This window comes from Hibiscus syriacus, unplaced genomic scaffold (genome assembly GCF_006381635.1).
Source record: "Hibiscus syriacus cultivar Baekdansim isolate YM2019G1 unplaced genomic scaffold, ASM638163v2 tig00111027_pilon, whole genome shotgun sequence".
Classification (NCBI taxonomy): domain Eukaryota; kingdom Viridiplantae; phylum Streptophyta; class Magnoliopsida; order Malvales; family Malvaceae; genus Hibiscus; species Hibiscus syriacus.
The window spans coordinates 1,582,860-1,708,186 of record NW_024062960.1 but is presented as its reverse complement, the minus strand read 5'-3'; the positions used below and the strand labels follow the sequence as shown (position 1 = coordinate 1,708,186).

General features: G+C 33.5%; 6 protein-coding genes, 2 non-coding genes and 6 pseudogenes across 9 annotated transcripts; 8 read left to right on the top strand and 6 right to left on the bottom strand.

The window, feature by feature from the left end:
- Positions 1–11,808: 11,808 nt before the first annotated feature.
- Positions 11,809–13,637, bottom strand: LOC120150849 (thioredoxin-like protein YLS8). Its single transcript, XM_039163464.1, has 2 exons — positions 13,356–13,637; positions 11,809–12,321 (listed from the first exon to the last, which is right to left on the bottom strand). The coding sequence occupies exons 1-2, from the start codon at positions 13,473–13,475 to the stop codon at positions 12,013–12,015; spliced, it is 429 nt and encodes a 142-aa protein (XP_039019395.1). The 5' UTR covers positions 13,476–13,637; the 3' UTR covers positions 11,809–12,012.
- Positions 13,638–15,277: 1,640 nt separating this feature from the next.
- Positions 15,278–21,115, top strand: LOC120150912 (annotated as a pseudogene).
- A 12,764-nt stretch (positions 21,116–33,879) lies between these two features.
- On the top strand, positions 33,880–33,952 carry TRNAE-CUC. Its single transcript has one exon. It is a non-coding gene; the product is annotated as a tRNA-Glu (tRNA).
- A 184-nt stretch (positions 33,953–34,136) lies between these two features.
- LOC120150768 (serine carboxypeptidase-like 34) lies at positions 34,137–39,219 on the bottom strand. Its single transcript, XM_039163395.1, has 9 exons — positions 38,932–39,219; positions 37,248–37,355; positions 36,637–36,732; positions 36,466–36,558; positions 36,278–36,366; positions 35,350–35,646; positions 35,126–35,262; positions 34,571–34,663; positions 34,137–34,490 (listed from the first exon to the last, which is right to left on the bottom strand). Exons 1-9 carry the CDS (start codon positions 39,197–39,199, stop codon positions 34,232–34,234), a joined length of 1,440 nt encoding a protein of 479 aa, XP_039019326.1. The 5' UTR covers positions 39,200–39,219; the 3' UTR covers positions 34,137–34,231.
- Positions 39,220–41,708: 2,489 nt separating this feature from the next.
- On the bottom strand, positions 41,709–42,588 carry LOC120150967 (annotated as a pseudogene).
- A 9,050-nt stretch (positions 42,589–51,638) lies between these two features.
- On the top strand, positions 51,639–56,654 carry LOC120150823 (annotated as a pseudogene).
- A 1,351-nt stretch (positions 56,655–58,005) lies between these two features.
- Positions 58,006–59,083, top strand: LOC120150911 (transcription factor TCP7-like; the record flags this gene model as incomplete). Its single annotated transcript, XM_039163507.1, has 1 exon — positions 58,006–59,083. A coding segment is annotated over one exon (735 nt), but the record flags the coding sequence as incomplete, so codon positions are not given.
- Positions 59,084–60,110: 1,027 nt separating this feature from the next.
- Positions 60,111–60,182, bottom strand: TRNAT-UGU. The gene has a single exon. It is a non-coding gene; the product is annotated as a tRNA-Thr (tRNA).
- A 2,114-nt stretch (positions 60,183–62,296) lies between these two features.
- LOC120150825 (50S ribosomal protein L15-like) lies at positions 62,297–66,042 on the top strand. Of its 2 annotated transcripts, none has more exons than XM_039163440.1 (4): positions 62,297–62,724; positions 64,915–64,998; positions 65,081–65,170; positions 65,542–66,042. In XM_039163440.1, the coding sequence occupies exons 1-4, from the start codon at positions 62,335–62,337 to the stop codon at positions 65,797–65,799; spliced, it is 822 nt and encodes a 273-aa protein (XP_039019371.1). In that variant the 5' UTR covers positions 62,297–62,334; the 3' UTR covers positions 65,800–66,042. The 2 variants fall into 2 exon arrangements, with proteins under 2 accessions (XP_039019371.1, XP_039019372.1); XM_039163441.1 differs by lacking the exon at positions 62,297–62,724 and adding an exon at positions 64,489–64,561.
- Positions 66,043–67,082: 1,040 nt separating this feature from the next.
- Positions 67,083–68,994, top strand: LOC120150822 (FAD synthetase 2, chloroplastic-like). The gene is made up of 5 exons (XM_039163438.1): positions 67,083–67,376; positions 67,624–67,676; positions 67,803–67,938; positions 68,116–68,291; positions 68,402–68,994. The coding sequence occupies exons 1-5, from the start codon at positions 67,138–67,140 to the stop codon at positions 68,926–68,928; spliced, it is 1,131 nt and encodes a 376-aa protein (XP_039019369.1). The 5' UTR covers positions 67,083–67,137; the 3' UTR covers positions 68,929–68,994.
- Positions 68,995–69,572: 578 nt separating this feature from the next.
- LOC120150824 lies at positions 69,573–73,502 on the bottom strand (annotated as a pseudogene).
- A 14,299-nt stretch (positions 73,503–87,801) lies between these two features.
- Positions 87,802–92,559, bottom strand: LOC120150863 (mitochondrial import receptor subunit TOM40-1-like). The gene is made up of 11 exons (XM_039163473.1): positions 92,268–92,559; positions 90,986–91,067; positions 90,787–90,886; positions 90,579–90,674; positions 90,416–90,466; positions 90,127–90,192; positions 89,688–89,789; positions 88,600–88,668; positions 88,440–88,523; positions 88,211–88,306; positions 87,802–88,050 (listed from the first exon to the last, which is right to left on the bottom strand). The coding sequence occupies exons 1-11, from the start codon at positions 92,407–92,409 to the stop codon at positions 87,997–87,999; spliced, it is 942 nt and encodes a 313-aa protein (XP_039019404.1). The 5' UTR covers positions 92,410–92,559; the 3' UTR covers positions 87,802–87,996.
- Positions 92,560–100,188: 7,629 nt separating this feature from the next.
- Positions 100,189–106,022, top strand: LOC120151139 (annotated as a pseudogene).
- Positions 106,023–112,685: 6,663 nt separating this feature from the next.
- Positions 112,686–124,207, top strand: LOC120151138 (annotated as a pseudogene).
- The last annotated feature ends 1,120 nt before the right edge of the window (positions 124,208–125,327 follow it).

Sequence of the window (125,327 nt, the reverse complement as noted above, 5' to 3'; positions counted from 1 at the left end):
TAGTCAGTGCATTCGTAACTCCAAACGGCATCACAATAAACTCATAGTGACCATACCTCGTTCTAAATGCCGTCTATGGAATATCTTTCTCTTGAATCTTCAATTGATGATATCTTGACCGCAAATCAATCTTGGAGAACACTGAAGCTCCCTTTAACTGATCAAACAAATCGTCAATTCTAGGGAGAGGATACTTATTCTTGATAGTCACCTTATTGAGCTGCCTATAATCAATGCAGAGACGCATTAAACAATCGTTCTTCTTGACAAACAAAACTGGAGCTCCCCAAGGTGATACACTTGGTCTAATAAACCCTTTGTCCAACAGTTCCTATAATTGGATATTTAATTCTTGCAACTCTTTTGGTGCCATTCTATATTGTGCCATTACAATAGGCATTGTTCCTTGCATTATCTCAATCTAAAATTTCACCTCTTTATCCGAAGGTAAACCTGGAAACTCTGCAAGAAATACATCAGGAACTATCTAACTATGGGAATTTATTTAATCCCTTTCTCCTTGGTTCTAACATCCAGTACATTAGCAATGAACCCCTGACATCCCTGTAGCAGTAACTTCTTTGCGGACATTACTGATATTACATTTGCCAATGGATTTCATTCTTCACTACATACAATAACTTCCACACCTTCTGAACTTCTCAACATTACCCTTTTCAGTCTACAATCAACATTAGCATGGTAACGATATAACCAATCCATTCTCAGTATCAGTTTGAATTCGTCAAAAGGGAATTCAATTCCCTGAACCTGTATGGGACACCCCCGACACACCATATTAATTCGAGCACTATGCCCTAATGGATTCGTTACTATCACCTTATTGCTAGTAACTTCTAACTGAATGTTCAATTCCCTCACTAACTTACTACTAATATAAGAATAGGTAAATCCCGAATCAATCAATATTAAAATACTTTTGTCATACAATTGAAAAATACCTGCTATAATCTCTAGGTCATCTCGATCTTCATTAGTCTGGAGATTATACACTATAGCAATGGAACGTATTTTCTGTTGAGTAGAGGACTCGGGCTGACTTCTTCCTCTACCTCTACCTCTTGCCCTCTGAGTCATAGAAGTAGATCTCTCTAGCTGCACAGACTCAACAGCTATCATGGGACAATCTCGGATAAAATGCCCGGTGTCCCCACATTTGAAGAAGGCTCCAAAAATCCTTCTACAAATTCCCGAATGATTCCTTCCACAATAAAGACATTGTCTGACTTGGCCCTGGATAGATCTCTCAACTCCAGATTCCACTGACTGAGTTTTTTTACCTCTAATCGGATTTGATCCTCTAGCAGAGGATGCCACTGACTCTGATCTAGCTTGGGGTCGAGAACCAACATCTTTGCCCCTTTTTGCTAGTGCAGAACTCGAATAAGAACTCGTTCTTTTAGATGTCTGAGCTCTTGGATCTCTAAACCTATCGTTCTGAGCTTTTTCCAGTGCTTTGGCACGATTTACCACCTCTTGAAACGAAGACAGGTTCAACAATCATCATTTCTTTTAATTTTGGTCACAAGCCTTCCACGAACCATTCACAAGCATCCTTCTCTGTTGGAATAAGTTTGGCAGAAAAGCGGCTCAACTTATTGAACTCACACTCATATTCATATATTGTACAATTCCATTGCTTCAGATTCATAAACTCTTGCTTCATCTGTCGAATAAACTTATATTTTATATACATATGCTTAAATTCCTCTAAAAACAACAACCAAGTTATCTTATCAGTAGTCATTCTCAGTGTAATATTGGTCCACCAAATCTTTGATTGCCCTCTAAGTAAGAAAACCACTCTATCCAGCTTCTCCGAATCGAAACGATGAAATCCCTCAAGCAAGATTTTCATATCATTAAGCCAAAGGTCCGCAGTAACAGGACCTTCTTTGGCTTTCCCTCTAAACTCTAGAGCTCCTAAACCCTTCAAATTATTTGTAACATTCATTCTCTGAGTTGAAGAGACAAGGTATTGAAAATGCACCAATACAACGACGTCCAACGTCTGGAAGAAAACATCTTGATCACTCACAGACACTCTAGAAAGTGTCTGTTCTTCACATTGCCTGGCCAGGGCAGGTGAATTACTACTCTCAGCGGGACTATCATCTCCCGCTTCACTTCGAGAACTATCATGTCTAGACATCTAGTAAGACATAAACATACCATTTTATTAGCAAAACATCATACTCACTATTCTATCATATCAAAAGTTCTCACTATTTTGTTGGCATGTATACATTTAAAATCATTATAAACTTCGGTTTACATCTAGAACCGGCTAAACCATATCTCTGATACCATTTAATGTAACATCCGCAACCCGTATCCGACCCGAATACGAATCTGAGATGTCACATTTACTTTTCAAAATGTTTACTTTGATAAAATCTCATAAAATTTAAATCTTTTATTAAAAGAACAATACAATAATTTACATTGATATTATCAAAATGATTACAAAAAAAATCGATCAGAGCATTTGTGATTTAAACCGCAATTACATGCCAACATAATTCTTACAACAAAATAACATAATGTTTAAAGCACTTATGATCTGATCGCTTTAAAGAAGATGTTGGCTTTCTAGACTTTAACTATGGTCTTCCTGCTTCTTGGTATCTACGTATAAATCACTTACACGTTAAGTCACAGATTTAGCGAGGCATCAAAGGACATGTAACAATGAATTCATGAACATGTACTACTATTATTCTATCATAAGATTCCAATTTGCTTATATTTACTAAAATAGCACATATATGATCATAACATGCACAAATGAAACTTAACTTCTTATGAGAGTTTCAGTTTAATTTATCTTTGAATGCCCATGTACATTATTGAGAATAGAAGGTACATGAGTACACTGAGGCTATGCACAAATGTTGTCACCAGAACTCGAATAAATTCTCACTAGGGGCATTAAAAATTTGTCCCGAAGGACCACTATGTCCTGAAGGACCACTATGTCCTGAAGGACCACTATGTCCCAAAGGACCACTTATAATCCCTCGACTCTTGGCATGCCAATTATACCTACAACTCTCATATTATATAAATGGGATTAAATATGGATATATTTCACATTTTCATACCTTTTTATCACTTTTCATATAACACATCATTTACTTCACATGCACACATATGATCACTTTTCTTATTACACGTACTTGGATTTATTCTCTTGTAATTGCATACATTACATATTATATTATATTAAACCATTTAAGAGTTATGCAAGTACTCATTATAATCATAACATATGCATGTATATGAAAAAGGAAATCATGAAATCAAATACAGGAAATAGATTTATCACAAGTCTTATTTCCATTGAACTATATCTATAGTATGCACTCACCTTAGCCTCGCTTGATTCAAATATATTTTAGAACTTCTCTCTCTCTCTCGACCGTTTCTAACTCTTTGATTGTTCTGGAATAGGTTTACGTTCAATATCTACATAATCATACATTAATACACATCAGTATTGCAAAAACATACTCTAATCCTTCATTTCTTAAACTAAAGGAAAAGCAAAATTTCATTTTATATTTGAAGTAGTATCGGTACCCCTTATAGGGTATCGATACTTCCCTAACTGAGGTATTGGTATCATACCTAGGTATCGATACCCATATTGCATTATGTAATTCTCGTTTCAAAGATGGTATCGATACTATCCTTATGGTATCGGTACCCTTGGTATCAATACTACCTTCCAGGTATAAATACCCCATGAACGCCTTTATAAATTTTAGACTTATGGTATCGATACTTGTTCAACAGGTATCGATACCCCTATCGCAAAAGACCCTATTTTACTCTTGAAGTATTGATACCAGATGAAGCAGTACCGATACCCAAACCCATATTTTTACATTTTAAGCCCAAAAATTCACTCCTAACAACTTAAATTCTTCATATTTTAATCCCTTTCATACACTTAACTCAAGTGCACATACTTAAACAAATTTCTACTCATTCAACATATCATTAATCTCAAAATCCTATCCTCCATATGTAAATCAAGAATTAGACCAAATTTTCAACGTGTTCTAATTCCAATTCTATCACTTCATATCTCTTAATTCCACTAATGACAAGTTAAATTTAGTCTTGAAATCTAATTACTACCTTTCTACAAAGATTTCATTTAAAAACCCTACATCTTTAATCCTTCCTATTCCCTTCATCTTATTGTTTTAAGACAACTTAAAGCTTAAGTATCACCTAATGACCAAAACCAAACTTAAATTTCAACTAATAATCAACTAACAATATTACTCACCTTTGTTTTGGTTTTCACGTATGAAGAAGGAATGAGAAGAAGAGAACTCTGGAAACTTAATTTGTCTCCTTCCACTTCCACGTGGGCTTAATATAATTATAACAAAATTTAATTATTTCTTTGCCAATGACCATTTTGTCCCTCTATTCCTCCTTCTTTGCAATTCAATCCTACACAACATTTCTCATCTAAGTCCTTGACCTATCCAATTATTCTACTTTAGTCACCAAATTCTGAAGTTTAACAATTTAGTCACTAACCCGAGATTGAGGATGTTACATAGATGTTCAATGAAATGCTTGTGAGAAAAAAATGGGGTTAGAAATGCATAGTTGACAAAAACTACTATGATTAACTAAGTATCATTGTTGAAAGTCACCAACAAAACTGGTGTCATAACCATTTTTTTTTAAACAATTAAATATTATTTTAAAAATGATTATGACTTTTATTTTGAAAAATTGGTGATTTTGAATTAATTGGAATTAAATTGAAAGGGAGTCGCCATCGACCATTGGGCTAGGTAGGTCGAATACCTAAAAAAACGTCTTTTAAAACAATTTTAAGTAAAAATCATTTTAAGACAAAATTCGGTCTGTGTTTACCAAATATTCGATTAAAAAGGGTTCGAGAATTGGTTAGGCATGGGGAAGGCTAAGCACCCCCACAGCGCCCGAAATCGGTACTGATTCGTTTACATGTTGTCTTAAATGGTAGAAATTAGAAATCGAATATAAAATTAAATATGCCCCGTTTATTGAAATTTAATTAATTTGCTTCGAATTAACTATAGTTGGGGAAAATTCTTTAACTAAAAAAAACCTCTAAATTAGTAATCCTTCGTCAGGAAAGCTATTTCGACTATTTCTTATCCATAAAGAATATTCTCTCTCTGATAAAATACGAATCGAATATAAATTGAATATTTACATTTGGCATAAAATAAACTAATTGATATTCAGAAACGTACATTGCATTATTCGATTTAAAATACGAATTGAATTAATGAGCACAAGTAAAATTAATTTATTTCAAGTTTACATTTTGTTAAAATGTCTTATTGGATTACACCACTTCGATCAAGAGATGCTTTCCACGCCCATTTTACAAATCGTTGTTCTTGAAAATATTCGAATAAAATTAAGTAGATAAAATACAATAGAAATAAATGTAATCTAAAATATACGAAATGAAATATTTACAGTAAATAGAACTAATAATATTTATTTAATACAATACAAATAACTACAATATGTAAAAAAAACTATCCATACATAAAGGACTAAAATAAAAATACACTAACATTATAAACCAAAATAAAATACCAAAAATAAGCATTTAAAGGACCAAAATATTATTAACAGAAATTTGAAGGTCTAAACAGTAATGAAAAACAAATCATAGCCAAGATCAAAAATATTACACAATACAGGTACTGGAAATGAAATAAACCCATAACTAATAAAGGACTAAAATAGAATAAAAGTAGAATATACAGGCAAAATTTAGGGTTTAACCCAAAATACATAACAGTGACCAAAATGTAAGTGTAACAAAATTCAAAGCTTAAAGTAAATTATGCAAAAAAAAATCCATTTGATGACTAAAATGAAAGGAATACATGATCAGCAGCCAAAAAGCTAAATAGATAAACAAATATAATATAAAACAAATAGGACTAAAACAGAATACTAGACAAATACATAGCCCAAAATGAAAAGATAAAATTTCATTAGAATGATCATATTATAACCATTACTGAACTAGAAGGACCTAAACTGTAACATCCCAAATTATGGGTTAGTGACCAAATTGTAAAGTTTCAGAATTTGATGACTAAAGTAGAAGAATGAAATAGTTCAATGATTATTGGATATATATGATGAAGGTTATTTAGTAATTATTAAAGGAAATAAAGGGCAAAAAGGTCAATTGACCAAGATATAAATTAAAATGGGATTGGTAAGGATAAATACACGTGGAAAGGGAGAGAATTCTCCAGAGTGCTCTTCTTCTTTCTTCTTCTTCTTTACGTGAAAGCCAAGAGCAAAGATATAGAACGTGATCCAGTTCCGGATCAATTGAAGGATTATAATTGAATCAAAGCAAAGCTAAGGTGAGTGCACATTCTCTAGTATATGAGGTTCAAGGGAAAATAAGACTTGTGACAAGTCTATTTCCAATAGTGAAAAACATGAATTCATAGAAGTATGTATTTGTTATGATTTATATGTGTGCATGAGTATATGTGTTATTGATATGAATATGGTAAGTAAAAGGGATTAATGGTGATGATAAGAATAATAATAAGGATAATGAAATGATAGGTATATATGAATATAGGTAGTGATATGTTTTGTATGTATTGTAAGATGATATGTTTATGTGATAACATGATAAGATGACAATGAGTTACATGTCATATGAACACATGAGAAATGTTATGAGCCATATGAAAGAGAAAGTATATGTGATACATGAGGGTGAATCCTATGTTTATATGAATATGAACTCATATGAGAATTGACATGAACTACGTGATTACATGTATATGTGAATGAAACCATGAGCTTATATGAATATATGATATGGTTACATGAATATGTAAAAGGATATAAAAGATATTGCCCATGTTATGTGTCATGAGAGCTAGGGGTATAGTTGGCATGCCAAGAGTCAAGGGTCTATGTGGTCCTTCGGGACATATATGTATTCTTTGGAACATGTGTGAAGTCTGGTGAGACACATACTTGATCCTTGGCATATGTATATGATTCTTAAGGAATGATATGTGGTCTTTCGGGACATATATGTATTCTTTGGAACATGTGTGAAGTCTGGTGAGATACATACTTGATCCTTGGCATATGTATATGATTCTTAAGGAATGATATGTGGTCTTTCGGGACATATATGTATTCTCTGGAACATGTGTGAAGTCTAGTGAGACACATACTTGATCCCTAGTATATGTATATGATTCTTAAGGAATGATATGTGGTCCTTATGGACAGTATTATATGGCACTACGGTGCAATTCTACGCGGCACTCCGGTGCAATTCTACGTGGCACTTCGGTGCAATTATATGAGCTGTGGTGACAACATTAGTGCACAACCTCTATATACTCGCATATCTTTAGTTCTCACATGAGTATCATGGGCTATTAAATAGATAATATTAATAAATTGATATGATAATATGTTTGTTTCCTTATGGAATTTCATGTGTTATATTGATTGTACAAATGGTAACTTATAAGACCATATGATGAAAGGAATCAATGATAGTGATAAAATAAGAAAGAAATGAAGATGATAATATAATTGCTTGGGTGTACGTGTTTTATGATAATATATATATATGGTTTATATGACATGGTATGTATATGTGCAATTGGTTATGGTATATGTTATATGATATGGACATAAGAGATCATAGGAACATGAGATAAGAGATATGAATGATAATGACATATATGTATGCAAATATATATATTTGTTACATGTAAAAGTATGAGTGGTATGAAATGATAGTAAGAATTGTTTAGGTATGATTATTAGTTACCGTTTACCTTATATGTTTATATGCCTCACTAAGTCTTTGACTTAGCGTGTAAGTGATTTACACGTAGGTTTCGAGAAGAGGAAAGAGCAATTTGGAGCAAGACAGGTCAGTTCTCCTTACTAAAGGTCAGATCAGAAAAGATGTGAATAATATGTATTTTAGTATATAAAGTTCTAGTTGGCATGTTTTCAAAAGAATATATTGTTTAAGCTATGAACAGTTTTATAAATGTTTCGAATAGTTATATGTAAATAATAAGTGAAAGATACATGATCTGATTGGTTTTGTAATAATGAAAATGTCTTTTATGTAAATTAGTCATTTATATATTATAAAAGTTTTAAATTACTCACTATTTTATACAAGTACATGTTTTAAATGGTCAATGTGACACCTCGGATTCGTATCCGGGTCGGATACGGGTTGGGGTGTTACATAAACTGTTATTCTCCCAAAAAATTAAAAAATAGGTAAAAGAATACAAAAGGAGAAGGACCAATATAGACCAAACGTGAAAACACGCTAAACCCCCTTGGCAAAACGACGTAGTTTCACGTTCAACATATAAACCCAAAATTGGGCCAAAATTAACATCTTTCACTCATTTTTTTCTTGAGCTCGAAAAAGAGAGAGAGATAAATTCTCTCATTTTCTCCTCTCATTCTCTTCTCTGTTGTGGAGAAGCAAACGGAATCCACGACCATCGTAAAGCGGCGACGATGACGTGGGAAACCGAGACCTAAACCACCCTTGGTCTCCTCCAAAAGAACCCGAGTCCCTCACCCTTTAGAAAACCAGATCATAGGAAGCTAGAAGGTTTTACCTTCGATGGTGGTTCCTTCTAACTCCGACGGAGGCACAATGATCAAATCTCTCCCCAAATAGTAAGATTTCTCTCGTTTTCTTTCTTTCTAATGTATTTTCGTTCATTTTTTCACTGAAAATCCTCCCCTTTTCGAATGGGTATTCCCCTCTTTCTTTTTTTCCCCATATGAATGCTTCATTTGATTTATATTCCTCTTTTATGCGAGATGATGATACCTAGTGTAGGGCAATTATTTTTCTATTTTGGGTGGTTGAAAATCCATGATTTTCGGTATTTTTAGGTGTTATTTTAATAGGGTTTTGATTTTGGTAGATTTGATCTTATTTGGGTATTTTCAGGCTACTGTGGATGACGACAACGGCGACGGGATGTTCGACGGCAGCATACGCGACTGGAGGAGGAGCAGTGAGGCTTACGCACCGGTGGGAAGATGTTGATGGCGGTGGCTGCTGAGGAATTAGGGTTTAAAAACCCTAATTTATTTTGGGTAGAATCTTGGGCAGATTCGGGTTGGGTTACTAGGTCATCGAGTCAGGTCCTGGGTCTACTACTAGGTTGTTGGGCTATTGGCTTTGGGTTGTATTGATATAATATGCTGGGCCAACTTGTAATGGGCTTGAGTTAGTGCAATGGGTTGGCCTACAAACAAAATGTAAATATTATTATTATTATTATTATTATTATTATTATTTATATAAATAATTAAAAAAATTCGGATAAAAACGGGTGTCTACAGCTGGAATTATTTTGTATAAATGGTATATAATAATTTATTTGTTTAATCATTGTGGTTAAAGATTTTCCAACAAATGATCAAATATAATGAAATCTCAAACAACGTCTTCACCTCTCAGTCTCTTTCGCTAACATGCACTCTCGTTTGGCTTTTCTTCTTCAGTTTTCTGCCATGTAAAATTGTAAACCCAAGTCGTGCTCTGTCTTTCAGCTTTTTATTTACAAAGAAAAAATGGAGTAAGAATTGCTGAAACGCAACATCGATTGCGTTTATTTCTTACCCTCTCCCCTCACTTGCAAGAAGGTATTTATTCTCTTTTGGGCTATCCAGAAATAAGTTTTTCCTCTTTCGCACTTTCCCATTTTCAGCTCGCGTTATGTGTTTTATGTTTCTGGAACTGCATGTCAAGGATCTAGATATTCAGTGTTAGTTTTGAACCAAAACCATCTAATTTTCTTTCTTTGTTCTTAATCAAAACTTTTAGTACTCCTTATGAAAGATATTCAGTCCATCAGAATAGAAGTGAAAGAGGGTCCTAGGCTAAATTTTTTTTTATCTTCTTGTTTGGTTTTTCTTTAAATCGGGGAATTGGTTGTGAGTATCGACATAGTGAAATCTCCAGGCTCAATCCGAGAGACTGCTGGTACTAGTTTACTGGAATTATATTGATCCAACTTACGGTTTTCGACGTCCTGTGAGCTCGTATTCTTTTTAATAAGTTCATGTTGATTATGGGACTGATATATCGTGAATGAATTGGATTTTTACATGTTTTGGAAATTTTACAGTTGAATATGTATTGAATTATAGCTTTAGAAGATAATTTTTGCATGCACGCAACTCGAAAGACATCATGACATGATAGTATATTTGGAGCAGCTACTTGATATGTTGACTGGTCATTGCACATTTGCACCTTCATTTCTGGCATATATATGTTTGTTGCAGTGTCATCTATGTTTTACAATGTCTTTTATTGCTGACATGCCATGAATTTACAAGAATTATGAGGTCCTATGATTTTAGTTCCGCTATTTGTTTTAGATTCTCATCATGTTTGGCTATTGAGGAACATTAAACATGGAGCATTAGAAGCAATTATATGTTAAAAGGGTAGGCCATTAATGCATTTGCAACTGGTAATGTTGTATGTGGCATCTAATGTCTATCTTAAACAACCCATTTGACGTCTTAGCTTTTGGAGTGACTATGACCGAACCTCTTTCCCTTTATTTATTAAACCATCATTTTGAATGAGTTATTAATTGATATTCTTGGTTTATTTTAGTTATTGTTTGGTTGTCTGTTGTAGTCTTATGAACTAAAACTCTTTACTATTTTCGCAGCCGTTGGATGTGCATGCTCAAGTTCCATCCAAACCTATTGGATTGTCATACCAAAGTGCAACAGCTACGAACAAGACAAATTGGCCTTGTTACTTTTACTTCAACGGTTTATGCAATAAACATGATAGGTGCACTTTTCATGTTCAAATTAAGGCAGCCGTTGGATGTGCATGCAACAAAACTCAAATTTATATTGAATTAAACACTGTCAAATAGCAAATTCATGTTCAAAATTCCAAAACACTTCGATTACATTTTAAACCCTAAATTCTAAAATACTTTAATTATATTCTAAACCCTAAATTAAAGTATTTTTAAAATTTAGAGTTTAAAATGTAATTGAATTATTTTGAAATTTGGGGTTTAGAATGAAATTGAGGACTGTGTTACAAGTTTTAAAAGTTGTGGGACCTAAATGCAAGCACCTAAAAAGTTCAAAAACCATATTGCAAACGGACTAAATATTGGAGGACTGCCACATCATATTCTTCTAACAGCAGTGTAACGGCATCAAACGGCCAGTTATGTCAGAGACCATATTATAAACAGACTAAATGTTGAAGGACTGTATTGTAAGTTTTAAAAGTTAGGGAACCTAAATGCAAACTTCAGAAAATTCAATGACCATTACTATACTTTACCCATAAAAATTATAAAAAATAAATTACCTTCAATTTAAAATTGTAAATATTAATTATTTAATTTAACAATTCAACAAATTTTACAATGTAAATACAGTTATCGGGACTTAAACCCAGGTCTCTTGGATGAGAGCCCAGTATCCTAACCAACTAGACTACAACGGAATAAGAATATTGATGTGTAATTAGTTTATTCGTACATATATATGTAATTAACAATTAGCTTCAATCCCCCTCCTTGACTTAAAGCTAAAAATTTAATCATATAGCTTACAAAGGTTTTAGCATACATACTATGTACAAGAATAACTCCATACCCAAATAACATGGTTCTAAAGTACAAGGTACTAAACTGTAAACAAACATCACAATAGCACATAAAATATATGTTTCATTGTTTTCAACTTTTATCTCAAATTTTACTCCGAGGTCTGTGACCGAGTATCCTCGGTGCCCATGCAATCATTGCAAATCGAAACACCATCTACATACATACTTTATAATGAAATAGTCCACATCGAATTCACAAACGTTAACCATAGATATTCATGATCAGCTACAGATTGCAAGAATATTCAGTAGCGGTACTTAGTAGAGTAATCTTTTGGAGCAATCACCAGACCACGACCTTTCCTTGCCCCACGGTATACGGTCTCAATAATGTCTATGAACTCCTGTTTGTCCTTCAGAGCCCAGTTGATCTTGTTGTTATTACCAGTGCCAAGATCAATCATAATGTGCTTGTTTCTGAAAAAGAACATGACAGTTGATGGATCATACAGCTCATACATTGTGTTAAAATCAGGCACTTCTGTTATGTCTACAAGATAAATCACAGCAAAGTTCTTTATCGTTTCAGCAACAGAAGCAAGCACCTCATCCATCTGAAAATGAAAATATTTGACTGCAAGTGTGAGTATAACAAAAGCAAATCGATATTGAACAAATACCGACATAAAATGATGTTTCCAGAGATGCAGAATGTGATAATAAAAAAATCAAAGTCCATGCACTTACACCACCTCCCCAAAAAAAAAGCAACAACCTCTAAAAATCCATTTAAACCAAGCCGCTAAATATAACTACGATCCATGTAAGGTACCAAGTTCAGTCTTTGAGGTCAACGAAATAAAGAGAAAGGTAATTCTTACTCCATTGTAATCCAATTTCTGTAAGAGGTGGAACTTTTTAGTTTGTTAATCAGAACAAAGCTCCAGAATATCAAAACAGTAAGTCATTATCATAAACTCTAACTTTGCTTTTCAGTTACATGAAGAAGATTTCTAACTTCCTAGTCGGCTAAACACTTCAAAAATAGAAGAAGCAAGTCATTATCAAAAGCTCAATCAATATTTTATTTTGCTCACTCGAAAAAGATTCTAACTTCCTACTCAGCTTAAGCATTGCCTCAGGGAGAAGACGGCAGTTGAAATTTACAAAATGATTCATACGGCATTGAAATTTAAGACTTGCAAGTAATTTATAAGAAATCAAAACCAGTCAAGAATATCAGAAAGCAATCTAATTGACATCAGACATTTTACTGAATAGAACTCTTAAAATAGATTAGCTAACTAATACCTAATCACAACTTCATCTGACTTATAAAACAAAACCTGACACCTTTTATTTTCCCCTTTTTAGAAGTTGTTTCAATTAAATGAACACTTCAGATTTCCAACAGGACGTTGCCTTCATATTTCAATCGTACTCTTTTTCAAATTTGATAAAAACAATTCTTCAAATCTACAGTGAACTTAGGATATTAACGAATTCTTTTCCTGTTCTAGTGACGAAATATGAAATAAATTCTATGAACATCAAAATCCAGGAAGGGCCGGAAACAATTATCCTGAACAATATAAAAGTAATAAAGCATTTGAGATAGAAATAGAAAGGGGAGAACGAAGAAGGTTACCTGCATGCAAGTCTCGTCCCAGTCGTGGCCGAATCGAATGACGACGAGACGCTCTTCTTCAGCCAGGATGGCCTGATCTACGGCCCAGCCTGAGTGAAGATGGGGTAGTAGATACGACATGGTGGGATCGTTAATCCCCCTTGTAGCCTAAATTTCCTTCTTCGCTGATGAAGAAATTGATTTTGCCCTCTCAAATCTGGATATCAAACCCTAATTTCGAAAACCTGAACGCTTTGAAACGTCGAGTAGTTTATATATAGACAATGCGTGGCCACTTGCAAGGCCGTATACGCCGGCGCTAAATCGATAGCGAAACGCAGCGTTTATCTGGGGATGGAAATGCATGAAGTTTTGTAGTTTAATTTTTGTGATAAAGCAACATTTTGATCCCTCATGTATCAACTTTTTCTAAACTGGTCCTTCATTTTTTTTAAAATCTCATTAAATCCCCAAAATTTTCAATTTTAATTTATAGTGGATTAATGTCAATCCACAATTCTAATAGATATTAAAGAAGGTTTCTGTTTTTTGTGCTATTCTTTTATTTTACTTCAATGTGGTGACTAGAGATATTACTCTAATTATGATTGATGTTAAATCTAAGTTCGATTATATTAAATTTATTAAATATGAATATATTTTTAAATGTGTGATTTCAAATTTTTATTCTAATAATAATCTTAAATCTCATGAATCTTTAACTCTAAATCTTTAAATTTCATATACAATCATGAATCAATCACGGCCAGTTATCTCTTTATGTTGTCATACTTTCATCAATCGATCTATCCCTTGTTGTCGCATGTGATTGCTCGAAATCGCATGACGTAACACATTGTTCCTAAATTATTTCACACAAATTTTTTTTTTACCAAATTTGTTCGTCTTCATTTGTGAGACTATATTGTCGTTCGAACCTCTGATCGTCACTCGCCGCCTGAACTTTAATCTTTAAAGTGATTTGAAGATTTAGGGTCAAGAGATTAGAGATTTGAGATTGAAAAATTACAAATTTTAGGTTTTTTAATTTATAAATTGTGTATTTTTTATAAAATTAATATTAATAAAAATTAATGATATGTATCAAACAACTATTAATTAATGAATGTTTTAATGGTTTTTAATGGAAGGATTTTAAAATAGTAACAAAATTAAACTTCGGGTACATTAAATGATAATTTTGAAAATATTAGACATCTAGTTTAACCCAAAAAAAATACTTTAGGCACTTAAAGGAAATAAAAGGTATAGTTCGAACACTTATTTTTCAATCGAATTAAACTTATAAGAATATTTTTCAAAAGTCATTAAATCACTCAAATGACCTTTGTCTCGAATTATGCTCTTCCTTTATCAAGGTCAACCTCTCCACCATTCCAATCTTTGAACGAAGCCCTTGATATTCAAGAAATCCAAAACATAAAATGAGCTTTTATTTTGATATTTGAGTGACTTGATAGAACTTTTCAAAATTGAGTGATTCATTTGCAATTTTATTAATAATTGTATGATTCATTTGTAATTTAATTATTAACAATGTAATATTTAACAATATAAACACCGTAATTGCTTGAACCTAAAGAGTTACACTTTCGTTGACTATTGAGGTCACTCGATTAATGTTTAACATTCGTTTCATTTCTAACGATCCAATGACCTGATTATGATAATCAATCGATAGAATAATTTTTAAAGTTCGATGATCTATTTTTTTACTAATAATTGTGTGAGATGCTGTGTAAAATAAAAAAGTCAAACGACTCGTGAAGAACCGTAGGGTAGCAAACCTTAGGCGACCATAGCCATTGTAATCCCAATATCCTATCCAGTCTCGCCTGTCACCAAACTCTGCTCTTTCTTAACAGTCAAATAACAATCCCTTCAACGCCAATTCAAGCTTTCTTCTTTTTCTTCCCCATCGAATTCTCTATCTCTCAATGGAGACGCTAGCTTCTTCCTTATGTACAACAACTCATTGCGGCGGAGCCGCCGTCTCTGTTCTCGGGTCCCCCCTGCAACGGCTCAAGACCCAAGCTCTTCCTGGTTCAAAGAAAAAGCAGAGCTTTGGAGTCATAAAAGCTTCTCCTGCTAAGACCGAAGTTGCACTTCTAAGAATTGGCACTAGAGGAAGGTACATTCTTTGACTTTTTCCCCTGACATTTGCTTTTGAGTTATTGAACTATAATGCTGGAAAGTGATCTTTATTCTTCTAATTTGTTAACTATACATGGATGGTTACTCTGGGTTTAGTTTGTTTTCTAGAACCCAGGTTTGGTTTTGTCTAATTTTGGTGAATTACTAATCTAGTTTCTGTTGTGTTTGTAGTTTTGTATATGCATATTTGCTCCTAAAGTCAATTCAATTCACTTTATCATTCATTGATGTTTTGTTATTGAATATTTATTAGCTTCAGTTGATTTCAAAATACTTGCTTTGTCTCTTAGTCAGTCAAGTTAAGTGATGGTCTTGTTTCATTTGGCATAAAAAAAAAGTATCACTTTAAGATTCATTTCTAGGCAAAAGAATAGGAGACTTTCTTTTTTCTTGTTGTTTGCCTTTGGTATCTTGGTTAGAAATGCTAATGAATTTACAAAGTTTAATTCTACGTGAGAAAGGAAAAGAAAGTGGTGATAGTTTATTTACTATTCTTTTCTCACTTCTTTTCGCTGGTATTGGTGAACATGTCCCTCGCACTTGTGTATTGTCAGCCGTGTCTGCGATCATGGTTCGTGGTAATGAATGAGATGTTTTCTAACCCTTTTTAGCCTCTTCTCACAGCCTATAAATAGAGAGCATTTCTGCTCATTTTCAATCATCCAAGACATTTTCTCTTTACACACTACTCTCTAAAGTATTATTCGAGTTCTCCCTTTTTCTTTAAAGTTTCAAAAAGGGTAATACAACCGGTTTCTACTTCAGTTTTTGAGTGTATAAATTCTGAAGTTAAAGCAGTATCCATCTCGAGAATTACAATAATCAGGATGATTTTGTTTCTAAGGCAGTGATTCATCCACGACACGGTCAAACTTTATTTAATCTTTCGATTATATTAATTTTCGGTTGCTAACATTTCATTTTGCAGGAGTATTAGTTCTATAATATTTCCAACAATCTTCAATTTCTTCTCGTTATTTATATTCTTTCCATGTGTAGGACAGCCCGTTAGCACTTGCTCAAGCTCATGAGACGCGGGACAAGCTCATGGCTTCTCATCCGGAGTTAACCGAAGAAGGGGCTATTGAGATTGTCGTAATAAAGACGACTGGTGATAAAATATTGAGTCGGCCACTTGCTGATATTGGTGGGAAGGGTTTGTTCACAAAAGAAATAGACGATGCTTTAATAAATGGTGATATAGACATTGCTGTCCACTCGATGAAGGACGTTCCTACTTATTTACCGGAGAAGACAATTCTTCCTTGCAACCTTAAGCGTGAGGATGTTCGCGATGCATTTATTTCCTTGAGCGCGTCTTCGTTGGCTGAGCTTCCTGCCGGGAGTGTCGTTGGTACTGCATCACTTAGAAGAAAGTCACAAATACTACACAGATATCCGTCGCTCGAGGTAGGTTGCTTTGCTTATGTTAACTCATATATGGATGATCTTATATTCGATGTCTGGCAGTTGACTTGAAATGTAAGATACTGAATAGAGCATGATGTCTTCAAATGCAAACATACGAAATTACTTTTTTATTCCGAATTAGTTACTAGCATCGGCGTCATTTTGTAGGTGGAGGATAATTTCCGGGGCAATGTACAAACACGATTAAGAAAACTTAATAAAGGGGTGGTTCAGGCAAATTTGTTGGCATTAGCCGGACTCAGACGCTTAAGCATGACAGAAAATGTTACTGCTACTCTTTCGATAGATTAAATGCTTCCGGCTGTTGCACAGGGAGCTATCGGAATCTCTTGGTGTATTTTTTTTCCACCCCCGATTCCCTCTCCCTTCTCTCTGGGTTGGAAGTTTAGGTGGCCGCACCACCGTCATCACCGTCGTCAGTAGCCGTGCCGGCCGCCACCTTCGGTGGCCGTTGACCACCTAATCTTCTAGATCTGCTCTCCTCGACGCCAGCAACAAGGTTATAGGCTCCGGTTCACGAGGGAGAGCCTACTTCATAGTGGATCTACGCCGACGCCCACCGCATAGGCTGCCGTCACCGGTGGCAGTTGAGGCATAAACTACCTTGGTTGACTCGCTCCGACAACGATAATGCAGATCTGAGCTTGGATTCGCTAGAAAAGGCCCCCATCTAAACAAAAACGACCTACATCTTCTCGGCTTCAAATGTTCAGATCTCTTTCGGTAGACGTTGAATCTGCTCGGATCCCCAGTAGGTCGCTCCCAGGCTTCGACTCTCTCGATATTTCCTCGCTGTCCAGTACTTTTATTCGGACTGTTTCTTCAGTTTCAGTGTTTTGACCCGTCTATCTTCATATAAACTTCCTGTTTGACCTTTCCTCGTTGGTTCCACTGAGCACTCTCCGTATCTTTGAAGAAAGAAGGATTCCGATCAGTTTTCAAATTCTGCTTTGCTTCAGATTTTTGTTATAATCTGAATTTAATTGCCTTCCGAGTTGAGAAATTGGTTCAATCTTCAACGCGTGTGCTTGAGTTTTATCGGATTTGACGTTAAATCCAAGCTTGAGATTTTCTTCGGGTCTGGTTCACTGCATAAATATATGGAGACTGAGAGCACTAACGGAAATTTGCCATTACCACATCTTCCTTCGCAGAATTATGGAATTACGAAATCTATATTCTCGCGGATCGTCCCGGATCCGAGGTATGTTGTTCCTGGGGAGTTTCTACGCCCACTCACCTTTGGGTTTAGCCAAACGAGAGGCAAGACTAAGGTTAAAGGCTCCGTCCGAGAACTTTGCTTCAAGTCGGCAGCTACAAGCTGATTACAGTTTCTACAATCTCGTCAGAGTTACAAAATTTGTGTTGACTTCAAAAATAAAAGTCTACATTGGGCATCGGTAACTTACGGTGTTTTCATGTGCTCAGAATGTTCCTGCAAACACTAAGGCTTAGGTATACATATCTCGTTCGTTCAATCTGCTAACATGGACTCGTGGTCAGACATCCAGATCAAGAAAATAGAATCATGTACAAACGATAAGCTCAACTCTTTTTTGACACAATATGGTATTCCCAAATAAATTGATATCGCTACTAAGTATAACACTACTGCTGCGAGTATTTACTGTGATCGTATGCAAGCTCTCATTGAGGGTCGTGTATGTAAGAATCCACCATTTGTGAAGGAATCTGTCAATGGTGGTTCTAGTGGTAATCAGAAGCAATCGGCAAGTTCTTTTAGATCAGGAAATTATCCAGGTGGTACAATGGGATGTGTTATGGTGAAGTCGAGGTCGAGTGTGTACAAGCTTACCAGATCCTGATTGGACGTTTCGTCAGCGAATAAGGAGACTTTTTTAGCCAGCAGAAATGCGGATAATAAATTTAGGCTTGAAGGTTTGCCTCCTTCACAACGAATGAATTATGGGAATGGGAAGCTAGCTTTAGTAGAGGCATCAGCAGCTTAACCTACCGAAGATGTTGTCCACGCTGGAATCAAGGAGTTCAGCACAAAGGGGTGTAGTGGTAACAACTCAAGTGAAGGAGCAAGAACTGAGAGATTCGAATTTAATAATTGGTGGAAGGAAGGCCATACAGATGTTAGTAATGGGTACAGAAGTGGATGCTTCACGTTATTCATTGAAAACCTATCAGAGAAGATCCATTAGAAGAGACTTGGATCTTTATTTTGCACTCACGGCCATGTTATTGATGCTTTCATTCCTAACAAAAGAAATTCGAAAGGGGTTCGTTTTGGATTCATTCTCTTTGCAACAATTGAAGAAGCAAGGAAAGTGATATCAAAGATGAATAGTGCTCATATTTACGGAAGCAAAATTAGAGTCTCTTTGGCTAAATATAAATCTCGACAGTCTTATTGGAAAAAGTCATCGACAGTTGTTTAACGTAAGTCTGGGATGGAAGATGTTTCGAGGAATAAACATTGTGAAGTTGAGGGCGTTGTCGACGAAGATAAACTTCACGTGTTGAGTAACTGCCTTGTGGGGTGGTGCAAGAACTTTATCAAAATCGGTGATCTTGCTAATCAAATGCAAGCCAAATGACTAACTGGTTTCATGCTAATGAGAACTGCTGGAAATGTAGTTCTAATAGTTTTTGAAGACTCTGATTCGTTGAGAAGCGTAAAGGATGCTAAATTAGAGACTTGCAAAATGGTTTTCTAAAGTTGAAACTTGGTCAGATAGTCTGGTGGTGGAGTGTCATCACGTGTGGTTAGTTTGTGAAGGTGTTTCTTTTCACGCTTGGAATTGGGATACTTTCAAAAACATTACAGCTAAGTGGGGCTAATTATTAGCAATTGACAAGAGCTGTGAGTTTCCATCGTCTTTTGATCGGGCTAAAATTTAAATACTCACAAGGGCTCAAGTGAGAATTGATGAGTTGCTGGAGTTGAAGGTCGGTGCTAATTTATTCAAAATCATGGTGCATGAAGTTGATCCTTCCTTCAAACCAAATTCTTGGGTCCCTGAAGATTGCGATATTTCATTATAATTTGTTCGTTCATTTGGATCGTAACTTTTCGACAGCTGTATTCAGAGGCGTTTCATTTAGTTTTTTTGGTTGTAAGTGTTGGTTTTTATTTTTGTTATGTTCTTTTGCAACTTGAGGTGTATTTTAGAAATCGGTTTACTGTCTTTGGGGCTTTTTGTTTGACGATGGGAGATTTTTAGGTGATACAGTTTTTTGTAATGGTGTATATTCCCGTATAAGGGTATTCAGTGTTTTCACATGTATTTGGTGTTCTAATTAATAAATTATGAGGCACTCTTTTCTTCCTTCCAATGTTCTTCAACATACTTCTAAGTATTTGAAAGAATACGAAGTGAGTTTTTAATGAGACCTCCAACTTCTATAAAAAAAATGAATTACCTTTGCTTGTTTTATGGTTGAACTCAAATCCTATCACCCTTGTAGTTGTTTTCGTGACCTCAGTCTGGCCACAAAGAGCTTAGTAACTGATGAACTACGGTAGTTTTGAGTTTTGATAATCAGATGAACAAGTGATGGCATTATTGTAAGGGTCTAATTATTTTTTCATCCCGTTTTTGGTTTAAGAATAGTAATGCTTAGAAACCCGAAAGTCCGAAGCTTGAGGTTTATACTGTTGTAGGACTGAAAATACTGATGCAAGTTTCTCCTGTGATTTACGTCTTCGTTTGATTCGGTTGGTTGCTTTATATAGGCAAATTACCTAGCTTCATTAATCACGAGGAAACACGATTGGCAATTGCATGTGAGAGGGCGTTCCTAGAGAAATTGAACGGATCTTGCCGAACTCCTATAGCCGGTTATGCTTGCAAAGACAAGGATGGCAACTGCATGTTCAAAGGACTTGTAGCTTCTCCCGATGGAACACGTGGTAGGACCATCGCACTCGGACCATTTCCCAAATTCCTTTTTTATCTTCTGTCTGGTTTGAGAATACAGTTGTTTGCTCGTGTATACGCATGTTGCAGTGCTTGAAACTTCAAGAAAGGGCTCATACGATTTCGAAGACATGGTTTCAATGGGAAGGGATGCCGGCGAAAAACTGCTTTCAAGAGCAGGTCCAGGCTTCTTTGATTCTTGAGTAACTTAACAACAATCAGGATTCGTGGTTCATTCATTTTCCTGAGCTTTTATTGGTTGTAATTCTAGTAAATGTTCGGTTAATTCTGATCTACATGCGTATTTTTTATTAGTGCTGCTCTTAGGTCTGTTTGTTTAACTGTGAAAACAATTTTTGAAAAAATATTTTTTTTTGAAAAAATTAATTGATTTTCTGAAAATTTTGATAATTAGAAGCTAGTTATTATAATTTTATATGTTTTTAATAATTAAAATATTTGGTACAACAAACAAGAAATATAGGATTTCCAATGTAAAACAAGTATATACACAGAATCGATAATTATTTTGAGAGTAAACTATATCATCATTGATTAAAAAAAAGTTTAGATTACTTTCGTCATTGGTTCGTTCGGTTTTAGTCTTTCGGTCGTTAACTCACGTTAATTCCTTAACAGAAGAAGACATGCAACACCTGGATTTTTTTTAATTTTTAATTGTCACGTAACACTTTTATTAAGGGGTTAAAGGGTACTCCAAAAAAAGAGTTAATTAGAATTAACAGTTGAGGGACTAAAATTGAATGACCCAATATAATAAGAGATCAGAAACACACTTTTTTTTTTAACCGATGACTAAAATCGATCAAATCAAATCCAAAATATAAAAAATCAATCGTATAATTTACACTTATTTTAATTAACAGTTAACTTTAATTAATGCTATATATATGTGTGTGTGTGAAGACACTTAATTTCATCCATGCTCATCTAATTAGTGTTAGAGTCCGAATGAAATTTTAAAATTAGAGTCTAAGAATAGTTTTTTTTTTCTTTACTATAAATATGCTTGTAATCAAACTGATTAGATACGAAGGATTTTCATACGAAATACAAGCACCAGTTATATTAAAGATACGAGTAGAGATGCGCATAGCCGGATTTAAATCCGATCCGGTTTTTTCACCAAGCCAAAAAACCGGTTTATAAAAAAATCGGTTCGGATCATAACCGGTTTGGAGGGCCGGATGATGTAACTGGTGTAACCGGTTTCGGTTTGAAAAAATCCAGTTTTTTAAAAAAACCGGTTTTTAATCCGGTAAAAAATCTGGTCATCCAATTTTTTAAACCCTAGACCGGATTTTTAAACCCCAGACCGGATTTTTTTCCGGATAAAAAACCAGTTTTTTATCCAGTTTTTTTCAAACCGGTTTTTAATCCGGTAAAAAATCCGGTCGTCCAATTTTTTCCCAAACCGGTTATACTATCCGGTTTTAAAATATCCGATCCGGTTTAAAAAAAACCGGTTTTTCCCAAATCCAGTTTTGGATATTTTTTATGTAAAATCGGATATTCGGATTTTTTGTGCACCTCTAGATACGAGCAGAGTCATTCGAAGCATTATTTTTATTTTCAAAAGTGAAGTAAAGGTAAAAATATCACCTTTTCGTCTGTTGATGTTTGCATGTGGGAGTAATCTTTGCTTGTCCGACGTTTTGGTTCGAATGTAACAAAAAAATCAAGATTTCTTTTTCAGATCTACGTTTCCTCGAAGATTTTTTGCAAAAACGATTTCGATATTTGTAGAGAGGGAAGGAAACTCTTTTAAAAAATACATTTTTTTACTTTTGCCACCGATTACCGACGGCAATCAACGGCGACGGCGAGGCGGTGTTGCGGTGGTCGGATTCTGGGTTCATCAAGAACCCAAGCGACCGTTCATCCTTAGATGAACACAGAAGAAAGAAATGAATGCAAAAGGGGGTACACGGTTTGCAAATAAGAGAAGTGAGAAACTTAAAAATGTTTTAAGTTTATAGCAGGCCCGAATTCGTCCATGACCCGACCCATAGCACTCTGACCCGCGCTTTTTTAAGCATAAAAGGGTAAATGCGGTTTTTGGTCCTTCCTTGTTTGAATCCTCCCATTTTTTACCCATAGCTTTAACCCTTTACACCGATTTGCTTCTAATTTCACCCTTCATTTCACTATTTTTCCAATTTAGTCCTTTATGGGTAATAATTATATTTTATTATTTTATTTCCCTATAATTATTATAATATTTTTAATATTTAATTACATTTGTACCTATACGTGGATTATTATCATATATGCATTTTTTTATCTTATTTAAGTATCATATTTTATTATTTTATACGTATTTTTATTTCCCTTGTTTTTTTAATATTAATATCAATATTTGTATATATATTATATTTGTTTTCTGTATATCTATTTTATTTATTTACATGATTTATTTTCTTGCTTTTATTTCTCTGTCATGTATATAATATGCTTACTATTATATTCATTTTTATATATTCTTATTTTTATTTTCATTTCTATTTCTCTCTGTCCTCATTTTTTCCCCTTTATATTTGTTCAATTAAATCTAACATTCTTTTTTGAGAGTACGATTTCAAATTCATCAAATGTAAGTAATTTGGCTCGTTATTTTACCTTTTTATTTAAAGTTATAACTTTCTTAATTTAAAGACAACTGGAAATTATGAAGTACCGAAAGGGCAATTCAGGGCTGCTAACATTTCCTTGACTGTAACCGACTCCCGAATCCGACATATCTTTGGTAAGACGCAGATCAGGTAAGAAATAAGGTATCCGATCAACCTATTTATTTTTCAATAAATGATCGGTCCAATTCATTTTTTTCAAGTCGAAGCCCAATTCTGGGGCCCGACCGAAAGACGGTTGCGACAGCTTGGCGACTCTACTGGGGACCAGGTAAGTGAGTCAACCTAAGGTAATTTCCAGTTATCTTTTTAACGAAAAGGGTAAGTTTAAATTTTAAGGTAATATTTCGATCCTTTTTACTTAATTTTGATTATATTTTCGAGTAAATAGTTGGACTAATCGTTTTCTCATGATTTCATCCTTCAAAGTGTTTTTTTTCATCTAAGGCTCTATACCCAAGCTCCAAACCCTATTTTAAGTAGGGGTAAAAGCGACGCCTTCGTGTGAATTTATTCACCGTGCGAGCCTAGCAAGTAGCCTTCGGGATTCATATACCTTATGTCTTCGTGTGAATTTATTCACCGTGCGGGCATAAGGGAATGTTTTCTCTCAAGTTTAACTTAGTCCACACAAGCTTGTAATGAGCTTAGGACTAAGGGTCTGGCAAGCCCAAGGGGGGCACCAGCAAGGAGAACTCGAGTACCTTTTTAGAACCTAAACCGGGAGATTATGAAGAACTAGAGCCCACCCCGAAACCTCATTCCAAACTCTAGACTGCTTTAATTTTTTTCCTGCTTTTACTTTCTGTTCAAAGCATGTGAACTAGAAATGTATGCGGTTAGGACTAGTTCAAAATTAACATGCGGGATAGAGATCATGTCCGGGTAGGAATAATAAGCATGTGGGGTAGATATCATGTGGGGTAGGACTTTTCATTTTCATTTTTTTTATTATCCTTATCTCACTAACTTTTTTTTTCTCCTTTCATTTTCTGTTCTTTTGCATTTTTTTATCATTCGCATCATTAAAATGAGGTGTTGATCCACCAAAAATGTGTTTGTTAAACGTAAATAATCTACATTAATGGACAAAGGGGTTATAATACAAAGAGATAAAAAGCTCAGAAGTCCAACTGGATCAAAGAATACTTAGAGGCAAATGTTGCATGGGCAAGACGAGGAAATGGTTACTGACCCGAAGAGTCCTTTCGAAAATTACGAGAACAAGATGGTGAAACCCTAGCTAAGTCGGAGACCATTATTTATGAATTCCAAAAACAAGTCGACAAACTTCTGATGGAGGGCTCCAGTGGCACTTTCGTTTGGAACGAGCTCGGCATAGAGTGAAGGCCGGAGATGCAATCATTCGAGACATTTTTTTGGGGCAAGCAATTCGTCACCCGCACAAGTTTAGCCAAAGGAGCCGGAATGGTTCGACAGGATATTCAACCAGTGAAAAAGGGCGGAAGAAGAATAAACTTGTCAGAAGCTGTGCGGGACCTATTCCATCAAAAAGTTTTTTGTCTCGTCAGACGTAACACTTTTATCCCCAATAAGGATTATTCATAATAACAGGCATGTTTTTTGGATCAATGCCTCGGGCATTTCATGCATCATGTATTTAGGAATATTTTGCATTTTGTTATTTTCTTTGCATTCGCATTAACTAACGAAAACATGTCTCATCAAAAAGGAACACATACTGGATACACCACTTCAAGCATTGGACAAACTTCATCCGCATAAGACCCGCCTGAATAAGAAGAAGATGGAAGCAAGAATCGAGAAAATCGAGGAGAACATGGAAAAATTACAGAAAGAACTTGAAGATAAGATAAACCATAGTAGTCTGAGTACTCTGAATACAATCATGAAGAACCAAGAATCTTTGGTTGATCAGATCGTTGCCAAGTTAGCTGGCCTACGACAAGCCAGAATACCAGGGGCAGGTTCATCTGAAAGAGTCACTATACCACCAACCCCACAAGTGATTGTTTCACCTGAGATCTTACCCGGATTACAAGTGGACTCATCTGCTATCAAAGGGAAAGCCATATCTGGTAGAAATATACTAGCTTCAGCAACCAACACTGACAATCATCCGGAATACTATCATATCCCGAATTTTGACAAAGAGGATAAGGCAAATAAGATGGAGGAGAAAATCAAGCAATTGGAGGACCAAATGAAGGTAGTTAAAGGAGACCATGACTACCCTGGAGTCGATGTCGCGGAGCTCAGTCTAGTCCCGGACTTGGTTATTCCTCCAAAATTCAAGTCCCCAGAATTCAAGAAATATAATGAAAACATCGACCCATCCGCACACATCACCATGTTCTGCCGAAAGATGACAGGATATGGAAGAAACAACCAACTCCTGATTCACTGCTTCCAAGAGAGTCTCTCGGGCTCAGCCATCCGGTGGTACAACCAGCTCAGCCGAACCCATATCAAGACTTAGAAAGACTTAGCCAAGTCATTTCTGGAACAATATAAGCATATTAACGAAATGAGACCATATCGGGTTATGCTACAAGGCCTGGAGAAGAAGTAAAACGAGAGTTTCCAACAATACGTACAGCGTTAGAGGGATTTGTCTGTCCAAGTTCATCCACCCTTGGATGAAAAGGAAACTAAAAAGTTGTTTTTACAGACCCTGAAGGCACCTTACTTCGGGCATCAGGAACTTTCTCAGATCTAGTCATGGCTGGTGAGATGATCGAGCTAGCTATAAAACAAGGAAAAATTAAGGGAGAGATCAACAATGTCAGCACCTACAACGTCAATAAAGGTGTTACGATCTCAAGTTCAAAAATTGTTGCAGTTGTACCATCTGGTACTTCTAAACAAACTGAGAGAGAACCAAGGAAGGAAAAGATCTGCATCAGTCCAATCCCAATGACATATGAGGAGTTACTCCCAACGTTAGTTGAGAAGAATCTTGTGACTCCGGTTCAATCCAAACCTAGAGAGGCCCCATATCCTAAAGACCATGATATTAACACCGTATGCAGCTATAATATTGGGAGCTCAGGGCACACCATTGAGAATTGTGGGGCATTGAAACGTAAGGTCCAAGATCTGATCGATTCAGGGGCATTCACTTTCAATATGTAATGGGGCATTCTGATCGAGAGTCATATGGGGCATCCATTAGGAATTTTGTTGCATTATCAAGCATATCATCTTGTTTGAACTTGTTTTTCTTTCGTACTTCTTATGCGTTAACATTTTTAAGTCACCTGACGTTTAAACATTTTAAATAAAATGCTTCATTCTTAAGAAATGAGCAAATTTTAATCTTGAATTCCTTGAATATCACCTTAATTAAAAATTGTTTAATAATTGAGATTGTAAATCTTTGACAAATGACAAGATTGAACCCTGCAAAATAAAGACCCCTTGGTCCTAATTTTAAAGATACATCAGACTACATATTTTTTTCTTACCGAGCTAAGTTTTCTCTTCTCATGAAGAGTCCATCCAAGGTTTGGCATTCAGAAACGTATTAAGAGCGAACAGAATGGGGAAACTAGCACAAGAAATTGCAAAAACTAATTGGTTTATACCTTTGTTTATGATGTTCAGTGATGATAATGATCTTCAAAGATGGAATAGTCGAGTAAGCAAATCTAGTTTAGGTCAGTTGTTTGGAAATTGAAACTCTAAAGATGAGATCCCTTGACTTTCAAAAAACACCTAAACTATAACAGGTTCTTCTTGACAATCTTAAGAAATTAAATCCGTAAAGCTGAGCTATTCCACTAAGGCAATTGGTTATAGAGGAAACTCGAAAGCCCTGGCTTTATGAATATATTATGTTCAAACTATGACACTGCTCGGACACTTGGCAATTCGGTGTTTGCTCCACTGCTTTTGTCAGGCCAAAGACTTTGTGATGAGATGAACCCTTCAGTGATTTGTCCCTCTAAAGCTGAGCTATTCCGCTAAAGCAATTGGTTATAGAGGAAACTTGAAAGCCCTGGCTTTATGAATAGATTACATTCAAACCATGACATTGCTCGGACACTTGGCAATTCGATGTTTGCTCCATTGCTTTTGTCAGGCCAAAGACTTTGTGATGAGATGAACCCTTCAGTTAAACCTGATAAAAGTGATTATAATAATAAGTTGTCCCTCTAAAGTAATTGGTTGAACGCCCTGACTTTATGGATTCGGCTAGCCAGACAATGGAAAAATAAATCAAATTTATTTAAAAGAGAAATTTTCGGTAATAATAGACTAAGGGAGTTGAGAAACACCTATTATAGTCGAATTCACACGAGCACCCAAAAATTTCATTTTTAGACCGATATTTCTGCACTATCTTTGTTAGAAGAGCTTACAAAACTTGAACAAATGGAAGATTTCAGAGAACTGAAACAGAAGTGTTCTGAAAGGTCTAGCCATTGATTATGCTAGTTGTGTCATTTTGTTCGCCTCCGATCAAAATACCAAATCAAGAAAGAGGGGCATGCCATTATCTTTACGATAACCAAATCGATGAAACAAACCCACCTCTAAACCAACTTTTCGATCTTGATATTTGTCAAAGATTTGCAGCTATCAAAGATTAAAAGAGTGTTTGATTCTTTTAATATCCAATGAACTCATGTTTTATGATTTGCTTCAATTGTGAAACCTAGAAAGAAGTAACATTTTCAAAAATTCCTTTCGATAATTTTCAAATTTTTGAAAATAAGAAGAAGGAAAACATTTTCAAACAAGATAAGTTCTCTGAAAGCATATCTTGAAAATCAACGAATATCTCTCTGAAGCTCAAAGATTGAAGCTGGGACAAGGGGAGCCAAATTTTTTGGGTAAAATTTGTTAGAGCAAGATCAACATTTTGCGCATCAGATTTAAGCATGTTGAAGAATCCAAGATCAAGAATTCAAGATTCCAGGGTCAAGAGTCATCAAGACTGACAACTAGAGATTGAGATTTCTCTCCAAACCCTAATATATTTTGCATATATATCAGCACATGCATACATTACGCATGAAATTTGCATCTTTGCATTCTTCATCATGTGCAATAAAGGCCTTGATTTTTCCTCTCTTAAGGGCGAATTCAACGAAAAATAAATTTTATCTTGGCATACATTAAACATCCATCATTAGGATAGTTACATCCATATACATTTTACAGATCTTTCAGGAGAAGATGAGATTAAAAGACAATATGCATCCTCATCAAGAGGGAACAATCATCTTCAGATTCAACATTTCCGATATAAATTTTATCTCGCTTGAGACAGTCTCATTTGATGCAGATAATTTATTTCCCCTAAGATTGTTTTCCTTAAAACAAGATTTGTCTCGCTTGAGACCGTTTTCACTCGAAAGAAGGCATTTCATTTCATTCAAGACTGTTTTTAAAGAAGATTTTATCTCGCTTGAGATAGTTTCCCTTGAAACAAAAGATTTTATCCCGCTTGATATAGTTTCCCTTGAAACAAAATTTTGTCTCCCTTGAGACGTTTTCTCTTGAAACATAAACATTGAAAACATTTCCCTTGAAATGAATTTTGTCTAGTTTCCCTTGAAACAAAATTTTGTCTCCCTTGAGACGATTTCTCTTGAAACGTAAACATTGAAAACATTTCTCTTGAAATGAATTTTGTCTAGTTTCCCTTGAAACAAAATTTTGTCTCCCTTGAGACAGTTTCTCTTGAAGCATAAACATTGAAAACATTTCCCTTGAAATGTATTTTGTCTAGTTTCCCTTGAAACAAAATTTTGTCTCCCTTGAGACGATGTCTCTTGAAACATAAACATTGAAAATATTTCCCTTGAAATGAATTTTGTCTCTCTTGAGATAGTTTCCCTTGAAACAAAATTTTATCTCCATTGAGACAGTTTCTTTTAAAACATAAACATTGAAAACATTTCTCTTGAAATGAATTTTGTCTAGTTTCCCTTGAAACAAAATTTTGTCTTCCTTGAGACAGTTTCTCTTGAAACATAAACATTGAAAACATTTCTCTTGAAATGAATTTTGTCTAGTTTCCCTTGAAACAAAATTTTGTCTCCCTTGAAACAAAATTTTGTCTCCCTTGAGATAGTTTCTCTTGAAGCATAAACATTGAAAACATTTCCCTTGAAAATGAATTTTGTCTCTCTTGAAATAGTTTCCCTTGAAACAAAATTTTGTCTCCCTTGAGACAGTTTCTCTTGAAACATAAACTTTGAAAACATTTCCCTTGAAATGAATTTTGTCTCCCTTGAGACAGTTTCTCTCGAAACATAAACTTTGAAAACGTTACCCTTGAAACAGAATTTTGTTTCACTTGGGATAGTTTCTCTTGAAACATAAACTTTGAAAACGTTTCCCTTGAAACACAAAATACTTGAATCAGTTCCCCTAAAAACGTGTTTTGAGATGGTTCCCTTGAAACACCAACCTTTGAGATTGTTTCCCTTGAAACAAATTTCGTCTCGCTTGAGACAATTTTCCCTTGAAACAAGAAATTTTATCTCACTCGAGAAAGCTTTTCTTAAAACATATTTCTTATTCATTTTCATCCAGATGTTGAATATTTGAAAGGAATTCCAAAGTTAGCAGAGGTTTCATTACACAATTCCATGTTGAAGTAGAAGTTCTCGGCAAAAAATCAATTCACGTCTTCATTCTTGAAAAAGTGGATCTCAACAAAGATTCGAGAACATTCGGGCCAATACCTTCGGCTACTTCAAACACAGTTATTGCTGACACATGATTCATAATGAAGAAGATTGTTCAAGTTTTGCTTGATTCCATCATCGAAGGAGTTGGATCAACATCAACTTCTTGCTCGATTCATCACATATGGAGTTGAATCAGTAACACCTCTCTTGAGGGATCAATATTTCTGGAAGAAAGACCACAATGAGAAAAAATTATGACTTGAAGAACTGAAGACGAAGACTTAACCAAGGGAACGAAAAAAAGATGACATCATTTGCAGCAAAACATCCGCGATTTCAACTCCATGACGGAGGATATCGTGTCATTTTGAGGCTCAACTTCACGACGAAGGGGCTTCCCAGTTTCAGATCCAATTTCAACTTCACAACGAATGATATTGGACTCCAGACAACGCAAGTTCAACTTCACGACGAATAGACCGCTGGTTGTCAATAAATAATTTCCCAATTTCAGAGCCAATTTCAACTTCACAGCGAAGGATATTGGACTCAAGACATCACAAGCTCAACTTCACAGAGAAGGGGCGGCTGACTGTAAACAAACAATTTCCCAGTTCCAGAACCAATTTCAACTTCACAACGGAGGATATTGGACTCGGAACAATACTTGGATTTCAACTTCATGACGAAGGCTATTCGATTCTCAGGCTCAACTTCACGGCGAAGGGGCTATATACAAGTCCAACTTCACAAACGGATTGACCCAACTTCACGACGAGAGAGTCATCTGTAACACCACAACACCAAAGTCTTCAGGTCAAGTTTCACCTTCGCGACGAAGCATCTTGAGCCAGAAGACGATTCAGAGGCCACTTGCCAAAAGCTCTGAGTTCGATTTCAACTTCACGACGAAGGATTTCGTGCTCAGAATTTTTCAGTTTGAACTAAACCTCACGGCGAAGGAGTCATTTTATGATTTAAATTGACAAACCAGCCTTACATCGAATTTTAACTCTACGAAGGAAGATATTTGATCTGGCCGAAATTCGTGTCTTTTAATCTTTGCTCCATTTTCGTTACACGATAATAAGCAAAGAGGGGCAGCTGAAGACGCTTAATTTCATCCATGCTCATCTAATTAGTATTACATATATATATATACATTATTGTTTTTACACATATATTATTATTATTTTTACATTGTGACAGACCCAAATAAAATAGCCCAACAAAGTAATCTGGTCCAATAGTGACCCAAAGTATAGGAGATTAGGGTTTCCAGAACCCTCCTTCATTCGTTTCATCCAGCGCCGCAATGAGGGGAACCCATCCAGCCGAGGATTCTCGCCACACACGCCTTCAACACCACCCGATTCTCTCGGTCACAGACAATGACGTGGGTCACAAGGATTCATCCATAACCAACAACGAGTGTTAGAGTCCGAATGAAATTCTAAAATTAGAGTCTAAGAATAGTTTTTTTCTTTATTATAAATATGCTTGTAATCAAACTGATTAGATACGAAGGATTTTCATACTTAATACAAGCACCAGTTATATTAAAGATATGAGCAGTGTCATTCGAAGCATTATTTTTATTTTCAAAAGCGAAGTAAAGGAAAAAATCTCACCTTTTCGTCTGTTGATGTTTGCATGTGGGAGTAATCTTTGCTTGTCCGACGTTTTGGTTCGAATGTAACAAAAAAATTGAGATTTCTTTTTCAGATCTACGTTTCCTCGGAGATTTTTTGCAAAAACGATTTCGATATTTGAAGAGAGGGAAGGAAACTCTTTTAAAAAATACAATTTTTTTTTACTTTTGCGGCCGGCGCCGATCAACGGCGAGGCGGTACTGCGGTGGTCGGATTCTGGGTTCATCAAGAACCCAGGCGACCGTTCATCCTTGGATGAACACAGAAGAAAGAAATGAATGCAAAAGGGGGGGTACACGGTTTGCAAATAAGAGAAGTGAGAAACTTAAAAATGTTTTAAGTTTATAGCAGGCCCGAATTCGTCCATGACCCGACCCATAGCACTCTGACCCGAGTATTTTTAAGCATAAAAGGGTAAATGCAGTTTTTGGTCCTTCCTTGTTTGAATCCTCCCATTTTTTACCCATAGCTTTAGCCCTTTACACCGATTTGCTTCTAATTTCACCCTTCATTTCACCATTTTTCCAATTTAGTCTTTTATGGGTAATAATTATATTTTATTATTTTATTTCCCTATAATTATTATAATGTTTTTAATATTTAATTACATTTGTACCTATACGTGGATTATTATCATATATGCATTTTTTTATCTTATTTAAGTATCATATTTTATTATTTTATACGTATTTTTATTTCTCTTGTTTTTTTAATATTAATATCAATATTTGTATATATATTATATTTGTTTTTTGTATATCTATTTTATTTATTTACATGATTTTATTTTCTTGCTTTTATTTCTCTGTCATGTATATATTATGCTTACTATTATATTCCTTTTTATATATTCTTATTTTTATTTTCATTTCTATTTCTCTCTGTCCTCATTTTTTTCCCTTTATATTTGTTCAATTAAATCTAACATTCTTTTTTGAGAGTACGATATCAAATTCATCAAAGGTAAGTAATTTGGCTCGTTATTTTACCTTTTTATTTAAAGTTATAACTTTCTTAATTTAAAGACAACTAGAAGTTATGAAGTATCGAAAGGGCAGTTCAAGGGTGCTAACCCTTCCTTGACTGTAACCGACTCCCGAATCCGACATATCTTTGGTAAGACACAGATCAGATAAGAAATAAGGTATCCAATCAACCTATTTATTTTTAAATAAATGATCGGTGGCGACTCCAATTCATTTTTTTCAAGTCGAAGCCTAATTCTGGGGCCCAACCGAAAGACGATTGTGACAATATGTATGTTGTAATAATAGAATTTTCAACTTATTTGATTAAGAATATAGGGGCCTCCGTTTATCAAGATCTTTAATGGAATTTTTCTATTTATCGAGGCTTCTAGAACTTCATATCCTTAAGATTATAATAATCTTTTGGTGGAATTATTGATAGGTTTGTGAGATATACTACAATTAAATTTATTTTCAGACGATTAATTTTTTTTCAAATTTATATATCTACAAATAGTACTCATGATTCAAGTCTAACATCAACTCATTGGGCGTAAACAAATTGGGCTCAAACGATTAGGCTGTAGTTATATTCCTTTGTTTATTTTTAAACTGTTCATGTTTAGTTCGTTTAATATTTACGAACATGTTCGTTTAGTCTTCACTAACATGTTATTGTATGTGTTCAGAAAAATGATATAATTACACCACTAGTCCTTAAGCTTTTTAGACTTCATAATTTGAACTATAATATTTAATTTGTGCTCAATTTAGTTCCATCACCAATATTTAAAATATAAAAAATAAAAAGAGAACGAGAACTTAGTAATAAAACCAATAAAAGAACATAAACGAATTGAACACACCTATGTTCATGTTTGTTTGTACTCGTTTATTTAACTTAATAAACTAACATTATACAAATAGTTCATCGAACACTTTATTCATTTACGCTCCTACTTATATTAGTAATAAAACCAACTTATGCTACAAGTGTGTAGCCGGTTAATAATTAAACGATAAATAAGTAATATAAGAAAACGGTTTCCAGTGTAAAGCATATCCAATATTGATAATTACTTGATCTAACAGTTACTAAGTTATTTGGACTTACATTTAAATTTATTAATATACAACGTCTTTGTAACTTCCGTTGTAGTCTAGTTGGTTAGGATACTCGGCTCTCACCCGAGAGACCCGGGTTCAAGTCCCGGCAACGGAATCTTTTTCTTTTCACTTTTTCTGCCTTGGTTGTTGATTAAGAATTGGCTACAATAAATCGTGCTGTTGTGATTAATAATAAAAAAAATCACGTAACAACATTATAAAGCCACTGCTAAAAATTACAAGAATAAACAAGTTTTTTTTGTTTTATATCATAACAACAAAACTTCTTGTTGCGATATCTTCCTGTAAATACATAAGAACTGATGACAACTAGAGTTTGTTCAAATCCATTTGCCTGTAAAAATAAAAAAGAAAAGAAAGCATGCAACAATGTCTAAAATGGTTTAGATGGCAGTTTCTTATTGGCCAAGAAATGCCTGACCAGTTGAAGTGCCTGTGTGGGTTTATAAGTTGGAACTTGATGACCAGCTCCTCGTATGGTCACAAACATAAGCCCTTCGTATTCAATCGTCCACCCACCAACCTGTTTGTGGTTGGTGTACCAAGGTGTCCATTCTTGTTTTGTTTTCAACCCTAGCTTGTTTAGGGTTAATCTGGTTGCAGTCACCGGAATTCTCCCGTCGTTATCTCCACTACGAGTAAAAATCCATGTATTCATTTTATCATCTTATGTCTTGTAATCATGCCGTATATGATGTTGTAAGGTGTTTACCTGAAAACCCAAACGCGGATGCCGCCGGCTATGAGCTTTTTGATTGTGGGAAGCATGGAAGATGGTGCATCTCCCCAGAGTTGTATAAGGTCACTGCAAAGACAATGAAAGACAACCTCAAGTTGATTGTACTTCTATCACGTCTCGGAAAGATGAAGAACAATAATCTATATCAAAAAGAAAAACAAAGAGAACCTAGAATTTATAAGTGTTGTACATCCTATTAGAACGATCCTTTAATTGTTAGATTTCATATCAAATTTCTCAGCGAATAGTGTAGGTAGGGTGGACAATTAATCGTGACGAGGACATCACAAGATTTAGTAGGAGAGAATATCATATCTTGAAGAGGTGAGGGACATTAATCTCACATCGAGAGAAAAAGAAGAGAGATCCTAAAATTTATAGACGATGATTCTATACATCTTATCAGACCTCTCTTTTAAAAAAAGAGTAATAATCCCATAACACTTTCACGTGATGATTTGTTGATAATGTCCTAAAACAGACATTAATGTTTCAATAACTGTGGGTTTAAATTTAGTTAATTAGTACCTGCAATGAGTCCATGGATAGGACATGTTGGTAACGTTAGCATGAAGTGCTTTTTGAACATCGGGCCTGTTGAAATAAACCTCGGTGTAGTCCGATAGACAAGGGTCGTACCCCGCTGGTGTCCTGTGCCATCCGTCCTGGAAAATGTCGGATTAATTAAGCATAGATCGGAGAATCTCTGTTTTTTTTATGTTACTTAGACTCGAGTATAAGAAATAACTTACGAATCTAGAAAATAACTGTGGGGCGATGCCTTGAATCACCGGCCGTTGTCGTCGATTGTTACTGGTGCTGGAGTTACTAACACAAGTGGGAGAATACAAGCTGTACATATCGATGATTTTATAGACGTCGAAGTAGTCGTTGAGGGCTTTGTCGCAGTCGCCGTTGGGCTTCGGAGTGCTGAAATTACATTTGAGTTTGATGTTGTTGTAAACTTCATCGGAGATCACTGCATGATCCCATGCATAATCCACCATTCCTTTTTGATCCGTTTCATCGTCCATCAATGCATTCCCAATCTGCATAAAGTCTATTAGTATAAGAAATACCGTAGGCGTAGCACTCAAATATTATATCTTAAAAATAATTATATAAATTAATTGAATTAAATTTAAAATTAATTTTTTACACACATTATATATATATAAATATATATAAATATATATATATATTAAAAGTCAAATCCTCTTTTGTGGTCAAAAGTTAAAAGTCAAAATCCTCTTTTGTGGTCAAAAATTAAGGCACAAGCTAAGGTAATAAATGATAGCATGCATTATGAAGTAACTTGACATGTTATATATAATTTTTTTTATCTCGATTAAAATATGATACTATTATTATTATTATATTTTAAAAATAGTATATTTAAATATAACTATTTCCAATTTAAGAGATTTTTTAATAGGGATAACGTAATTTTTGATCTTAAATTTAATTTTTTTTCTCTCAATTTGATCCTTGAATTCTCTTTTTGTTTATATTAATCATTAAACTTAGAACTTTGATTAGTTTGAGATCATCAAAGAGTTTAGAAAAAATAAGAAAATTACCAAATTCAAGATTAATATGAAAAGAATTATTAAATTTAAGGATTTAAAATTATTTTGGATCTAATTACAGAAAAGAATGTTAGTGTCATTAAATCCTTACCATAATTCCCTTAAAATTAATGTAATCCCACTTGGAAGCATGCATGTTATTGTCAATAATCAGCTCAGCTAGCTGGGGGACATAGTGCCCTAAACATAAAGGGAGTATTAGCATAATAATCACATCGAATTCGAATAATGAATATCGAATACAAATATATGTTTAAAATATCAAATATTAATATATACCAGCATAGCTTTCACCAGCAATGTAGAAGTCATGGGACTTGAACTGTGGGAATCTGTTGAACCAATTGACTAGAAACGTGTAGGAATCCTCAGCTAACGGTACAAAGAAAAACAAGAAGATATTAATGATTAGGAAATTATATAATAAATTTTGAAAATTCAATTTTTTACCTGTGATTTTATCACCAAGCTGATTGATATCACTTCTTGTGTTGGTATAAGAAAACCCAACACCAACGGGGGATTCAACGAACAATAAATTGGCAGCTGGTTGAGATAATAAAATCGATACAAAAACAATCGAATTAGACTCAGTCGATTCCTGATGTTATAAGAATTGGATCAATAGTTGAATCAACCGTATCATTAAATTTCGGTTTGGTTGATTCAATTATCAAGCCGGTTTTTACCACGATTTTTATTTGTTTTAACAGTTGATCATAATATTTCACTTATATCTAGCTTGATACAATTGATTTAACCAATAGAACCATTAACTCTCAATTCAATCGATCGGTTCAATTTTGAAAATAATATCAATTCTAATTTGACTTCAAAATTCAACTCAATTAGATTCACTTTAAATTCAACCAACTTGAATTGACCTTAACACAAAGAAAAGCTGAGACTCGAAATGAGTCAATTCTAAAATTGATGCAAATCAGAATGATAAAAACTTTTAAAATTTAAAATGATCCGATCTGATTTGACTCGATTTGTCGTTAACAAATGTCAAATATATATATATATATATATCCGATGTATTTTTCGATTTTACATACCTTTGTTCCATCTATGAGGGTTAAGCTTTAGGGTCTGTTCATCTTTCTGAGGGAAGAAGGGCCCCAGCTCCTCAGCTAGTCCATATCCAACGGATGAACATCCAGGACCTGAAATTTTAATTAATTTACGAAACAATCATGGATGAAAAAGAAAATGAAGGGTGGTTTTAAAAATTCGGTACAAGTCATAATAATAGGGTTGTTGGATCTAAACAATATTCAAAGAAATAAATGATTGTTTGGTTTGACAGCATGGGAGTTATACCTACATGTTATATAGGGCAACTACATATTTAGTACTTAAATTATTACTTTTGTTTTATTTGGTACTCAAACTTTATTTATTTTGAAAATTGTACTTAACATTTAGTTTCATTTTTATACTCCGCTGTTAAAATTTTAACATAAATGCTAACGTGACATTTTCTAATTTTTTTCAATGATGACCTGAGATTATTTTATGGAGACACGTCAACAGTTTTGTTATGTTTTTAATGGCGGATTATCAAAATAACACATATACTAAACATCAGGTATACTTTTGGAAAAAAAAAATTGGGATACTAAAACAGAACAAAAGTAATAGTTTAAGTACTAAATGTGTAGTTTATTCTATTATTTATTATTATTATTATAGATAATTATAGAATATAAAACGAATAAATTCTTCTTCTTCACGAATAATTTTAATCTATTATCATATATTTTAATTAATATATATTAAAACAAATAATGAATTAAAATCACTTCAAAAAAATAAAAGTATATTATTATATTAGATATTTGAACTGGACTAGTTATATATTCTTTTTTATTTCATATTTTATAGTAATATGTTTTCTTATTGAAATTAAAAGTAAAGAAACAAATCAAAATCATTATAACGTAAGATCATGTTTTTTCATGACAATTTTTATTAGTGTTGACCGTTCATGATGATGTTCAATTCCAAGACAAAAAACCAAACTTGAATTTCAAGATGCTCTTTTTTATTATTATTTAAGTTGAATTATAAATATAAATTTCTGGGGGGAAATTCGACCCTCGAACAAAGAGTACAAGAGAATGGAATTTTCTCTGACACTAATATTTTTGAGTTAGAAATTCAAAATTTTCATCATTCTCTCATATGAAAAGGGGACCAATTTGAATAAAAAACAAAATGTGTAAAAAGGTTGAAAATGACAATTCAGTCCCATATGAATAAATAGCCAAAAGAAAATTTAGATGATATGGGTAAAGGCATGCCCCACCATTATTACATGAAAAGGATGGGTTAATATCATTTATTGTTATTTTCACGATTAATTAGATCGATTTGATTAAAAATTAAAAAAATATTAAAAAAATTTATTTAATATAATTTATCTTAACGTGTTGTTCGGTTTTGGTTATTTAACTATTCATAAATACGTGTTGTTCGGTTTTGGTCACACATATTTTATTTTGACGTAATAATATTTTTAGTTTTTTAATGATAACATGACATTATTTTATAGTGACACATCAGTTTTATCGTTAATTTTTAACAATAATGATCGAAACGTAACGTTAGATATGATTTTTTAAAAAAAATAATTTAATGACCAAAATAGAACCACAAAAATAGATAAATAAGATAATAGGTATCTAAGGTAAGGATAAATTTTGATAAGGGGAAATTAATGACATGAATAAGATTTACCTCCATTGAGCCACAGCAGGAGAGGGCGTTTCTCAGGTTTGCTCGTGGCTTCAAAGAACCAATAAAACAGGGCTCGACCGTGACTCTCGTTCACCGTAACGTACCCTGCATAGTGCTCGAACTCCACCGGCGGCTGACCCGGAAGCTCCGCCACCCTATCAGCTTCTTGCCGAAGGTGGCTTCGCTCACCGCCGTGCCTAGACCCTTCACTGCTTACACTGATCAAAACCAAAACAAAACACACACTAACCGCTGAACCGGAAGCCATTAGAGACCTCCCTTTCCTCTCTGCAAACTGCGCGGTATTAAGATGTGTGTTTATATATATATATAATATATATATAAATATATAGGAAAAGAGATATTGTGATGATCAAAGACAGGTAAGAATCATCTGGAATTAGTTAATATTTAAATAGGATCTTTAGGTTATTTTTGCTGGAACTGGAAGTATATCTGCGTGAGTAATAAAAATATTTGTTGCTTAGACGGGAATCTGGGAGTATATAGATACAACCCAGAATGGATGGGATTATCGGTGAGAGAGAGAAGGGGTCGGTTTTTTTGGTCAATTGCTTTCTATTTCAACATTTGACAACCTTATTCCACTTGCATATAATATATAAAGTATCTTGATTGAATATTAATTTCATCTAAGATTTTTACATTTTACGAATTTAAATGTGCTTCAATATAATTATCTTTAATTTAAAGATTTAAGAAAATCAAGAGAAAACCTATTTAAAATAACATTTTCTTTAAAGATTTTAAATTCAAGCAACTATGTCTGAATGTGTGTATATTGTTAATAATTAAGAAATATTTTGAATATATAATACCTTATAATTATCTTAAATTATTAAAAAATTAAAAAGAAAGTTTTATGATAGAATATAATTTTTTAAAAATAAAAAATAAATTTTATAATGTTTATTTATGATAAAATATAAATTTTAAATAATATAAAATTAAATAAATATATATTATAAATCATTTATGATAGAATAGAATAAAAATTTTATTTATATTTAATCTCTTAATTTTTTTCTTTTAATTCACCGTCAATCCCTTTTTCTTTCTTTCACTCTTTTTCTCCTCTTATGCTCAAAATATCTACATCGATTTGATCGCAAATAATTTAATTACAAATGATTTCTATTTCACATATTTATTTTATAAATCTCTTTTATTTACAAATCAAGGATTTTAGTTTTCTTTGTGCAATGTCTCTTTAATTTCTTACAAAAATGGTTCAAGTTTTTATCTTATTTTGTACAAATTTTTATATTGTTTTCTAAGTTTTTTTCCTTTCAGTGTTATTTTTTCGTCACTTTTCGAATTATTAATGGATGTTCAATTATTTTTCAGAATATTTATTTTGAATCATTAAGTCAAACTATATAATTGTTATATTGTAAACAAAAATATATTTAAATTAATCTCTGGTTGAAATTAATTATTAAAGGAAAAGTTGTTAAGGTTAAGAGGGATCAAAACCAGATCCTAAGGATAAAGGTCCAACATCTAATTGATGGGCCAAGTCATGTAATTATTAAAATATAAACATATTTTAATAAATGGTAAAGAAAATAATAATATTAAAATAAAATTTATTTATTTTAACTCAAATTATACGTGACATGAATACAAAAAATAATAACAACGCATCAACATTAATATATAGGTATAATTTAAAAAAAAATACTATAAACCTACGTTTCAATTTAAGGTATAAATGTATCTAATGTTTGATTAAATAATAGAATATTATTACACCTAACATTTCATTTTAAAAAAAAAAGACATTTTTTAGAGAGCTGACATTTTGTTAACTAACATTTTCAACCACGAATGATCATTTTGTCCTAAAATAAAAAATTAGAGACCAATATATTTAAGAAAAAAAAAGAATTTGAGTAAAAACGACTATTTAATCAAATGCTATGACATATTTTGTCATTAGATTAGGATCTACTTACACAATATAAAACTCTTTTAGTTTTACACAATTTAAGACCTTTGGATGAGTGAGATTGACCCCTTATTTTTCTCCAGTAAATATCTTCTTACTTACTATTGTTAATCACAATCATATATTTTCACTGATATCATCAACAAAGATAATCTTACCAAGATCTAATTGCTGACCATTCATAGAAAAAATTCTTAACGTTCTACATACTATGAAGTATAAAACACAGATTACCACGCATCATAAAATTTCATTGGTAGTACATAGTTGTAATCAAAACACTACTCTTAACCCAAAAATAGATCTGTACAAGTGGACAAGTCCATGTATCTAGATGTTACAGACGAACATTTGGCATCTGTTAACCTATACTCCAAGATATGCTCAAAATTTTAGAAGCTGGAAAATTAAATCTTTGCATCATATGCATCGAATATAAATGCATAAAACCAATAATAAAAGTAAAAGAAAAAAGAAAAATTCTGATAGCACGAACTTAATCGAGTTATGAAGATGTATGACTAAGGTAAATAAGTTGGGTTTTATACAGAGTTAGTGTTCCTCTATGACTATATGCACACTCATAGAACATGTTTCGATTCAAACACGAGGATTTTATAACATCATTTTGTGTTACGTCGAATAAAGATAGAATAAAATTGATTGAATATACTTTTATCTCGCGTGGTACAAAAAGTTAATTAGGAAAAAATATTAAATTAATAAATAACTTTTTAAGGATGTTTTGAGATAAAAAGCCAAATTTTAATATAAAATTTTCAATTTTAAGAAAATAAAATAAAAATGGAGCAATGTAGCATTCAATTTTACTCGTATATACCTCAAGTAACTAATTCCAGGTATTTTGTAGTTCAAAAATTATACAATTAATATCAAACATGCAATCCGAAAATGGCCAAAAAAGGAAGGGAAAAATGCTAGGTAACAGAAATTGTGTCCAAGAGAGAATCAACATACTCTTTAAGCTTGGCCTTTGTAATCGCGCCTTCTCTCCTACTTTCTGCCACTTCCTGCCCATCCTTGAACAATATCAATGTCGGCAATCCGTAAACTTTGTATTCTTCAATCAACTGTGGATTCGCATCATGATCAATTTTCACAACCTCTAATCTATCTCCGTATTCCTAAATACATTATTAATCAGTCAATAATTACTCATTCAACAAGCTCAATTTCTTAATTAAAGGTATAAGTATGTTATTTCGAGAGGAAAAAAAAGAAGTACAAAATAGGCACCTGTGCGATGGATTCCATGGCGGGAGAGATTAAGCGGCAAGGTCCACACCAAATGGCAACGAACTCAACGAGAACCGGACGGCTGGATTCCAGCACCGTACTCCGAAACTCGCTCTCTTTAATTTCCTTAACACCGGCACCGCACTGAATCGAGAATTTAGGAGCCGTGGAGGAAGTAAGCGGCCGTAGGAGCGGGAGGTAGTTCTTCGGAAGCCGCCGTTGATGGGAGGAGTGGAAGAGAAGGTTGCGACGGCGGAATGGAGCTTCGAAGGGGAAGCAATTGTACGAACCGGAGAGAGGGATGACCGGGCCACCATAGACGGCGAACTTGAGAGAAGCGTGTCCATTTTTTACGGCTGGTGTTTAATTGTGAGGATTGAGGAAGATAAAACTGAGAGATCACAGCATTTTTATTTTATTTTTAAAAATTATTTTTTTATTAATTTATTTATGTATTTTGAGTGATGGAGAAATCAAATCAGAGCTTATATATATTCTTTTCCAGCTTGACTGGAACGACAATGGCTCAACCTTAAAGGTTTCTCACGTGAACACCACGTGATTGATACCCCACTCTTCCTTTTGTTTTATCTCAAATTATTAGTTCCCCCTAATTTTTTGTTGTTGGGCTTTTATATTTAGAGATTTCGAAGTCCATATAAGAATTTAAGGAAAATTACGGTGGAGATCTTTTTTGTTTGTATTTTTTTATTTTAATCATCAAATTTTAAATAGTAATGTTTTGCTTGTTTATGTTATTGATATATTATAGTTTGAACATTGAGTAGATAATTTTTATTATATTGATAATTGATATCTAAATTTTAAATAAAATATCAAATTAACGAAGAAAAAATGTTATCATTTTATTATATTAATGATATATTGTCATTGATCGCCTGATCAAGTTCTACTCAAATTATATTCTTTTTATAATATCTTCATCATCTGACTGTTCAGATTCACAATCATGTCCCTAAATTTGAAGACCTCGACGAACTAAAAACGATAAGTCATTTCTTTTTCATTTTGTTTCTTTTCTCTTATGGATTTTGTGTAGGTCTGAGTTTTAAATTATCATGGTTATTTTGTTTTTGAAAATTAATATTTTTTTAAAAAAAAAAGTTGAGAATGAGTATTGGTGTTAAGTTTATGAGGTATTTTGAGTTACAATTAAACAAATGATAATCGATAGCATGATTGATGATAGTATAAAAATGAAAATGAACGAAAAGAATTGAATATTGATTATGATATAAAAACTAAAAGCGACCATGGTCAACTCTTCCGAGAATCTCGTTTCTTCTGCTTTCATTGATCAATTCAGCGACCATGGTGGTCGGTCGCTTGATGGAGTCGAACTGACAGACCCACCACTTCAACATTCTTTAGATCATCACGGCGGAAATGATGTTGATTCCACCATGGGTGATCATGTGGATGTTAGATCAGAGAACTTGGGGCAAGGAATTGGAGCGTTCAAAAGTTGTCATCTCTCTTTTCGCGATATGGTAAGGGGTCCAAAACTGGTTGGTAACCAACCCATTTCGTTTAATGATTTCGATGAGGATGTTCACCCTAAAGATGTAGTTTTGGGTGTTGATGGCCCTTTACCTACGATTAGCTTTTCAGATAGAGTTCACGATGCTATTGATGCCAAGCTGGCTAATTCTGTGATTATTCGATTACTGGGGAAAACAATTGGGTATAAGGCCTTATTGAGTAGATCAAATCACTATGGATTTTTTTAGGGGAAATTAGTCTCTTTGATCTTGACAATGATTATTATCTTGTTCGCTTTGCTTGTGAGGAGGATTTTTCTCATGTATTGACAGAGGTCCTTGGATGATATATGAAGCTACCTCACAGTTCAACCGTAGTAGACAATTCTCTATAGCCATGGAACATCCAATGAAGATTATGGTGTGGGTGAGGCTTTCTGGTTTGCCTTATCACTATTATACACGTAGTCTCTTTGGAGATATTGCAGGAGCTATTGGTAAGGTAGTAAGGGTAGACTATAATACGAAGGATGGGAAGAGAGGTCTCCTTGCACGCCTCGCAGTTGTTGTTGATTTGGACAAACCACTGATATCTGGAATAGTGATAGACGGCCATCGACAGTCAATCGAATATGAAGGACTATCAACTATTTGTTATTCTTGTGGGAAGTATGGGCATACACATGAACACTGTGGTAAAGTAACTAATGTTGACAATGGTGAACCACATGAAGCACATGATAGTGGGAAATCGGATGATCTGTATGGTCATTGGATGCAAGTGATGAATAGGAAGAGAAAGAACACTGGGATAAAAAAGATTGCAAGCTTGGAATCAGGAAGACAAAACACTGCTCATAATTCGGGTTCTCGCTTTGAGGCTCTTCAGGCATTCAAGTCGATGATAATCCAGAACTAATCTGATACAAAATCATCTAGGGCGGGGACTAATAATAGGGGAGCGATGTCTTCTGCGAGTCATTTGAATGCTAAGGCAAGTGGTAGTATTGAATCTAGCAGGCAAGGGGAAGCAAGGCGAGTTTCTAATGAGACTAAAGTACCAAGAAGAAGTGATGTAACGGTTCCATAACTAACGGAAAACAATATTGTTGTGGCTTCAATAGGTAATATTAAAAGTGTGGTTTTATCGTTGAATAAAGAAAAACATGTGGCTATACAGGGGACGAAAAATGATGAGAATTTAGCTCCAAATGAACGTAATTTAGACATTTTCAAAGAACTGCTCGAGGGACTGGTACAAAAGTGCAAAATAAAGGGCTTGCTGCAGTTAAAGGTTTATCTCGCAAGGGATTGAAGACAAAGAAAAAGGATGAGAAGATGTCGAGCAAACCAGTGTTAGCTGAGTGGATTTCGGCTATGAATTATGAACTTAACCGAACAAATATTAACTTGGAGAATCCATCCATAGAAATCCAAGGTTCCAAGGATGCTGACGAGGACATGGTTCAACGGCGTACGAACACTATGTTCGAACAATCGGAGAAAGCAGATGTGCAGGTCTAATCCTTCGTGTCACTCTTTACCCTCTTTTATTATGGTTAAGATTATTTTTTGGAATGTTCAGGGAGACCGTGACCCTGATTTTAATCGTTATTTTAAGTTATTGATGAAGTCTAAAAGACCGGATGTTGTTGCTATGTTGGAACCAAGAATTAGTGGTATGGCTGCTGATCAGTTTATCAGGAGTTCGGGTTTTGAGTTCTCCTATCGTGTTGAAGCTTCAGGTTTTTCTGGTGGTATATGAATACTTTGGAGGAATCCTATTCATATTACTATCCTTGCTGTTTCTCGATAATATATTCATGCAGCGTGCTCTATGATGGGTGGAGATCAACAAGTCTTTATTACTTTTGTCTATGCGAGCCCTGCGATTGGGATGAGAAGCAGGTTGTGGAGCATCTGAGAAATTGGATCCAGGTTCAGGGTTTCCGTAGATTCTTGGTGGAGATTTTAATGTCATTGGTAATTATGGTGAATGCCAAGGTGACTCTCAATGTCGCTATGGAGTTTGCTCAAAATTCGATGAATTTATATTTGATACAGGAGATTATACATTCGATGACAAAGAAGACGGGTAGAATGGGGTGGATGGCTATCAAGGTGGATTTGGAGAAAGCTTATGATCGTCTAGAATGGAACTATATTGAGAGCACTCTTCGTGCAGTTGGTCTGCTGAATTACTTATTTCTCGTATTATGTGTTGTGTTAGATCCGTGTCGACAGAGATTTTTTGGAATGGGGATCTTACGGATTCCTTTAAGCCTACGAGAGGTATTTGACAGGGTGATCCGTATTGCCTTATTTATTTGTTTTATGTATGGAGAGATTGTCTCAAGCTATAAAGGAGAATGTTGTCTCAAAAGACTGTAAGGTGGTTCATCTCTTAAAGGAGGGCCTGGGTTATCCCATCTTTTTCGTAGACGATTTAGTGTTGTTTGCTAAAGCATCGATGGATCAAGTATCGATGATAAATGGTGTGTTGGATAGGTTTTGTGATGAATCAGGACATTGCATTAACTCAGCTAAAACTCAAATATTCTTTTTTAGTAATTATCCATTAAGCACTCGTCAGGCCATTTCTCAGAGGTTCGGTTTTGAGGAAGTTAAGGATCTTGGCAAGTATTTGGGGGTTCGTTACTCCATAATAGAGTCACTAAAGCCACATACTCTTATCTCATTGATAGATTGACTCAACGCCTTTCAGGTTGGGCGGCGAAGTGTCTTACTTTAGCAAGACATATAACACTTGCTAAGGCTACTCTTCAGGCTATCCCGGTCTATGTGATGCAATCAACTTGGCTACTGAAAGAATTGTGTGTTGAAATGAAAAAGATTATTAGAAGATTTGTTTGGGGTTCGAACAATGGTGGTTCTAGTTTTCCCCTAGTTAAATGAGAAATATGCAGCAACCAATAAAGTTTGGAGGAGTGGGTATTCGGAACATACATAATCAAAACAAGGCATTCTTGATTAAGGTGGGTTTTCAATTGATATCTAATCAGGAGAAACTATGGGTTCATACTATTCGTGAGAAGTATAAATGGGACAATCTTGTTCCTATCTCATTAAGTCATGCTAATGGCTTCTGATTGTGGAAATGACTAAGATACATTTGGAGTGAGTTGTATAAAGTATAGCTTGGAACATACGGGATGGGAGAGATACGGATTTTTGGTATGATCATTGGCTTGATACTGAAAATTGTCTTGTACTTTCTTATAAAGGAGCAGGTACACCAAGACCCACCTCGGTTTGTGACATGGTTCTCCCTTCAAGTACGTGGAATTGGGGTAAGCTTTCTTCATTACTCCCTGAACATGTAACATCCCAAACTATGGGTTATTGACTTAATTGTAAAGTTTCAGAATTTGATGATTAAAGTAGAAGAATGAATTAGTTCAATGATTTATCTGAAAATAAATCCTAAAAGTTGTTAGTAATTATTAAAGGATTTTAAGGGCAAAGTGGTCATTTGACTTGGAAAGGATAAGATAATGATATATATGGGATAAGATTGAGAGATTTCTATAGAAACTCTCTTTTCTTCTTCTTCTTCTCTCCTCCCGTATCTCCAAGCTCAAAGGTGAGTCTTCTACTTAGTTAATTATTTGTTAAGTTTAAGATTGGGTTTTGATCATTAGATGATAACTAAGCTTATGGAAAGCTTAGGTTGTCCTAAAATCAAAAGATAAAGGAGATAGAGAAGATTAAAGATTAGTGGTTCTTGAATGAAATCTTGAAATAGAGTTTATAATAAGAATTGAAAGTTGGATTTGACTTGTCATCAATATAAGTAAGAGATGTGAAATAATATAATTGGATTTGAAATATGTTGCAAAATTGATGTAATTATTGAATTACATATGGAATATAGGATTTTGAGGTTTAAGATGAAATAAATGAGTATAAATTGGTTTAAGTATGTGTACTAGAGTTAAGAATGAAAAAGGGGATGAAACATGAAGGATTTAAGCCAAAATGAATGATTTTCGGGTTCAAAAAGAGGATTCTCGGCAGAGTGCATCGATGCATATTCATTGTGCATAGATGCATCAAGGTTAAACCAGAAATTTGTTTGAAGGTGTATCGATGCACTCTTTTAAAATAGAAACATCGAATGCAATTAGTGCATCGATGCATAAGGCATGCATCGATGCATCCCAATAATAATACAACATCGAATGTATTTTATGCACCGATGCATCAGTAGTGCATCGATGCATACCCTTATTGAAAGAACAAATTGACATTTATCTTAATCTAAAGAGTGAACCATTAGAGTATATTAGTTATAATACTAATATATCTATGTATGATTATATAGATATAGAACGTGATCCCATTCTGAATCAATTGAAGGATTAGAATCGAATCAAAGCAAAGCTAAGGTGAGTGCACATTATTTAGTATATGATGTTAAATGGAAAATAAGACTTATGATAAGTCTATTTCCAATAGTAAAATGCATGAATTCATAGAGGTATGTTTGTTATGATTTATGTGTTATTGATTCTATGATCATAGGATGTAAACTATGATAAGTGAAAAGTGACATATATGTGATAAATGAATGATATGAAAAGTGAGATAAACAAAGTATGGTTGATATAGGGTAATATAAGAATAGCTCATAGGTTATATGATAAAGATGGAACCATATAGGAACAGTTGAGTACTTAATAAGTCATAAGGTTATATGCATAGGTAATATATAAATAAATATATGATATCAAATAAGTTATGAGATAAGTTATATGAAATTGATATATAGGCTAAATGAAAGTATACATGAATAAATATAGTTATATGTTATTTATATGTTATGGGATATAACCATGAACATATGTGATGATATATGTTATGAGAAATGACCCATGTGACTGTTGATATAAGTGTGATATGAATTATGGGTATATGTGTCATATGTTATTATAGGTGATATGATATATGAGTTTATGCGATAAAAGTGTATATGTGAAATACATGATAGGTGATAAAACCGTGAGCCTATATGATTATGTGTTATATGTTACATGATATGACATGCAAGTTACATAAACAAATGAGAAATGATATCATATGAAACGATCTACGTGAATACATGCACTTGTGATACATGTGATATGATATGAGATATGGTTACACATACATGTGGTATGTGACAGAAGAGAAATAACAAGTGATATGAAATGTTATAAATGATAATGCCCATGTTATGTGATATGAGAGCTAGGGTATAGTTGCATACCAAGAGTCGAGGGTATACCTATGTTCTACGGAACATATGGATAGAATTACCTATGTTTTCGACATATGGACAGTATACCTATGTTCTAAGGAACATATGGACAGTTTACTAGGTTCTTCGGAACCTATGGAGTTGCCAAGGATCTTTATGACCTCTGGATAGTTACCGAGGATCTTTATGACCTCTGGATAGTCCTTCAGGACATATATGTATTCTTTGGAACATGTGTGAAGTCTGTGAGACACATACTTGATCCTTGGCATATGTATATGATTCTTAAGGAATGATATGTGGTTCTTCGGGACATTTATATGAGCTGTGGTGACATATGTGTGCACAACCTCAATGTACTCAGACCTTAAGTTCACTAGTGTACATGGGCTAATAAAGAGATTAAACAAACATACTGAATGTGATATGTACGATGGGTTTATAAATGGTTATCAAAAGTAAGTGGTTTGAAATGTTACATGAACCATATGATGTTATATGTGTTTCTTAATTATAATGATAGAGTTATGATAATGATGGTATATGTTATGTATGCTTTATGTTATATGAAATATTATGTTTTATATGCCTCACTAAGTCATTGACTTAGCATGTGATGTTTCACATGTAGGTTGGAAAGCGAAAAGAGAAGTAAAGAAGAACAAGGCAGGTCAGTTCTCCTTACCGAATGTCATATCAGAAGAGAGGTGAATAATATGTATTTTTTTATATAAAGTTCTAGTTGGCATGTAATCAAAAGAATATATTGAATAACTCTGAATAGTTTTGTAAATGTTTTGAATAGTTAAATGTTATAAAAGTTTTTAAAATTACTCACTATTTTATACAAATAAAGGTTTGAAAAGTCAATGCGACACTTCGGACTCGTATCCGGGTTGGATACGGGTTGGGGGTGTTACAGAACATGTTCTCCAAAGAATTGTTGTTGTCCAACCACCTCAAGATTACTTGGGTCTTGATACACCCGGGTGGAGATGGGAACATAATAGGAAGTTTACTACAAGGTCAGCTTATAATGATATTACATTCCTCGACAATAGTAGTGAACATTCTCTATATAATTTGATTTGGAAGCTAGAAGTCCTACAAAGAATCCATGTTTTCTTTGGTTTTTATTCCATGATAGACTTCTTACTAATGTTGAACGATCTCGTCGACACCTTACTAGCCTAGTGGATTGTAAGCTGTGTGGGGTTGTTATGGAGGATGATGATCATATCCTGCGGCATTGCAGTATGGCTAGGAATATGTGGGTAAGGGTTATCAAAACTGATAAGCTTAATGAGTTCATGATTATTCCTTACAAAATTTGGATTGAACGCAACTTAAGGGCTGCTGAAGTGTATGCGCAAATGAATGTAAATTGGGATATTCGCTTCGCCGTTTACTGTTGGTACATTTGGAAATGGAGATGTAGTATCCTCTTTGATCCTAATTACGTTGAAAGAGAGGAGTTTATTTATCGTTGTGATAGCTTTGTTGATGAAGTTATGAATGCTAATGTTAGCAACGCAAATCCTAGTTCATCAATGTCTAGAAGCATCCTGTCTTAGACTCGACCTCCCACCGGTTGGATTAAGGGGAACTCGGATGGGGCTATTAGAATGTGTGACAATATGGCAGCTGCGTGAGGTATTCTGCGCAACTCTAAAGAAAAATGGGTTTTTGGGTTCACGCGAAGTATAGGAAGGTGTTCTATTCTTACTGCTGAGTTGTGGGGTGTTCATGATCTCTTGTTGCATGCTTGGAGACTAGGAATCCGACATATTGAACTAGAAACTGATAATCTCGAAATTATGAAGATTTGCAATTTTTCATCGGATGCGCTTGTGGGGAGTGATTTGGTCACTAAAATCCTTGCACTGCTCGAACTTGAATGGATCACAAAGGTATCACATATATGTCGTGAGCAGAATATGGTTGCAGATATGTTGGTTGCTTTGAGCCAAGGAGCCCCCATTGCTGCTACTATTTACTTAGAACCACACGGAATTATCTGCCACGTTATTGCGAGATCTTCAAACCTCCAGCTAACCCGTTTCTAATTGTTATACAAAAAAAAAAGAATATTGATTATGATAGGTTGTTGATAGGGTGGTAACAATAGAGTAGGATTTGAAAGGTCGTTGATTAATGGATGACAATAACAAAAATCCCAATCAAAACCCACACAATTAAATTCACTAAATTTGGTAAAGAAATAAAGATTCAACTCTAAAACCGATTAATAAAAAAACAAGAACAAGACAAATTTTGATGTACCTATTTAAAGTTTTTGGAACACCATTTGGGTTTATTTTAAAATAATTTTGATCACATGTAAACCTTATTGTTAATTTGATTTGGAAATATTTCAATTACTATTTTGATGGTACTTTAAATGAATTTTATTTTGATTATAGTTTTGAGTGTTTATGGTGTACAATTTCAGGTTGTATTTGTAATTTTAATATGTAAAATGTTAAATGTAGTAGTAAAAACTAAAACATAATATATTTTAAGAATAAAAATTAACTATATACAAGTAAAATACTGTATATGTATAACATACGGATTGGCGATTTGTAGTTAATTTTAATTAATTACCATCAAAATATCATTAAGCGATTTTAATAGTAATTAATTAAAATTAAAAGACCTTCTAGAAGCCTCCGGGAAGAGAAAATTTCTCTACCTAAATACCTTTCAACGATTTTTCATTTTTCCTCTCCAGCTCTTCCGCTCCGTCCCAAACAAAACAACTCTAAGCCTGAAAATAAAAAAATGTCGTCCGACGGGAACGTCACCGGCGGAGGCGGCGACGCTATCACCGTCGGCGTAACCAATAAGCCTTTCTTTTGTTACCACTTACCAATGCAACCGTTCCGTGACGGTAACAATATCCCCTTCCTATTCCGATCCTTCTTGTCCCATATGCAACGATGGATTCCTCGAGGAATACGAAAGCTCAAACCCTAATCGAGGCCCTGGTTTCCTTAACCCGGATACGAATTCGTCCCGTTCTCTGACCCGTTCTTAACGTGACGGATCCGTTCGCTTCCTTGCTTCCGCTCCTTTTTCCTGCCGTTCCTTCTTCTTCTTCATCCACGACAACTTCATCATCCTCTGCTCCCGGTGAATAACTCTAGTTTACCTGGGCCGACCCGGTCAGTCAGAGGCGACCCGTTCGCTTTCGATCCGTTTACCTTCATCCAAAATCATCTAAACGATCTGCGTTCAAGCGGGGCTCGAATCGAGTTCGTGATCCAGAACAATCCGTCCGACGCAGGATTTCTGCTTCCGGCGAACATAGGGGATTATTTCATCGGACCGGGCCTCGAGCAATTGATCCACAGCTGGCCGAAAATGATCCAAACCGCTACGGGACCCACCGGCATCTAAATCAGCTATTGAAGCGCTACCTTCAGCGAACATAACAAAAATAATTCGGATTCGGAGTTCACCAGTGTGCGGTTGCATGGACGAATTTGAGGAAGGGACGGAAGCGAAGCAGATGCCATGTTATCATAAGGATTGTATATTGCCGTGGCTGGAATTGCATAATTCGTGCCCGGTGTGTCGTCACGAGTTGCCTACCGATGATCCTGATTATGAGAGGAGGGCTCACGGGGCGCAAGGGACGGGTGAAGGTAATAGCGTGGTGATGTGCAGAGGTCTGATGGGGATAATCAGCCGTCGAGAGGAGTTTTAGGATATCTCTGCCTTGGCCATTTCAAGCTCAGGGACCTGGACCTGGTCCAGGACCAGGTGATAATACAGAGACCAGACAAGAAGATTTGGATTGAGAATTGTGAGTATCTTTTTACCATTTTATTTAACATTGTATGCATTTTATATCCCTTTTATGGCTCGGTCTTGATAGACATGGGGTTGTTGAAATTGGGCATTTATTTCAATATTGTGGATCATGTTGGAAAATAAGAATGACCGCTAAGCTTTACACAATATTGAATTGTCATTAAGGATGTTCAGATCCAATCCGATCCAAAAAAATAACAAAAAAAATCGATCCAAAAAACCGATAACCGAAAAAAAACGAAACCGATTTAGTGTGTTTGGTTTTTTTTTAAAACAGATCGGTTCGGTTTCGGTTTGGAAATCCTGAACCGATCCAAACCGAACCGATATCTATTACAATGAAGTGCGACACCGTTTCAAGTTCCTATGTTCTAAAATGTTGCTGCAAGAGCCTAGAAAACAGTTTTCCATGAACAATTGCGATTAATTATGTTAGTTGACTTACCATTTCTAGTATTTACCTTGTTTGATATGGACAGATTGTTTACAGATTTGTGCCAAATTTATAGGCTAACTTATAAGTGTTTCCATATTTCTTGTATAGTTGACTTTCCTATTAATACTCTTGAATATATATAATGTAGGTCCCTAAAGCTGTAACCAGATTATTGAAAATGCAGTAGATTCTTTTACCTACTGTTATGCCGATTTACAGATTCTAAATGCAAGGATTTTAAAGTATTGTGTTCATCAACGGTGGTTTATTCGATCGATGTCAGCTTAGGATGTGAAATGGTGAAACTGTTTGACCCCCTTAGGCAATGTTGTTGCTTTGAATTATTTTGAAAAATTAGAATCCAAAAACCGCACAAATCCAAACCGAATCAAACCGCACTTAATTGGATCGGATAGGATCGGATTTTTTTAGAAACATCCAAACCGATCCAAACCGCAAACATTTATACTTTTGGATCTGATGAATTTTTAGCCAAAAACCGATCAAAACCGACCGCGAACACCCCTAATTGTCATACATGTTATGATGCTCTTTTAGAGCCTTAGGACCTCACAGCATTTGGTCAACAAATGACTTGTAATTTATGTGAATTTAATAGGTAAGTATTGGTTAAAGTGATGAAATATATGCATTATGTCTTGGAAGTTCTCAAATCTCAACTATCAAATGTTATGCCTTCAGAACCATCTTTTTCTTTATCAAATATTTGTAAAATGTCACCAGTTAGAGTCACAGAATTAGAGCTACAATTTGAGTTTACAACTGGGTCATTATCTACAAAGACTGTAATTGATAATTATGAAGGAAGAGATAAATACTTAATTTTTTAGGTTATACTTTTTTAATCCCTATCTTAACATTTTGAGGTAAAGGAGAAGGAGAAGTCTGAACTTTCTTAAAGCATCAAAAACTTTCTTGTCAAGTGCTTTCTAAAATCCAAATTGTTGCTTAGAGTTTGATATGAAAATTATACATTACGCTGATAATGGTGGGATTCTATTTGTAATTTGTTCTAACTTTTCACAGACATGCCCGCTAACCATATTTGATTTCTAATAACTTCACTGTTTTCAATAAATGGTGCATTTTTGTGTTGGATGTTTCGCTTGGTTTTAATTATTTAACATGGTAGCCTCATTGATTTTGGAGGGCATTTTATGCGGTCAGTTTCTTAACTTCATACCTATGTAGTGCTGATGGTATGTTTTCTGCTAAAATACTAAAGAGGTCCTTCAACTCTACCACTTTAATATAAAAGCTCTTATAATTTTATTACATCCAAATAAGAATGTAATTTGTATCCAATAAGCCCCTAATTTTTAACCTTTTCCCAAATAAGTTCATTAACGTTTTTAATTTATTCCTCAATTAACACTTGATAAAAATCACATTTTCATTTGACATAGGAGCTTATTTAAGTACAAATCAAAGGATAGGGGCTTATCTGAGTGCACTAGAAGTATGGGGGCATATTTAGCAATGAAAGAAGTGAAGGGTTCAAGTGGTTTTTTAGTATTTTTAGCCTATATTTTCTGAATAGTTTTTGTCAAAACTGGATTTTTCATGTTCTATACTTATAGTTGGTATAAGTTTCAAAGAATACAACAGACGTTAGCTTTGAAAGGCTTGGTTCTGATCTTGCTGGGTTGAGGTGGTAGGAACTAGTTGAATACCAAAGTGGAGCTTTCACATGTATGCATAATGATCTCTGAACTTAATAGATGTAAAAATCACAGAAGCATAGAAAGATGGGGTAACTGAAGCAATATATGCTTTTAGCAATATTTTTAAGTAGAAACTAGAAAGTCCATGGGACCATGTGATTTTCTTCTGGAATTTTGGTATCTGACTGAGGTTTCCTTCCAACGTTCCAACATAAGAGTAGAAGTTATTTTATCTTTTGATTTAGGTAATAAGGAAAACATGTGAATAAGTTGTGAGAGAAATGATTGTGGTGAGGGTTTCAGGGTAAAGGAATAAAAATCTAGAAACATAATTTATTATATAATTGCCGTTTATACTAACATCATATTCTGTGGAAGGAACTCCTGTGTAGTACTGAAAGTTGTGTGATCTCTTGGTTGTCTTACATGTTACTCTATTGTTAGCTTTCTGGAGACACTTGTAAAACTGGGGCTTCTTAACCATTTATGTTTTCTTTGGACTGCTTTTTATTTATTTTTATTTTTGAAAAATCTGGCTGAAATGTAGTGAACATTTGGATATTGAGAGTGGTTAGTAGCCTAGTAGCTTTTGATTGTTCACTTTCAATGCTCTATGAGCCTTTTCTTGAATTCATTCTGTGGCCACTGTCAAATGTTAATCTGATTATCTGAACGACTTTTAATAATGTTGAAGTAGTGAATGGAAATTGATTGACTCTTAATTCTGGCCATTGGAGTTTGTAGTTTCTTCTTATGGTGGCACACATGCTTGCCTGGTGCAGTAATACCTACATTCATTTTCATGATGCCAGGTTTATTATTCTGCCTGCATTTACATGGTCAATTTTAATGTACCCGAGTCGTGGTTGTATAATGGCATTCTAACTTGGATTTGATTTTTGGCAGCTTAAAATGCAACAAAATACCCACATTTGTTTCATGTGACATGATGATAAAACATCCACTATTCCACTTGCAGAGTTTGGGTATGAGAGATATGTGTTAAACATGGAGAATTTGAGATTAGTGTTTTGGTCTCGAGTACTATATACATCGTAAACTTAACAGCTTTGTTTTGTCAAGACAAGTTACATTTAATCTTCAATACATTGTTGTATAAGATTATTTGATTTCTACTCATTGTCTTCCCTTTACATCAGCAAACTATTACTACTTGAAAATAAAGCCGCTGCTCTGAAGCATCGTTCGCAAGACATAATGGAGAAAGGTAAATGTTTTCTGAGTGTCTTCCAAGTCTTGACCCTGATTAGTCTCAGTTGCTGAGAGCTAAATAATTCATTTTTACTGCTAGGCTAGGATATGGTACCTTACAGCTTTTGTGATGTTCGATTTGGTTTCAGTTTTAGTTCAATTGACATTGTTATGCTCTCTCCCAAAGTTCGGTTTTCAGGGCTTTTGTTGAAGTAAACAATTAATGTGCTAATCCTTTCTTTGCTGCTGACTGAGTTTTAGTTCAATTGATATCGTTATAAGTTGAGGTTATGTATTCGAACTTCTCTACGTGGTTCGAGAGGATATAATAGTTTGAAGTATCGGATTAAAGTATCTTTGCTATTATAAGGATATTATTGTAGTACCTAATGGCTAATTGCATCTTATTTTCTTGAAGGCGGCAAAGGAAAAGATAGAATTTACTGATGAGATCTGCCAATGCCCATGGTCCCGCTCATTAATAGTACCAAAACCAAGTGGACCATGCTCCACTTGTTTCACATTCTAATTATTTTGTGGCTTCGATTGTGTTCCCCATCACCATCACCATCAACTTGTAATCTACATGTACGTGTGTGTGATAATTTTTTTAAAAATATATTTTTAAATTTGATAATTAGTATACAAAATGTAATTATCATGATTTTTCTTGAATTTTTATAAAATCAACATTTTTCTTTAGTAATATTAAATCTGTAAAGTATTTCACACTATAAAAAGAAATTTTCGTTATTATACTCTTTATTAAATAGAGAAAATAGTTAAAATTATAAGAAGAGTAAATTAATTATATAAATGGAATATTTCTTTAAGAATTATCAAAGTGAATAAATTAGTCATTAAAATTGCAAAAAAAAAAAATCATATGAGAAAATGATTAAAATTTAGTTAAACAATTTAGATGAATAAGTAATACAAATAAACATCGTTGTCGGTTATGAAGTATAAATATCAACATTGATATACAAATATGTAAAAAAAATAATGGTTTGTTGATAAACTAACATCATCTCAACACGTATATCATCTTATCATATATCGATGATTGTAAGTGTTTATTAATATAAAATATGACGGTCCAAAGTAATAATAAATTAGTATGATAATAAAATAAACGTCATCAAAATATAAAGAGATTATGTCAAATTTAATCGTGAGAAAAAAAGAAAAATAAAAATATTTCTAACTAAAAAGAAAAGAAGACATTATATGAGCAAATAAAATATTTATATTTTTACATGAAAAAGAGATGAGTAATTAACAAAAAAATAACATAATTTATACTAAAGAAAAAGGAAAGAAAGAAAAAAAATCAATGATAATTTATCAGTTTAAGATTGTTGTATGAAAAATATTTAAGAAAATTAGAAGAATAAATATAAAAGAGAGACCAGAAAGAAAATAGTTAAAAAAAAATTATATTCTTAAAATAAATTTCACAATGAGAATTTTTAAGTATTTTATTTACAAAATATAAATATTCGTATAATACATATATTACTCTTTGAAATAAAATTATTTTAATAATATTTAACTAAATTGATATAAATGGACTTAGAGCACTAATTAAGTCTATTCTTTTATATATAATATGGATAATAATAAGGAGAGATGTAGTATTGTAGTTATGATTGAGAATTGGTTAACAAAAAATGACATCATTTACGCCGAGATTATTAAATAAAGTGTAAGATTAGTTAATTGAAAAGTTTTTGACCTTAGCTTAACCACTTTTGTTTTACTCTTACTAATTTAATTTAATGTGTGGCCATCATGTCATAACTAGCTTTAATATTTTTATATTTATAATTATTTATTGAAAAATTAATTAAAAAGTATACGTTTGTAAATTAAAATTATTTACAGAGAAAAATAAATAAAAATCCCGCCATGTCAAATTCAGATGATGTTGCTGCGAACAAGACACAAGCGCGGCCAATGGTTCCCTCGCTGTCAAAAAGCCTCCGACCAAAGACCGTCACAGCAAAGTGGACGGTCGTGGCCGGAGAATCAGGATGCCGATCATTTGTGCGGCTCGTGTTTTTCCAGTGACTCGTGAGTTGGGTCACAAATCCGATGGTCAGACCATTGAGTGGCTGTTACAACACCAAGCCGAGCCTGCCATTATAGCCGCCACCGGTACCGGGACGGTTCCCGCCAACTTCTCCACCGTGTCGGCTTCCCTCCGTGGTCGGGGCAATTCAACTTCTCTACCGTCGACGACGACGTCTTTGGACCATAAGCCTTTACTCGGTCCCACCGGTTTTATACTCGGGAAACGGTTCAGGTCCGGCTTTACCGATTCCGGGGCGATCACGATGGGACCAGACATGGGGTCCATTTTGGGACCTGCGGGGACACACATGGGTGGGTTCTGGGCTCTTCCAGCAAGGCCCGAGTATGGTCAAGTATGGAGCTTCGCTCCCCCACCGGAGATGGTTGTCCAGACTGCTTCTGCCGCTGCTGCGGACTCTGCTCAGCAACCTACTGCAGCCGCGATGTTCGTTCAACAACAGCAAGCTATGGGAGAATCGTCGGATGTGGCGGCGAGGGTTGGCAATTATCTTCCGGGTCATCTGAATTTGTTAGCATCGTTGTCGGGTACTCCGGGAAGTTCGAGTCAGAGAGGCGAGGATCCGAATTGAATTTGGGTAGACCAATTACCCTTGTTGTTTGGGTGTGTGTGTGTGTGTGTATTAGATTGCACCAATATTTGTATATGGTTGCAGTTTCTTTGTGTGGATGTGTAAGTTGATTTTTTGCCAGAACTTTAGTGCAAGTGAATTAGGGTTTTGAGGACAATTTGGGTCTCTTAGTATTAAGACTTCTACCCCATGATTGATTAGGGTTTAGTAGGGTTTTAAGAAATAGGGTTTTAATGATTTGAGGTTTCTGCTGAGTTTGGGGATTTCCAGAATTGTGATGTTTTTTCCCATGTTGAAATAAGGTTTGTAAACTTGAATTTCAAATGCTTTTCAAGTTCCTCCATTATTCATAATCTAGCAATGTAAGCTGAATCTTAAGGGTTATGGATTGTGCTTGGTTTTTGCATAATCGAGGTCCGAAACTTCGAGCTGCTAATGGCATTTGAGAAGTATTCGTTTCTTCCCTGCTACCATAGGCATTGAAATCTAGCAAGGATGGGTTGAATCTTGAAGTTGCTGAATGTGCTTGATTTCTGCATAACTGGGATTTGATACTTTGTGCCGCTAATAGTGTTTGAAAATGATTAGTTTCTTTGCTGCTCTGGTGTAGCTTTAGCATTGAAAATCTAGCAATGACGACCGAGTTGAATCTTAAAACTTGTCGATCGTGCTCGACTTAAACATAATTGGCGTCTGAAACTTCAAGCTGCGAATGGCGTTTGAGAAGTATTAGTTTCTTCCCTGCTACCATAGGCATTGCAAATCTAGCAATGATGGGTTGAATCTTAAACTTGCTGAATATGCTCGATTTATGCATTAACTTGGATTTGATACTTTGAGCTGCTAATAGTGTTTGAAGATGATTAGTTTCTTTGCTGCTGTCTGGTGTAGCTTTAGCATTGAAAATCTAGCAATGACAACCGAGTTAAATATTAAAACTTGTGGATTGCTCGACTTATACATTTGGAGTCTGAAACTTCAAATCATTAATGGTATTTGAAAATTATTTAGTTTCTCCGTTACTGCCCAGCATTGCTTAGCATTTAAAATGATAGTTTGTGTGTTGTCAAGGTATTCCATGTTGCATCTGTTAGTCCGGTCGTCCCTCTCTTCTGCTTCAGTAAGTTGATCATTTAAGACGTGCTCGGTTTCTGTGTTGTTATCCATCGCCTCTACGTATGCATTTAGCTCTTGCTACTATAAATATCTCATTTTAACAATTCAACATCTTGGTTGTGTTTTGATTTTCCTAGTTATTCGTAACTGAATCATGAATGTTGTCGTCGGAGATCCGAGTCTTGTTCGTAAACTCCATATGTTGAACGATACAGACGTGAGAAAAATTAACGGAATCTAATATTTTAAAAAAATGCCTACATGCAGGATCGAACTACAGACCTTCAGTTTACAAGACTGACGCTCTACCACTGAGCTATAGGGGCACTGCACGATGATTGGGCTTAAGAATTATTATTTATATTTTTTTAAAGCAAAATTGCAATAATTTTTTTAATTTATTCGATTAACTAATTAGATTTTGATAACTAATTTAATTCGAGTTTAATTTAAAATTTTAATAGAATAAAATAATTAATTTTTTAAGTAATAAAGTACACATTTATGTTTTTATTAGTTTAATTTAAATTTAAATTTAAATATAAATTTAGATATAAATATGAAATAACTCAATTAAATGGTTTAATTAATTGTATCCATTTTTTTAATTTTTACAATGTTTTTTATTTTATAAATAAATTTCAAAAACAAAAATATTATCAATTTATTTAATTAATTATATCGAATCAATTATTTTAGTTTTAATTTTTACCATAAAATCAATTAAATTTATTTGTTAGAATAATTGTCTCCGTAATTCAATGATTAAAAAAATCGAGATTGTCTCAGGAAAGGCGGACTAATATACGGATAATATACAGCGTTACCGGATATATTAAAAGATATTTGATAAATTCGATTTAGCGCTACCGAAAATATCGAGTGATAATAATGTAATAGGTGGAAATTAAAAAGAAATATTAAAAAATTTAGCAACCGACAAACTTAGCTTGTCGGTTTGTGTCGATATTTTATAAAAATATTGATCCATAACAATATAACAGGTAAAAAAATGGCAAAACCGGTCTATAAATGACAAAACAGGTAAAACGCTATCGGATATTGAAAGTGTCGATACTTTTAAAAATGTATCGTTCCATAACAATATAACAGGTAAAAAAAATGACAAAACCGGTCTATAAATGACAAAACAGGTAAAACGCTACCGGATATATTGAAAGTGACGATACTTTATAAAAATGTATCGATCCTTTATAAAAATGTATCGATCCATAACAATATAACAGGTAAAAAATGACAAAATCGGTCTATAAATGACAAAACATGTAAAGCGCTACTGGATATGTTGATAGTGTCGATACTTTATTATAAGTATCGATACTTTTGGAATTTAAAAGAGAAGAAGTTATAGCGCTAATAAAATATCGATACTTTATAAAAATATATCGATCCATAACAATATAACAGGTAAAATATGACAAAACCGGTCTTGAAATGACAAAACCAGTAAAGAGCTATCGGATATGTTGAGTATCGACACTTTTGGAATTTAAAAGAAAAGAAGTTATAGCGTCAATAAAGTGTCGATACTTTATAAAAATGTATCGATCCTTAACAATATAACAGGTAAAAATATAATAAAATCGGTCTTGAAATGACAAAACCGATAGTAAAAAATGTGCTTGTGTGGTCATTTTTATTTCAGAATTTTTATTTTTTAATACAAAAAGTTGGATATTTTAAGTAAAACCCAGTAAGAAAAGAACAAAAAATTTGCAGTAACAAAAGAATAACATTAGGAAACCCACCATGTTATCAGTTTCTCAAATAACAAAAACCCAGAAACAGGTAAATTTACAATATAACCGGTAAAAATATACTGGTTAATTAGTAAATAGGTTTACATTATGTATCGACACTATTTAAATATGTGTCGATACTTTTTTCTCAAAATGAAAGCACAACGAGGTGCACGCATAAATTGTCGATACATTTAAAATTGTATCAATCCCAAAAACATCAAAACCAATAATTATAATGTAATAGGTAAATTTACAATGTTACCGGTTTAAATATATCTGTTTAGTTAGAAAATAGGTCAATATAAACGCTACATATTATATTATATAAGCGCTACCTAATATATTATTGTACTTGATAATATTTTCGATTAAATAATATAACATAACCGATCTAAATTTTAACCGATCACTTATTTAACAGGTCACGTCATATTTTAACTATTTTTTAGGCGCCTAAACTATTCTAATTTTGTTTATAATGTATTATAACTTCAAAGCAAATCTAAAATATTTATAATTAATCGTTTTAAAATTAGATTTCCCCAAAAAAGGAGTAACTGTCGGATTAAAATGCTTATACACGTGTCAGTATCATTTCGTTTGATCAAATCTGAGAACAAAGTAGCGAATAGAATCCCTAAAATCTCAAGATTGATTTCTCTTCTTCCAACACTGAGCTTTAAGCAGAATTTCCCAAAACCCTAAATCTTTTGCAATGATAAGAAGAAGACTCCCTTCAATAACCTCTGTTTGTTCTCACTTCCTCACCAAACCCATCTCCGGTCCATCACAAAACCTCCATTTCCGTTCCCTACAATCCCTCCAATGCTCCGACCCCATTAACAAAAATGGGTCATTTTGGTTTCAGGGCATTAGAGCTTATAGTCTCTTGAGCTTAAACGATCTGAGAGACAATGTTCCCAGAAAACAGAAAACGAGGAAAGGGAGAGGTATTGGGTCCGGCAAAGGGAAGACCGCAGGGAGAGGACATAAAGGACAGAAGGCTAGAGGTAATGGCAAGTTGGGATTCGAAGGAGGGCAGACCCCGATGCGGCGGCGTTTGCCTAAACGCGGCTTTAAGAATCCTTTTAGTCTCACTTTTCAGGTACCGTTTTCTTGATTTCCCCCAATGAATTATGTTCGTTTGGTTCTTTTAAGTTCTCTCTTTTAGGAGCATATGGGGATAATTATTGAATAGAAACGAAAATGCTAGGGAAAGTAGAAAGTTGTTGCATGTATACGAATTATATAGTGACTTAATCTCCCTTTCTTATGACTAATTGGATATTATTAATGCGCTAATGAACATATGCAATAGAAAACAACATTGTATATAAATGTTGAAATTTCATGTTGTTCGGTTTCTTTTGTTTTCTCATTGAAGCATGGTTTTTAGAACCGGCCGGGCTACCGGTTCACTTGTTCAACCGGCGGAAACGGTCCGACCGGTCTGACCGGTCGGAAGAATCGGACGACGTCATAATTATTTAAAAAGTTAATAAAATACCAAAAGTATTTAATAAAAAACAAGTTTTATATATCACAAGTCATATTTAAAGCAAGTCATAACATATATAAGTTAAAAACCATAAAATCAAGTGAAACAAAATGATTCAAATCAACTACAACATAATATTTAAGGTAAAATATATTAAATAATAAATATAATTATATAACTATAATCAAAAAATAAATTTGAGGCTGAAAAAAATTATAACAAACGATGTCGTTTGGTTTAATTTAAAAAAAACACAATCCCACATGGCTAAGAAACATAGAAGAGCATTCCAAAAGTCTAAAAAGTAAAAATATGAGAACAAAACAATACCACATGGCTAAGAAACATAAAAGAGCATCCCAAAAGTCTAAAGATTAAAAATATGAGAACAAAACAATCCCACATGGCTAAGAAACATAGAAGAGCATCACAACTAACTTCTATAAATAATAGAGGTAATTTGGCATTCAAAATCATGGAGCCTTTTGGTGAACACAGAGTGAACTATTCTTTCGCTTCAATTCGAATTTCAGGCTTCAATCGATCTTCTAATTTTTTTTTGAGTTCGAGCCTTTTCAAGTTCAAGTTTCAATATTATATTTCGAGTTTGAGTTGAACTTGATAATTTTTAGCTTGTGAGTTTTTGAGTCGAATTGAGTTTACTTTTAAAATTTTTGAGTTTGAGTCGAGCTAAGCAATACTCGAGTTCGACTTGGCTCGTTTAACAAACGACTTCATTTGGTTTAAATTTTTTTAAAAAAAAGAACCGGCGGTTCAATCGGTTTTCAGCCGGTTCACACCGGTTTTACCGTTTCTCAGCCGGTTCTACCAGTTTTCAACCGGTTCACGGTCTGGTCCAGTTTGAACGGTTCAAAGCCGGTTCAGCGGTTCCTTCCGGTTCACTAGTAGCGGTTTAACCGGGGTAGAATGAATCGGACCAGGTAGCGGTTCCCGGTTGAACCGGCCGGTCCAATTTTCAAAACACTGCATTGAAGTACCTGTGTCCGTCGATACGGGCTATATGACCTCTAGGATCCTTCAAATATAAGGAAAAACTTAGAAAAATCTAACCTTACCCGAGTGGGGTACATGCTTATGTCCACACATACACCTTGTCTTCCTGGTTGTTCCTTGGTACACCGTTAATATTCGGCGAAAAGATTAAAGCTAACCAGCTAGACCAGGATTTCTACTCTTGATAATTTATTGCTCTGCACCTCGGAAATAATTGCTCTTTGAATTACTTTAGTGGTGAGCTGGAATCAAAATAGAATGTAGTTGTAGCTTGCACGTTTTGTGTTTTGATCTGTCATTGCTGCTGGACATTGAGACATCAGTTTCCATTTTCGTAAAATCATATAACGAGCTTATGTTTCTTTTGTGTTATTTGAAGATCTAAAAGGAAATGTGTTATTATAATTCTTACCATTTGATCTCGGATATGGTATTATACAAGATGGAAAGTCATGTATTTATTTTATCGAATGCTTGTAGTTGGCTATGCTGTGGGTGATATTTGTATAGATTTTTGTACATTTTTTTGCTGATGTTTCTATTTCACCAGCTTTTAAAAGGAATTAATAAGTTAGAATTTCCAGACATATATTTTCTGGAATTGAGAATTAATTCGTGTGTTGATGTTTATGTGGAAGGGAAAATGTGTATACAATTTGTTATCATTTCCTTTTTTATTACTTCTTGTAGAATTAGAATATTGTATTCAAAACTTTCTTTTTGTTTTGTTTTTCTTTGTTTTTCTGCACTTGCGAAATTACTTGTGTATTCCTATTCTGGCAGCCAGTAGGATTGGGAAAGATAGCCAAACTTATAAATGCTGGGAAGATTGATTCTCATGAATTGATCACAATGAAGACTCTCAAGGTAGAATTAACTCTTATTCTGATATCCAAATTTAAATCACCTTTTAAGGGCAGTGTTCACACTGATTATTGCTGTTACGTAGGATGCTGGGGCCATCGGGAAACAGATCGAGGATGGGGTAAGGTTGATGGGTCGCGGTGCTGAACAGATCAAGTGGCCAATTCATCTCGAAGTAAATGATTTTCCCGAAACTGTTCTTGTTATACTACTGATTTGACTATTCTATAGATAAAGGGTAATTTCTTAGCTGTTTTTGGATTTAACTAGTGTCAGTTTAGAATAATTAACTAATGTATTTATTAGTTATGGTTAGACTATTATCGGAACTTAATTTGCTATTATCTTTTCATAGTTTTAACCATCAGATCCTTCCAGAGTTGCAGTACTGTTGTACTAGTGCTAGTTAAAAGATGTTCTACGATGGTGAAGTGACAGTTAACGAGAACCTTTAGATTCTGAGAGTTTGAATCTGTCATTATCCATGTATATCCTTTTTTTAATCCGCGCTGGGAAAAAGGTTGGTCTTACTGTTGAAATTTACAGGTGTCGAGGGTGACTGTTAGAGCAAAGGAAGCAGTTGAAGCTGCCGGTGGATCTGTGAGGAGAGTACACTATAACAAATTAGGGTTGAGAGCTCTGCTTAAACCTGAGTGGTTCGAAAAGAAGGGCAGGTTGCTGCCGAAACCAGCCAGGCCTCCTCCAAAGCTGAAGGATAAAGTTGACAGCATCGGCCGCTTGCCTGCTCCAACAAAACCTATCCCCTTTTTCACGGAAGAGGAGCCAATCTCCTCTCCTGCGTAGTAGACAGGTGATCGGTTTGTTCGTTGAACCACAAGATTGGCATTCAAGTGATTATGTTCCGGAGGAAAACAATCAATATATTGCAATCCTTTTCCATGTCATGAAATAATTTACAACTTTGTTCTTTGCACTTAGTTTGATCCACATCGATCTAGAAATATTAGTCGACTTGTGTTTTGCACTCAGTTTGAACTTGGTGCTGTTGAGAAGCCAGAAAAACACAAGTTCATCTCCATGGTTGCAACCGAAAAATAACTAATATGAATGAATTTTTTACCATAAAATAAAATAAAATATTCTCTTCTCTCCCTTTTTTTAACGTGAATTTTATTGATCAGTACTATTTTGATATGCACAATGATTTTAAGTTTGTTATATAAACTTCCTAATTTATTTAAATAAAATTAATTAATTCGATTTTCAATGTGGTAAGAAGACGTTTAGAGTTTTCAAAGATTGCATAGATAAGGATCAAAATGGAACAAATGAGAATATAGGGTTGTAAATATATAAAAAATGCGAATTTTGTCTAAATGGAAGAAAAGCATGTGATACGTGTCAAAGACACATGGTCATATTCGGGAGTCGGACGTTATCGTTGCCTATACACGTGCTTCGCTACCCGTTTTGTACTCGTGCTCATACTAATATATGTCTTTAATATGTACTATATATATATATTTATATAATTATTAGTATTCAATTTATTAATTGATTAATTTAAAATATGTACTGTAAAGACAAGGATAACTATGCTAATTTAATTTCTTCAATTGTAAAAATTAAAATTAGAACTCCTAACCTTACTTAAAGTATCTAGTTCTTCATCCCACTAAATCGATTAATTAATACATATATTTATTTTTTTTAACAAATTCATACACATTTTTATTTTTTAGCCTACAATTGAACTTTAAATTTGGCTTTCATAAGCAAATTAGCCCCTAAGTTTTTAATATAGATTTATCCTTAATTAAATATCTAAATTTATATTATATTAAAATATACATCTTAAAACTTAGATAATTTTAATTTATAAATAAAAACTTTAATCATTATTTCAAAAATGTAAAAAATAATAAGGGGAAAATTGCATATCTAAGCCAAAGTCGGGGCAAATTGCATATCAAACCAAATTCAGGGGACAAAAGGTACATTAACCCTTAAATTTAATAAAAGGAACAAATACGAGGAAAAAAAGCGGGTAGGCCCCAACGCCAAAAATAGCATAACGGTGTAAAGAGCAAAGCCGCAAAAGCCCTACCCGCTGCCTTCTTCTTCTCGGAGGAACGATGTAGTTCAAGTTCCAGTGGATGAAGAAGATAAATTTCGAACAAAATGTTGTGTTGTAGCAGCTCTCGATTCTCTCATCAGAATTTGGGGTTAGGAATTTTCTGTACCGGAATCTTGCAGCTCTCTTCTTCTTTCATGATTAAACTTCCTCACTCCTCCGCCGCCTCCGCCGCGTTTGTTGATAATAATTTTCGTAATCATCGGTTTCATCCCCGATTAGTTTCTTCATCCAGTCTTCAGTCCAAATCCGCCAGCGACATTCCTTTTCTCCCCAACTCCTTCAGGTTCTTTTTACTTTCCTCCCGAATACTTTTTAGCCGTAACATTTGTTATCATTTTCAGATTCGATTATGTTACCTATTTCATCTGTTTTCTTGATTATTGCTTTTTAAAAAATCGTTCAATTCATTGTGACCTATTTCTTTAACCAATTCCAGTAGTATAATGATTTTAACTATAATATTGTGTAAAGCTCTGTTTTTTGTATCAAGAATCTAATTAGGCAACTAAATGATTTTATTTTGTGTAAAGCCAACAAGAAGACAATCATGAGAGGCCTTCTGAAGTATTATCCGCAGTGGCAGGTTTCTCTACTTCTAAACTTCTATTATACCATATATATATATATATTTGTTGGCATATTTGTGTATGTATAATTGTATATATTTGTGTTAGTGTTCTTATGTTATTTGTTGGCATTAATATATCAGGAGGGATTGTTGCATTGGGAAAGTTTGATGCTCTTCATATTGGTCATAGAGAACTTGCAATTCAAGCATCTAAGGTTGGAAATCCATATCTTTTGTCGTTTGTCGGAATGGCTGAAGTCCTTGGTTGGGAGCCTAGGTAAAGTTTATATATCTACACAGGGACGGACAGAGGGGGTGGCTCCCCTGAAAATTTCAAATTCTCATATGTGTTCGCCCTTGTTGTATCTACATATACATATAATGTGTGTAATGCTTTAAATCTTTTGGCTATTTTCACTTGGTCCTAATGAAGCCAAGTATGGGTTTTCAACAGGCCTCCCATAGTTGCCCGATGTGATCGTGAGCGTGTTCTTTCCACTTGGGCTCCGTATTGTGGTAACGTGGCTCCCAAGGAATTCCAGGTTCAATTTACGAGCGTTAGGCATCTTAGTCCGACGGAGTTTGTGGAGAAGCTAGCAAAGGAGCTGGGAGTTTGTGGAGTTGTAGTGGGTATGCTAAAAGCTGTATGATCTCTTAGATACTATTTTTCTCGAAATTATCTTGTGAAATATTAATTCATCTAAGTTAAAATAGGTTGTTTTAATGGCTAATTGTCACAGGTGAAAACTATCGCTTTGGTTATAAAGCTGTTGGTGATGCTTCAGAATTGATGAGATTGTGTGATGAGTTTGGTATGAGTGCTTACATTATAATTTCTGTCATGGACAGGCACCAAGATGCTAGAAATATGAGTCGTTACGATTTAAAAGACAGGGGGCAAGTATCGTCTACCCGTGTTCGACGTGCTCTAGCCGAAGGTGACATGAAATATGTGTCGGAGCTTCTAGGTCGCCCACATCGCTTGTTATTGATGGTTAAAGACTGGGAAAACTTTACTAGTACTAGCAGCAAACAAACGGTGTCGGCTCCAAAATCTTCTTTGCTAAATCTACCACCAAAAGATGGTTTTTATGATAACTGTGCTCTTTTATTTGGAGAACATGAACCAGTAACATGTAGAGTATCAATTGACACGTCGCATATCCATCTAGAGATGGATCTAGTAGATTTTATTGATGATGATTATTCTCAAAATTCTCCGGTATTGGGCATTGAATTTGGCGAATCGATAGTTAATTGTGTTTAGTTTGTCATCTTTAGTTCATTTCAGGAAAATACTTCATGGCTGAGAACTCTCATTGAGTAGCTATGCCTACAGGGACATCTACAGGGTATGTGTTGTCAATTGATTAAGAAAATTTTGACAGATATTACCTTATAATTATTCCATGCTATTAGAATTTTTTTTTATTGAATACAAGAGTTATATCCCATTCTTGATGTTGGAAATCACATGTTTTCCTCTCCCGAGAACTGCTTCTGTTTCGTTTGGGTTGGCTTGAAGGAGTTTCATCTATTGGTGCCTATGCGGTATTGGTATTGCTGTGTGTGAATCTCAAAATTTATCGACTGATTTTGTTTCTCATGAATCTTCAGCATACTTGCAGTTGATTGATGCTGTTTCCTGGATGCATCTCTAAAATGGACTTAAGTATTATTAGCAATGAGGTACAAGATCGGTCCAAATACGAAAAATATACCTTAGTCTATGTTGACCATTAACAAATTTATCGACATACAAGATCGGTTATCAAAGGACAATTCTTTGATTAAACGGGAGACATTCAGAACTCTATTACAGAGAACGTTTGATACACGATACTGATACAATGACAACCGAGTACCATTCCTAAGAGATAATTCATCGACCGAGTCTAATGCTAATAAAAGAGGGTGCCAAAATGTTGTCCTAACCATAAATCTGCCACATTTAACATTTTCATTTTCCATAGTTTCCCTATAAAATTACATTTAAATTCTCTCCCTGTTGCCTTATTAAGATTAAATAAATGACACACACAACTTGTGCTTGCAATTAAGCAATTCTTATCAGCACAAGCAAATGGTCTTCTTTCCTTTGTACATTTTGCAATTAGACATCATCACATTACCTATGAGCGGATGTATGCGGCATCGGATATGTCACAGGTGCACCCGGAACCACTGCTCCTGGTAAAGTCGCTCTGACTCCATAAGCCATATGTGCTAGTGCAGGAAGATTCACTGGTGTGCCAACTGCTGAGACGAGGGGACCTCCTATTGGTTGCCCTATAGTTGGAACACCGTGCACGGTAATACCAGGTGGTGTGGCAGGATGTCCGGGAGGCTGTTTGGTTGGTTTTCCAGCAGAACATCAGGCTACAGGGCCGTTTGATTGACCAGTGATCGGACCTTGGGGTGCTGAAATGTCTCCATTGCCAACACTGGTAATATCATGGATGCTGGATCGCCTCCTATCTTTGTTCATTGAGTTCAATCTGATGAAATACTTTTGTGCATGACTTGCGACTTGGGTTGGCGTCCTTGTGACCACAAAGTTCCGGGATATGCTTCGCCAGTCACCTTTCCCGTATTTATCCAAACCAAGAAGAAATAACCTGATTCTCAAGATTAAAAAACAAATAAAACGCAGCATTAAAATCATAATGTGACAAGTTCATAGGTCAAATTAAGTATCAAAAATACATCTCACATTCATAGGGTAAGTACAAACACCATTGAAATGGAGGGGTCAGAGCATGGATATTACGGAATCGAGTATCAAATATAGGTGCTTTAGGAAAAAAATAAAGGGTCGGAGCAACATAGGTAGTAGGAGATGCTGATGACAAGTTCAATGTTCAAAAGTCTCACAAGTAATTCATTGTTATATCAAGCTGTTCATAATTACAGCAGTATTTTAGAAGCCAAATCACTTCAAAAGAAAACTGACAATCATAGCACCGAATCGAGATTATTCAAGCACCAACTCGAGATTATTCAAGCATATCACTAACGTATATCGGTAAATGCAAACAATATAGAAGATTTCTTATGCATGCCTTACTCAATCCGTTACTGATCATCGATTGAAGCATATTAAAGCATCGGAACCTACCACTTCCTTCCTATCCGATACTTTCAAATAATTTCTGTATCTATAAAAACTTCAAGGGAATCGGCTACCTTCGCTTTAACTTCAGACCCAAGGCTTCAGGCAAACAACTCCTAAAGAAGATCGTAGTCTAGGGTGAGGCTCTGGAGAGTCGTTTAACAGTCTTACAAAACCAGAGTCCATGAGCATTTTGCTAGCACAAGTGCCCATTGTAAAGACATCACCATACCATAACAAGTACTCCATAAGTTAAAGATTTACAATCAGTTTGTCTTTGATTGTTCTCTATCTTTCCCCATTGTCTTTCATATTTCCTCTTCTGCTTGCTGTCTTGCTAAAGAAAAGATTACAACTAATGCTAAACTTCGAAAAATGAAGGGAGAAAGAGGAGGAAATCAACATCTCTAATATCTATTGAAAATTATCATAAATACGAGACAAAATTGGCAAGCTTTAAATGGCTGAACAGACTAAATCCACATACTGTATCATAACCCTTCTCAAGCTATTCATTTCCTTCCATATCAAAATTAACTTCAGATAGCACTACATATATCGGCAGAAAGCAACCGATACCTCAAATACTGACTCTAGCTTTAAAAGGAGGGTTAATATGGGGTTTTCAAAAAGATTAGCTCATGTCAGACAGGGTTAAACGATTAATCTGTGTATTAGGGGAATAAGTGTCAAACATGTGACGTTTAAGGATGGTAATTATTATCTTTTAGGCCACAATTTTTCCAGAAAAGAGAAAATGAACCAGCAGTAATATCTCTCACATGTAGTGACATTGAAATTCCAAGTTCTCTTCGGTTATTTCACATCATTTCCAGATATATTATCCCTTCATTTTCCTCACACACACCGATGTCTTCAAAGCCACGTAGAGATTCCAAACAACTAATAAAAATCAAGGATTCTAAATACGGACAGGTTACGCAATTCCAAGGCAATCAAAACATACAGCAAAAGAGCACATGTATCATACATGCAAATAATGTTCTAAGATAGTAGTTATGATCTTTTAGGACACGGGTTTTCTGGAAAAGAGAAAATGAACAACCACCAAAAAGATCTCTCCCATGTGGTGACATCGAGATTCCACGTTCTCTTCGGTTATTTCACATCTTTTTCGGGTATATTATTCATTTATAGTCCTTTCACACACTCCAACGACTTCAAAGCCACACAGAGCTTCCTAACAACTAATAAAAATCAAGGATTCTAAATACAGAGGTTATGCATTCCAAGGCAATCAAAAAATATGACAAAAGGGCATACATGCAATACAAGTAACGTTTAAAGATAGTAGTTATGATCTTTTAGGACACAAGTTTTCTGGAAAGGAGAAAGTGACCAATCAACAGAAAGATCTCTCCCCCACGTGGTAACATTGAAATTTAATGTTCTCTTCGGTTATTTCACATCAATTCCGGATATATTATTCATTTATTGACCCTTCACACACACCGGCACTTCAAAACCATATAGAGCTTCCTAAAAACTAATAAAAGTCAAGGATTCTAAATATGAAAAGGTTAGGTGATTCCAATGCAATCAAAACATATGACTAAAGGGCACAAGTGTAACACACATTAATGACTTCAAAACCATGTAGAGCTTCCTAATAGCTAATAAAAATCAAGGATTGCAAATACGAACTGCTTAGGAGATTCCAAGGTTCAGGAAAGAAGGTAGAAAGTAAGTCCATTGGATTTTTGAATCCCACTATTTGAAGGAAATCTATTTATAATGTATGCGGAAGTAAGAACTGCCAAAGAATTTTAAACCAGAAAAAGTAATTCACCTGTGTTCATCCTCTGTCCAAGCAATTCCCTTACGGCGTTCTTGATCTGACTTTGAATTTTTACTCCCATGGTTTGACTCACTATTATAATGCCCTAATTGGCTGGTTCCCTTCTTACTGGCTCCATCGTCACAAGCATGGCTGGCTGAACTCTCGGAAGAATTATATGGCGGAAGAGGCACACAACCTGCTTCAATCGCGTTAATATCATCCTCTAGAAGCTTGTAGTGTTCTTTAATCTCTTCCAAAGTTTTTCCAGGTACATCGGCTGCAATTTTTCCCCACCGATCTGAAGAGTCCTCGGGATAAGTTGCAAGGCCATTCTCAAACGCCTTGTCTTGCTCCCTAGTCCACTCGGATCTGCTACCAGCTTCATCCACACTCATCTAAGCTTGTCGAATAAAGGTATCCAGAATATCACCTGCGGGAAGCAAGAGCTAAATTCACTAAATGTCCAAATTACTATAGCCTGTAATCCATCTCCAAAACCACAGATCTTCAAGAACAGCAGAGATGTCAAGAAATGAGATATGCAAGAACAGAAGGAAAAGAAAAAACAGAAAAAGCCAAGGAAAGCTTAATCCGAAATCGAAGTCCAACAAAAATCAGAAAGTCCCAGAAGAGTATGTGAAGAATTCGATAATATTTTGCTCAGAGGATTAAAGAATTGGACTTCTGTGAATTGCTGACCTATTGGTGAATGAAAGGGCAACAAAGTATTAGACAAAAGAAATATCTCTAAGCCATAAAATCTAAGATAACGAATGACAGTTCATAGAATTATACATGTATTAATGCTATGTGAATTCATCAATAACATGATTATGGTTTTCGAGTGCGAAACATATGAAAGTGACAATGAAAAAAAAACAAATTAAAAAAGAAAAAACCCAGAAAATCTATGCACAGATTGACTGAGAATTCAAGTTCCAAACAATTTTTTTCTGTAAATCAAAAGTTTACATGATAACAACAGTTCTAACAGCACAGACCCATGTAATCAACAGATTTTTACTGCAAATACTTAAGAATTACCATAATTTATATAGCAGATAACTTGAAAACAGCTAGAAAATGTAACAAATATACATTCACTGTCACAACCACAAGAAACCCAGTGATTTGAAGATCTTTAACACCTGAAACAAAATAAGAAAATAGAACTTACATCAACTTATATCTTGTCTCACTATTTAAACCTAAATATTGTTCACAAAAACGTAGAAAACGCCATTAAAAGGGAAAGAACACCTGCATATCATAGTAATGGCATTATCGTGATACTGACACTTTAACCGCTAAAAACTTTTTCCATTCCAGCGGGTAAACTTTTCAACCAACCAAAACATGAGAATCTACTTTTAGAATTCGGGGAAAAAATCATATATATCTATTGCGGAAGAAAACAAAAACAGGTTGGGGAAAAACTCAGAAAAAGGCATTGTTGCTGAAGAATTTACAAGGGGTAGACAAAGAAATTATACATGATGTTGATGGGTTCTTATGAAAATCTCCGGAGAAAGTTTGCAGAGAGTAGGTAATTGGTCCATCACCTCTAAAAGACTACTGGCATAGAATCTGCAATTCCCATTAAATATCTGACAAAGAAATTTGATTTTCTTTTCTTCCCATATGAGACCAGACAAACCCATTCAAATTCAGATTTCAGTGATAAATATGAACAATTTGCAGAGCATCTATAATGATTTTATGGAGTATATAGATTACATTGAATAAATTTCAAAAGTCTGAGTTATAAATACGAGTTTAATAACTATAATTTTTTAATAAATTAATAGATTAATTTTTAAATTTGAGTCGAGTATTTGATATCTACCGTGTGTATATATATATATATATATATATATATATATTATAGATGAAAAGAACAAAATTTATACATGTATATCATATATAATTATAGAAAATCATTTAAGTTAGAATCAATTAGTATAATAATATTATAAACATATACAATAAAATTGAAACATAAATTTAAACAATTTAACTCAACTTGATTTAAAAAAATAAATAAAATTAAAGTCAAAATAATACTTGTTAGATTAAATATTTGCTCCTAAAATATATCATTACTTGTTTTTTTTTCTTGCACTGAGAAAAATTAATGAATATTTTAAAAGGAAATTTTGTAGGTGAAGAGGAAATTACAGCAAAGCTTGGTACTTTAATTTGAGTTGTCAAAAAGTATAATAGAATATGAAAATAATTTATAATTTATTTTTTATTTATCATATAATGTAGTATCTGTTCAAAAAAAATTATCAATTGTTTGATAATAAATGCTCAAACATATCTACAAACGATGTTCTCAAACTCAAAAACTCTAAGGATAACTATCATCTCGTTAACTACTGAAATTATTTTATTCGTACAATTGATAATTAAATTTACCTACCATAATATGATTAAAATATATATAATATATTAGACTTCAAATCTAGATAAAATAAAATGTTATTTATAAAGAAAGAAATAACAGACCAATGGTATACAGGCACGGGGATAAAGGTTAAAGCTCCCGTGGTTTTAGTAATTGCAATTAATTGTGTTGAGTAAAAGAAATTAAATTAATTGAGTTAATAAATTTTGTTTTAGGATTCAAACTCAATTGAGTGAAGCCGTCAATCCCAATTCAAGCTCGGTAAGTGCTAGTACGGCCACTGATTCGACCATCATTGATCGATTTCCTACCCAAGGACAAGCGGCATGCAAACATGGGATTGTCTCAGGAAATGCGGGTTAATATACGGTTAATATATGGCAGTACCGGATACATTAAAATGTATTTAATAAATTCGGTTTAGCGGTACCTATTATGTTGACAACTAATAATGTTTTAGGTAGAAAATATGAAAAATTATTAAAAAATTTGGTAACTGGTAAACTTTAGTTATCGGTAAGTATCTATCTTTTTTATAAAAGTGTCCATACTTTTAACATATCAAGTAAATTTTACCGGTTTTGTCATAATGAATCTGGTTTTGTCATATTTTTACCTGTTATATTGTAAAGTATTTATCCTTTTTATAAAAGTGTCCATACTTATTTCACTGTGAAAATATATTTATTATTATCTTTAGTTAATATTGTTAAATTTAAATTCTAAATAATATTTTATAAAATATCAAAACAATCAAATAATTTTTTGTGTAAATAAAATTATTAAATTAATATTGTAGGTGGAAAACATGAAACACTATTAAAAAATTGAAACATAAATTACATAACTTTAAAAAAAGTATATATCATTTTTATAAAAGTGTCCATACTTATAAAAGTAGGTCTAAGTCATGAAGATATATTAAAAAATTGTGCTACCGGTTCGTGTCGATCTAAATTAAAAATGTGTCGATCCAAAACGATATAACAGGTAAAACTATGACAAAACCGGTATAGAAATGATAAAACCGGTAAAGCGCTACCGAATACATTTAAAGTGTCAGTACTTTAATATAAGGATCGACACTTCGTGAATTTAAAAGAGAAGCAGTTTTAAATCCTATAAAGTGTCGATACTTTTAAAAAATGTATCGATCCAAAACGATATACCAGGTAAAAATATGATAAAATCTGTATCAAAATGATAAAACCGGTAAAACGTTACCGGATATATTAAAAGTGTCGATACTTTATATAAGGATCGACACTTTGTGAATTTAAAAGAGAAACAGTTTTAGCACCTATAATGTGTCGATACTTTAAAAAAATATATCGATCCACAACGATATAACAGGTAAAAATATGATAAAACCGATATCAAAATGATAAAACCGGTAAAATGATACCAGATATATTGAAAGTGTCGATACTTTCGTAAGTACGTGTAATAAATTATCGACACTTTCAAAGAAATAGGTAATTATCCTTTCGAAAGTATCGACATTTGACATAAAAGTATCGACACTTTTGTATTTGTATCGATTAAATATAAATAACATATCCGATGAAAATATAAGCTAAATATCCTCTTAAAATAGATAGAACGGACGAGTTTTTGAAATCGAAGCGTAATTGTTGCTGCATTTCAGAAGGCGTTTCTAAAGCGAAGTTTGTTTGTTTGTTGCTGCAGTCGAATCGAAAAGTATGTTGTCGAAACCCTAATTTTTTATTATTACAGTAATCGCGATAGGGTTTTTATGTGTTGTTTGGGGTTTTGGAGTAAAGAAGCATTTGGGACCGATTGCAGGTAGAAAGTGATATTCAAGGAAAAATATAAATGTCGATACTTTTATTAAATATTATAGGTAGAAAATGATATTATAGGTTGTATAAATGTGCCGACACATTTTGGTGTGGTCATTCAAATTCTTTTGAAGAAAATTGTTTTACCACAAGAGTAGTTATCTGTATTTGTATATTGAATAAAGTGTATGTAACAAAATAATTTGATTTGCGTAAACTGATATATGAAGGAGAAATGGAGTCAATGGGTTGGAAAATTGTTGGTGGAGCAGATGACTTTGAAATTGAGGCCGAGACTCGAAAGCAACCAAAGGGTGGATATATGTACTTCTAGTAAGTATCAATGTCTTTTTGTTATTATTGTTGAAATGGTAATTGGATTAAAGTATCGATAAACTTTAAATTGATTACAAATTTTAAATGTTGACAGTATGGCCGAATGCAAAAGGATGAAGGAAGATGGCACACAGAGCGGTTCGGTATGTAAAATGAAATTGAAATTGAGTAGTATTTAGTGTTAATGTATTGATTAAGAAACGTTTATGTTTTATATTAGGTGACAAAAGATGTGAGGTCCAAATGGAATTCAATGAGTGATGCTGAAAAGGAACCTTACATCACACAGTCAATGAATGATAGTAAAGAATACAAAGAACGGAGGAAAGCACATGAAAATAAGGTATTCATTAAACTTGTAAATACGTTGATACAAAATATATAAGAACTATAACATTATATATTGTTAAAAATTGTAGGAAGTGTCGACAAGATGCAGCATTAAAAGGGTGAATTTATTAATTAATCACCTTAAGGAGAAGGGTCAGTTGAATGTGCTGGGAGAAATAGGTTTTGGATCGTTGGTAGGAGTAAGGGATCGACCTATTCGGAGGGAATTGTGTCGATCCTTGATGGCGCAATTTGATGTCTGACAATGTATTGCTAAATATGGTGATTTTTCATTTCCTCTCGGGATCCCATGTGCTGCAGCCGTATTGGGGGTAGAAAATGAAGGCAAAAGTGTTGTAGAAGTCTGTAAGAGTAAGGACTGGAAAGCACTTGCCTCCAAATATGGTTTGAAGCATAAGGTGACATATGCTGAAATTGAAGAGGAAATAAAAAGTGGATCTTACGTTGGAGATGAGCTGAAGGCCAGAGTTCTATTATACCTTGTCGGTATCTTTCTTTGTCCAACGGGTAATACGTCAACGAACAAAGAACATATGAAGCTCATTTGTGATGAAGGCTTGAAGGGTGAATTCAATTGGGCTGAATATATCCATTCGAGATTGATTGAATCAATAATCACCTTTAAAAAGGGCAGCCAGAGATACCTCAAAGGGTGCATAACAATCTTAGAGGTAAATGAGTTGAAGAACTTTTTTGTATTTTTATATAAAAATATAAATTTTATTATAAATGCAGGTTGCACTGTTCAATTTTTGGTCGGGCTGTGAGGCAGTGCCGGCTTATGAAAGAACCGGAGTGGCACGCATCCGTGCATGGGGGAAGGAAGAGGTGGTTAGAGTGATGGTGAAGTTGAAGTTGGATAGAGCGAAGAAGCAAGAAAGGGTAATAAATGTAATTAAATAATATTAAGAATATAATCAATGTCTTAATATTGTAATTTAATTTTGAAGGTTATTGGCAAGGATGTAGAGGAGGCAGTGGAGGCAGAGGAGAAGAAAGGAGGGATGGTTGTATTGGGGGATGACGGTGAGGGAAAACAGAGTAACTTCGACATTTTGATGTCTGAATTGGCTGATATCAAAAAAATCCAATTTGAAATCATGCAAAGACAATCAAGAGTCGAAGAGAAACTTGAGAGAGTCGAAGATACACTTGAGAGGCATAAGGGGGTAGTGGAAGGAAAAATAGATGGAGTGGTGAAAGAAGTAGAGGTGTTGAGGGGTGAAGTGGTGAAAGAAGTTGGGGGTTTTAAGGGGTGATATTAAGATGGTGACGGGTGAAAAATTTGAGGGAGTGGTGAAGGAGGTTGTGGAATTGAGGAGTGAACTTACGGGGGTGAAGGGGTTGGTTGATAAATACTTGGATGAAGGAGATCAATTGAAGGGTGAAATAAAAGAGATGAAGAGCTATGTAGAAAAAAAATACGATGAACTGAAAAAATATGAAGAAGAAAAGAGGGAGGAGAAGAAGAAGAGATGGAAGAAATGAGGAGGAAGGAAGTCGATGTCATTTATACACCAGAGAGTGTTATAGCAGCAGATTTAGATTCGGAATGTCCTGCACCCCAGAAGAAGAAGCAGAATGTAAGTTGAATAAAAGAAAACTTAATTTGATTTTTATTATGTTGTTGTGACAAAAATTTGTATGCAAAATTGTAGGTTGAAAAAGCGGATATTCCAAGTGGAATTGATGACATCGAAGCTGCAATTTGTGATTATTTATGGAATAGCGAGTTAGAATCGGAGTAAGTGAAATATATTGCTTTGTGAGTTATATTTAAATATTTCATGACAACATATTAATCCTAATGATTCATACAGATATTCTGTAATATCAATGAGAAATCAATTCGCTAGTGTATACGACGTTGCAACGTTGAAGCCTACGGAATGGGTTGGCGGTGTGGTAAGTAGAAAGTAGAAAATGTTAAAACTTATTGAATATGTTCTGATTGTGTAATTAATTTTGTTAGGTTATTGATTTGCTCGCCTGGACAGTATGCTACGATTCTCAGAAGTCACTCCGGAGGATTGGCTACCTTCCATACCACTTAGCGGTGAGTTAAATTAATAAATGGAGATAAGTAGTGTTATAGACGGTAAATTAATAATGTTTGTTGCGTAATTGCAGCAGCAGGCGTTGGATGCCAACAGCAAAGAAAATGTTGAGGGTATTGCTAGCTTCTGGGGTCCCATACTGAATAACTATGTGAAATTCACCGACTGTGAGAAGGTAAGACACCATACCAATTTTAAATGATGTTTTCGGATATAGAATGTTGAATTTTGTCAAATTGGGTGTGAAATTTGTTGCAGATCATGATCACAATAAACTACAATAATTCACATTGGTATCTGTTGGTGTTGGATATGGTAGATCGTGTTGCAACAATATATGATAGTATGTTTACAACTGAAGCAGCTAAACAAAGAGTGAAGGATGCTAAGAGATTGGAATGTATGTATGTATGAAAGGACATTATGTAAATTATAATGCATAATTTTTTTTGGTGCATAACTTCTTCTATTTTAATGCAGATTAAAATATTAGATTCTTATAATAAGAAACACATTTGGGTTGAATCCTGTGGATCTCTAGGAAAGTATCCATTGAAAAATTTCAAATTTGTGGAGCATAAGAAGAATAAGCAATTGAATGGGTATGAGATGTTATCACAAATAGAAAGCTTAATTTATGCAGTATTTATCATAATTGACATGTGTGGTTTTCAAATTTTGTAACAGACATGATTGCGGCATGTATGTGATGATGTGGATGGAATCGATCGGTTCTACAGGGGCAACTGGTGATTTTGTAAGTGGATAGAAAAATTCGTTTGTGGTAAAATTGTTAAAAGTCGTAGTAGATTGAATGCTGTAGTTGAAAATACTTAACGTTCTGACAATTTGAATATAGGTTGTTGGAGACTGGGATCGATCGCGAATATTAAACGATCTCGTAAGCCACAATCAAAATGAACGAAGACAGGAGATAACAAAAGCTGCCATATTACATAAGAATAACAAAAGGATGGAATGATGTAAATGTAGGGTTAATTTTGTATAAGATTTATAATTTTGTATACGATTTATATTTTTGTATATGAATATAATTATGAATGAGATGAGAAAAGTTAGCAGTATGTTGTTGTACATGTTTCTTATACACATTAAGGGTCATATTGATACTTTAAAGTAAAAGGCAAATTTACAATATGGCCAACAGGGTGCAACCATAAAGTGTCGAACCATATATAAAAAGTGTCGATCCCAAAAACATCGAAACCCAAAAGTATAATGTAATATGTAATTTTTCAATCTAACCGGTACAAGTATACCGGTTTTATGAGAGAATATGTCTAAATAATGTGTCGACACTTTTTTAGTTTGTGTCGATATTTTTGGTCCAGAATGAATGGAAAACAGGGTGCAACCATAAAGTGTCGATCCATATATAAAAAGTGTCGATCCCAAAAACATCGAAACCCAAAAGTATAATGTAATATGTAATTTTCAATCTAACCGGTACAAGTATACCGGTTTTATGAGAGAATATGTCTAAATAATGTGTCGACACTTTTTAGTTTGTGTCGATATTTTTGGTCCAGAATGAATGGAAAACAGGGTGCAACCATAAAGTGTCGATCCATATATAAAAAGTGTCGATCCCAAAAACATCGAACCCAAAAGTATAATGTAATATGTAATTTTTCAATCTAACCGGTACAAGTATACCGGTTTTATGAGAGAATATGTCTAAATAATGTGTCGACACCATTTAAAAAAGTGTCGATATTTTTGGTCCAGAATGAATGGAAAACAGGGTGCAACCATAAAGTGTCGATCCATATATAAAAAGTGTCGATCCCAAAAACATCGAACCCAAAAGTATAATGTAATATGTAATTTTTCAATCTAACCGGTACAAGTATACTGGTTTTATGAGAGAATATGTCTAAATAATGTGTCGACACCATTTAAAAAAGTGTCGATATTTTTGGTCCAGAATGAATGGAAAACAGTGTGCAACCATAAGGTGTCGATCCATATATAAAAAGTGTCGATCCCAAAAACATCGAACCCAAAAGTATATTGTAATATGTAATTTTTCAATCTAACCGGTACAAGTATACCGGTTTTATGAGAGAATATGTATAAATAATGTGTCGACACTTTTAGTTTGTGTCGATACTAATTTAAATATCAAGTGTTTTTCCACCGTTCACTATATAGTACTCTTAATCGAGAAACCCTAAACATAAAGGCAAGCAGACAGAAAATAATCTTCCTCTTTCTTCTAGCGTTATCATAAGTGACGATCAGATATTCAGGTAAATTTATCGATATTTTATGGGTTTGATTGATTTCTATATTGGAGTTTTTTTCCTAAATGTGTTTGTGTTCCATTGTAATAGCATCCAACCAAAATGGCTCCAAAACGTCAGCGTCAGAAGCGAGGTATTTCTCAAAGCTCTTCTCAACCCAATTCTTCTCAACCACAACCTCCTTCTGTAACAAACGATTCTTCTGAGGAAATCAGGTCATTCGAAAATCTGAACTTTAGATCCGATATGGAGAAACAAAGATGGCAGACGAGTTTTAAAGTAAGGAAGATTCGTCCCAAACGTGTCATTGACCTGGGTTTCTTGTTTGATGATAAATATGCATTTAGTTTTAAATCCACATTTACATCTTGGGGTTGGCTTGAATTCCTTGGTGTAGAACCAAGATATTATCCCAACCTAGTTAGAGTCTTCTACAACAATGCTTCCTTACAGCACGAGCCTAATAAGACTAATATAATAGGAATTAATACACATGCCATGGGGAAGGATATATATATATCTCCAGAAACTATTGCGGAGGGTTTAGGTGTAGCGAATACAGGGGATTCAGATGAAAATGGTGTAGATTAGTCTACAATTAAACGGGTTGCTAGAAATAGCCCAATTCACCTCGATGTAGAGTCGAGAGTGTTTCACAAAATGCTCACATGGTATATCCGGCCTAGTGGGGGGAAACATTCAACGCTTCGAGACAACGATTATTGGTGGATAGCAAAGTATAAATCCAAAACGGCTCCAAACATTGCAAAACTCATATTTAATATAATTGTATATATGGTCACAAAGGGAGCAACAATTTCAACTACACTACCATATGGATGTGTCATCACCTATCTGTTGAAGAAGAAGAAAGTTGATTTTTCGCATGACGCCCCTGTTCGATTAACCCGCAAGATTGACATGGTATTTATTAAAAAAGCGGGATATGATTTTGTTGAAAAACTCGGTTGGAAGCGTGTCAAGGAGGTCGGATTAGATCAAGAGAGGGAGGAAATGGACCCCGTTGGCCATGAAGAAGAGCAACCAAGTGGAGACGCAATGATGGAAGAAGCTCCAGTTGCAGAGGATGTCACAATTAAGACTGTGATGGAATACATGGTCAATTTTCGGGAGCATATTGATTCCCTTGTGAGTGGAATGCGATCCGATATTTCATCATTGCAACATGAAGTCTCCATGTTGCGTAACGAATTACGTCAACGACATCAAACGAGTTAGGTAATTCATTATCTATGTTTCTTAACATTTACACGTTCTGAACTTTATTTTTTTCTTTAACAGATGTGGACAACCAAGCGGTCAATGAAGATGAAGCTGACGATGAAGATGACGATGATGATGACAATGAAGCTGACGATGAAGCTGACGATGAAGATGATGATGATGATGATCCAAACAAGTATATCGTTTCTGCAACGCCGCCTTCAAGAAAACTTTTAATTTTTGATCTCAATGGTTTCCTTGCCTACATCCCAAGACTGCCTGTAGGTTTTAATTCTATTCTTTTGTATCCATTATTTTAACATATAAGCGTAGAACTTTAATCTCATTTTCTTCATGTTGTAGATGTTGTCCTCAGAAGAGGATTATTTGAATTTATGCAATTTTGTGTCGACAATTTTGTTGTTGCCCTTTGGTCTTCAAAGATGAGGTTAGAACATGTTTGAAGCAATTGAATTACTGTAGTCAAAATCGTTAATATACATTTGAATGATAACATTCAAACTTGATTACAATCTCAGGCATAACGTCGATTGTGTACTTGAGAAACTACCTGTATTTTCCGAGCATTTTTCTATTCATGTGGGTAAGATGAATGTCATTACAGTTTGCTAACTTTTCGTTGTCTATGATTCCTACATATTTATGTTCGACTGTTTGTGAGCAGGATCAAAAAAATGCAAAACATACGATTCTGTTACCTACTGTAAAGATCTCAATGATGTTTGGAACGCGTGTCCAGATTTTAACGAGCTAAATACACTTTTGGTCGATGATTCAGCGGAAAAAATGATTTATAATCCGGTAAGTTGCATTTATGCAATATGTTTTTCCAGTTGAACATGTGTTCAGACATTGATTATTTTAACAACTTATGTGTTTATATAGAAATACAATTACATATGTCCACATACCTTTGACGCTGCTTCCCATTCGAACGACAATGCTCTAGGTATGACACAAATTTATTCATGCTTATGCGAATGTAGTTTATTGTTAGTAAAATTGCACCTCATTAGTTTGATAATTAAAATTATTTATGTATGTCCTCAGAAAAAAGCGGAAACATACGAGAGTATTTGGAAAATTTGTTGAAGGCCTCTAATGTTCAGGACTTCGTTAGAAATAACCCTTTTTCATCGGATTAATTTTGTTAGTCGGTACATTATTTGAACATTCTTGTGTATTTATATTTTGGTGTGATTATATTATGTGTATATTTTCATTAATTATTCCATATTTTGCTTTTATGTGTACATATACATTTGAGGATTGTTGAAATATCAATACTAATGTATTTTACATCTTCTTGCAAATGTATCGAAACGCATGACTATAACATTGTTTTCGATGATATCCACAACAAAGTGTCGATTGAAAATGTAATAGATAATTTTGTAATATAACCGGTATAAATATACCGGTTTACTTATAAAATAGGTAAATATAAGCGCTACCTATTACATAACTTACATTATAAATTAAAAACAATAAACATATATATTACATATTATTATTATCTTTGGTTAATATTGTTAAATTTAAATTCTAAATATTATTTTATAAAATATCAAAACAATCAAATACTTTTTTGTGTAAATGAAATTATTAAATTAATATTGTAGGTGGAAAACATGAAACACTATTAAAAAAAATTGAAACATAAATTACATAACTTTAAAAGAAGTATTGATCTTTTTTATAAAAAGTATGGACACTTTCAATATAATCGGTAAAAATATGATGTAATAGGTAGCGCTTATATAATGTAATAGGTATCGTTTATATAATGTAATAGGTAGTGGTTATATTGTAAAGTATCTATCTTTTTTATAAAAGTGTCTATACTTTTTTCACTGTGGAAAACATTAATTTAAGGTTATCTTTTGAGTGAGTTTTAAGATATTAATTTAGTAATTATAGGCGTCTAATGATTTCTTTTTTACGTTACGATATATATTATTATTAAATTAAAAATTCTAAATATTATTTTATAAAATATCAAAACAATCAAATAATTTTTTGTGCAAATGAAATTATTAAATTAATATTGTAGGTGGAAAACATGAAACATACTTAAAAAAATTGAAACATAAATTACATAACTTTAAAAGAAGTATCGATCTTTTTTATAAAAGTATGGACACTTTCAATATAATAGGTAAAAATATGATGTAATAGGTAGCGCTTATATAATGTAATAGGTATCGTTTATATAATGTAATAGGTAGTGGTTATATTGTAAAGTATTTATCCTTTTTGTAAAAGTGTCTATACTTTTTTCACTGTGGAAAACATTAATTTAAAGTTATATTTTGAGTGAGTTTTAAGATATTAATTTAGTAATTATAGGCGTCTAATGATTTCTTTTTTACGTTACGATATATATTATTATTAAATTAAAAATTCTAAATATTATTTTATAAAATATCAAAACAATCAAAATAATTTTTTGTGCAAATGAAATTATTAAATTAATATTGTAGGTGGAAAACATGAAACATACTTAAAAAAATTGAAACATAAATTACATAACTTTAAAAGAAGTATCGATCATTTTTATAAAAAGTATGTACACTTTCAATATAATAGGTAAAAATATGATGTAATAGGTAGCGCTTATATAATGTAATAGGTATCGTTTATATAATGTAATAGGTAGTGATTATATTGTAAAGTATCTATCCTTTTTATAAAAAGTGTCTATACTTTTTTTACTGTGGAAAACATTAATTTAAGGTTATCTTTTGAGTGAGTTTTAAGATATTAATTTAGTAATTATAGGCGTCTAATGATTTCTTTTTTACGTTACGATATATATTATTATTAAATTAAAAACAATAACATATATTACATATTTTATTACCTTTGGTTAATATTGTTAAATATAAATTCTAAATAATATTTTATAAAATATCAAAACAATCAAATAATTTTTTGTGCAAATGAAATTATTAAATTAATATTGTAGGTGGAAAACATGAAACACTATTAAAAAAATTGAAACATAAATTACATAACTTTAAACAAAGTATCGATCCTTTTTATAAAAAGTATGTACACTTTCAATATAATAGGTAAAAATATGATGTAATAGGTAGCGCTTATATAATGTAATAGGTATCGTTTATATAATGTAATAGGTAGTGGTTATATTGTAAAGTATCTATCCTTTTTATAAAAGTGTCTATACTTTTTTCACTGTGGAAAACATTAATTTAAGGTTATCTTTTGAGTGAGTTTTAAGATATTAATTTAGTAATTATAGGCGTCTAATGATTTCTTTTTTACGTTACGATATATTATTATTAAATTAAAAATTCTAAATATATTTTATAAAATATCAAAACAATCAAATAATTTTTTGTGCAAATGAAATTATTAAATTAATATTGTAGGTGGAAAACATGAAACATACTTAAAAAAATTGAAACATAAATTACATAACTTTAAAAGAAGTATCGATCATTTTTATAAAAATTATAGACACTTTCAATATAATAGGTAAAAATATGATGTAATAGGTAGCGCTTATATAATGTAATAGATATCGTTTATATAATGTAATAGGTAGTGGTTATATTGTAAAATATCTATCTTTTTTTATAAAAGTGTCTATACTTTTTTCACTGTGGAAAACATTAATTTAAGGTTATCTTTTGAGTGAGTTTTAAGATATTAATTTAGTAATTATAGGCGTCTAATGATTTATTTTTACGTTACTATATATATTATTATTAAATTAAAAACAATAAGCATATATATTACATATTTATTATTATCTTTGGTTAATATTGTTAAATTTAAATTCTAAATAATATTTTATAAAATATCAAAACAATCAAATAATTTTTGTGCAAATGAAATTATTAAATTAATATTGTAGGTGGAAAACATGAAACACTATTAAAAGAAATTGAAAAATAAATTACATAACTTTAAAAAAAGTATCGATCCTTTTTATAAAAGGTATGGACACTTTCAACATATTATAATGTAATAGGTAGGAAAACATGAAACACTATTAAAAGAAATTGAAAAATAAATTACATAACTTTAAAAAAAGTATCGATCCTTTTTATAAAAAGTATGGACACTTTCAACATATTATAATGTAATAGGTAAATTTGTAATGCTATCGGTATAAATATACCGGTTTACTTATAAAATAGGTAAATATAAGCGCTACCTATTACATTATATAAGCGCTACCTATTATGTTATTGTACTTTATAATATTTTCGGTTAAATAATATAACATAACCGGTCTAAATTTTAACCGGTCACTTATTTAACCGGTCATGTCGTATATTAACCGTTTTTTAGGCGCCGCATCGCAGAACTACCCACGCAAACATGCATTGATTGCTTGTTGAAACTTGACACACTTATAGCTTGTTTCAGAACTTCACAATCATCTCAAAAAACTCTGGCTCGTAAAGCAAAACTTGATGTTTCGATCATCGTTTCCAATGCGAAAACGGTGGGCGACTTAATCGTAAACTTGATTTTTGAAATCAGATCCTAAAACCCTGATCAAATTATGTGATGATCTGAACATTTTCTTGAAGAAAAAAAAACTTTGCTTCATCGGATGGGATTCAAATGAAGAAAGTATCATCGAGGCTTCTTCAAGGACACCAACGCAGTTTCCGCCAAGACCTTCCTGTTTCTCCCATTCTTAGCCACCAAGAAATCAAGTTAGCGCAGAGCTTTCAACTTGGAATCGAAGCAGTTTAACAAGGCTAAAGAAAGGAAGATATAATCCAGAATAAACAATTTAATAGAATAGTATTAATAATTATATAATTTTACAAAAATTAAGAATCCGACAACAGTTAAAAATCGCTACACACTACCAGCTGAACAATAGTTCAAAGTACAAATTCTCAGTTCTGTAATCTTCAACCATATGCCGAAGAACCCTGTACAAACGGCTTTTTACGGAAAAATCGAATCACCCTACGGTCAATCCGAATCCAAATTTGTAGTCTTTCTTCCTATGATCTATCTGCAGAAAAACAAATCCAGCAAAGGATGTTGACAAACATGAACTCGAGGGCTTGATCACAAGTGAAAATGCTAAACATAAAGGAGTAATGGCATCATATTCACAATCAAAAACAAAAAGACATAATTGCAGATCTCTTTCTTAAAAATGTTAATCTTACCTCCGCGGAGAGGATGAAATTTAGGCCCATATTTAACCGCTCTTCTAGATAAGCAGTTGTGCATCCATTAGAATCGATCTTCCCCCTCAAACGACACTGAAATGTGAGAAATCAATAAAATCGTGATAGTTAAAACAATAAATATCCTCAACTCCAACATGTATAAACTATAAACATGCAGGAATATCGATGCACACTAATATCAGAATTTTAGCAACGAAAAACTTGCCTGTCTGAGGATGTAATCATAGCCGGCACTTGATGTCACATCTTTAGTGATGTAATTATACATGAAATCTGATGCTAAAGAAACCTTGATAGAAATAAAACCGCATGAGAATGACAAGGAAAAGAACTGCAATATCATTAAGAGGAAAATAAATTCTTACCTTCTCGGACACTTTTTGAACATAGCTCAAAGCAACCATTCCGGTACTTGCAACTTGCCCTGCAGCAACCTGGATCCAGAGAATGCTTAGGTTAGTAATACAAGCATAATGCAAACAGTGGATAAATGGCTGTCCCTTTTTCCCATATATATAGGGTAGGGGGAGGTAAGATAGTAGGCTACCCCCAACACCAGGTTGAGAGCAGCTTCCGTAAGAGACCTCAGAATTATGAAATGCCCTAAACAGTGGATATTTCTAGAAATAATATTTCAAACCCAAACAAATAAGAAGTTCCTCTTGGCAGGGGTAAGGCAAAAAATTTTGAGGGAGAAGCAAATTAACTATTTTATTGATTAAAAGCTCAGAATTGGAAGAAGATTGCCATCAAATATCCAGGGACCTGAGAAACAGTATATCCGAAGATCTAAGAACTTCATGAGAAGTTTAAACCCTTAACTAAAATCCTTTTCAAGAGCCTATAACACGTGCGCACACTTGAAATCATAAAATTTTGACCAAGTAGCGGAATATGCCAAACACCAATCATTGTATTAACTAGTTTTGATTCGGTTTACATTCAGAAAACAGCATTAAACCATGAGTCCATGCCCTTGATTCTAATGACTTGGTCCACTACATCCTTATTTTTGAAATGACGCAAGTCATCGAAAAGAAGAACACCCTGGTTCTCACAATCTGGCAACCCTAATCAGCAGTCTCTGGTTAGGGATCTAAATGACACCACTACTGCTGTAACAGATCTAGAAACATTAAATCTATGTATTAAATTAGTTTTGAATACACATCCAGTTTTACCTACAGAAACACAGCCCTAAACCATGTCCTTGATTCCGATGACTTGGTCCGCCACTTCCATATTTTGGAAATGTCACTAACCATTGAAAAGAAAGGAGATCCTGGTTCTCACACCTTGGCAACCCTAATCAGCAATTTGGTTAGGGATCCAAATGACACACCCCTACCGCTGTAACAGATCTAGAAACATATTTAGAAGTATTAAACAACACCCACTAACTAGCACAAAAGAATATTGACAAGCCGTTGATAAAGGACAGAATCTGGCTTACCATCTTATCTGTTTCATACCGGGCAGCATAACCAAGGCCTGACTTCCGGTGCTGACCAGCCCAAAATACTTCACCACCTAAGAACAAATGTGGTGTCACACTCTGCATAAATAAGGCTTAAATTCAGTTCATTAAAAACAACAGAATCAAATTCCAGAAGTAGTGGATTCAGCTGAAAGACTGATGATGTATGATGTGCAATGCTTCTCTTAAACTGCGAACATGCTATATGCAGAATGCCTTCAGCAGAGAAAGTCTAGGTTGCTTCTACCATTAACAGTATATTATCTTATAGTATTTTAAATTGCAAGTCCATCTTATACTGAATCTACGTACAAAGCCAATTTTTTATGTACTAATAAGCCTGTAACTTGTCCATTATGCCAGGTTCTTAACCTGTCAGCTTAATTCAACAGATATGTGGTTTCATACAATTTACCTGGATATAACTAGCTCCAAATAAAGCACCATTTCCCATTTGAAACTGAGACCTGTAGTCTTTACCCTGCACAAGAAAAACAAAGATGTCAGAAGACAAAAACCAGACGCCCTAAGTTCCCTTTGTAAGCACAATAGCTCCCTATAATCCAGAGGACAAACAAACTCAAAATAAAAAATAAAAACAAAGATCAGAATATCAGGTATCACACTCACAATGACGATAAATAAAAATGCATACACGGATCAAAGCCAACTAACCAAGATAATATAGTTTAAATGTGACCAACCTTGTAATCAAAGTTGAACATGCCATGTGACATATGAGGCTCATTTGTTAGCTGGAAGGGAAACAAGAAAGTTATCAACTGGCAGTATCTTACACATGAAGGTAATATATATTCGCATGCGAACAAAAAGGACAAAAGACCAAAGAATGAAAAATTGATTTGCCTGAGCATTAGCCTTCACAGTTAGATTGTCTGTCAAATCCCATTTCACTCTAGCATTCAGTCTACCATCCGTCAGCACCCTCCCAATAAGCATCAGCTGGGGAAAACCATGATTGACCCTGATTTTAAATCGACTTATAAAGCTAAAATAATTCAGGAGGATAAGAGGGTGAAATGGAAGAGTAGTGACAATGAAAGATGCAGCCTACATTTGGATCAATGAAGTTGGCACCAAATTCATAGTGAGCAGTAGGAATTTTAATGGTTTCAGCGGATTGAGAAGGAATTTCTGTTGGGCCCATAGACGCACTGAGGAATGATGATAAAAAGAATAGTTACAATTATTTATTAAAATAGAAAAGAATAGTTACCCTAAAAAACCATAAGAATAAAAGAAGTTGAAGCCACCTGTGACTCAGTGAGAATTTCTGATTTAGTCCTTTGGTGAAATCAAATCGCAATCCTTCAAAGGTTTCTGGCTTCAGAGACACTGCCAGACATTTTCAAGCAATAAAACATTCAGTTTCCAAGAAGAAGAAAAACAGACTTTGACCACTATTTCAAATCACTCAAGACCTAAACATAAATAAATAAAAGTTAATATACTAAAAAAGCCCTTAAGCTATTTTTGTAATTATCTGAGCCTTTATTCTTTGTTTTTATTATTGAAAGCCCTTAATTTTAACTAAAAGTAGTAGCCCTTAATTTTAACTAAAAGTACAATTGGAGAAACCCAAATACTCAAGTTACAAACAATATTGTTGAGATATGAAACTGTCAATGTAAAATTTCAATATATTTATTATTTTGATATGTTAAAATAGTTTTAGGCTTCTTATCAAAAAAAAAATAGTTTTAGGCTCATAATTAGAGATTTAGATTAAATCTTTTATAATCAAAACAATTTCGGCATGTGTAAAGCTAAAAATATGAGCTTGTCCTAATGACAAAATTTTACTATGTCATTTTGACATATTAGTAATTTAGCATCAAAGATAAACTAGTTTAAAAATGAAAGTATTTTTAAATTTACTTAAGATCAAGAGTTTCATGAATAAAAATAAAAGAATAATAGCTTATTTAATTAAAAAATAAAAGGTTTATGGGCCTTTTTCTAATATATTAACAAAAAAAAAACTTAAATAGTATCTCAAGAACTTAACAACATTTTACAAACAAACTTATTAAAGTTTTACTCTTGCATGCTTTTAGCTCCCTAGTAACCCTTTTCTTTCCCTTGTTCCAAAACATTATTCGCATATCCTGCTCTTGTTACACACTAAAATAACCACACAAATAAACTAATAAAAGGCTAGATCTAGCTCTGCAGACTGCATATCGTGCTCCTTAGTAAACCTTAATTTTGCAGTTAGGGTTTGATCAAAACCATTCCCTCATATTAGAAAAAAAAAAAGAGATAAGCAAGTTTCTAGTTCTGCACCCGTGTATAAATTATCAACTAAAACCATCATTTTCACTAAGCAGAAGCACCGAAAGCTAAATCTACAGTCACTTCATTCCACTAACTTAACCGTTTCTATTAGAAATACCAAATCATTAAATCTTACATAATCCAACAGAGATCGATAAATAACCACACAAATCATAATCTCAAGACATGATCACAAATCATGAAATAAAAGAAAATAGAGAGAAGAAAAATCATTGATGAGAAAGTGAGAAAACTAACTAAGAGCTTCGCGTTGGAGCTCTTCGAAAGGAATAGGGCATGGGAGGTTCATGTAATCGGTTTTCTCCTCAGCTTTGGTATGCGCCGTTTTGGATGCCTCGGCTGGAATTGTCGTAGTAGCTGGATGAACAAGCCCCGCCATTTGTTTCTACTTTCCAGTAGAGGAAATTTTGGCCGGATCAAACAGCCGCACCGGCGATTGTAATTAGATATGGGTGGGCGGCACAACCGCAAAAGGAGCTGAAGGCTTGCGGCTGTCGGGGAAGGCTCAATAAGAAGGGTTTTGCCAGGGTTTTATCTGCACTGCATTTTATTTGGATAGATACACAGATAATCTTATGACTATTGATTTGTTAAGTATCAAACTATTAAAAATTATAACAGGATACATTAATTATAGTATATTATTTTATTGAGTTATTTAATTATTAAAAAAATATAAAATTATTATTCGATTATTAATATGTTTTAAATTCGTCTTTTTCTACTAAAAATTAACAATCATCTGAGCTGGACATTAACCTATTAATTGAGATATTATAAAAGATGATCTTATAACAGTTTGAGTTGTACTTTATGAATCGATTCTTCGTTTACATTATATTGTTGAGTTAATACTTGAAAGATTATAATATTGAACCATTGCTTGAAAGCGAGGGTGGTACTAATAGACATTATTAAAATATAATTTTATTATATCTTAGTCAACAAGTTAATGTTCAGCTTAGATGGCTGTTAATTTTTTAATGAAAAATAATGAATTTGGAACATATAAATAGTCGAGTGATCCTTTTAAAACTTTTAATAATCGAGGGATTTAACAAAGTATCACCTGATATTCGGGGAACTATTTTTGTACGTTATCTATATTATTTTACATAGGTTTTAAAACTAGGGGAGGTTGATTCATTATTAGAAAGGTATAATGTCAAAAAAAGCACTTTAATATTTGTTTAAATAGTTATTTTAGTTTATATTTTTTAGAGTATTTTGGCTCTAACGTTTTATTTTGGAATAAAATACCCTCTACTAATAGAAATCGTCAGTAAACAAACGATTAATGCTTTAAAATAGCGATATTTTATCCTGAAATAAAATATTAAGGGGGAAATACTCTTAAAAAATAAAAGTTAAAGTGATTATTTGATTAAATGTTAGGAGCATTTTTATCCTAAAATAAAATATTTAGACCAAAATGTTCTAAAAAATAATATAGACCAAAATAACCATTGTAATAAACATTAGTGGCTAATTTTAACATTATGCCATTAGAAAGGGATAAACTACATAAATGTTTAAGTAAGTTTCTATTTTGCCTACTAATATTTCAAAATTAATAATTTGATCATTAATATTATTTATTTATAACAAACTAATTACTCAACTGTTAACCTGTGTCATCACATCACGAAAGTTTAGTGCGCCACGTTGAGTAATTGAGTTGACATTCTTTGATTATGTTAACATCCTTTGACCCGTAACTTTAATTCACTCTTTCACTAGGGTCGAATTCTTCGCTCCTTACACCCATCAACTCCCTGATTTTTTGCGAAGTTTTATCCTGCCGTCTTCCATTCCAAACCTCCATCTGATCACTTGCCTCTCTCTTGGACTCAAACTACCCAACACCTTCTCCAAAGAAATAATAATTGTTGCATAGGGCATAGTACATACTAAGGGTATGTAAAACTGGACTCCACTTAAAAAAATCGAAATTTTAATTTTGACTCAATGTTAAAAAGTTTGATTCGATTTGACTTAACTAAAAATTCAAATTCGAATTAAGTTATAAAATATAATTAGAATAACTAGAATTTTCTAGTAATTAATAGATTGATTTTCAAATTCAAATCATGTCTCTCAACTATGCATGATATATGTATATTGCATATGGAAAAATATAGCATATATATGTATAGCGTATATGATTATAGAAAATCATTTAAATTAGAATCAAATAGTATCATAATATTATAAATATTTATAATTAAATTAAAAAAAAAACTTGAATGACTCAACTCTACTTGAATTTCATAAACTCGACTCAAATAAATTTCAAATAAAGTTTGAAATATAAAATAAAATTCGTCAACTTGAATAGCTCAATTTTTTTTATTTGACTAGATTCGACAGTCCTCGTAGTGTCGGTGTTGCATTCCTTACCTCCATCCACGCTCCTATATGTATGCACATGAGCACGTAGCAGTGCATAGCCATTCCGACTTCATTTCCGCACGTAGGAGCTTTGCGTCGGAGTTTTGCCCGACCGTTTACCTTGATCTAAGTCCGCCGAGGACCTTCCTGTCCCCAACTCACTGACGGCAGCAATCAAAAGGTCCAGAGGATAATTTCTCCATGCCGTAGCACTGCCTGATCGTGAGAGGTGTAGTTTTATCTACTTATACATAGAATTTGGAACTGCTTATCGATCATCATTTCTACGAAGTGAAAGGAATATCATATGGAGAACATATGATGCCGCCATTGATGATTTCTCAATTTCTGTATTACTAATTGATAAGGTGGTCATATATATATATATGAAAAAAATACGGTGAAAGTTCATAAACTTGTGTAGAGAATCCAGTGCCAGAATCCATTATAAAGTCCCATAGATTTTAACGGGAAGCAAAATAGTTAATAAATAAGCCATTTTTTTTCTTCTTTTCAATGTGTTGCACAAGTCTTCCATCTGCAGCATTATAGAGATACCTACAACCAAATGATTTACTAAAGCTTCTTGTAGTGAGGCAACTAAATCACTACTTAAGTAGGAATAAATTTAAAGTGGAGAAAGATGATAATGACATGTGTTAAATATTCATCAACTCCTTTCTTTTCTAATTATTATCTAAATATTTATTATTAAAAAATACTAATAGTATATGAATATAAATATTTATAAAATAAATTTAATATTTACAATATTTTATATAAAGTTTAAAATTATATGTAGAAAAAATTTAGATTCTTTGACTAATAATTAAGATGTTGGCATGTATCAACAATTTAATAAATTGTAAAATCTGTAAATAAATGGAGAACATTTTAAACTTTATATTATTAAACACGTTACCCTCAAAATACTCTGTCAGAACTCTGCAAACTAATGGTTAAGTAGAGACAACCAACAAGAAATTGTTAAAGTATGCCCAAAGACTCATTATGAGATGATTCTAATTAAATACTTATTTTATCTTATTTATTAAATAAAGACATTCTCATTATTATTTCAACTTATTTTATTGTGTTTGTAAACAAACAAAATTATTATGGACATATGCATTAAGATTAATGTGTAGTTGATTGGTGGTAAAGTGTTGTTAGTGACATAGAGAAGTCAAAATCAATATATTTGTCCAACACATTATGAGTATGTTTCTTGAGTTATTATATGATAGTTACAACATTACGCATAGTTATAACTATGTATATGATCCTCAGGCTTATGATCATCATTATCTTAATATCGTGAGTCGTATACTTTGATACAGTCAAACGTTTGTCTTAACTAATTGTACTATAAAGGTTGGAGTTGGATATACAATAATCTATATAGTGAGAGATAGTTGATTAATATAAGATTGCCTCTTATACATAATGTGATATTAGAGATGCATGGATGTGCTTAAGTAAGTTTATACGAGATATCATACTTATTTTTTTATCATAGTATACTCAAGATATTATACTTATTTTTTTATCATAGTATACTCAAGATATTAAGGAACATTAGATGGACTATACAAGTGTGACTATTCCATTATTTGTGTCCAAATTATATATGATGGACAACAGATATATATGAAAGGTTAATCATAGACAAAATTATGTCAAATCATTACTTCATGCAACTTAGGTAGCAACAGTGTATTGTTAGATGCCACACATTGTTTTTAATATTAGAACTGTAATAATATTATTACTAATGTTATAGAAACCTACTACAAGGTCACACTCTATAATTAAATAAAGTGGTTTACAAGATACAAGCTTATTGTACACAATTAATGAGTATAGTTAAAATTAATATATGAACTATTCATATAAAATTTTAACTAATTATGAAATGACAATTTTATTATTATAATTATAATACTCGATCTAACATTAAAATATATAAGTTATCTTTTAAAAAAATATACAAGTTACATTCTTTTAAAAAGAATATATTATTGTTTTCATGCTTTCCATAATTCTCAATAAAATAAAGAGGTATGATAATAATATTCTTTTAGATAGCCATATTAAAAAAATAACCAATTTCAGTTTTTCATATGATGAATATAAAGATCCAAAAATTAGGTTAAGTTTGATGTTACATTAAGTGCAAGGTCTAGTAACCATTCTTAGCGATTGTTTAAATTGGGTGAACTATGAAGAGGCCATGATTGTTGGTTGTGGTTTGATCGACATCGGAAGAAGATAATTGAATCTACATCAGTTCTTTTCACCTTTTTCTAAACGAAATAAGATAATATTCTATTTTTTTCTTCTTATTTTTATCAATCGTACGTAGATCTTTAGAGGAGATTCTTAAATTAATTTTTCTGTTATGCCCTAGGATGTACCAGTGACTCTAATAGAAAACTTTCAACCCTAAAAAGATAGTACTTGCCATTTTATGTGCTCTTTAAACCACTTCCCACTTAATTATCGGGGAAACCCCTTTTAACATGTTTGGTTATAAAGCAGTTATCCTAGTGGAGGTAGGAGTTAAATCTTTTCTCATCTCTCATTAAAAACTAGACAACAATGACAAAAACCCTGATCAAATCTTGACCTTTTAAAGGAAATAATAGAAGCAATAGAAGTTAAATTAGTAGCCAAAAACCAACAAGTGACCAAATACAGACATCAGAGGAAAGATGACACTTAATTGGGAAGGATCATACAAAGTCATCAAGAGCATCGACTTTGGTGCATACAAGTTAGAGGGCATGAGTGAAAGGTGTACACAAATCTTGTAATGAAGAGATACAACTCTTCCATCAAATCTCTACATCATTGAAGTTCTACAAGAGCACCTGGATCACTTGTTATATGCATAGTATTGAGATGCCTTTGCTCTAATGAGTTCTATCTTGTTTCTATAAGAGCGTCAAGATCTTTTGTTATATTCATAATGTTGAAATGCCTCTGCTATGAGGAGTTTTACATTGTTTATTTAATAATGTTGACATCCTCCGCTATATGTATAACGCTGAGATACCTTCACTCTAAGCATCGAGATGCCTCTACTTCAAGGAGTTCAACATTATTTCTATGAGAGTGTCAAGATCCTTCATTATTTGCGTAGCATCGAGATGCCTCCGTTTCAAGTGTCAATATAATGTTTTTAAAACCTGACCGGACAGTGAACCGGTGAAGGTACTGGTTCAACCGCGGTTGAACCGGATTTTATATAAAATAATATTTTTTTTAATTTTACATAATATTCAAAGTAATATTAATATATATGTAACACTTTTTTAAGTTTACAATATTAAAAGGTATAAAAATATCACAAGTGATAACATATATAAATTAAAAACCATAAAATCAAGTGAAACAAAATGATTCAAATCAACTACAACATAATATTTAAGGTAAAACATATTAAATAATAAATATAATTATATAACTATAATTTAAAAAATAAAATTGGGGCTTAAAAAAATCATAACAAATGATGCCATTTGGTTTAATTGTTTTAAAAAAAACCAATCCCACATGGCTAAGAAACATAGAAGAGCATCCCAAAAGTTTAAAGAGTAAAAATATGAAAACAAAACAATCCCACATGGCTAAGAAACATAGAAGAGCATCCCAACTTATTTCTATAAATAATAGAGGTAACTTGACATTCAAAATCATAGAGCCTTTTGGTGAGCACAAAGCGAACTATTTTTTCGCTTCAATTGAGCTCAAATTTTAGGCTTCAATCGAACTTCTAATTTTTTTTTGAGTTTGAGCCTTTTCGATTTCAAATTTTAATATATATTTCGAGTTCGAGTTGAACTTGATAATTTTTTGCTCGTGAGTTTTTGAGTCGAGTTGAGCTTACTTTTAAAGTTTTCGAGTTTGAGTCGAGCTCAGCAATACTCGAATTTAACTCGGCTCGTTGAACAAACGACGTCGTTTGGTTTAATTTTTTTTTAAAGAAAAAAAGTGAACCGGCGGTTAAAACCGGTTTTGCCGATTTTCAGCCGGTTCACCCCGGTTTTACTGGTTTTCAGCCAGTACTTTACCAGTTCTGTGCTCATCCGGTTTTGGGAGTTAATCGGACCTGACAGGCCACCGGTTTACGGTTCAACCGGTTGAACCGGCCGGTCTGGTTCGATTTTAATAACATTGGTCAATATACCTTTGCTCTAAGGAATTCTATATTGTTTCTACAAGAGTGTCGAGATACTTCGCTATATGTATAGAGTCAAAATGCCTATGTTTCGAGCATCAATATGACTCTACTTCGAAGAGTTCTACATTTTTTTCACATGAGCATCGAGATCCTTCACTATACGCATAGCGTCGAAATGCACCCACTTCGAGGAATTCTACATCATTTCTACAAGAGCGCCAATATCCTTCACTACATGTATATCGTTGAGATGCATTCGCTCTAAGCGTGGAGATGCCTCCTCTATATACATAACGTCAAGATGTCTTCTCTTTGAGAATTTCTGTAATTTTTTTACACGAGCGTCGAGATCCTCTACCATATACATATCGTCATGATGCCTTCGCTCTAAGCGTTGAGATACCTCCGCTCCGAGGAATTATATATTTTTTACAAGAGCGTCAAGTTAATTCATCTTTGACTAAGTAATATTTTTCATTAATTGAATTTTAAATTCAATTATACTATAAAAATGTCAAGTGTTCAAGTTATTAAATACTAGAATAATGAAAAAGAATCAGCATTTTTCAGCTTGTTATTCTCTCTTGGTCGAAACCTACATGGTTTTAAGGTAAGAAATTTCATTTTGATTTTTAAACCTACATGGTCGAAACCATTAATGAAACTTGAAAATTACCAAATGCCATTGCATTATCTTCCATTAAAATATTCCTTAGTCAAAGATGAATCAACTTGGCTTTGACTTTCTATTTTGTCCATGCAATTTTTAAAAATTACATTTTAGTCACTAAAATTCCATTGTTGGACACAAATATGAAAAATTACGCTGATTTGAGCTAAATTTCTTTAATCTAAAATATGAAAATAATATTTCCAACCATTTCTAACATCCTTCAACTTTTTGTGAAATTCCGACTTGATTCGATTATCCAATTCTTATACCAAATTTTATCACTTTATAACTTTTTATGCTCACCTCGAATCAAAATTTGAATGCCATAAAAACTCTATCTTTAAGAATAAGTTATTCATTTATGAAATAAAATTTTTTTTTAAAAAAATTATCACTTTGATTATTAAACTTTTTATGTTTATATTTTGACTATCAAACTTTTAAAATTTATATTTTGATCACTTTTCAAAATTTGGGATATTACAATAACCCTAAGACTGGCACCAGTCACCCTACTGCCTGATGTCAAGGATATATATATCCGCACAAGCAAGACTGAGATAGAGTATCTTCAACCCCACACCCACTAATCATCGTCTTTTCCAATTATTTTATCTGATTTCTCTATACCATCAGTTACGACTCTGCACAATTTAAAGAGTGTGGATTTTATTAACTACTATATGACCCACCATCAATTTTTAACCAAAAAAAATTAATTTATTATTATCATTTTTCCAGGATAATTATTTTATAATTTTTATAGTAAGAGTACTAAAAACAAAGTTTTTTATAATCAAGGGACTATATTCATATGTTACCCTAGTTTTTAACCCTGATTTCATTTCATTTAATCCGCCCTTAAAAAAAATCATCATCTGCATGTGGGTTTTCGACTAAACTTACAACAAACAAACTGCCGTTGTCTACTTTCACAAACAGTACCGGCGAATTGCCGATTTGATTACCCACCCAGGAACCAAGAGACACAAATAAACTACGAAAATGTACGGAGTCACAGGTTTCAGTAATGGCTACCACCAAAATCAACAGCACAGCACAGTTCAGAAGAGAAGCGGGGAGGGGGTCGACGGAGGAGGGGAGGCCGTAGATCACGCCACCGTCATTGATTTGGGGTTTCCGACCACCATCAGCAGCAGCACTACAACAACGACGAAACGGAAGAACAGAATTCACCTCCTCCGTGCACGAACTTCGACATGGCTTACTTTCACTCTTATGCTCACGTTGGCATCCATGAAGAAATGATCAAGGTATTTCCTCCTTTTTCTTCTGTTATTTTGCTTCCTACCATTTGTTAATAACTGGGTTAATTTTATTTTTCGATACTCGAGAACTTGGGTGAGTTTTCATTTACTTTCAGCTCTTTCGGTTTTTGTTTTTTGTTTTTTGGATGTTTTAAGTGTCTTTGAAGAAATTTACTATAAAAGTTGAAGAAATATTCATGGTTTATCACAATGTGAGCTAGGGGTTGCCAAGGTTGTGACTCTGAGTGAGTACCTTTACATGGGAATTCAAATGTGTGTGTTTGTGTGTTTCTTCTCTTCATATCTTCGTCATCTTTTCTTTATCAAGGCTGAATTTTGCTTTTTTGTCCAAAAGTTTACAATGCTGGCAATTCTGTTAATTTAGCCTTTATTTGGTGATTGAATATTTCATGACTTGAGCTCTCTCCAATGGTGGGTTCTTTAATTTATAGTTTGTTGTTTAAGGAAGGTTATTAAAATTATATGTTTACGGGCACTTTGTAAAGTTGTATAATCTTGACAAAGTTGTAAGCCTGTATCAGACTATCAGTTGCAAATTTGGATCACCTTTTGCCTTTTTTAAACAATAATAAAAACCATGACACTTCGCTGATCATACTTTTTATCTGAAACATACAGGGCAGAGTTCGTATCGACACTTACAGGGCTGCAATCATGGAACACCAGAGTTTTATTGAAGGCAAAGTAATACCATTGTAGTCATCGCAGCTATAAAATTATTTATGATCTCTTTTCTTGCGCAAAATCTAATAATATCAGGATGGTTCTGTAATTATGCATGCATTAGATTCCCATTTCATCGAATCACAACATTATAATGCACCAGCTAATCTAATACCTGGGTGAAATGCATTTGTTTCTTACAAAAAGGTTGATATGAAGCATCTGTATCTCAAATGTTATAGTCAGTTTAAGAACTGTTTTCAAAAGTCCAAACAATTTTTAGCTAGTTCATTCTTGTTTCCTTACTATTGCTTCTGATAATTTTTACAGGTTGTAATGGATGTTGGATGTGGCACAGGCATTCTTTCAATTTTTTGTGCTCAAGCTGGTGCAAAACGGGTAATGTGTCTTGAAAAGCATTTCTGTACTTGACAATTTACAGGCTTATAATTGTTGTGTTACTAGAATTTATTTGAAAATCTAATATTCTGCATATAATGTTGTTCCAATTTCAACTAATTTCTGAAGATTACTTTCTTTAATAAATGCATGTTTTCTTTAGTTCAACTTTTTTGATTTCCTCTAGTTTTATCTTTAGAAAAAGACAAGCACCTTCTGTTGAACGATTGACGAAGAGAAGTACAAAACTTCAGTTTTGTTCTTTATCATACTTTTTAGCAGTTAAAAATGTCTTGCTACTTCAAAGTTGTATTCTTGCTGTTAATGTTGATGGGTTCATTTAAGATACAACTGTTGTATTCTCAGGTGTATGCAGTGGATGCAAGTGATATTGCATTGCAGGTATTACAGAAGTTCTTCACTGTTGCTTACTGAGTCATTTAACAGTCTGTCTTGATAGTGCAGATTGAGCACTTTTTCTTCTTTTCATCTATGTTATTATTTTCTCTCTGTTTTTATTTTACAACAATGAGATAATGAGATTTGGTTACCACAACAATTAGAGTATGAAGGCTACTTATCTATCAACAGTATGGAAATATATTGTTCCAAAATTCTCTGGAGTCTGGACCTTTGTTTATCTGCCTTCTTGTATTGGAAATGAAATTTGCTATTGGCTGTGTATTAATCTTTGTTGTTTGCAAGCAGGCAAATGAAGTTGTCAAAGCAAATAACTTAGTCGAAAAGGTCATAGTTTTGCACGGACGAGTTGCGGTAAGCTTTTCCTCTCGGGCTTATTGATGTGTATACTCCTTATATGTTTGCCAGAAATCCATTTTTATGTTTTAATGGGTATATTATGTTCACATATTTTGGAAAAGAATGAGAAGCCATATATATTAACACTTGGGAACCTGGAGCTCTCAGTTGATTCATGCATCTATCTGTTAAGGCGGCATCTATGTTTGGAGTTTGTACCCTACAATCTGCAACGTGCAACCCCTTCCACTTATCTTGCCCTACAGTCTTCTTTATACAAAATATATACAATGCAAGGTCCAGGATTGAACTCCCCAGTCCCAACCTAATCCGGACATCGATATGGTATATATTTCTTTAACAACCAGTAATCGAAGTTAGTGTCAGATTTATTTGTTTCTTTAACTTTTTGAAGTTATTGAGAATCACATATTTATCCATGGAATTGCAAAGACTGTTTTCCAACCTTGTTTTCGTGATTAGAGATGACCCTTCTACATCCCACAGTCAAGGAAACCACTAGCTGCAGCATAAAATTAAGTTGGAATTATGTATTGTTGCACGGAAAAGGGATGTGGACCTTTATGTAGTGCTTTGCTCTTGTGGACCATTTTAAGACTTTATATCTCTGTTGGTCTTTAAATTTTATTTTATTATATAGATGAGGGAAATTTTTATACTATCCGATTGTTGGATGTTTTATGAAGTGATTGTGAGAGCACCTTTTGAATGCTCTTAGTGGCAGCCAACTCTGAAATTATGGTAGCAATTATTGATATATTCATTCTATTTACACAAAACACATACTTGAGGTGAGTTCCATTCATAGTTTATGGCGGTCATAGGATAATAAGGGTGAATCTTTCCCTATAGGACATTGGCCCATCATACTTGCATTCAGCTTACGATTATGTCGCTTAATGTTTTAATTATTGAACAGTGATAACTTGATATTTGTGCTATTTGGAATCTATATCTGGCACTAAACTGGGGTTTAGCTACATGCTTTGCACTGTTGAGGAACATTTACTTTCTTTGGAACCAATTTTTTCCTTCTGAGTGGTAGAAAAATTATGTACTAGTCATAATTTCTACAGGATGTTGAAATTGACGAGGAGGTTGATGTAATAATTTCAGAATGGATGGGCTACATGCTTCTATATGAGGTGATTGTGTTATCATGAACTTTTTTAGAGATTTCCAGTAACTCTTTCAGGTTGAGTCGAGAGCATGATTTTATTCAGACAACTGATTCTATATCCTTCTATTCTTTTTCTTTTATTTTCCTTGCATTGTCATTGATTTCATCCATGTCTTTTATTTTATTTTCCAGAGTATGCTGGGAAGTGTTATTACTGCTAGAGATCGGTGGCTAAAACATGGAGGCCTTATTCTTCCTTCCAATGCGACTGTTTGTTTTACTCAGTACTAGTCTATGTAACTTTGTTTCACTAGCTGAGCCCGGCTGTAATAGAACTTCGTTGTTCTTTTTCCACTTCTTTAACATTTGTGTCTTGAATGAAGTTTTATTTTATTGCAGAATCAAGTATTCTTTTAAAGAAAACCTATTTATTTTCTGTTCATTTTCTCTCTTTAATCCTTGCAGTTATACATGGAACCCATCACGCATCCTGACAGATAAAATGACAGCATTGAATTTTGGCGCAATGTCTATGGAATTGATAGTGAGTGATGCTAAATTAGAATTTTGTTGTGCGAAAGTAAATTCTACTACAATGATGGAACTTGCAGCACTCGTGCCTTTTTTTGTATCTTGTTTTATGTTTTCACTGTATTTAAACGGCAATACAATGCCATTTTCTCTTGCAGTGTCTGCAATGTTGCAGTTAGCAAAACAATGTGCGTTTGAAGAGCCATGTGTAGAGACAATAACGGGGGAGAATGTTTTGACATGGCCACATGTGGTGAGTGTTCTAATCTTTGCTTTGGTTTGCCGTCAATTTCCCAATTGATTTATGAACTTGGGAAAGACTGAAATTTATTTTCTTTAAGATTGTAAATCATACCATTTTTGTAACCTCCTTACAATTTCCACATTATTGCCATGTGACCGTTGCTTGAGACATTCTCTTTACCAGCTGCATTTGTGCAGGTTATATGCCAAAATTATAAGCGCTTTAACACGGTGTACCTTATTTAAACATATTTATAGAAATCACATAGCAAATGCATTGAATTTTTTTAGCATTAACAGGTTAAGCAGGTGGACTGCTATACCATCCAACATGATGAGCTAGAATCTGTGTCAACAAGATATAAGTTTCAGTCAATGATGCGAGGTGAGCTCTCCCGTTGGATCCTTGCAATGCTTTGTATATATGCCGTCTCCATATACTGTGTCTGGATAACCATAAAAATCGAGATGCCATGCAGTGATGTAATCAGTTTATCTTCTCTTCTTGAAAAGTGTTTAATAGCTTTCAGTTTAACCTTGTTTCATACCATATATATAATATTGCATAGGGCTTTGTTTCGTGTTACTATTTTTAACTTACATAGTTGATCTTGCACATTTTCTCAGTATGTCTATTCATTCTTAAGTATGGTATTCATACTTGATTCCCAGGTCCGCTACATGGATTTGAGTTTTGGTTTGATGTTGAGTTCAGTGGACCAACAAATTCTCCTACAAATAATCCCATCCCATCCTTACTTATTGGCACATCTAATAATAATCATATGGACGGTATCCAGAAGAGAAACGAGCCAATCCCAATGAAGCACTTGTACTCTCAACAGCACCCGAGGATCCTCCAACACATTGGCAACAGGTACCATACTAAGTTTTAGTTTGGGCATGCTGACGTTGCTTCCAGAAACACATCTGTACACAAAATTGTTTGAGTTTATTAAGAATTATGCCCTTGGTTTGAGTATAAAAACCTTGCATCCATAAACACATCTATATGCAAAATTGTTCGAGTTTGTTAATAATTATGCTATTGATTGAGAATAAAAAAATCCCGAGCGGTCAACTTCTAACTATGATGAACTATGGTATTTCCTACATTTGACAATTTGCATGGAGCTTATGGTTGTATTCTATAATAGACCCATAATGTTTAGGATGTAAATTTTGCAGACATTGATATACTTCTATGACCCAATAGATGTGGAGCAAGATCAAATTATTAAAGGCTTTTTAACGCTATCTCAAAGCAAAGAAAACCGTCGATTTATGAATATTCATCTTGAGTACTCGTAAGTAACGACAATACATTTCCAACCAATAGAGTAACTTCTGTCAGGTAGCTATATACGTCTCATCCCCTTTGTGGTCTTTTTAACTCTTGCAGTTCAGGCGGCAGATCCTATGTAAAAGAGTCTATAATGCGATGATCCCGTTGAGGTACTTACGGATTCTGTTGAAGCTTTACAACTGGTTTATATGGCTCTATGTTTGTACCTGTATATGTGGCTCCAATGAGATCCCTCACTTGAATTCATTGACAAGTCATTTGACTACTTTTACCATACCATGCTGCACAACGATGGAAGCTCTTTGTTTAACTAAGAACAAAACTAAATCAAGTAAAATTTTGATCTTAGCTCTGTTGGTGCTTTAAGATTGCTGTTTCAGAAAATGAACTTATCTGCTGTATTTTAGTTTATATATATGTGACTCTGTTTACATACTTCACAAAGCTTAGATAGCTGAGATCTGACCTGCAATTTATCTGCTACTTGAATTCAATCTTCGTTAATATTGTCTTCTCGTTAAGTAGTAGACCTAGCCGATGGTCGGGTTTTAACACCCTCAGAATGATACGGGTGATCCGATCTGATCCGAGGTGTCACATTAGAGTCACCGGAGCGACCCAGACTGAAAATCCTATAAAATTTAAAATTTTTGTTAATCCATTTAAAACTGTAAAATAATTTATAGATAAAATACAAGTTCGGAAATCATTTATATATATAAAATAGAATTCAACAATATCCAATAATAAAACAAATTTCAGACTCGAATATAAAACAAAATACAAACTACATGCCTCCTAATTACATGTACCGTATTCTGCAAGCAACGCCGGAGTAACTCCTTTATTGATGTCGATAAAAGAACAAAGACATTTCTTTTAACAGAAATGTTAAGTAACAGAGTGAGTTTTGGAAAGTTCAATAGTACAAAATTACCAAATGAATGTAATAGGTCATCAAGAATATGGTAAAGCATAGCTTCCGTCAGCGGGAGATACATCATTAGATACTAGCAGTGATTTCAAATTCCATTAGTTAATTCTTCAGTTACAAGCGATAAATTTACGGTTTGAAGGAAGTATTTAGAGACAAATTCAGAAGATTGAATTGGGGAGTCTAGTGTGTTCTAACAAAACAGAGAAATGTGTACATATCCTTTAAAAAAATATTAGTAGTTTAAAATATATTTTAAAACCACAGTAATACCCTCTAACCGAACACTGATATGCAGTTCCCAAGAACTGTATCCATAAGGACTTACCCTAGGCCCATTGGGTGTAGGAGCCAACTTAAGGGATTATCTTGAGGTCTTAAAGCCTACCCAAGAGTGTACCTTGGGGCCTAAGAGCCTACCTAAGGGAATACCTTAGGGCCTTAGACCCTACACGAGGAAATACCTTAGGGCCTCAGAGCCTACCCAAGTGTCACCTTAGTTCCGTAAAGATTTACCAGTTTGATCAGAGTTGAACCTCCATACTTCAGAATCCTATCCAGACAATATCCCAATAAATCGATTCATACAGTAATCCAGTAATTTCCATTATCCATAAATTAGGCATAATTATATTTTCTAGTGAAAACAGGTAACCAGAGAGCACATATCATGTAACCATAGTCCATAAACAGTAAATCAATACATTAGTAAGTCGGAATATCAAATAGTTAAAATATTCAGTAATTCAGTAACTTCAATGAATCAGATTTTAGAACAGATCATATAACACATACGAAACACACTAGAGGATCTAATTATTTTATGGGGGTACTTGGTAGTTATTAGGTAGGGAGCCACGAAATTTCTGCAAACTGATGGAATTTTATAATGAGATCCCTATAAAAAGGGAGTTTGATAGCTAATGGATTCATCAGTCATTCAGGAAGTGGTTTATCAAGATCATATATTATTCAAATATATCACCAAGGTATTCATGAATTATTGCATCAAAATTTATATAGGATTCAAACATTCCTGAAATGGTTCCATTAATCAGGCTTATAAGGGCATTTTTGTTATTTAATTCTTGAGAAATTTGATAAATCCATTTAATAAAGTTATGCAATGATTTACAGAATTCCAATCGCACTGTACAATTCCTAGTAAAGGCGACACTTATCAATTATGTAGGTAGATAAACTTCACGAATATTCATTTCTTAAAACTGGTTGCACTGTAGAATCAAATTGATCACTTTCAAAACCATTTTTGGACGGAACATGAGGAGACGAACATGTATTTAAGCAGCATTTATTTACTTCCCGTATTGTAATAATATTAGGGATGATCGACCTACTTAGGTCATACTCTAAAAACCTCATGGGCGTTATAACATTTAAAGCTTCATTGGTATCTTAAGAAGTTATCAAAAATCATTTGCTTAATCCAAGTCATGAGGATATTTAGATCATTCTGGTATTCGAGGTATATTTATTCATTCCAGAGCTTAAGAGTATTCAGTCATTCCAGGGCTTGAGGGGTATTTTAGGTTATTTCACACTTGAGGGGTATTTTGTATTTTGCAGTTCAAGGGTATTTCAGTCATTTCCTCCCGTCCAGTCTTTCCATTTAATTCAAACTTGTCATTTATTTCAGTCATTTCAAACAATTCTGACAATAAGAGTACTTTCGATAAGTTAATCTTCAGGTGTATGTTTATAAATCAGAAATTCTAAGTCTAGTGCCTTCTTAGAGGTTACAAACTGTTTATCAGAAATCTTTCGAACAAAATAGGAACTTAACAGTTAAATCAATAATTTGTCTGATTAGATACGAATTCTCAGGGTACTTTTTCAATCAGGGTTAATCTAGACTATATTTACCTCTCAAGGGTAATTTTGTAATTTTTCATATAGGTATTTTCGATGTTTCAATTTTTAACAAGAGTAATCAAATTTTAAGGATTATGAGGTTAAACGCTTTACTGGTTAATCATAGAACTTGGAATTATTCCTTATAAATCTTTTAATTTCTTATACGAGTCATCAGAGTTTTATTCAGTTACTTACTTTTTACCACATTCGAATTGAGTTTAGAAATAATTAACTATACAGATGAGATGAAACATATTCATTCATGCACTTAGCAATACCAACATGTTCCGTAAAGTACGCATAGGGTAGCAAAGTATTATCTCGATTCTTGAGCTACACCGATCAAACATTCAAACTATATTCAATCGCTCTCAAACTTGAATCCAATGTTCAATAATATCTCGGATACATATCAACATAAATTACATTAGAAACGGAGCTTAATTGCAAAAATTGATTGAATCAGGAGGTTAATCAGTGAAAAATAACTTATCGGTTTGAATTTGGTAAAACAGACTCAGAACGTTGAAAAACATCACGATAGGTGTTACTGAAAAAACTCAATGGTCGGTCAACTGTCAAGGCATGGTCAATGGCTTGGCTCGGTTCGACGGCTCGATCCAGACTGGCCCAATTGGTTCAAACTAGTCCAGCCGGTCAACAAACCCCCTAGTTGACAAACTACGCCCATGCGCAGGGAGCGGAGTGTGCGGCGGCTCCGGTCGTTGGTTCGACGTGAAATTTTCCAATCTTATAGATCAACACCTCGGGAGTCTCATGGTGGTGGCCGTGTGGCGAACAAACGTCGGGGTATATCGAAGAAGACGAAAAATCGAAGCAACAGGGGTTCTCTTCGACGAAGCTTTGAGGACTCCTCCACGACGAACGGTGGGCGTTTAGCGACAACGGCTGGCAGGGGTTGATCGGGTTAGAGAGGCGTTTCTTTTGGGCTATGTGGTCACCCATCGGCGGACGGTGGCGTCGAATGAAGAGCGGCAAGCCAAATTGGTTTTCCCTTTTTTTTACGACTAACGGTGGTCGGTTTGGAGTCGAGGACAGTTGGGGTTGGGTCGTGGGACGATGCTGGTTCGGTTGGTGACGGCGGTGCTATCCAGAACTTGCCGGAAACAGTTGATCGGCGGTGGCAAAGATTGAGTGAAATGGGTTTTAGTTTGGGTACGGGGTTCAGGGGATTTAAAATCTTATTCAAAACTATTATAATATCATTTTTTTCAGTTTAAAGGAATGTGCAAATTCAAGGTTGAGTCCCTGGAGTCTATGAAAATTTAGAAACTACCATAAAATCTTGAGAATCTTTCAGCTTGGTCACTCAAAATTTTGCCTCAACTTCGAGGTGTGACACATGTTAATTGTTGGTCCATATTGAATGAGGCCTGGATGGAGTCGTTTGTAATTTGGGTTTTTGCGCTGGCCCTGGATTAAGGGAAATGTGAAAATTCCAGCCTGGATTCCACTTGATATCTCTCTGGTTTTGAGAGAAATCTCCCTATTTGTAAACGAAATGGAAACATTTGATTGTGCCTACCCTTGTCATCTGCTAAACCATTTCTCCCTACTTATCAAATAGTTGCCTTTGCTTTCTATTTCTTGGTTAAGTTGGTTGCCACAGTAAGAAACAAATAGATACCTTGAGACTGATAGATTCGTCAATGGATTCTCCATCCCATCTTTTTATAGGATCAGCCAAATTTCTTGGATGCCATGCTTACTACGAGGATCAAGGTATACACAGGGAAAACTTATTCGTAAAATCAATAACCTTAGAACCCCAAGACCAGTTCAGTTGAGTTGATCTGTATTCACTTTCGAGTTCATACTTAGTGAGTCTAAAATTCGGATCCCCGAATATGCAACACTTGTTTGCCTAATAATTTTCTTGAAGGAATCTTGTTGGTTGGACTTTTGATCATTTTTTGATGATGGTGATGGGGATCATAGGACTTGATTTATTTGACCTGCAATAGAAAAGGGTTAGGTAATCCAATTAATGCTAGTGACCATTAAGCATTCATCACTGCATGCGAGTGTTCTTTTAGATCTACATTATTCATTTGAATAACGAAGGATCTTAATCCACCATCACGTGTTCTTAATTAATATTTCACTACACATATGATGGATTAAGACCGATCGAGGAAAAAATACTTTCACTGTCTTGTTGTCCTACTCCCTCTCAGTTGTTAAGAGAACTGCAGATGTATTGAGCTTGAGAAGTGCAGGAAAGCCATTATCACATTAGAATCCAACAAGTTATATGGGGAATCCCATGTGCAGTAATTAAGCATATTTTATTTTTTAAATAAAATGGTAAATTATATGGATGGTCCCTAATATTTTTGGGACACGTTGATTTTGGTTTTTATAAATTTTATTTTAAAATTTTTTAATTGTCAACTCATACTTCCATTAATGAGTTTAAGGGAGATAACAGCTGAGGGACTAAAATCAAATAGATTCATAACATAAAGGACCAAAATCATATTTTTTGAACTGATGACCAAATTGGACGGACTGAAAACATAAGGGTTCTTTTGTACAGTTTACCCTAAGTAGAATTCTAGCAAAAAGATTAAATATTTTGAATTTTAAACACGTACAATATACGCGCACACGTAACAAGACTAAAATGAGTTGTTGGATGTAAAAGTAGCGGTGAGGGTATGGTAAATTAAAATAAGAAGAGCAAATAGTAATTGAAAAATAAAATATGGAAATGTGCATATAAAATAAATGATAAAAGTATTTTATTATTATATTAAGCTAAAATAAAATTAAAAATATGAATGAAGGATCAAGGGGGAATTTGTCCTACGTTTAGGGTCCATATGATTATCCAATATAATTATCAAGTATCTTTAATTGTTGGGTAGTTCTGCGGTGCGGCGCTTTAGTATACGGCTAAAATAAAGTGGTATTGGTTTTGTTATTATTTTAAATAATAAAATCGGTAAAAAAATGACCGAAAATATTATTATTTTCACCGGTTCTAATTATCTATATAGGTAAACGCGATAAAAAATCAGGTCAAAAAATGATGTTTTGGGTAAAGCGTTACCTAAAATATCATAATTTTTTCTACTGTATTTATCTATATAGGTAATTATAACAGGTCAAAATAATTATATTTTCGGTTATTTTTTTACCGATTTTATTATTTAAAATAATATCAAAACCTGTAGCGCGTTATTTTAGCCGTATACTAAGGTGCCACACGTTAGCGTTTCCTTAATTGTTATTTAAAGATGCATGACGTTCTTTGTATCTTATTTGTAGAAATAATAATAATGATAATAATAATAACAATAATAATAATAATAATAATAAAAGAAACAACTATTTGGATATTAACCTAAATTCTATTGCTCAAAGAGAAACTTTTCGCTTCCTTTTCAGAAAGTCTAATTTAATAGTAATTATCAGAAAGTTTTTTTTTTCTAAAAAATGGAAAAACAATTTTCTATATTCAGTTTAACATTTGCCTTCTGTAAAGATGATGAAGAACAAGACAGAATGTCTAATTTAATTGTAATTGATCCGATTATCTTTAACTTTTATAATTTAACTTAATATTATTTTATTATAAATAATATTATAAAATAATTTTACTCGATTAATATCAATTTTCATAAGATGAGTGTATCCTAATTCCTGATTATTGATCTCAATTAAAAAACTGGCAAAAAATAACTATTGTGTATGTATATATTAATTTTATAAATTCATATAAATCTAAAGTAAATTGTAAAAGTTAAAAAATCCACTCTTTTAATTTGATAAAAAATTTTTCAATTATAATTTCAATATGAAAAATAAGTATTTAATATTTTTTTACTATGTCAATAAATATTTGAGGTTGAAAATCAATGCCGAAAAAATTTTCTTCTCTCTACATTTGTATAAGTTGTTTGATTTGGATACATTCAATGAGAGAAGAAATCTATTATAAATGTAAAAATTATTAAAAAAAATTATAAATACAAGATATATTATATATTTTAAAAAATAATATATATATATATATTAAATTTGATGTATGTAAAATATTTTTTTAATACTCTATAAAACTAATCTGTGTAATATAAACTCCAAACCGATAAACAAAGAAAACTCACGTATGCTGTCTTGGGTCAACATTACACTCGTAAAAGCGAAAAAAAGGAAAATGATGGAAAAGAAAGTCTGGAAACAGAGGGACCGCATTGTTCATTTTTCCACTCACCTCCATCACCAACAAAACTCTCTTCAATTATTTCCGTAACCCTAAATGTCTTTTCCTCCCACGCATCCCTATGCCTAAATCCTGGCAACACCAATAAGTTCTGATTTCCTAATCAAATCCACCAAAACCGCAAATCCTTTGACAATATGTTAGTTCCTCCACCACTGCAACTTGCCCTGGCGGCGCTGCTACACTTAACTCTAAGCACTTCCAACGTCTCCGCCTCGACTTCGCTCCCGGACTATCAACTCTTGAACGTGTCACAAGCTCTCTTCGGGACGTCACAAGCATCAGAATTTTATCATGAAGAACTGGTTAACGTTACCGAAAGTGATGATCGATGGGAATGGAAGCTGAAACTTGTCCATAGGGACTGGTTATCTTTTAATAAAACCGCCGTTTTCATGAACCATAACCACCGTTTCCATGCACGCATGCAAAGGGACGTGAAAAGGGTGGCGAGCCTCCTCCTCCGCATCTCCGGCGGCGGAATCCACTACGGAGAGGCGACTGACGGAGTGAACGATTTTGAGTCGGACGTCGTTTCGGGGATGGACCAAGGAAGCGGCGAGTACTTTGTGAGAATAGGCGTTGGCAGCCCACCGAGAAGCCAATATATGGTTATTGATTCGGGTAGTGATATTGTTTGGGTCCAGTGTCAGCCTTGTAACCAATGTTACAAACAAGCTGACCCGGTTTTCGACCCGGCCGCTTCCGCCTCGTACGGCGGCGTCTCGTGTAGCTCCTCCGTTTGTGACCGGATCGAGAACTCGGGTTGCCATGGGGGTCGGTGTCGTTACGAAGTTATGTACGGTGATGGCTCGTACACGAAAGGGACCCTGGCCCTCGAGTCGCTCACTTTTGGTCCGACCGTGGTTCAGAATGTGGCTATCGGGTGCGGCCATGTTAACGGGGCATGTTCATCGGTGCAGCCGGGTTATTGGGTCTCGGTGGTGGATCCATGTCGCTGGTGGATCAATTGGGTGGCCAAACCGGTGGTGCATTTAGTTACTGTTTAGTAAGTCGGGCCACCAATTCATCCGGGTCTTTAGTATTCGGGCGTGAAGCAATGCCCGTAGGTGCTGCATGGGTACCTTTGCTACGTAACCCACTATCCCCTACCTTTTACTACATCGGGCTTTCGGGTCTCGGAGTCGGAGGCATTCGAGTACCCATATCCGAAGACATTTTCCAACTTACCGAATTAGGATACGGTGGGGTTGTTATGGACACCGGCACGGCCGTGACAAGATTCCCGGTCATTGCTTACAACACTTTCCGTGACGCTTTTACAGAGCAAACAGCAAACCTTCCCCGAGTCTCTGGAGTATCCATATTCGACACGTGTTATAACTTATCGAGTTTCATCACGGTTCGAATCCCGACAATATCTTTTTATTTATCAAGTGGGCCGATACTAACCCTACCCGCAAATAACTTTCTTATACCCGTAGATGATGCGGGGACGTTCTGCTTCGCATTCGCTTCTTCTGATTCGGATCTTTCCATAATAGGGAACATCCAACAAGAAGGGATCCAAATTTCGTTTGATGGAGCCAATGGGTACGTGGGGTTTGGCCCCAATGTTTGCTAATAAAACTTATGATGTGAAGAAATAGTGAATTTTGGTAGATGGGTTTTTGTTTTCACGGAGAGTTAAAATGAAAATTCTTAATTTATTATATAATAAAAGTTATTTAATTATTAAAATATTACGCTTTTTTTTTATTTGATCTGATTCGAATAGATATAGTTAAATTGCATGAAATATTGCATTTTAGTTAGCATCTTTCATGATAAAAGGGCAAGCTATATTATATTGCATATAATGTGAATATGGTTAAAGTTTTTGCCTCGAGGTAAAAAGGGGCAAGAGTTAAATTTGCAGACTGTCAAGAGATTCACGAGAAATATTTTTGCACCCTTTGGTTGAACATGAAAGGATCCAAGATGACCCTTTTGTAATATATGTATAAAAGTATTGAGGACCTATGGTATATCACGATTGAGATATCAATAAACGACACGTTTTTAGATGAAATTTGGACACTATATTTTATGAATCAATCGGTTATCTTGGTTTAGGCATACATAAGCTCTCCTCTTGTCTAGGTTTCAAATTCGCCTAACGCACGTTCTAACCACTTTATTAGATTTAACAGTTTAATAGTCAGGCATATAGTTTGTTTTAAAAGTTTTATTACTAAAGTGACAGCGCCTTAAAAGTTTAATGACTATATTTATTGTAGTTTACCCAAAAATCTACTGAACAACACATGAGTGCGTGAGATTTTAGATTTAATAAAAGAATTCAACTCATGGATTGGCTTTGATGAAGCCTGCAACATTGCTGCCTGCCTACCACCTTTCTTTTCCTTTTTTTAAGATCATCTTTCACGTTTGGAGATTCCGTTGGGTCTGTTTTTCTTTCTTTGTGAAGAGAGAAAGGCAAGTCGAGTTACAAAGTTTCAAGTTATTTAAGTTTATGAGTTTTATTTTATAATTTAAATTTGATTTGAAATTTTTTTAAATCGAGTCGATTTATTTAATTTTATGTTTAAATTTATTATAAATTTTATAATATTATAATAATAGTGATTTCAATTTAAACAATTTTCTATAATTAGATACAATACATATGTTTTTCATATGTAATATACATATATCATACAAAGTTAAGAAACTCGACTTAAACTTGAAAATCAGTTCATTATTTGTGAAATTTTTTAAATTATTCTAGTTTTATTTTATAACTCGACGTGACGAGTTGAGTTTATAAAATTATAACTTAAAGTTAATTTGAGTTGAATTTTTTTAGTCGAGTCGAGTTTCATCCATCTCTAAAGATAGATATATAGTGTTGAAATCATGAGAAGAGGGAGCCACCATTAATTTCGGTGGACATGTGAAGGCATCAGTAGCCCCCTTGTTTGAGCCCTAATACAGGAGTATGTTCAAGCAATGACTTTTATAAAGCCACCTTCTTTTCCAACATCTTTTAGTTTCTGACCAACTGTATATGCTTTTTTAAGCTTTCAAGAAATGGTGATGGGGATGAAGATGGTATTGGAGGGGAATTCTTACCGCTAATTACTGTTTCTGGCTATATATTTACATATTATTATCTCATGTATCGGTATTGAGAAAAAAATTCCATAAACATATTTATTTAAACGTTATTCGATATATTTAAAATATTTAAAATATTAAATTATAATCTATGAATCCTAAATCTTTCAATATATTACCTCAAACTTTAAATAAGGTTATGGCAGCATTAGAACCCACTTGCAAGAACGAATACAATATTTATGTTAGGTTGTTGAATTATATTAATACTTGAAAATAAAAAATATATAAGTTACATTAGAATTTAAAATTTTCAAGAAGATATGATTTCTTTTGTTCTATGTAACATCATTTAAGTAAAATTTTAAATTTAAGTCTTGCAAATAGAGATTTATCTCTAATTTAGATCTTATCCAACTCAAGATATAATTAAAGCTAATGGTTTATACATTTGCAATTTAAACACTCAAAGTGGGAGGAGGCCCACAAAAGCTGCAATTGGTTGGATGAAATTAGTGATAGATGGGGGAATCAACAAAAGCAAAAAGGCCAACCTTTGTATATACTTCAAATATTTCCCGGTTTCACACTCTTTAATTGTGCATTTGATTCATGGAAGGTAAGATTACCGGTGGAAATAGGATTACCGGAATGTAACATTACCTAACATATTTATTGGGAATGTTGTATTGTTGTTTATGGTTTGTTTAGCAGGAATGTAAGATTACAGTGTTTGATTAAATGAATAAAAGATTGTTGGAATGTATATTTTATCAAATTGTCCTTATTATATATTTGTTTTTTAACAAGTTGAATTCTACTATAATTTTACTATAATTAATTTATATATTTTCTTTAAAAATTTTAAATTCATAAAATTTTTATAATTTTTTTACAAAATTAAAAAGATAAATAGGTTTAATGAAAGGGTAAAATTTCATTTTAACCCCTGAACTTCATATAAAATTCTAATTATGGATTTTTCTTGTAAATCTAAAATAGTTTAAAGATAAATTTGCAACTTAACATTCTTAGAATTTTTTTATTTAACGACAGAAGAATGATATTTTTGAAATTTTTAAGGGTATTTTAGTTCAAAACGTCGGAAATGTAACAATATCTAAGGGATTGAGGGGAATCACATTTCTGGTAATAAGCCCCCAAAATACCACTGTTGGAAATAACTTATTACCGGAGGTTGGGAATCTTTGTAATCCAAACGGGAGAATCACATTTCATTCCCCTCGGTAATCTCACATACCCCATCCAAACACCCCTAAGATATTATTGATTTCCCCATATTAAAGTGTAAGGTTTTATTTTTGACAATATCATTTTATTGAATATTAGCTCCATTGATACTATTATTGTTATACAAGAAAAATCGGGGACAATTAGTTCTCATATAGATTATCTACACTAAATTTATAACTTGTTCGTGACTGGTTTTGATCTGTTGATTATATTCAAAATTTTATATATTCATTTTATTATTTGATTTTTCAAATAGTTCAGATTAAATATTAAAAAAAGAAAATAATCTAATCAAATACAGACCGTCTAATTCTAATTTCGGATTATCCGAAAATCTGATAAAAATTAGACCTTTATAGTTTAGACAACCTTTAGCTTTATAAGTGAGTAACTCACTTACACATTAAAACTCTAACTCAATAAAAATTAGGATGTTCAGTTATTTATTGTGTGTGAATAATTAAATATAAATAGAATATAATAGAGCAATAGAGTACATTTCATTAAGTCAAACAATATAAAATTTAAATATGATTTTTTTGTTAAATTATAATTATATTCGAATACAAATATCTAGATATCCGATCTTTAAATTTGAATACTCAATACTTTTAGATCAGAAAAGGATGACAATTTTAGTGATTCTAATTTTCAGATAAATTTCAAGTTCATAAGATACGGAACCCGCATTCCAATATCTGCAACCCCTTCTTTGCTCCGGTTATAAGCCTTCCCCTAAAAAGTCTAGTTTTTAACAAAAAAGAAAAGGCTCAAAAGGAGCTTGCATTCTCTCTTCTCCACCCTCCCCTACAAACCAAGGGCACGTCCTCTAATCAACATACTTAAAATAAGTCGACAGACGGAAATGTACCTTGATTGAGTCCGAGCTGAAGCCTCCTTGCTTTCCATAGTCGACCTTCCTCTGAAGCCTTGACGCAAAGGATACCTCCGACGAAATTACGTCCGCGATACTTTCTTCGGAGGTGGGAGGGTTTTGGAAGGTGAAACAAGGAAAGCTTAGAGGCAAACAAACACACAGTTTGGAAATGACATTTATCTATAACATTAAGAGAAAATGAGGTTAACTACACAAAAGTTTGATGTAGATTGAAAACTAATTAGAACATCTGTAAGCACCCTAGTTTTCCTATTTCTTCATTTTCTCGACAAAAAAAATGGCTCGAGTTAGAGAAGTCTGAAATAAGTCGGCATCTTAAATTTGCAAAACATGAATGATAGTATTTAGCTGGCGACAGATATGTTCAATTCCCAGTTCCGATCGAAATTTTTAAAATGTCAAACATTCTTGATGGGAACTTCAAGTAGGAACATTTATGGCTGAGGTAATCAATGAAATGAGATGGCTAATTTCCCATAAAATAGTTATCTGAGATCTTCCGCTGTTAATCGAGTTGCTGTGCCCCCACTTTGATCTTCACCGAAAGCAGACGCAACCATTTTCCTTTTTTCGTCCTACATAGACATAAAGATAAATATTAGACAACAAATCCTTTCACCAATGAGACAACAATGCAAAATTTTCATCTCCAATGGTCAAAACATCTGGTTTGTAATATCCCAAATTTAGGATTGGTGATTGAAAAGTAAATTTTGAAAGTCTAGGGACCAAAGTGTAAATTTGTAAAAGTCTAAGGACTAAAAATGAAAATGTTCAAAAGTTATATTTTGGGTAATTGAGTAGTTGAGCCTAGGAATATAATTTTAGTGGGTTTTATATTTTTGATTTAAAGTTTGCATACAAGTTTATTAAAGGACAAAGATTTGTATATTATTCAAAGAACCAGATCGAATTGAAAGATTACAAAAATTTGAAGGAAGCTAGACTTGGATTGGAAAATTTTATGGATATTTTTAATTAGTGGAATTTAAGTTGGATTGGTGGAATTTGGTGAGAATTGCACTATAACTTGAAATAGTGCAATTTAGTGACTAAAATGAAATTTTGGAAAATCGGAGGGTCAAAAAGAAAAATTGAGAGATAAAAATTTTACAGCTATTTAATACTACTAAAATAGAGATGAAAGAGTGACATGGGTGTAATTTTGGGAATTCATTAAGGGTAATTTTGATTTTTTGCCTAAAAGGAATAAAAATTCATTTAATTAGTTTTAAAAGTTAATAATTGGGAGATTTGTTCTTAGAATTTTCGTGAACTCTTCTTCTATTCTTCAGCTACTGTCGTGACTCCATAGCCAAAAAGGTAAGTTTTTTTTTTCAATTTTAGTCCTTTTAATTAGAATTTGAACTAAAGTGTGAAATAAAAAAATGTTCTACACTTAATTCTCAAGAAATTGGTATAAGTATTTCATTGTTTTATGCTTAAATGGTGAAGTGGGTATTTATGTTGGATGTAGGGGAAGTTATATTTGGTTGAAACAAGCTTGAATTTTGATCCTAGGAGTGTTATGTAAGTATAAACAAACATGAAAATTGATTGAAAATGGTTATGAGGATTTGTTTGAAATTTTGGGCCTTTATGAGATGTTGGGGAGAAATGTTGAATTTGGTTTATGTTGATATTTGATTGATTTAGAATGGTTGGATTTGATTAGAAATGAATTTTGGATGATGATTTAAACTTGAAAACAAATTTGAGACCATTAGGGGACTAATTTGTAATGTTGACCATAAGGAGGAATAATTGGAAAATTTTAATAAAAATATCCTAGGGATTATATTGAATTTAAGAATGATTTTTCATGCCTTAGAATTGAGTTTGGATTAATTTAGAACCTTGAGATAGTAAAAGGACTATTGGGAATTATGAAACATTGCAATGAAAATTTTCAATTATATAAATGTTAAGGCATTGAATTGAATATATTTTTACAATGATAGAATGTTTGGGATTGATTTGAATAAGTAAAAATAATGAAGGACCAAGATACAAGTTGTAAGAATTGATGAAGAAATTAAGGATGCAAAATAATGAAAACTGTTTAGATTTATGAATCTGGCAGTGAGTTTGAAAAATTACCATAAATTCTATAAAAATGATTAGCAGGTGAATTTTATACAGTTGTGTTCGTATGTCAATCTAGTTTTTTTTAAACAAACGGGGAGTGATTTCAAATTGTATAATGAAAGATACGAATTTTTGATCAATGATAGGTAAAAAAAATAGGGTAGTAGATTCTGCTCAAAACATTTTCTGAAAATTGGATTTGAAAATTTACTATAAATTGTACAAGTTGAATTAGAAAGAGTACTTTATATGGTTAGATTCGTATTCGAGTATAATTTCAAACGGAAAAAATGGAATTAAATTCCAGTGAGTAGAATAATACAGAATAATGATTCTTTAATGGTAGTGCAAGTTGTCAAGAATATGAAAATTTTGGAATTTAAGTGGAAATGGATTGAAGTCGAAAAGTAATGTTTAAATTTTTGAGTATATTTTTGAATGCTTAGAATTGAAGTTAAGTGGACAAGGACTATTTGGAATAAATTGGAAATGTTGAGAAGAAATTCTAAAAGAATTTATTTATTATGGTTAACATTAACATTTTGAAATAGATTTAGTATCGAATAAATATTGACATAATTTTTATGAATTTTATTAATAGATTGTGCCTATGTTAGTAAGATACTAATATGTGCTTTGGAATGTCTGTGATATATTAATGATGAACATGAAGATCAAGATCAAAGACAATTAGAATCGCTAAGTAAGGCATTTTGTTGAAAGCATTTTGATGTTTCGATATAACAAATTAAGTTTAAATGAATTTTAAGATTTTACAAATGATTTTCTAAGAATATTTGATTTAATTAATCGAATATCAAATTATTACTCCAAGTCTTTCAAGATCAATTTCAAACCTTACTAAATGTGTAAAATTGTGTTTTATACTTAAACTATTTTTGAAACAATTTTCACAAAGTATTTTGAACCAAAATCAAGCCTAAAATCAATTTTTCAAAGTGATACACCAATCCATGCATCGATGCACCATGGATTAAATTGAACATCGAATGCATTTTATTCATCGATGCACATACCATGCATCAATGCACTCAGTGCATTTAATGCATCGATGCACAAACCATGCATCGATGCACTCTGGCTATTTTGAAACATCGAATGCATTTTATGCATCGATGCACTCTTAGTGCACCGATGCACTAAGGGTCCAACGGTCAAAATATTTGAATTTTACACTGATGCACCTATGCACCATGGGTATGCATCGATGCACTGACGCTCCCAACTGCTTTAATTAATTGTTTTCACACCCCCACCATTCAGAATCATTTGAAGGAGTATTTAAACAAGTCTAGAAGCCATTGATCAACAAAAAATGAAGAAGAATCAATAGATAAACAAGAGAGAAAGCATTAAACATCAAGTTTGTGCAATTCAAGCCAAATTTCCTTTCAAAATTCATTTTTCTTTCAAGAACACTATTTGTGCTCATTTGTAATCATCTTTGAGTGTTCTTATCTTGTTGTAGAATTGTGCAAATATATTACCTTGGGAGTTTTTTCCTTGTAAGTTTGCAAATTTATAATATTCTCTTTGAGAAAGAGTGTTCTCAAGAATTGGGGTATATTCTTGAGGGAGTTTGTAAAGTTATCTCTTTGGCCTCAAAAGAAAGAACAAATTAGATAATTTGTTGGAAAATCCTTAGTGTGGATAGCTAAGGTAGTGGACGTAGACTTTGGTTAAGAAAGTCGAACCACTCTAAATCGCTGTGCAAATCTTTTCAATTTTCTGCAAAAGCTTCCACCAAATTTTTAATTGCCAATTCACCCCCTCTTGACCGATTCCATCGATCGATTAACTCAACAATTGGTATCAGAGCCTCACTCATTTGAAGGTTTAATCGTCTCTTGAGTCGATTCGGGAAGAGTTACATCTATTATCAAGTCATCAATGGCCTCTACTTCAAATGTCGACTCCGGTCTCGATTCGATGCCCGTCAACAAGCCTCATTTCTTCAATGGAGCTAACTATGCCTATTGGAAGAATAGGATGATGTATTTCATTCAAGCAAGTGACATGAGAGCATGGAATGTTGTAGAAGACGAATATATCAAGCCTCCCACTCATCCAAGATTGTGGAGTGAAGGAGAGACAAGAATGTTCCAACTCAACTCCAAAGCCATCCATATCATATTTTGTGCTTTTGGACCAGATGAATATGGAAGAGTTTCATCTTGAACAACCGCCAAAGAAATATGGGATAAACTACAAGTCACTCATGAAGGCACCGACGAGGTAAAAGAATATAAAATTAGTCTTCTAACACATAGCTATGAAAATTTCAGGATGAAACCAAATGAAGATATCAAAGCTACGAAGGATAGATTCTCAACAATTGTAAATGGTCTCAAATCATATGGAGAGATCATTCCAAACGAAAAGCTTGTGAGGAAGTTAGTTTACTCACTTCCAAAATCGTGGCAATCCAAGAAGACATCAATCATCGAGGCTAAGAACCTAAAGTCCTTAACTCTTGAAGAGCTAATCGGTTCTCTCCTCACTCATGAAATGATGCTTGAAGATGAGGTGGACCTCGATAAGATTGACGAGACACCAAAGGAGAAGGAGAAAAAGAAAAACATTGGAGTTACTCTCAAATCCACAAAACATGATAGTAATTCAGATGACGATGACGATGACGAGGAAATGACATTGTTTGTCAAATGGTTCAGAAAAATGATGAGACCTTACTGAGGAAGAAAATTCAAACGAAATGAAGGCCTAAAAAATAAACCAAAAGAGAAGGACCCTATCATTTACTATGAATGCAAAAAGCCGGGGCATGTCAAATATGATTGCCCACAATTGAAGAGAAAGGGTCAATCAAAGAATAAGCACAAGGCTCATGTGGCTACATGGAGCGATGAAGAAGGTTCCGATGAAGAGGAACAAGAAGTAGCAAACTTGTGCTTGATGGCATTCGGGGAAGATTCTAAGGTAACCTCTAACTCATTTGATTTAGTTGATTTATCTTATGATGAGTTATTAGAGGAATATAATGGGTTGGCTTTGGATTATGAGAAATTGTTTTTAAAATATAAAAATGATATTTCAAAATTAAAAAATGAAAATAAACTCATATCCAAAACCAACAACGATATTGAAAGTAAAATCAAAGATTTGCAAATCAAATTAGAAGAGTTTGAAAAGAAAAATTCGAATTTGCAAAATTTACTTTCAAAGGTCAATGATGATCATCAAAAGAAAATTGATGATCTTAAAGCTTATTTTGATAAAGTTGGAACAAAACCTTTTGAAATTGGAGAAAATTCAAAATCCAACTTTGTTAGAAAAAGTTTTAAAAACTACAATCATAGAGGTCCCCGAAGAACCTCTAATGGAAAAATCGTTAGAAGTATATGGGTTCCTAAAGGACTAGTTACTACTAAAGATAATGATATCCTACACAAATGGATACCTAAGGGGACTAGGATTTTGGAAACTAATGAATATGAACCCAAAAGAATTTGGGTACCAAAAATTAAAAAATTAATCTATGTTTGTAGGAAAAGGAGCATTGCTACAAGGCACGGGAAACAAATTCAAACTCATTGTACCTTGATAGTGGATGCTCAAGACACATGACCGGAGACAAAAGTCGGTTCATAGACCTTAACGCCAAAAATAGAGGAGAAGTGACTTTTGGTGATAATTCAAAAGGTCACATCGAAGGTATAGGTACCATAGGTAATACCTTTTCCATACAAATTAAAAATGTTTTATATGTGAATGGATTAAAGTATAATCTCTTAAGTATTAGTCAATTATGTGATAAGGGATTCAATGTCATGTTTGAAACTAATGGTTGTAAAGTTATTTACATTGCATCTAATCGGATTATGCTTGTTGGTCATAGAATAGGAAACATTTACATGGTGCATTTAGACTCTATTGATATGACTAATTTATGCCTAGTTGCTAAGGATGCGCATGATAGTTGGTTATGGCATAGGAGACTAGGACATGTTAGTATGAGTGTTTTGTAACGGCTAATTCAAGGAAATTTAGTTTGAGGGTTGCCTAAGCTTAAATTTGATAATGATAAAATATGTGATGCTTGTGCTAAAGGAAAACAAAAGCGAATTTCTTTTAAATCCATTAATGATGTATCAATTAGTAGAGTATTATAATTGATCTATATAGATCTTTTTGGGCCAACTAGGACTACTAGCTTGGGTGGAAAACAATATGCATTTGTCTTGGTAGATGACTATTCTAGATATACTTGGGTTCTATTCTTAAGTACTAAAATGAAGCATTAGGAAAATTCATCACGTTTTCAAAAGTAATCCAAAACGAAAAAGGTTACTCTATAACTAGTGTTAGGAGTGATCATGGAACTGAATTTGAAAATCTTGGCTTTACTGATTTTGTAATTCTAATGGTATTAGCCATAATTATTTAGCACCTAGAACCCCTCAACAAAATGGAGTTGTTGAGAGGAAAAATCGAACTTTAGAAGAAATGGCTAGAACCATGCTTTGTGAAAACAATTTACCAATTTTTTTTGGGCAGAAGCCACAAATACCGCTTGTTATGTTGTAAACCGAGTAATGATTAGGCCAATCTTAAAGAAAACTCCATATGAAATTTTCAAAAATAAAAAGCCTAATATTAGCTATTTTCATCATTTTTGATGTAAATGTTTTGTTTTAAACAACGGTAAGGACAATCTTGGCAAATTTGATGCTAAAAGTGATGAAGGAATTTTTCTGGGTTATTCCTTAAATTCTAATGCTTATCGAGTATTTATAAAAAAGAACTTTAGTTGTAGAAGAGTCTATACATGTTGTTTTCGATGATAATCCCCTTCCGAGGAAGGATTCTTGTTTGAATGATGATGTAGGTATTATAAATATAAATGACGTTGGAGAACCATCATCAAAGGAAGAAACGAAAGATGAGAAAACTCAAGATCCTCCCGAGAATCCAACCATTGAAGAAATGGAAGTATCTTACCCAAGAGAGTACAACTATGTCAAGGATGGTGAGATTATAGGTGATCCATCCAAAGGGGTAATAACTCGATATTCTCTTAGAAATATTTCTAATTATGTTGTATTTATCTCATGCATAGTTCCTAAGAATATTAAAGAAGCATTAAAATATGAACATTGGATTATGACTATGCAAGAAGAGTTAAATCAATTTGAGAGAAGTAAAGTATGGACATTAGTTGAAAGGCCTAGTAATAAATCTACTGTATGTACTAGATGGGTATTTAGGAATAAGCTTGATGAGAGTGGTAATATAGTGAGAAACAAGGCTAGACTTGTTGCTCAAGGGTATACTCAAGAAGAAGGCATAGACTATGATGAAACATACGCTCCCGTAGCT

Excerpts from the sequence above, each read along its gene's own strand:
- LOC120150849 (XM_039163464.1), bottom strand. The coding sequence starts at position 13,475 with ATGTCGTATCTACTACCCCATCTTCACTCAGGCTGGGCCGTAGATCAG. Across the intron at positions 12,322-13,355 it reads GGGACGAGACTTGCATGCAG|ATGGATGAGGTGCTTGCTTC; the intron begins GTAACCTTCTTC and ends TTTCATTTTCAG.
- LOC120150768 (XM_039163395.1), bottom strand. The coding sequence starts at position 39,199 with ATGGCTTCCGGTTCAGCGGTTAGTGTGTGTTTTGTTTTGGTTTTGATC. Across the intron at positions 35,647-36,277 it reads TTAATTTTAAGGGAATTATG|ATTGGGAATGCATTGATGGA; the intron begins GTAAGGATTTAA and ends GACTTTATGCAG. Across the intron at positions 34,664-35,125 it reads TATCCATGGACTCATTGCAG|TGACCTTATACAACTCTGGG; the intron begins GTACTAATTAAC and ends TTGTCTTTGCAG.
- LOC120150825 (XM_039163440.1), top strand. The coding sequence starts at position 62,335 with ATGATAAGAAGAAGACTCCCTTCAATAACCTCTGTTTGTTCTCACTTC. Across the intron at positions 62,725-64,914 it reads CTTTTAGTCTCACTTTTCAG|CCAGTAGGATTGGGAAAGAT; the intron begins GTACCGTTTTCT and ends CTATTCTGGCAG. Across the intron at positions 64,999-65,080 it reads TCACAATGAAGACTCTCAAG|GATGCTGGGGCCATCGGGAA; the intron begins GTAGAATTAACT and ends GCTGTTACGTAG.
- LOC120150822 (XM_039163438.1), top strand. The coding sequence starts at position 67,138 with ATGTTGTGTTGTAGCAGCTCTCGATTCTCTCATCAGAATTTGGGGTTA. Across the intron at positions 67,939-68,115 it reads GTCCTTGGTTGGGAGCCTAG|GCCTCCCATAGTTGCCCGAT; the intron begins GTAAAGTTTATA and ends GGTTTTCAACAG. Across the intron at positions 68,292-68,401 it reads AGTTTGTGGAGTTGTAGTGG|GTGAAAACTATCGCTTTGGT; the intron begins GTATGCTAAAAG and ends TAATTGTCACAG.
- LOC120150863 (XM_039163473.1), bottom strand. The coding sequence starts at position 92,409 with ATGGCGGGGCTTGTTCATCCAGCTACTACGACAATTCCAGCCGAGGCA. Across the intron at positions 90,467-90,578 it reads CTGTGAAGGCTAATGCTCAG|CTAACAAATGAGCCTCATAT; the intron begins GCAAATCAATTT and ends TTTCCCTTCCAG. Across the intron at positions 88,051-88,210 it reads ATTTCATCCTCTCCGCGGAG|ATAGATCATAGGAAGAAAGA; the intron begins GTAAGATTAACA and ends GTTTTTCTGCAG.